This window comes from Cajanus cajan, chromosome 9, assembly GCF_000230855.2.
Source record: "Cajanus cajan strain Asha chromosome 9, NIPB_CcT2T_4, whole genome shotgun sequence".
NCBI classification, from domain to species: domain Eukaryota; kingdom Viridiplantae; phylum Streptophyta; class Magnoliopsida; order Fabales; family Fabaceae; genus Cajanus; species Cajanus cajan.
This window is the reverse complement of record NC_138525.1, coordinates 9,296,647-9,415,908: the sequence shown is the minus strand read 5'-3', so window position 1 is coordinate 9,415,908 and position 119,262 is coordinate 9,296,647. Positions and strand designations below refer to the sequence as shown.

Below are 119,262 nucleotides of genomic sequence, written 5' to 3'. Positions count from 1 at the left end.
CGGATGTGGTGATTCACTAAATGCTGATTAAAGTTGTTTTAAGCTGAATTGAGCTAAAAATTGATGAATATGTCGTGCTGTTAGATGTTATTGCTGATTAAGGATGTTTAGGCTGTGCTGTTAGCTGTGTTTAGATGAAAATGCTGAAATATGATGTTAAGCTGAAATAGATGTATATTGTTGTGCCGAGCTGTGCTGTGAGCCGTATTGCTGTATGATGAATTACTGTGCTGTGCTAAACTATATGTTGTTATAGCCGCTATGTCGGTGCTGTTATAGTCACTATTGTGGTGCTGTTATAGCCGCTATGTCGGTACTGTTATAGCCACTATTGTGGTGCTGTTATAGCCGCTATGTCGGTACTGTTATAGCCACTATTGTGGTGCTGTTATAGCCGCTATGTCGGTGCTGTTATAGCCACTATTGTGGTGCTGTTATAGCTGCTATGTCGGTGCTGTTATAGCCACTATTGTGGTACTGTTATAGCCGCTATGTCGGTGCTGTTATAGCCACTATTGTGGTGCTGTTATAGTCGCTATGTCGGTGCTGTTATAGCCACTATTGTGGTGCTGTTATAGCCGCTATGTCGGTGCTGTTATAGCCACTATTGTGGTGCTGTTATAGCCGCTAAGTCGGTGCTGTTATTGTTGAATGTTGTTATATCTTAAGTTGGTTGATGTGCTGATAGTTGTAGTTGTTCAATTCTCATATTTCACATATGTATGCTGATTCTTTTCACTAGCTTACCCTTTGTTGTTTCCATGTGGTTTGGACTGCTATGATCATTCTATGTATGGGAGCAGGGCAGGGTTAGGTTGGTGTTAGCTGACGAAGGTCTGCAGTTGGCAGGTGAAGTTTATTTCTTTTGATGTATTTGGCTACTTTGTTAGCACTGTGCTGGATGTATTTTGTTTTTGTACACTCTAACTCTAGTCGGATTGGGACCATGTATATACATATATTCTAGATCCTATATTATATACTCTTTCTTTTCTGTCTGGTGTTTCCGGTGTGCTGTGTTGTGCGTAGTGACCAGCCGGGTTGTTACACTAGTTCTCCAAACATTAGTTTCTTTTCGATTTTGCTCTTGTGTTTTAATAATAGGCTCAAAATTATGATTTTTATTAACTAGTAATGTTGAAGATAAAGGTTCACCCATCACTTCAATTGGAAATTCATCATAATGACATTCTTTACGAAGAAAGTTATGTAGTCTCACATATGCTAAAAAATATTCTAAACAACATTTCAAATTTTTTATAATTTGTGATTTAAAATATTTTATTTAGAATTTTATAAATGATTAGAAAAAATAGTGGGACAAAATAATTTTTTTATGAAATTTGTTACAGATACAAAATAATTTTTTAATTTTTAATTATTTTTAATTATTCACTCGTGTCTTATGTTAATTTTATTTTTTAAAATATAAAAATCCTAATTTCATAATATAAAAATTAAAAAATAAAATTTATAGTAAAAAAAAGAAATAAAATAATTGTTGAGTCATAAAAGGGGAAGGATAACAATAATAAATTCAAGAGAGAGAGAGATCACACTTTTTGTGCTGAGAGGGTTCTTCCCCCAACTAAGATCCATTCTTATCTCATTCTACTTATAAAAACCCTAACTCAAATTCATCTTTTACACACACACACCTTTTCCTTTTCTTGACGCGTGTTATAAAAAAAGTTAAAATTTCAATTATTTTCTATGTTATATAACTGAGGAACAATCTCAATTAAATAGACTAAAATAGAACAAGTCAATTAAAGAGAACGAAGAGAAAAATATAGTAAGTTAATGACACTATCATTTACGTATAGAAGTTTCATCAAATAGGAAATGAGAACAGTAGTACAAATTCATTAGGAAATGACACTATCATTTATTTTAAAGAATAAATTAATTACTGCATGCTAACTAGAAAGGCATTAGATATATAAATTAGGTTTTTATAATTGTACAATATGCCTAAAATAAGATAGATTTAAATATAATTTTTGTATTTAAGATTTAACACTTTTCATTTTTTGTACATGTAAATTAAGTTTTTGGAAATCATCCTTGTAAAATTTAAATATTTCATTTTTTGTTTTTGTTGTCAAAGTTCATTATAATAGTGCTAACTCGATCAATTAAAAGTATAATAATCAAGCTTTTGAATTTCATTAAAATCAATATTAATTAGCCTTTAAAACAAGTAATTAATAAAATAATTATTTTAAATTTAAATTTAAATTTAAAATAATTTTGTGAATAAACTAATCTTTTAAAATATTTTAAAATATATAATAAGTTAAACGTGTCGGCCAACCTATCCATCTATTTTTTTTTTTAAAAAAAGAACTTCAATTTAAAATAAATTTTAATCTAAAAAAAACTTCTAATCAAAATAAAAATTATCAAACTAAACTAAGCATCATACATACAATATTAAATTGAAACAATTGTAAGTGAGTATAAGTGGATTGGATACGCAACTCACTAGGTGGAATGGGAAGAAATTTGATCGTGTTAAATTTCTTAATTAATTATGTTGATTTTTTTCTTGCCTAATCTTGACCATTTTTAAGGTGAGTTAAGTTTGCCTAATGGACATCAACCAATGATGGGTTGGGTAGAATTTTTTTACTAATTATGAACTTCTCGAGTTTTTTGGCCCCTCTTAGCTTGTTTTTAAGATAGGCTGATGTTAATATACATGAAATACAAAATATTTAATGAATGCAAAATATTGTTATCCTTAAATTAAAATATTTTATTTAATATCCCATTATTATTTTCAATAATTATTTACAGTAGTTATTAAATAAAGTTTTTAAATTCTTAAAAATCAATTATTTTGGATAAGAAAAAGCTAAAACAACAATAGTTATGTGAAGCATATAGCAGTTAGTTGTATGAATATCTCTTTCATATTTTATATATTAACAACTTTAATCCTACAATTCATCATTATGTAACAATTGCTTCTTTTTTTTTTTTTTTCCCACTAAAAATGCTAGTGCTTCTTTGCTTTGTCTCTTAATTTGCAACTAATTTGTAGGGGTACAAAATCAAACAACCTTTAAAGCTTGTTCGACTTTAAAGTCTCATTAATTAATCTTTTAGCTTAGTATACATGTTTTTGTTTCCTTAATCTTTAAGTTTGGGATATATTGCATATCCATCTGGATGCCTAATATAATGATGTTTGGGGTAAAACAAAGGATCAAAAAGGGCTTCTGGCCCCTTTTATATATTATTAATTATATGATAAGATATATTAAAATGGATTTGATTAGATTGCCTTCTCTCACTATATGTTATCCTTTTTGGTGATGTTCTGCGGGATATACTGAGTACTTCTAGAGAACTTAGAACTTGATTGAATTTAACTTCTACTTTATTTAGGATTAGGTACATTATTCTTCAGTGCTTAGAGTGTTTCAAAGTTACTGAGAATAATTAGTTCATCTTTTTCCAATAGAATGAAGAAAGGAAGCATACTTTATGGACACCGTAGAATTAAAAAGAAATCCATTTAATTAATAAATTGGTACGTGCGTAATCATCTAGCAATTTAACTACGTACATTACTAATGCGTTATGCGTGTCTCAGTAATAATTTTTTAGTTTTGGTAAAACTTGACATTGACTTACATACGGCACGCGAGCGATTATATTAATACATGAAATGATGATTAATTATAAAATTGTACTAGGAGGCACCCCTTCGGTCAGGCAATAGGCCGAAAGGGGTGCCCGAGCCGACGAAAACACACCACCCCTTCGGCTGGAGGACGGGCCGAACACACCCTCTCGGCCAAAGGAGGTATCCCCCGACTCCCTTATCACTAGAACACCCATCAAAACCTCTCGGTATTAAGCTGGGCCGAACACCTCCTCGGCCTTGACCTGAGCCGAACACCTCTTCGGCCTTGGAGAAGGCCGAACACCCTTTCGGCCTCATGCCTAGCCAAGGACTTCAACAAATCAAACAACACTGCCATCAAGGACGAGTCAAACCCCTCCTCGGCCTTGACCTGGGCCGAACACCTCCTCGGTCTTGACCTAGGCCGAACACCTCCTCGGCATTGTCCTAGGCCGAACACCCTTTCGGCCTCAGGGGAGGCCGAACACCCTTTCGGTCTTACGCCTAGCCGAGGACTTCGATAAAGAGCAGATCACAAACAACACGTGGCAAGTTAGATACTTATTATGCGCTAATTACCATGCCAGATCAAGAGGAGATTAAGGCTAACTCAAGTGTTACCCATCTCCCAAGACTGAAGGCCCACCAGGCCCAATTGTGTCACTATAAATACACGGGTGATGTGATATAAAAAGGTACGTTATTGTCCAATATAAAAGCACTTATTGCTCTATACCGAATACTCACTTGAGCGTTGGAGTGCCTTTGCAGGTACCCTCCCCACCCCGCGGAAATAGTATTCGGTCGGCACCGAAGACTTTGAAGATCAAGAAGGAAGAACGATAAGAGGAGTGTTTCTACGCAGGAACAAAAATCTTTCTCATATTTTATTATTAGATAAATTCGTGTGGCGACTATTAAATAAAATATGGAACTTATATAATACAATCAAACTTACATAAATTTTACTATATTATTAAAAATATATATTAAACAAAGTATTTAGAACTTTAGCTTGATAGGTCAATCTTCCGAATACATCTAATTAATCATACACCACTTATTATAACTGAAAAGTTAACCGTGGGTATCCTCTCAAGAATCTCAAAAACATGACCATTATTAAGAAATTAAGAAAAAATGTCACATAATAAATATCTTAAAATCATACTCATATTAATTTTTAATTGATTAATAATATAATTTTTTATTTAGTCGTCTATAATCATTAATTTCTAACAAATAATCAATTTATCTCTAATAATAAGGTTATAATAATTCACTTATCATTAATAATAAAAGCTAAAAACTTATTTTGGTCCCTTATAATAATTGTTTGTTTCAATTTAGTCTCAATTTTATTTTTGGTCTCAATTTGATCCCTAATAAATTAATTGGTTTCAATGTCGGACTTCCGTCTAAATTATTTAAACGGAGTTAACTGTTGGCCACGTGGATGTCACGTAGATGCATAGGTGGATGCCACGTGGATGCCAAGTTCCTTGAAAACACTTGGAACCAGAACGACCCGTTCTAGAATGCCAGTTAAGGGAAGACAATAAAATATTCTATATTAATTTTATTAAAAAATATAATAATTTTGAAAAATACTTTTTTATGGTAAAAATTTTAAAATTACTTATTTTTATAAAATACAATTGTCTTATAAATAAAGTGATAACTTTTTTTTTCTCTTTCTGTCTGAAGAAATATTTAAGTGTCACTTTATAATTTTTTGCAACTTATTTAAAATTAAAAGAATAAAATGATAAAAATTAATAGGATAAACATGATAAAATTATTAATTTGTTTTCTTTTAATGTCCTCTAAATTTTTATACTCATTTAAAACAAAAATATTTTATATGTTAATTTGAATTAATTTAACGAAGTATCATATGATTTTTAATTTTTTAAATTTTTTTATAAATTTTATCTATACATGAAAAACTTTTTAATTTAACAATTAAATTTTTATAAATTTGATATAGAACATTAATTATTAAGTAAAATAAATCTATCAAGACTTATTCTTGAAGTAAGTAAATTTTTTTTTCATTAAAAATGAATTAATTTTACCACAATAAAAAATAATTAAACAATAAAATAAAATATAAAAAAATATTAATGTATTTATTATATTAAATATAACAACATAATTAAAATATAATTAATAATATATATTTTATAAAATTATTAATATTTTATATAAAAAAAAAGAATGAAAAAAATTTTAGTGGGAGCAAGTGCCCCCACTATGATTAACTTAGATCCGTCCCTGCATGTGGTTGTGTGGTGAAATGTTAGTCTTGTGTATCCTCTTCCTTTACTTCCGGTTCTACCTCTTCAAGAACAAGTTCTTGTTGTTGGGGTACATCGTTAATGACTTCAAAGAAAAATACCATGTCATTTCATCCTTTACTGTATAGTGTCAATTTGGTAGTAGGTGGTTCACTCCAGTTTGACTAACAATGAAATAAAATATGATACCATTGTCTTTAGTGATACACTGCATTGTCCTTAATAATAATACACTATATAGCCCAACTCTTTAGCAATTGAAGTTATCAATTTCCATTGACAATATTATCAAATCTAGTGTTTGAAATGCTTCGTACCAAATCCACGTAGATGCTGATTTTTTTAAAACACCTAGAACCAGAACGGCCCGTTCTGGTTGCACTCTTAGTGTGTTAATTTTGCACTTGGAACAGGCCGTTCCGGATGCAAAATTAACACACCAAGAGTGCACTCAGAACGACCGTTCTAGTTTCAAAACGGGCTGTTCTGGTTCCAGGTATTTTCAAAAAAATTGGCATCCACGTGGCATCCATCTGTGCATCTACGTGGCATCCACGTGGCCAATAGTTAACTCCGTTTAAATAATTTGGACAGAAGTCCGACATTGCAACCAATTAATTTATTAAAGACCAAATTGAGACAAAAAATAAAAGTGGGACTAAATTGAAACAAACAATTATTATAAGGGACTAAAATACTATTTTAGCCAATAATAAAATATAAGAGAGTCTATTTTGTTTGATTGAATAATGTCAGATCAAGTGAGAGGGAATTTATTATGAGAGATGAGGGAGTTAAAATATAACCCTTAGATTAATCAAGTGAGAGAAAATTTGGGGTTTAATAAAGTGAGAGGAAATTAATCTAAGGGTTATATTTTAACCCTCTCATCTCTCATAATAAATTTTTTCTCACTTGATATGCTCCCTATATATATATATATATATATATATATATATATATATATATATAGAGGAGGGTTATAATAATATCGATAGAATTTTTATTAAGTATTACACAACTAAATAATTTTATATTAAATGTGAATTTTGTAAATTCAACCGTTAGATTGAAAGTTCTATACTCTTAGATCATATATACAAAATTTTATATTAATTGAAGATGATTTGATACTTCATTCTTATAAAACAAAATTAACATAATATATTCATTTCAAAATATATTAAAATATGAATATTTTGATTACTTTTAAGTTGTTATTCAATTCTAACAAAATTTGATATACACATATAAAGTGATATAAACTTTCAATTTAACAGTTAGATTTACAAAATTCACATTTAGTATAAATTTATTGAACGGTATAATACTTAGTAAAAATTACACCGGTGTTATTATAACCCTTTATATATATATATATATATATATACATGTGTATAGGTTAAAACCCTTATTTGGTCCCTTATAATATTTTTTTTTCTTTGAAGTCATTAACGATGTATTCCAACAATAAGAACTTGTTCTTGAAGAGGTAGAACCTGAAGTAAATGAAGAGGATACACAAGACTAACATTTCACCACACAATCACATGCAGGGACGGATCTAAGTTAATCATAGTGGGGGCACTTGCTCCCACTAAAATGTTTTTCATTCTTTTTTTTTATATATAAAATATTAATAATTTTATAAAATATATATTATTAATTATATTTTAATTATGTTGTTATATTTAATATAACAAATACATTAATATTTTTTTTATATTTTATTTTATTGTTTAATTATTTTTTATTTTGTGGTAAAATTATCTTCATTTGGTCCCTTATAATATTTTAATATATTCATTTCAAAATATATTAAAATATGAACATTTTGATTACTTTTATGTTGTTGTTCAATTTTAACAAAATTTGATATACACATATAAAGTGATATAAACTTTTAATTTAACGGTTGTATTTACAAAATTCACAATTAATATAAATTTATTGAACGGTATAATACTTAGTAAAAATTACACCGGTATTATTATAACCCGTTATATATATATATATATATATATATATATATATATATATATATATATATATATATATATATATATATACATACATGTGTATAGGTTAAAACCCTTATTTGGTCCCTTATAATATTTTTTTGTTTCAATTTAGTCACACTTTAATTTTTGGTTTCAATTTGGTCCCCAATAATTTAAATTATTACAATTTGGTACTTCCGTCCAAATGATTTAAACGGAGTTAACTGTTGGCCACGTAGATGCCAGGTGGATGCCACATAGATGCCACGTAGATGGATGCCAAATTTTTTGAATACACTTGGAACCAGAACGGTCTGTTCTGAAACCAAAACGGCTCGTTCTGGTTGCACTCTTGGTGTGTAAATTTTGTACCTGGAACGGGCCGTTCCAGATGCCAAATTTACACACCAATAGTGTAATCAGAACGAGCCGTTTTGATTTCAGAACGCCCCGTTCTGGTTCCAGATGGTCAATGCCTACGGTTCACGGTTGTGAATCGTGCAAGGAAAAAGACCCAAGGTACAAAGCATTTCAAATAATAGATTTGGTAATATTGTCAATGGGGATTGATAACTTCAATTGCTAAATATTTGGGCTATACAGTGTATCATTAAGGACAATGCAGTGTATCACTAAGGACAATGGTAACAGGTTTTATTTCATTGTTAGTCAAACTAGAGTGAACCACTTACTACCAAATTGACACTATACAGTCAAGAATGAAACGAAATGATGTTTCCCCTTGAAGTCATTAACGATGTACGCCAACAATAACAACATGTTCTTGAGGAGGTACAACCTGAATTTTTGTGGTTTAGGGTTTCCCTTCAGCGTTACCCAGATGATTTCCTTTCTGAGTAATTTCTTTGAACTTTTTTAGTATATGTTTTGTTCCAAATTTTTATTTTCAGTTTCTGAACTATATTTCTATCTTTGAATTTATGATATGTTATGAATTTTTATTTTCAATTTTTGAATTACAGTGCAACATTTTGGTTAACGCATGCATGAAGTTGGCGTTCTGGAGAACGACCCATTCTAAAACCAGAACGGCCTGTTCTGGTTCCAGGTGTATTCATGAAATTTGGTGTCCATCTACGTGGCATGCACCTGGCATCCATGTGGAATCCACGTGGCCAACAATTAACTCCGTTTAAGTCATTTGGACGGAAGTCCCAAATTATAATAATTTAAATTATTAGGGACCAAATTGAAACTAAAAATTAAAGTGAGACTAAATTGAAACAAAAAAATATGATCAGGGGCCAAATAAGAGTTTTAACTCATGTTTATATATATAACTTTTTTATTTTTTTAAAAATAATTATATATAAATGACTTTTTTTTTATATTTTATAAAAAATAATATCAAATGATTTATTTGTGAATGGGTTAACAACTTAAGTTTTAGTAGTTTTATCTTGTCTTTATTCGGAAATTCGTGATTTTTTTTTTGCATCAATAAAGTTTAAGATATTTTACTTTCAATATATTTAAATTAAATTCCTAACGTGTACAAATAATTACGGTGCATGTAATAATGATATTCACAGTAAATACATCTTTCAATTTTTATACTGTTGTGAAATAGTGAAACCAGTTAATTCTTACTATGTGACAGATTTTATGTAGATTTTTATTTTATTGATGAACAAAATTTAAAAGTCCAAAAAATATAAAACCTCGCTACCTACTGATGAGATATCATTTTGGTTTTTGGTAAGTATAATATAGCATTTAATAGTTAAAGGCCTTAAACACTTTCATGTCATTCCGCACAGGAAAACGGTGTTTTTTTTATAATTAATATTGAAGAATACAACAACATGAATAAAAATTAAACTTAAATTTTTATATTTATATTTCAATCTCTCATCATTTGATTGATTTTAATAGTTTAGAAAAACAAAGAATTATATTGAACGATCAATTGATTAAATAGATTCCAATACGAAACTCACAAATTTGTACAATGAGATAAGTAATTTAATTTAATAAAAAAAATGGAAGTTCCATTTGAAGTAAGTACCCAAAAAAAGGTTCGTGGGTGCATATAGCGATGATAAAGAAAGGAAAAATGTAATACAACTTTAAAGAAACAAAGAATAATATATAGACTTTTTCTTTACAAGCATGCATGAGACATTAGACAACACAACTTTGTCAAGTGGGAAGGAAAGTTGCTAGAATCTCTTAGCTCACCCACCTTCCTGCCTCTTCTTCTTTTTTCCATATGCGTCGTATCCTCCTCAAGGTTCAAACTTCTCTTTAGAATTCAATTTTAAATTTAAAAAGGAGTAAGTAAAATAAAAATAATTAGAGAGAATTCATAAGTGCTAATGTCACTTTGAGTTTGAGTCACAAAATTAATTCATTTATTTACCTGCAAAGAAGAAGGAATCATGTTAGTATATTTCTGAATCCATTTCTTCTTTTATCAGTTAATTCAATAAATAAAACTAAAATAAATAGAAAACAAAGAGGAAGAAATGCATGTATATTCTACTTACCCTGTCGCCCACAAATCTTGCTCATAAAAGCAAAGAAAATAATAAGTATAGCCAATCCTGCTAATGACCCAACAATTATAGCAAATGTCTTTTCACCTCCATGATTCGATTTTCCTGCAACACACCAATCACCATCACACAAAACACATTATTCTCTCTTTTTAAAAATAAAAATAAAATATATTTTGACTATAAGTTTATGCGAGTGACCCAAACACATGAAGGTGAATTTTAAGTAAATAAATAAAACTCTTGATTTACATGTCCAAAAGAAAACTTGTGAAACACTTCTTAATTACAATTTGGAAGAGAAAATTACATTTTCATTTTGTTTTTTCTTTCTATCCAATCCAATCCAAATCGAAGGAATATACACACACGTGATTCATTACATTGTGAGTTCAATCAAAACCCGAAGCCCAGAAGAGGTAAAAAAAGAAGAGGAACGACACAAGCATGCAGCATGCGCTGATGTTGTTGGGCCTTACCGTGGGCCTTGGACTCATCGTGGGCCCCACTCACGGAGTACCTCGCGTAACACTTCCCGAGAAACATGTCGCCGTAATCCGCCGTGCCGCAGTCGCTCTTCAGCCGCGAGATCGCCTCCGTCAGGCAGTCCTGGCACTCGCCGCCGCTGAGGTCGCCGGTGCACTGCGCCACGCCGCGCACGTCGCCGGAGCCGCCCACCCTGAAGATCCCGCCGCTGCCGGAGAGGCCGGCGAGCACGGCGTCGCGGCTGGCCATGGCGCCGGGGTTGTAGCCGACGGAGGGCCCGCACTTCTTGAGCACCACCGCCTTGTCCTCGACGCCGAGGAAGGTGGCGTTGTCGTACTTCACGAAGCAGCCGTCGAGCTGCACGGCGCCGCCGCAGGTCTGGCGGCAGATGTCCCCGGCGCGCGTGACGGCGCGCGCGACGCAGGCGGCGCAGTCCGGCATGGCGAGGTCGCCGCGGCACTGGTAGAGGCCGTACAGCGCGTCCTCCTGCGTGGACCCCACCACGGTGAAGTTGTTGTAGGACGAGTACGTGGCCGAGTTCACCAGCGAGGTGAGTAGCGAGTCCAGGTTCAACTCGTAGGGCGAGTTCGGAGTGTACCGTTGCGGCGTGCACCCGCTGTAGAGGAACACGCTCGCGCTGGAAGATTCCGAAAATCTAGGGAACAAGGTCACGCAAAAAACACACATAGTGAAGAGTGATATACATATACTTCTTTTGGCCATTTTTATTTTTCGTAGATGTTGACGTACTACTATATATATACGTTAATAATAGCTAGGGTCTTGAATGTTTAGGGCACGTATGCATGTGAATGATTTTATGGAATGAATGAAGAGGACTTTGAACTATGGACTGAGATCCAACTGCGAGTTTGGACATTGAGTTCCTTTAAATAAGCAAATTCCACTAAGGATAAAGCTTCTCTTCGTTATTTTACAGCTGTGGGGTCGACGGTGAAAACTCTTTTTAATTTAGTTTAGTTGATTATTGTGCATGCATGGTTGCTTTTCTTTTCCGTTGATATAATTCAAACGAAGTAAGCAACTTTATTTTGTTACTTTGAAAAAAAAAAAATTTAAAATTGTATAACAATGTTAAAAGGGATTCAAATGAGGAATTTGTTTTTTATATTTTATACGGTGAAGAGTGGAGAAGATAGATAACTTAATCGCGGAAAATTCTTGGATCTTTTGAAAGTGGGAAGAAATGTACGAAAAGCATTAAAAATGTAATATTAAAGTTGGAGAGAGCGACAGTATAATTAAATTAGAGAGCAGTGTACTAATTGAGTTGTTGATTTGAAACCACATTGTTATTGTTGTTTCCATAATTCCATCGTGCCGCTGCAATACTTGCTTCTATATCATACTGGTAAAGCATGTATATCTATTTTCTATGATGCATGTGTGTGAGTGTGTCGCGACTGTGCAATATTGGCGTTATATATCTTCACTACATAACTTGGTAAAAGAAATATAGTTGTTGTTCGTCGTGTTGGTAGCAATGATTTGTGAATATATTATTGTATGGCTATGGATTAATTGCGAAGTAAAGCTTACTGCGATAAAGGAAAGGGGTTGGACACTTTCCTACAGCATCACCTTTTTCGATTGAAGACACTAAAGGACAACTGTGACATCGCACTACCGTCCTCGATCAATCTCATCCTAACTTTACCAAAGCCTACAATTAATACTTCATTTACATGTGTATGTGTAAATGAATAGTCGTACAAGCTTTTTATTTGATGCCTTTAAGAGAGAATTGAATTGATCAACGTTATCAGAGCTGATAATGTGGTATGTACATTAGTTATATACAAGCTTCTTATGTAGACTTTGAGAACATCATAGGGTATAAGACAAATGTGTATTTGAATATCCATAGATATAATTGATTTAAAGTTAATGTGAGTTTGTATAATTAATTTTGAGAAAATATGAGTAAAAAATAACCTAATTATTTTTGGATGACAAAGGATAATAACTTGATTTTCATATTAAATGTTATTTAGAAATTTGTCATCAAAATTACTTTTGAATATATAATTATAAATATGGATAAATAAAGCTTCAGAATTAACTGTTTGATGGAGAAATTACTAGTAATTACTTCTAAGTGGACGTAAATTTTCACACCTTGAAATTCATTCTACTGATAGTCAAACATGTTATAAATCTGATTTCATTATATGAGTGTAGTAAAATTAATTCCTAACATGTTTGATTTGAAACCCAAAATCATGAGATTTTACTTGTTAAAAATTTCATAATGTTTGCACTGTGTAAATTACAATTTTTAAATGCTCCATTGGTCCCCCATAAACTGTTTATTCTTATTAGGAGCAGACGTATATATTAATAGGTACCCTACTAGAATCAAAGACAGATAAATTATATTATGATCAGCAATCAATCTGGTGCAATTTCAATGATAAACGAAGAAACGGCCATATTTGAAGTTAATGCATACGAAAGGGGCTCTTGCTTTAACTAAACAAAAGGGATTTACTAGGTACTTTAAAAATTGAGGTGTTTAAACCTATATTGATGCTGAGTTTATTTTCCATCTTTTTTTATTTTATTATTATATTAGCTTTTAGTCACCACCAGGGTGAGAAGCAAAGCAGGCACCACCCACCCCAACCCTCACCACCTCGATAAATTATTAGGTTTCCTGAACTATGTGGTTTCTAATTAGTATTTATATAGTATGTAATTTTATATCAATGATTTTTCTAATAAAAAAATATAACATATAGTTAAATATTATTATTATTATTTTTCCATAGGTTGAAAATATAAATGTATGTTATATGATGATTAATTAAAATCATAATCATTTAATCATCTTGAACTACCTAGTAATTTCTCTCTCAAACACATTAAAAAGATGGGTTTATAGATTAATGTATGCTCGTTTGTCTTGGTTTATAATCCCTACGGGCTACAGCCATAGCCAGCCCAGCCCATAACTTTTGGCCCAATAAACTATTTTCTTAAACCGTACTTTTCTATATATTTTTTTAGCAAAACCTTACTGGTTAATGATATATACACCTCCTTTTTCTTATAAGTACACCTCTTTTTCAAAAAAAAAATAATTAAAATTTTAAAATATTCTTAATTTTTTGCTTTATTTTTTTTAATTTTACATTCACAACATTTAATGTAGTACTTTTTTTTTACAAATCTTTCTTTTTTCTTCTTTTTTTCTTTTTTCAATTTTTACATGCACCCCGTTATCTTTCCTTCACCCCACCTATTTTGGTAGCATGTAAAAATTGAAAGAGAAAAAAAAAGTGTGTGAAAAAAAAGAAAAAAGTAAAAAATTGAAAGTTAAAGGTATAAAATTAAAAAATATATATATAATATTTTATAATTTTTTTAAAAAAATAAAGAAGGTGTACGTATAAAAAAAAGCAGGAAGTGTATATATCATGAGCCTTCCGAAAAGAACTTTCCATCAGAATAATTACGAAAAGTACTTTACAGAATACTAAAATTACTATTCTGGAAATAACTTTTCGTTAAAATAATTATGGAAAATACTTTCCGTAACATTAGAATTACTATTGCGAAAAATTCTTTCCGGAATATTAACAGTGTGTATTTGTTACCATAATTCTGGAAAGAACCTTCTGCAATAGTAATTTTAAAGTTACGGAAAGTACTTTCCAAAATTATTCTGACGGAAAGTTATTTCCGGAATAGTAATTTTAGTATTCCGGAAAGAACTTTCCATGATTATGTACAAATATACCTCTGAAAAAAATTTTCCAGGATAATTTTTTTTTATTTCAAATAATATTAAGGATAATTTAGGAATTTAATATTTTTTTTTAAAAGGGGGTGTATGTATAAAAAAAATGGAGGTGTATATATCATCCGCCAACCTTACTATGTTCACAACAAGTTATTTGTACGTCTTTTTTTTCTTCTTCTATAAAATAGATAAATTACATGAGGCCCAAAACAAACTGGAAGTTGTTTTCTTTTGAAAAAAAGAGTGAGAGAGTTATTTAGGTGGAAATATTTTTTTTTTATAAGCAAAAGAAATTTAAATTAAAGGGAGTACAAGGGGTACTCCAACCCATTACAAGAGACGCATAGACAAAATTAGAATCCAGGCTAGAAAGAAACTATGAGAAATACAAACTCGGGTTATAATACCAACTTGTGTAACTAAAAGAACACCTAGGGACAGAACTATTAATCCACTTCCATGAATGCAATTTAATATTATCCAACACTTCCTTGCAATCTGTAGTACCTTGTTGAAAGATAATGACATTTCGATGAAGTCATAGTGACCAGATAACAGAAACCCAAACCACCCGCAAAAAGTGAGAATGTTTTTTATATATACCAAGATTCGTCCTATATAAATAAAGAGAAATTAAAGAATTTGGAAAGACCACCGCAACCTCCAACCAATTAGCAACAGCTAACCAAGTATTAAATGCCATCGGGCACATTAGAAAGAGATAAAGAGGGTCTTCAACAAATAGAGAGCAAAAAGAACAAAAATTGTTATCCAACTCCACACCACGTACTTGTAACAATGATTTGCACGGGAACGCATTCAATAACATCTGCCAACAAAACACCAAGCACTTGATCGGAGCCTTACATTTCCAAAAACTTTTTATAACAATTTAAGTTAAACTTTATCTTAAACATTTAAGACAAACTTATTTCACAAATACATTGTGTTTGATAGCGAGAAGATAGCAAAGAAATGAGAGAGCAAATGAAAGAGCAACTTCGTTTGATAGCAGGGAAATAAAGAAGAAAGATTCAGAATAAAAAAAAAAGGTTAGCTCCACGCATGCCAATTTCCACTCCCAGGAGTGGATAAAGATGTGAAATTGATTCTTATATAATCAATTCAGGAGGTGATATATAACATGTTTAATTCGGTGTTAATAACGTGATTTTTCATGTTAAATTAGAAGCAGGTAGTTTTAACTTTCATGTTTTTGGATAGAATTGACATAAAAATATATTTTTATGAAACGCTAAAATAAATACATACATAATTGATTATATGTGTTTTTTTTAAATTTTTTTTATATAATTTGGATATTTTAGTCTAAAAAATTTAAAAGCTCTTTGTTTATATTTTATTGTATAAAAAGTTTTTCATTTTTGTTCTTCTTTCATTTTATTTTTACCATAATTTGATATTAAAAAATAAGATAAATATAATTCCATAAAATAAAAAACTAATTATCTTATTTAAAATAATAAAATGTTCAAATTTAACATTGAGCGTTAGCTGAATTAACTCGTTAGCTATGTTTTGGGCAGTGCGTGTGTTGCGCTTCAAGCCCAATATAGTGTTTGGAGCATTTTTCTTATGATATATATATATATATATATATATATATATATATATATATATATATATATATATATATATATATATATATAAGGGGTTATAATTATACCGGTATAACTTTTACTAAGTATTACACCACTCAATAATTTTATATTAATTGTGAATTTTGTAAATCCAATCGTTAGATTGAAAGCTCATACACTTTATACGTGTATATCAAATTTTGTTAAAATTGAACAACAACTTGAAGATAATAAGAGTGTTCATATTTGAGTATATTTTGAAATAAATATATTACGTTAATTTTGTTTTATAAGAATGAAGTATCAAATCATCTTAGATTAATATAAAATTTTGTATATATGATCTAAGGGGGGTGTATTGGATTAGGATTTTAAAGGACTTTTTTAGTTAAAAAAAATCCTGCGGATTTTAAAAGACTTTGCAGGATTTTCATGACTTTTAAGATTTTGCAAGATTCTACAAGACTTAAAATCAGGATTTTAATGGATTCTGCAAGACTTTTAAATTAGGATTTTAATGGATTCTGTGGGATTTTGTGGAGTTTTGACATTTGATAAGATTTAAAAAAAATTATACATTCAAATTTAAAAAGAGTCAAAGATAAAAATAATAAATAAAAAAAATAATGTCTAGATAAATAATAATAATAATTCTCTATAATATTCTATCCTCTTTTTATAGCATCCACTATCAATTGTAACAATTCATCGGAATCATCCTTAATCCAAGCTTCATAGTTTTCTTTCTCTTTTCATTTTTCTTTATTATTTCCTTGTGAATCTCCCATTTGAATTACTAAAAAAATATATGTTAAAAAATAGTTATATAAATAATTACGGATAATAGACAAAATCAATAAAATTATATTATTATTTTTAGAAGCACACCATCATACAAGATCGAATATATTTTTGCTATCCAAATGGATCAAATACCTCAGTTATTATAAAAAAAAAATGTAAAAACGAAAATATAGAAACATAAGATAATTTTTTATATAAAAAAATTAGTATATTCGATACTGAAAAAATATTTAGATATATAATTTTTTTTATATAAACAGAAGTATTTAGATATAGAGAATATATATATATATATATGATAATTTTTAACGATATTTATAAATATAAATTATTCTAACAAATATTTTAACAATATTTTCTTTTTTAAAAAATAAGTTAATGAAGACATAAATCCTAAACCCTAAAAAAGTTAGATATTGCAATGTCTTATGTTAATTTTCTTTTTTTAAAATATAAAAAATCTTAATTTCATAATATAAAAATAAAAAAGAAAAATTCATAGTAAAAAAAATAAAATAATTGTTGAGTCATAAAAGGAGGAGGGATAAGAGTAACAAATTCAAGGGAAAGAGAGAATTCGCAATTTTTATGCTAAGAGGTCTTCCCCCTACTAAGATCCATTTTTATCTCATTCTACTCACAAAAACCCTAACAAATTCATCTTTTATATATATATATATATATATATATATATATATATATTGTTGAGATTATGATATCAATTTCATATTTCACCTTTTTCTTTTCTTAACGTGTGTCATAAAAAAAATTACCACTTAAAAGTTAAAATTTCAAGTATTTTTTTGTGTTATATAAAGGAACAAATTCAACTACATAGAATAAAATAAAGTAAGTCAATTAAAGAGAACGAACAGAAAAATAAAACAAGTCAATGACACTATCATTTACATATTAGAGTTTCACAAAATAGGAGAATGGTATGAGAATAGTATTATATATGAGCAATGAACAATAGTGTAGTATTATTAGTAGAGAAAAAATGGAGAAGACAGGAGCATAGAAAAAAAAGATGAAAAACTCACTTGAAAATTCTTAAAACACTTGAAAAATCATTTCAAACAATCCTTCAAAATCCGATGGGTTTGGATGGGATTGTTTTATGAATCTGGTATTTATAGATAACACTAGAAAGTCTTTCAAAATCCCTCTCACACAACAATCCTTTAAAATCCTTAAATTTTTGAATACCAATGGATTGTTTTTAAGTTGTAAAAAATCTCAAATGAATACCAGTGGATTTTAATGGACTCTTTAAAAAATCCTAAAAATCCAGATTGAATACCACTGGATTGTTTTTAAGTGACATAAAATCCTGATTGAATACCAATGGACTTTTTTACTCAAAAAAAGTCTTTTAAAATCCTACGAAATCCTAAACCAATACACCCCCCTAAGAGTAAAAAACTTTCAATCTAACGGTTGGATTTACAAAATTCACATTTAATATAAAGTTATTAGTGGTGTAATACTTAATAAAAGTTACATTAGTGTAATTATAACACTCTCTCTCTCTCTCTCTCTCTCTCTCTATATATATATATATATATATATATATATTAATGAGTACACTTTTTTAAAAATAAAATAATTTTTTTTTAAAATATTCTTAATTTTAATTTTTAATTTTTTAATTTTACACTTTCAACATTTTATTTAACACTTTCTTCTTCTTTTTCACATACCTTCTTCCCTCATCTTTTTAGTTTTCATATGAGTCTCTTATCTCTCTCCTACTTTCCTATTCTATTTATTTTAATAGATAGTTTTAATTATTTTGATTTTTACATTACTCTTTTCCACACTTCTTTTTCAATTTTCACACTATTATTTTATCTCCCATTTATACATCTAAAAAACACAACATTAAATTTAGTGTTTCAAATAATTTTAATATTTCAAAAAGTACTTTCTTAAATAGTGAAATTAATATTTCAAGAAATATTATCCAGAATTGTGTTTTAACATTTTCTAGAAAGTACTTTATGAAATATTAGATTTATTGTTTTGGAAATAACTTTATGAAATTATGTAAGACAACACACTTTTAAAAAATACTTTCCGAAACATTAATTTTACTATTTCAAAAATTACTCATTAGAGTGTGTTAGTTTATATAATTCTAGAAAAAAAAATCTGAAACAATAAATTTAGTATTTTAAAAAGCAATTTTCGAAAGGAAAAAAAATTTTAAAAATATTTTATGAAACACTAGTTCAATATTTCAAAAAGTACTTTTTAGAATGGTGAAATTAGTATTCTGTAAAGTATTTTCCTTAATACTAAATTTAATGTTAAGGTTTCTAAAGGCATTAAAAGGGAAAAAATGTTTAAAAAATAGTGCATTTAGCTAGGCAACTTTGAAGTTGTCAAAGAAGTTGCACGTGCGTACAATACTATCACATATTAGTTATATGATCTAGGTGCAAGTGAAAATTAAAAGAGGTAAAAGAGAAAAAAAAGAGTAATGTGAAAAGTAAAAAATTAAAACTATTTATCAAAATAAGTAAGGAGTGTGTGAAAGGTAAAGAAGTGCATGTAAAGATTGAAAGAAAGAAAAAAAAAAGAGGTGGGTGATAAAGAAAAATAAAATACTAAATTAAAATTTGGAGGTGTAAAATTAAAAAATTGAAAAAATAAAATAAAGATTAAAAATATTTTAAGAGTTTTTTTTAAAAGGGGTGTACTTTAAAAAAAAAATAGTGTATATATCACAAGTGTTTTTCTTATTTGAGAGGCTTCTCTGTTGTCTTCAGGTCCGGGAACTTTCTCTGAAACCTACACATTGCAGGTACCAAGACTAATCCTCCCCCTTTACAAATTTTCTCTCGTTGGAGACCCACATAAATAAATAAAGAAATGCATAAAATTTCTCTTTTTGACTAAATACATCAATTTAATTTCCCAATTTCGCCCAAGGAATTCCTCTGCTCATCAAGATAAGGACTCAGTCAACCAGTTCCACACGGATTCCTCTTTGCATCAAAGGAGTTTTTCTTTTCATACTTCAAAATGCTTGAAGTACAAAAATATGCTAATTCCAATCTTAGCTTCCGGTTAATTATACGAGAGAAAAAAACATTAAAAAAGAAGCTTATCTTGGCTTTACTCATGATTAAAGGTATATATAATTGATCATTAATTAGAGAAAAAAAAAAGTTAGCAAGGGCCTCAGTTTTATACATGCTAGACAAAATGTCCTTTTTGCGTGGAAGGGCATGGAACATCAAATTTCTAGACACGTTAACCATATGATACAGTAATAAGTTGCAACATTTCACACTCTATATTATTCATCCCTACTTATCCCAACTTAAAAGCCTTATCCCTACCTAAAAAAAGTCTACATTATTCATTCTTCTTTTTCCCACAACATTTTCTGAGTTATAACTGTCATAAAAGAAGTTGCATAACTTTAAAATACAAATATAATTCCTCTTTATCACACCAAGTTATAACCCCCACAAATTACCCCAACAACAACAGGAAATTGTTCATTGAAGAATGGATTTTCACAAGTCTCACTATACAGATGCAGTGCATTCGCACATTTTCTAATGGGGGGGAATTGACACATTCTATTACTATTTTTATATTCTAATTGTATCATGCATTTTGTTGTAATTCCATCACTTGTTTGTATTGTACTATTCCTGTTCCTGAGTTGATGCCGTCCAAGAAAAGCTAAAAGTGTTTACAAGTCAGATTTGGCATCTCCTATGCAGTGTATAGAACCTACTATTTGTCTCACACGACCAAGTTTCCGAACCATGAGACGGTTTACTAGTCTCTCTAGAGCTTCTTTCATCCACCAGTGTTGACAAACTTCCCTTGCTTCAGAAACGCTCATCTAAGACCCCAAATGAAATTTTCAAATAGTCTCAGTAGTGATCATTAGAACAAAGAATGAAAGAGAATAGTTCAAACACTAAATATCCAAGTAACAAAAAGAATAATTCAAACGTTATCTCTATCTCAGTATTTACCTACCCATTTTCTTTGACGAAGATTCTGTTCTGGCCACAACTCTAATTGCTCTTCAACAAGTAGAGGGAACATGTAGCCTTCGTAAAAAGTATCATGAGTTTTGCTCTTGAAACTCCACTTGCCCAATTTACCCTGCACCAACCAAATAACATAAGTACTACCAAAGCCTATTTCTTGATTGATTCATAGATTTTGTAAGGATTAATGATTTCTAATTTGTTCACCACATAAAAAGTTCAACACTATTTTATTTTTTTATGAAGTAGCCTCACCTCAACAGTGCCACGTACCCCTGCTTCTTCTATGGTTTCTCTCAAAGCTGCCTCCTTTTTGGATTCGTCTAATTCCCACCCTCCCTGTTGTTTGATCAAAAGGATAGTTAACACACAAATGGGGTGAAAAAAAATGTAAATAAATAAAAAAAAACCCTATATTTGAGTGTTAATTTCATTAACTAATATTTTGGTGTGCGGTTAGTTACCTTAGGAAATAGCATCCCTTTGCCTTTCTGAGAAGTAATAACCAAAACTTCTAAATCTAATTCTTGTGGTGCATCCAAGGAGGTTTGATCACCAATTTTATATCTGTATGGTATGCATCTACACATGTGTAATAGACACGAGATTGGAAGAAAAAAGAATGTTATTGAAATGAAACTCAATGGCTTAAGGAATGGGAAAAAAAGAAAATAGTAAAGAGAATGATAATGAGAGAAACTAACCCAACAACTTGGCGACGACCTTTTCTGTAGCGCTGGAACTCCCTGCCTGTACGAGAAACCAATGCAACAACGTTATCTTGGGAAACCAAAGCCACCATTTTTGTGAAATTTGAAAGAGAGAGAGAGAGAAGATGGCAAATGGCAAATGCTGCGAAAGCAAGTGTTAGTGGATAGGATAGGATGATACAAACAAAGGGAGGGTCCTATTAATAATCGAATAGTTACGTTAGAGGCTAGGGAAAACCAATGCCAAGGCCTTTTTCCACAAAGTGCTAATTCAAAATAAATAAATGTAAATGTCAGGTTGTTTTAGTTTAATAACTAATTTTGAATTTAAATTTAATCATATAATTCACACTTATATAATTATTTTAATATGATCAATGATTTTCTATTTTAGTTCTCAAAATACATTTATATTAAGTACTATGAAGGAATAATTGGTCACCTATTGTCGCTTTATCTATATACTATATAAAATTGATAGCATAATTTGATGTACCTATTTTTAGGTGATTTTATTTTTAAAATTTTAAATAATAATAATAATAATAATAAAATAAAATAAAAGTGAGACAAACATTTTTTAAAAGTTATTAATTAGTTTAACTAATTATTATAGGCTTGACTCTCAAAAATATTCCCAGTGGAGTCGCCATCTGTAGCAACCTCGGTCGCAACGGGACGACGAAAAATAAATTGAAAAAGAGGAGTCGCCACCAATGTTATTTTTTACGGAAAAACATTGGAAAAACCATAAAATAGAAAATAGTCTACGAAAACCAAATTTTTGAGTTCGGGAGTCGATTACGTATGAGGAAGGTATTAGCACCTCACAACGTTCGTCCTAAGACGATTACCTTTAATTAATTAAACTAATTATTTATAATTTATAAAATATTTATCTCACTAAAATTATCAAATATATTTTATTTAACTAATTTAAATTATGCATTGAAAAAAAGGTTAAAATTATTATTGTTATATAAAAAGGAGGATAATATATTTTTTATTTTTTGGCTCGACAAAATTTAGTTCTTGCTCCTACGTATCTTCATGTGTAATGAAGAATCAGAGTCACGTAATTCTTTGGTAGAAAATATTTGTGTGTTCATATTTTAATTAAAATTTATTTTTGTTAAATATAGGATTCTTGAACTGTCTGAGCTCATTCACCTAAAAATATAAAATTGACTAAGGTGTACACCAAAGTCAATTCAATGAAATTTTAATTATAATTATTGCTAGAGATGTTATGATGTTAAAAAATTTCTTGGTTGAACATTTTTGTTTTTGGAGGAAAAACTTAAAGATAAGCTGTCACAACTTGTACTTTAAATTCAAAGGTTAAAAAGATGTCACATCTAATTAACCATTCCTCCAATAAAATTTTGATACAATAATTTCAGATATTTACATTAAATATTGTAACACTATATTTTGATATTTAATCACATTTTGAATATAAATAAGAACTAATAGCAGATATTACTAATATAAAAAAAATAAATAAAAAGAAATGAATTTAATATACTCATAATTCTTCGCTACAGAAGTGGGTCTCCTTCTCTGGGTTCCCTCTGGTCCAAGGTGGAGATGTGTGTGGGAAGGGTGTGTGTAGGTGTCTTTGGGAAGGGGAAGGCCCGCTATTTATAGACTTTCTGGAGGGACCGGAACGGCCCGTTCTGAATCCAGAACGGCCCGTTCCGGCGTTGCAATTTTACTCACAACGGCCATTTTCGGAACGGGCTGTTCCAATTTCGGAACGGCCCGTTCTAGACTAAATTTTTTAGGTATTTTGGTAGTTCGAGAACGGCCCATTCTGGGCTAAAAATTACAGGTCCTTTTTTAAGGTTGGAATGGTCTGTTCCAGTTTGGGAACGGGCCTTTCCAGTTTCTGGGAGCAGCCCGTTCTGGGCTAGAATTTATAAGTCTTTTTGGATGGTTGGAACGGCCCGTTTCAGTTTTGGAACGGCCGTTTTGGTCTAGAAATTTTAGGGCTTTTTGGAATGTTGGAACGGCCCGTTCCAGTTTTGGAACGGCCCGTTCTAGGCTTGAAATTTTATGTCTTTTTGAAAGGTTGGAACGACCCGTTCCAGTTTTGGAACGGCCCGTTCTGGACTTCTGAAATCATAAAAAAAATTACTAAATTACCCTCCACAAAATATCAAAGATGAGGTGTTACATTTACCTTCTATATTTTTGTCTTTTTTTATATTCTTTTTGTACATACTTTTTTTGCTATTTTTTTTAACAAAAATTGACGTTTCCCAGATAAAATTGGGTTACTACATCCACCTAGCGCTTGAAGAAAACCCTAACAGCCACAAGATATATACTTATTGCAGACCCACAGAACAACAACCATAGTATTTTATTCCTAATGAAAACCCTACCAATGGAGAGCAACATGAAAATGTTAGGGGTCAAATCCTAGCGAGATCGGGTGTGGCAATTAGGGAGAGACATTCGAGGGCCAGAAATCACTGTCACAGACAAAACAAACAATGAACCTTTCACCAAATTCTCAATAGTGTAAATCTTAAGGTACATGTATGTCAATTGTCAATAACCTATTAGAGACAAAAATGTAAATCATTTTTTTCTTTTAAAAAAATATAAATAATTAAAACAAGTCCAACAAGTAAAAATGGTTTCATCACAACTTTTCAAGTACTTACTATTATGTCTAACGGTATATGTTATTTGCACCATTTTATACCACGTATTTGATTAGATGTCTAGTTTATTTAAAAGAAGATTACATCCTTTATTATATAATAAAATGAGATATATATTTTTATTTGAAATTAAATTTTAAGATTTTTTTTTGTAATTACTAATTTTGTTCTAATTATTTTATTATTAGTTTTTAATTTAATAAATTATCTATTATACATTCTTAAACAAAGTTTTATTATGTATTTAGAAAATATCACCTGTAATCATCTTTTTCACATTTCCCCCCTAAATTTTATCAATATTTTTTCTAATTTCTTTCATCTATGAAAACATACCATATTTAACTATATTAATTAAGGAACATGATGAGTTTGAATAGTAGTTAAGTACTTATGCTTACACATTATAGAAATAATCAATTTAGTGAAAATTCTCATATTTAATCTTCATCATATGTGAAAATCTTTGAATTTTTTGCAAGTTTAGGATTTTTTTTTGGTATCATTATGAAAGATAGAAGGCAAAAATACACTAAAACCTAGATGACATAGAGTCAACTCCTAAAACAAATAAAATAAAATTTGGAGGACTCCTCCGTGAAACATTCGTGATAAGACCACAAAAACTATATTAATTAAGGTAATTGTAACAAGTATTTATTATGATCAATTAATTAAGTCAATCAATAAAATTAATAAATCTTAAATGAATTTATTACATTTTTTTTTATAATTATGGAAACTTTTTTTGTTTATTATCACGGTTATATAATAATTACTTTAAATTTGTATTATAGACTTATAGTGTTAATTATGATAAAAAAAATGGTTATATTATCTTAAATACTAACAAACTCTTGTAAAAAATAATTTCTAAGGAACTCATCATGTGATTTAACTTAGTTAATTCAACTATTTTTTTTCTTTCTATAATGGACCTGTTGCATAATAGTTAAGAAATTAATATATAATTTTTTAATTAAAAATTAAAATAAAATTACACAAAAAATATGTTAATAGATTTTTCAATAAATATTATCTCATTTTTTATTCTTTAATCAATTTACTTATCACAATAATTAGCATTTTCCTACTTATAATAAGTGTTTACCAACATTTGTAATTAGACATTCAAACTTTTTTTTTCTGGTACTATATATGATGAATGAAGTAAAATAATATGAGTTAATCACCTATACATTGCCATTATAATTTTTTTTATACTGACAACCAATCATATTTTTTAATAGTGTTATGTCATTTACTTATTTAATAAAATAAAAATAAAATAAAAATAATATAAAAGATATGATTGGTTACTAGTATAAAGTTATACTGGCAGGTGTATGGATGATTAACTCAAACAATATTTCAAACTTTCTTAAAAAAATGGTTAATCGTTTTGGTACATTTTATTTTAAGAAGGAATCGGCACCTTTTCATTAAAAAAAAAACTAAGTATATTTTAGAAGATATTAGAGGAACTTTATGTAATATTCTGAAATTCTTCATACAATATTATAAATTCTCTTATCATTGCCTCTTATTCTTACAATTATATTTTTAAAATTTTTAATTACCATATTTAAAATAAATAGATAAATACATATGTGTATTTTTTTTATCTATTATAATTTCTTTTATTTCCAACAAATTAAAATGGAAGTATTTAGTATTCAATTTTATTATAACTTGGTTTCTTTCAAAAATAATATTATGATATATATATATATATATATATTTAAAATTTAAAATGGTTAATATAAGTAAATTTTTATATATATAAACATTATGAAAGGGTAAAAAAAAAGAAGATATTTATTATTTTTTTTTTAAAATATTATTTTATTATTAAAAAGAAAAACGAAGAAAAAAAAAATCTCCAGCAAGAATCTCCATTGTACCAACACCTTATCACCTTATCTTATAATTATTAACCTTATCTCTAAGTAACTAAGTAAGAAATGGAACCTAAAAATTAAACCAAATAAGCAAATTTTTCATTCAATGCGAACCATGTCATCATTACTACCCTTTTATAAATAGCTTCACATGCATGCAATTGAGGACACAAGCTCACAGGGAGTGAAAAATAAAAAGGAAGAGAAGAGAGAAAGAGAGAAAGAAAGAGAGAAAGAAAGAGAATAGTGAATAGGAAGAGGATAGTTAAATTTTGACGCAGTTAATTCTTGTTAAGTCTACATTCTAAGGTAAGGGGGAGGAGAACTTTATCTTTTTAAAATTTTATATACTACTATATTTATTTATTTATGTTATTTTTTATGTATATTTATTTAGTGGGGTGTCCCTAACCTTATTTATTTGCTTAACCTATGATTATTTTTGTCCATAATAATTATGAAGGTGTTCATATTTTATATTATTTAATTATTTTATAATGATTGTCATTTTTATTTATATATATTATTTTTACGTAAATATATTTATTGTAAATATATTTTATAATCAACTATGATATAGTTGTGATATCTTGGACTCGTCTTGTTGTTATTTTTTCACGTATTTATGAAGATAAATATTATTCTATGGCCATAGAAGATAAAGTTTGAATTATTTGTAGTTGGAGGTTTGACCTTGGGGATTTAAATGAGTAAGAAATGAAGGTGAAATATCCTATTGTTGGTTAAGGTGAAATATCCTTTTGTTGGTTGGTATTATAATGATGCTCATTTATCCTGACTAGTCACTACAAGTATAATTCAAATTTTATTGTATCATGAAAATTTAATATATGATCTGTATATATATTTATATATATATATATATATATATGTTTAATATTGATTATAAATAATTCTGTATATTCTTTTGAGTTATTATATTTATTGGATATTGTTCTTACTCCTTTCTTTTCTTTGTTTTTAAAATTAAATATATTATAAAATAGATGGATCTACTTGGAATTCCAGATCATTTTGCAGTTGTTATAACTGTTGTCTTCTTTGGAAGGAATTGGAATGTGGAGGCTATTTGATGAATCTATTATAATTTTATTTGTTATTGTAAATTTATTCCCACTATCAATGTAAATATTGTAATAGAAGTGAAAGAAAGAAATATTGTATAAAATAAAACATTATTGTAAATATTTTAGAACGATATATCATGTATTAAATTCACAAAATATTCTTTATCTTTATCTTCAAAAAAAAATATTGTTAATGATATAATTGCGAAAATATTATTTAAGAAAATATATAATTATTGTTATAGGGCGTTACATTAAGTGGTATCAGAGCAGGTCGACCTAATCGGTCGTGAGTTATGAGTTTACCGTGCTTGTTTGGTAGACGAAGTCTATAATTTTGTGATTGAATCCAAGGAGGTGGTATGCCAAGAATTGGAATTTTGAATGTTTTGATGAAAGGCTAAAGTGTTCATCTCTGTTATTTTTTATTATTACATGATTTGGAAGTTATAAATTATTCCTAACTAGGAGGCACTGCCACCTTTACTGGAATTAATTTATATTTCCTTTATTACTTTTAAATCTTATTATATGATTTATTAAATTTGATGCTTATATATTGATTTTTATGGGTTAGGTTGTATGAGGATTCTATTTCAGCTTCTAAACCCTTTTTGCTAAATATGTAAGTTGTTTGGTTTAGGATTTTAGGAAAAAAATTAAATAATGGTTTGGAAGTATTTTAAGGTATTTTTGTGGCTTTAGACTTTGGTGCGCTCTTTTGGCTGATCAATACAGGGAATGTCTTAGCTGCAGTTTTGTTGTGCCAGTACAAGTATTATATTGATAGAGTTGGATTTTATGATCTTCATAAAGTTGTAGTCTTGGATGTTAACTTTTCAAGGGCACCAAAATCAGGTACAATGGAGATTAGAACTTTCGTTATGACAATTTTAGTAAACAAAGGTCTAGCTGTTAGCGCTGATTATATCTATTACAATTTTTGAAATTTTTAGCTAAGTATATGATCATTTTAGAATTTCAAGTCTTCATAAGAGTGATAGCGTATCCTGTTAGCTTTCTTTTGGCGATAGGTTTGAGATCATTTGGTGATAGCCTGTATAATTTTTTTATGTATCATTTTCTTTAATAGTTGTTAAAGGGATATATATGTTATCATGATGTTTGTGAGTTATTAGGAAATCGATTTTATTATGATGTTTTGAGGTGTTGTCTTGTGGATCAAAAGTTTCTTTAAGGTTGTATGATGTTATGTGGTAAAAGCTATTCATGTACAGGCCATACGTAGTAAACGGTAATTGATTCATACATGCTTAAGGATGGTATATATGAAGGTTTAAAGTAGGTATTCTAATATGATTTGATATGCATTTATGTTGATATGTGGATAGATGACCTTAGGGATTAATTAATGAATATTTGTGTGTTTAGTGAGATTGACCTTAGGAGGTGATATCATCATAGTGGAATTGAGGGTGAAAATATATTCAAGACATCTTTACGCCAAGCTATTTAAGTATGAATTTCTATTATATGAAGTGAATTTTCTAGGTTTTGTAATTTCTAGTGGAGATTTAATGTAGATTTATCTATGGTAAAAGTTGTTGATACATAAGTTAATTAGTAAGATTAAGAGTTTTCCTGCATTAACTTATTAATATAGGAGATTTATTGAGGAAATTTCTAAGATAACATTACTTTTATTTGGATTAACCAAGAAGAGAGAGTTACCTTTATGGAATAGTAAGTGAAGGTAGTTTTCAAACTCTTAAGGAAAAATTGACTAGTGTTAAGATTACCGGACTCTAGTAAGTGTTATGTGTTATATAATGATGCTTCGAAGACGGGTTTGAGTGGATTGTTGATGCAATAAAGAAAGGTAGTAACTTATATTTCTAGGCAACTAGGTATGGAAAATTCATGAAAAAAAAAATTACCTTACCCATAACTTTGAATTAGAGATTGTAATATTTATACTTAAGATTTTGGAGACATTATTGGTATGATTCTAAGTTTGAGATATTTAGTGATCATAAGAATCTTACATATCTGTTTGATCCAAAAGGAGTTAAATATGAGATAGAAGAGATAGTTGGAAACTGTTAAGAATTAAGATTTTAATCTTAATTGTTATTTGGGAAAAGCCAATGTGGTGGTCGATACTTTGAGTAGGAAACCTCTATATATATCTCCCCTTATGGTTAAAGGGATGTATCTTTTAGCTCACATTAGAAATTTAAGTTTGACTTGTGAAATTACTCCTAGTAGTGTGAAACTAAGTATGACTCGAGTAAAGAATGGACTATTGAAGGAAATTAGAGAAACATAATTAGTTGATTCATTTTGATGCAAGACATGAGACCATAAGACAAGGTAGTAGATATGAGTTTGCCTTGGGTATAGATAGGGTGGTAAGACTTAGAGATTGATTATACGTACCTAGTAAATTTACGATTAAGTACTTGATTCTTGGAGAGGGTCATAAAAATTAAAGTAATATGGTGACAAATGCTTTAAGTAAGATGATCATTCATTTATCATTTTTGATAATGTAAGGGTTGAATTTGATTGAGGAGATTAGAAACTTAAGCGTGATGTGTGAGCTCACCCTTAGGAACATTGAATTGAGTATGTTGAAAAGACTAATAGATTAATGGATGAGATTAGAGAACCTTAGGAGTTAGATCCTTTCTTAGTGAATCAAGTAGAGAGGATTGGTAGGGGTATAAATAGCTCTTTAAGAGTGGAAGTTGATGGTGTTATGGGATTTAAGGATAAAATCTTTGTGCCTAGTAATCTTGAATTAAGGAAGATGATCTTAGAGAAAAAACATAAGAGTACTCTTAATATTCATTTAGAAGCTACTAAGATGTATCAGAGTAGCGCAACGGAAGCTGGTGGCCTAAGGTGAAGAGAGGAGTAGAGAAATTTTTGTACTTTTGTGTAGTATGACAGAAGTCTAAGGTAGAACACTAGAAGTCTTTAAGATTTTTACAGCTTTTAGACGCCCCATTTTGGAAGTAAGATGGTGTATAGATAGACCTTAATGGTAGGTTTATCTAGAGTTGCTTAAGAAATTTGACTCTATTTGGATTATAGTGGATAGACCCACCAAGTTTGCTCACCTTATACTTATTAACATTAGACATTCCTTGGAGAAATTGATAGAGTTGTACATCAATAAGGTAGTGAGTTTACATGAGAATTAGAAAGTAAGATGTGAGGAGTCTACCAATTTCTGTTTTCAGGAAAATTTCGAGGACGAAATTTTTGTAAGTGGGGAAGAATTGTAATATTCTGAAATTCTTCATACAATATTATAAATTCTCTTATCATTGCCTTATTCTTACAATTATATTTTTAAAATTTTTAATTACCATATTTAAAATAAATAGATAAATACATATGTGTATTTTTTTATCTATTATAATTTCTTTTATTTCCAACAAATTAAAATGGAAGTATTTAGTATTCAATTTTATTATAACTTGGTTTCTTTCAAAAATAATATTATGATATATATATATATATATATATTTAAAATTTAAAATGGTTAATATAAGTAAATTTTTATATATATAAACATTATGAAAGGGTAAAAAAAAAGAAGATATTTATTATTTTTTTTAAAAAATATTATTTTATTATTAAAAAGAAAAACGAAAAAAAAAAAAAAATCTCCAGCAAGAATCTCCATTGTACCAACACCTTATCACCTTATCTTATAATTATTAACCTTATCTCTAAGTAACTAAGTAAGAAATGGAACCTAAAAATTAAACCAAATAAGCAAATTTTTCATTCAATGCTAACCATGTCATCATTACTACCCTTTTATAAATAGCTTCACATGCATGCAATTGAGGACACAAGCTCACGGAGAGTGAAAAATAAAAAGGAAGAGAAGAGAGAAAGAGAGAAAGAAAGAGAGAAAGAGAGAGAATAGTGAATAGGAAGAGGATAGTTAAATTTTGACGCAGTTAATTCTTGTTAAGTCTACATTCTAAGGTAAGGGGATGAGAACTTTATCTTTTTAAAATTTTATATACTACTATGTTTATTTATTTATGTTATTTTTTATGTATATTTATTTAGTGGGGTGTCCTTAACCTTATTTATTTGCTTAACCTATGATTATTTTTGTCCATAATAATTATGAAGGTGTTCATATTTTATATTATTTAATTATTTTATAATGATTGTCATTTTTATTTATATATATTCTTTTTACGTAAATATATTTATTGTAAATATATTTTATAATCAACTATGATATAGTTGTGATATCTTGGACTCGTCTTGTTGTTATTTTTCACGTATTTATGAAGATAAATATTATTCTATGGCCATAGAAGATAAAGTTTGAATTATTTGTAGCTGAAGGTTTGACCTTAGGGATTTAAATGAGTAAGAAATGAAGGTGAAATATCCTATTGTTGGTTAAGGTGAAATATCATTTTGTTGGTTGGTATTGTGATGATGCTCATTTATCCTGACTAGTCACTACAAGTATAATCCAAATTTTATTGTATCATGAAAATTTAATATATGATCTGTATATATATATATATATATGTTTAATATTGATTATAAATAATTCTGTATATTCTTTTGAGTTATTATATTTATTGGATATTGTTCTTACTCCTTTCTTTTCTTTGTTTTTAAAATTAAATATATTATAAAATAGATGGATCTACTTGAAATTCCAGATCATTTTGCAGTTGTTATAGCTGTTGTCTTCTTTGGAAGGAATTGGAATGTGGAGGCTATTTGATGAATCTATTATAATTTTATTTATTGTAAATTTATTCCCACTATCAATGTAAATATTGTAATAGAAGTGAAAGAAAGAAATATTATATAAAATAATACATTATTGTAAATATTTTAAAACGATATATCATGTATTAAATTCACAAAATATTCTTTTTCTTTATCCTTATCTTTATCTTCAAAAAAAAATATTATTAATGATATAATTGCGAAAATATTATATAAGAAAATATATAATTATTGTTATAGGGCGTTACACTTTAACTAACTTATAAATTAATTAGAATAAAACAAATTTATTTAGTGGGTCTAAGTTTATTTTAATAATTTTTAATTTATTTTCTTAAATTACTCCAAAATCTTTTTTATAATAAAGCGAATAAATTTGTTTATTTTTTTTTTCATACTTGATAGTTGATATCTTCTTATATTAATAATGTAATTGTACATATACTTAACAATTCACAATAACTATTAGAGTCCATCTGATATATATATATATATATATATATATATATATATATATATATATATATATATATATATAATGAAAATTAGAGTAGAATATATAGAGTCTTAGATTTAAATTATGATGTCTTCATTGAATTCTAATAAATAAAAAAGTAATATTCAACAAAATTCACAATAATTAAAAAAAAATTTCAATATTGAGCTCGCGTATTTTCAAAGCAATTTTCTATCTAAGCCTCAACAAGGTATAAAAACAGGCATAATAAACTTTAGTTAATTCGTGTTCCTTAGGATGGCATCCTCCCTCCAATCATCATTCAATGGATGGTTAATTTAAAGCATTTGCTACCAAGTCATTTCCAAAACAGAGAAAAGGTTCATTATAATAAATAAACTTTTAAAATAAAATACTTTATATATATAACTATCTAGGATTGATTATCCGAAGATTTGCCATACTTTTATTTTTTTTATTATTTTTTTTATCATAACTGGGGAGATTTCTTACGTTGCAGATTATGCTATACCATGGATCAGGGTGGTTCAGTTTTGGTGGGGAAAGACGGCTTTTGCAAAGCTACTTAGATTATTATTATTATATTATTGGGGGAATGGAAGAATTTAATACGTGTACGTAGGTGCATGCTTCTGTAACAAGTCTCATGTCGGGGAGGTCTCCATATAAAGGAGGTCTTATAAGGCGGAAGGTTCTCCAACCTCTTAGGCCGATTTTTGAGGGATAGTTCCCCTCCTTAGTCTTATGCTTGTTACAATGGTGCTTTCATGCAGCCATCAAGGACACTAGCTTTCAAAGGGGGTAGTAATGTAACAAGTCCCACATCGAGGAGGTCTCCTTACCAAGGAGGCTTTATAAGGCGGGAAGTTCTCCAACACTAATAATGGAGTTGAAGGTTGATAACTCATCTCTCAAAAAGGGTCAGAGAGGACAGGGTTGTGTTTTAGCAGTAATTATGCAAATACTTCGACGCTTCAAATACTTCATTAACATTTTATTTATTTTTATTTCTTTTTCTATTATATTGTATTATCTTTACATTTATGTATTTCTCTCTCTATTTCTTTATGTATTAACTAACTAGAATCTAGAGGTGTCCAAGAATATTTTTCCTGTGTGTTTTCTTAAGGTGAGCAAATACCGTGGGTGCATACTCCCAATAGAATTTTACTGTCCCCTTTTTAGACATTTCATAATCCCATCCTTTCTCGATACATACTAAGATCTCACATCTGTCTAATGATTAAAATAGAATATATAATTGGGATTAATATTTATTTTATAAGTTAATTTTTTAAGATTAGATTAGTATAGTTTATTTTAATGATTGTTGGGGGAACCAATCAGATTATCTAGAATTGAATCATTGATTTATTGTCGAACTATACTACTCATATTCAAAATATTCTGTCCTTGATGTAGGCAGATGTCAAAATCCAAACATGGTATAGCCCATATCAAAATATCGGTAAAGGATAATATAATTATGGTTTATAAAAAAAAAATGTATTACAATGAAGATATAGTTTGAACATGGTATAACATATATAGATCAATCTTTTCACACGAAATAGAGTGAACTAATTTTTCTGGCTTGTTGTCTTAAGGTGCCAATTCACTCAGCTGATAAAGTTTTTAGCAGTTGATTATAATCACTTAAAAGTGATCATGTAACATCATTTCGTTGTTTATAAAATCTAGATGAATATTTGTGTTGTTAGACGAGCTCAAGAAAAACAACATCAGTGCGTTGAGTTACGTATAAACGTGTATTTCCCTCAGCACCTAACTTTTACTGTTACACCACTCCTTATACCTGAGATTTCGTGCATCAATTGCAATTTATACCGTTATAGTCAGACTATGCTCATTTGCTTAATCATGTTAATATCTCAATGTTTTGCAATTGCAGATAGAGAAAATGTTATTATCCATTTATATTTCATAATTCATTGGTCTCACTGCTCATGAAATTGAATATGATAGCAAGATAACAACTGAAGTCCTTTTTGTATAATACCAATACAGAAATAATTCATATAGTCAAGGTACTAGAATTCGTTTGTTGCCATTATTTGATGGTAACACAAATTTCTATCTTCCACGCAAAAGGATACTTTCATTAGTAGTCTAGTCATATATATTGCTTCCTTCTTTAATCTTATATAACTGTTTAGTAGTTGGTTTTCTTATTGGAAGCTTTTAATTTTGTTTGATCATTATTTATTTTGAGATATTGTGTTAACTATATTTATGAGAGAAAAATCCTTAGTGTTTAGTTGAGTGTTGATGTGATTGTTTCATTGAACTCAACTTTTTCGTATCATCTATTTTGTTCGAGTGATCTTGGAAGCCAGAAAATGAAAGGGCATGGCAGGGGACATGACAAGGACTTCAATTAATGCTAATTGCATTTAAAAGACTATGATAGGTCAGTGCTCGTGTCCACAATCAAACAATGGCAAGATAATGTTTACCAAAAGACTAGACTTAAAGAAATGAGGGCGTGAGGAGCATTAATTGTATGAAAATGGAATTTGAACACTATAATTTGCCATGGTGTCCACAAAGAAACTGGTAGGGCAAAGCTTTCCTTATTTTGGCGTTTGGATATTTGATGTGCTCTCATTGACATCCACCACTAACGAACTTTACAGACAAAACATTTTGAGGATTAGTTGGCCAACATCTACAACCTTCGAAAGGAATCTAAACTATTGAGAGTCTTCTCCTTTTCCCCTTTTTTGAGTTCTCATGTTGTAGGAGGGTTTGCACAATCTTCATTATGTTATTAGGCCATTGTTCTATTACAAATAGAAATCACATGCCCTTATTTTCTGGTCTCTCAATAGAAATATGACACGTGTGGTTGAAAAAAAACTTCTGTTTTGAAAATTAATTCTCTATCTTAATATATATATATTTTTTAGTGGCATGTTATTTCCTGTTAGGTGATACTTCACTGATAAGAATGCAAACACAAAAAAGATAGATGATTTATGTCCAACATCTAGATGATGACCTTATTATATGGGACCACGGGAAAAGATAGATATAGCATAGAGATGGGTGCTTCCTTCAATTAGGTCCTTTCACCAAGGAGCTTGCATAAAATTATAATACTGGGTGCTAGTGGGAATAACATGTTTCAAACATGGGGTCTATATATTTTGATTCAATTGCATCATCATTCTCTTATTTTCTTTTCTTTTTACTCTAGCTAGCTGTTGTTAATGGTCCTATTTCAGTATTTCTTTGTTTTCTCGTTTCTGTTTTTTACAGTTTACTATAAGCTGAACTAGTTCCATACTCTAGTTAAAATATCAATAACATTCTCTCTAACATATATATTTTTTTAAATATACACTTTATCGTTGCTTGAATTTATTAGAACTTACAAAATTATGAGTAAGATTTATTAAATAAATTCAACTAATTCTAAAAGTATTTTGTAATAAATTTCAATCACATCATTCTTCACTTTACCTTCGAAACTTTGGGCTTGTTTACGTTCCCTATTGAGTATCTTACCAAACAATGGGCTATATGCTCGGGCTGAACTTGGGTTCAAACTTAATTAACTAGTCTATTCTATTTGCATCCCCATTTTTTCTCATTGCACCTTCTTTTTCTTTTTTACTTTTGTTATTTCGAAACTACCATCTTCCCCATCCTTCAACGGTTCATCCCTCTCTTTCATAGGAACTTCTTCCCCATGAGCTACTGTCAACCCTTTTGCACTTCTTTTTGCATTCTCTTTACCTTTCCTTGTTCTTCATCATCTTGTCTGTGGTGGACCTTCCCATGGAGCTAGTAAAGATTGATTGAGTGCAGGACTCACAAACCTGAACAATATTTTAAAATTATACATGAGAGGCCCAAACGATTTCGGGTCAATGCAAAATTGTAATACACACCCATTAAATGGGTCTGAATCGGTTTACACAAAAAAATATGATTCAATTTAATTTTGAAAAAAATATGTATATTTACATCAAATCAACCACTCCAGTCAAATTTAGATTATATTTAAAATTTAAAAATATTATTTTTTTCATCTTATCACTAATATCGTATTAACTTATTAAATCAGAAGCTAATTTTATCTATAATATTATAATTATCACATGATAAAAGTTGAACACAATTTTTTTTTATTAATTATATTATTCTCATGATATGTGAGTTCAAAGTATTTAATCATTATGCTAACTCGTTAAATTATACGAGTACATATTCATTAATTATTAAATAAATTTTTTAATAAAAAAGTTGCTGCCAAAATCATATAATTAAGAGCACTACAAGAGATAATAAAACCTTTTTTTTTTTGAAATATTCACGAAGGCACATCAATATATAATGGACAACTATTTAAGTTGAATTGAAAAGAAAAAAAAAAGTATATGGTAGACAGTTTTGCATGTAATTTTTTTTTTTCGTCCCTAGAGTATCCACTGTCGATAGTAGTGACTAATTTTCTTGCTACGTTGGAGGCACCTCAAAGGGTGGGATAGTTGGCTCCAAGATTTAACACGGTTGTATATACAAGGCAAGATTCGAACTCCTGACCTTGCTTAAGCGTGGATCAACTCCTATTGCTGAACCACACGCTTAATATTTTGCATGTAATTTAATACCAAATAAAGTTAGATAAGAATATAATAAAAATAAATGTAATTATATAGAGCATGGAGTAAGCTTAAAAGAATGATGTATATGTTGAAGTTTGGTGGTGGTGATATCCTCGTCATGCTATTAAGTTTCCAGCGCACACTTATATTCCCTTTATCAAAGATAAAAAGATATTTGCCATGCCCATGAACTAAAGGAAAGTATCATATAAGGCAAAAGTTGCACGTACACATTTCTCCGTAAATCTGAACATCAAAAAGTGATCTCAATCTTGGAGAATTTATAATCTGTGGTTATATAAGACGATCTCAACTGCAAAGTGAAAAAAAAAGAAAAATCAATTCAATGGTCCAGGATCTGGTGGTAGACAGTAGGAGCATTTTCATTTTTCAGTAAAGAATAAATTCCCAATGGCTACAATACCAGTACATCAAGTGAAAGAACATTATGTGAAGTATGAAATAGTAACCATGAAGTTATCTTCATTGTAATAAGTGTAGATAAAGACTAGAAACTTAAAGGCTGGCATTAATGGCACTAGATGCCACACATTATGGGGCTGTGACAGAGGAAATATGCTATTAGGAAACATGTGTCATGTGTTGAAGTTTGGTGTCTCCATGGCCTCTAGTTTTATGGCAAGGCTGAAAAGTACAAAGCTGCTAGTTGCTTTCAATAAATTCTACGAGATAAGTACCAGAGATGTGTTGAACATATCTGCATGCGCATTCATTGCTATTCGACTCACCCTACCACATCTTAATTAAATCATAGCATCATAGCATCAAAGCATGGTTTCTTTTTCATCCACCAAAAAAGTGGGTTTGGCTGTTTATTATAACTAGTCTGTTGCTGACTCCAGATGAAAAGACAAGTGCCAAAGAAAAATGGCCATGCAATATTTTAGTGTATATATATATATATGCTGCTTCTATACATATATATGTTAATGGAGTTATTTTGTGTGTTGACTTAACCAACAAGTGATGAAACAAACACTTCAAAGATTAGACATTTACTAAATGAGAATCAATAACCTAATCACACTTACAATTGGCCGCGTGCACTTTCCTTCTCTATAAAATAATGGGAAAGTAATTAGTGTGAAGGGTCATTTTTGAGGAAAATAAATGTAGGTCAAATGGAGAAAAAGGCATTGTTTTTACTATTTGGGGTACTTTGGAAGTAGTTCATGTGCAAAAGGTCTAGGGTGGTCTACTTTGCACGTGTCAAGGATTTGGAGAATTGAATTTATGGGCTTTAAAAGTTATTATGATTTTTTAAATAAATTGAATCAAATTATAACAAGGTAAATACACCTAGGTAGATAAAATTTTCTCCAACGCGTATCTTCTTTATACAAAATAAGTTCTGAATTTGAAATCATTTGAAAAAAAGTAAACTTGTTATTATTTAGAATAACAAACATTAAATTATTATTTTGTCATTTTAAATTTTATCCATGAAATAAAAGAAAATAATAAAATTTATAAAGAACATTATTTTTTTTTGGTACGATAAAGAACATGATATGAAACAATTAATCACACAATGATTGTAGAGCAAGTTAGTGGATATATAAGACACGAATAGGAAAAATAGTACGACTCCGCTTTGCTATTTTCGAATGTGGTGTAAGAAGAGATCGAAGAGTTTAAGAGAATAATGTTAATTTGTAAACTTATATACTTATATATATTTTTAGTTTTTAAATTGAAGATACATTTATTTTTAGTTTTTATAATTTAAAAAAATATTATAAATTTTATATCAAAATTTTGTTAAAATATTTATTAAATATTATTATATAAAATATACTTTGTACTGATGTCCTTACATTAAATTTAATTGAATAATTTTTTTTAATTTGTCATTTTTAAATATGTTATTAGTGATTTAAAGAATTAAAATATTTATTTAAAATTATAAAATTAAAAATAATAATTTTAAATTTTGAAAGAAAAAAATTTATACTAAAAATATATTTAAATTTAATTTATATCAGAAGGAGAGTGTAACGACCCGCCACGGTCTCTACACTTAGTGGAATCGCACTACAACTAGTTAACTAAGAGAATATTAAACTGGATAACACATACATACAGGCATAAATATAAAGATCGAAATAAGTAAGTTTCTGTATATAAAATATAGCACCATATATGTACAGTCATCCCAAAATATTCCTTAGTGCCGGTCAAGCACTGACAAAAAAAATGTTACCCAGAATGGTAACTCAAAACACGAGACTCAGCTCCTCGTCTCACAACGATCATCTCTACTCCCAAGCTATCCCTGACCTGCTCCCATACCAAGTATGATCATCGCAGTTCCACCACATGGAAAACAGAAGGGTAAGCTAGAATTCAAAGATCAATAATACAAGCACAGAATAAAAATTCTATACTACACATGCATCCCAAATCCTGTCCCTAAGGAACCTTTCATCTCAATCAATCATTCATTCACCAAACATGAAGTCAAACACCACACTTCATCATATTAATAATCATGCAATGAATGCAACTCATGACAGATAGGCATACATATCAATCATCTAATGCGTCGTCACGCATACACCTAGGAGATCTCCATAACAATAGAGCTGTATAAATGACATTCCATCCTACCGAAAACCACCCCAACCGTTTTCACGCCCAATGCGCCCGCTCGGTCACAGCTAAACAGGATATATAATCCTCACTCGGGTTTACTCGGATGATGTCACTTACACACTTGGAAGTCCAGATCCACCGTCAGGTATAGCACAGCTGGGTACGGGCTTACCACGACCTTGGCATGCATTAACCAAGTCAATTGTGGAGTTCGCCCACCGACTATCCGCAAGGATCCACGCACCTTCCCGAGTACTTGGTTAAGGGAATAACCCTCGACCTCATACCCCGCTCCAACACTAGCTAAGGACTTAGAGGAGACTCACCCAACCCAGTGGCCTATCTGAGCACCACTCTCCCAAATCCAGTGGCCTCCCAGAGCACCACTCTCATATATTAGTGGCCTATCCAAGCACCACTCTCAAGAGACTCTATGTGAGCTCTTCCAGTTCGAAATATTTTTCCTCTCCTCAAGTCCTAGGCTAGACTCATGCCATAGGCATCACATGCAATCATGCATCATACATCATAATGGTCTGCCCACCATCATGATCAACAACCATACACAAGTCATAAGACATCACATGCAATAATGCATCATACATCATAAATGGTCTACCTACCATTATGATCAATACATACCATATGAACGTATCATATTCAAACATTCATATATATCATCACAAAGCATACATATGAATCACACCTCACCATACATCATATATCATACATACATGATCTAAAACTTCAACTTTAAACATGCATAAGCATCAATTCATTCATAAATATATTCAAGCACAGTGCCGTCAACTCGCGCCTGGCCTAACACCAACCCAAGAGCTCTAAGCTCTTCCACGCCTGATACGCTCAACCTGCGCCCGGCCTAAAACTATTCAGAGAGTTCAAAATTCTCATCCAAACTAACAAATTCAGCCACATGCAAACAATCTAGCTTCCCTTACCTGAAGATTGGCTCAGATAGCCAAAGACTGAATCAAAAGTATAATTTCCCCTCGAGGCTCAACTCGAAACTTCAGTCCTCCCAAAACAAGCTTTCTAATCTGAAATTCAAGAAAAGACAGAAGGAGTTATTGATCTAGAGGAGAAAAGGAGTTAAACAGAGAAATTTGGGAGAGAAAGGAGCTCACTGACCCAGAGACCTTCTCTCTAAAACTTCTCTCTAGAACCATAACTCCTCACGGCCCCCCTTCACCCCTATTTATAGGCAATCCGGAGTGGCCAGAACGGCCCGTACCGATACCGGAACGGCCCGTTCTGAACTCCCAGATCACGCACAAAATCCACGCCCAGAACGGCCCGTTCTGAAAACAGAACGGCCCGTTCCGGGACTCATCCAGAACGGCCCGTTCTCCCTCAGGAACAGCCCGTTCTCCCTCCGGAACGGCCCATTCTCCCTCCGGAACGGCCCGTTCTCCCTCCGGAACGGCCCGTTCTCCTTCCTAGAACGGCCCGTTCTCCTTGCCGGAACGGCCCGTTCTCAACTACAATATGTAGTTCAATTCAGTAGTGTGGAACGGCCCGTTCCAGTTTGGGAACGGCCCGTTCTGGGCTACTGAATCAGCCTTTTTTTTTTTTTTTTTTTTTTTTTTTTTTTTTTTTTACAATGTTACAATACTCCCCAACAAATAAGAATTTTCGTCCCCGAAAATAGGCTTACCTGAAAAGAGAAATGGATACTGTTCCTTGAACCGACTCTCTTCTTCCCAGGTTGCCTCACTAGTAGCTGCATCCCAAAGAATCTTCACTAAGCTAATAGACTTGCCTCGAAGCTCTTTCAACTTGTGATCAATTACAGCTATCGGTCTCTTCTCGTAAGTCAAGTTTTCTCTAACTTGCACCTCATCCATCTCTATCACGTGACTCGGGTCTCTGATGTACTTCCTCAACTGTGAAACGTGAAACACATCATGCAGGTTGGACAGAATCGGAGGTAACGCCAACTGATAAGCTACTGGACCTACACGACGAAGGATCTGATAAGGACCAATGAACTTCGGTGTGAGTTTCTTGGCCCTTACAGCCCTTCCCACTCCAGTAGTGGGTGTCACCCTGAGAAACACATGCTCTCCCTCCTCAAACTCTAGAGGTCTCCTCCTCTTATCAGCATAAGACTTTTGTCGATTCTGAGTAGCTCTCAACCTCTCCTGAATCTGTCTCACCATCTCAGTAGTCTGAAGAACTAACTCTGGACCAACCACTACTGACTCACCCTCCTGATACCAACATAATGGAGTCCTACACCTCCTGCCATATAGAGCCTCAAAAGGTGCCATGCCAATACTCGCATGATAACTATTATTATAGGTAAACTCTACCAATGGCAACACCTCCTCCCAGCTACCCAGATGGTCCAACACACAAGCTCTCAGAAGATCCTCTAGTGACTGAATTGTCCTTTCCGACTGACCATCTGTCTGTGGATGATAGGCGGAACTCAACCTCAATCTCGTTCCCAACGCCTGATGTAGAGTCTGCCAAAACCTTGAAGTAAACCTTGGATCTCTGTCAGAAATAATACTGGAAGGCACTCCATGCAGCCGTACTATCTCTCGGATATATAACTGTGCAAGCCTCTCCAAGGACCACCTCTTGTTGACAGGAAGAAAATGAGCACACTTTGTCAACCTATCAACAATCACCCAGATAGAGTCACTGTTCCTAGTTGTCCTAGGCAATCCAACCACAAAGTCCATAGTGACACTATCCCACTTCCACTCAGGAATCTCCATCAACTGTAAAACCCCTCCGGGCCTCTGATGCTCAATCTTCGCCTTCTGACAAGTCAAACAAGCGGCTACAAACTCTGCTATCTCCTTCTTCATACCAGGCCACCAAAAACTTTTCTTGATGTCTTGATACATCTTAGTCATACCAGGATGTATGCTAAGACGACTCATGTGTCCCTCCTCTAGAACAACTCTCCTCAACTCTGAATCACAAGGCAGACAAATTCGACCTCTGAATCTTAGAATCCCATCAGTACCAAGCTCAAAACCAGCTGCCCTCTCAGTACCAAGTAATCCCAAAGTCCTTAACAACTCTGGATCCTGTAACTGTTTAGTTCCCACCTGCTTCAAGAACTCATTAGTTATGGTGATCATACCACAGCTAATGTGATCCTGAACAACCTCCACCTCTAGTCTCAAATCTCGGAACTGTTCAATCAACTCCAACTCCCTAATCATCATAGCCGACATGTGAATGGATTTCCTACTCAATGCATCAGCTACCACATTCGCCTTTCCAGGATGATACATCAACTGGAAATCGAAGTCCTTTAGAAATTCCATCCACCTCCTCTGCCTCATATTCAACTCTTTCTGATCAAACAGATATTTCAAACTCTTGTGATCACTGTATACACTGAATCTCGCACCATACAGATAGTGCCTCCACGACTTCAAGGCAAATACCACAGCTGCAAGCTCCAAATCATGAGTAGGATAATTTCTCTCATGGGTCTTCAGTTGCCTCGAAGCATATGCCACTACTCTCCCTCCCTGCATCAACACACAACCTAACCCCTGGTGAGAAGCATCACAGAACACATCAAAATGCTCACCAGTGTTAGGTAACACCAAAACTGGAGAAGTGGTTAACCGTCTCTTTAGTTCCTGAAAACTCTGCTCACAAGCGTCCGTCCAAACAAAAGGTTGATCTTTTCGAGTCAGTTGAGTCAAAGGCATTACTATTCGAGAAAAACCCTCAATGAACCTCCGATAGTAACCCGCCAACCCAAGAAAACTCCTAATCTCTGTAGCAGTCATCGGACGCTCCCACTGAATCACAGCCTCCACCTTGGCTGGATCTACTGCAATCCCCTCTGCCGATATCACATGCCCCAAAAATCTCACCTCGGACAACCAAAACTCACATTTGGACAGTTTGGCATACAACTGTCTCTCTCTTAACACCTCCAAAACCGACCTCAAATGCTCACGGTGATCCTCCAATGATCTAGAATACACCAAAATATCATCAATGAAGACCACCACAAATCTGTCCAAGAACGGTCTAAAGATCCTGTTCATGTAATCCATGAACACTGCTGGAGCATTAGTGACACCAAAAGGCATCACCACATACTCATAGTGACCATACCTAGTCCTAAAGGCAGTCTTCGGTATGTCACTCTCCTTCACCCTAATCTGGTGATATCCGGATCTCAAATCAATCTTTGAAAATACTGAAGCTCCCCTCAGCTGATCCATCAAATCATCAATCCTTGGAAGGGGATATTTATTCTTTATCGTTAATTTATTCAGCTGCCGATAATCAACACACAAACGGGCCCCACCATCTTTCTTCTTCACTAACAGTACCGGAGCACCCCAAGGAGAAACACTGGGCCTCACCATCTGTTTCTCCAACAAATCCTCAATTTGTGTCTTCAGCTCTACCAACTCAGCTGGAGCCATCCTATAAGGAGCCACTGATACCGGTCCTGCACCTGGTACCAGATCAATGCTAAACTCAACATCACGCCTGGGTGGCAATCCTGGCACATCATCTGGAAACACCTCAGGAAATTCACTGACAATCTCGATCCCAGCGATAGCTCTCTCTGTCTCAATACTCAAAGTTGCAAACAACATGAAGCACTCAGCTCCATCCCTCATCAACTGCTCAGCCTGACCCGCTGATACCAACACCTCATCCTCCAACTGAGGAAACATCAACTTTCTCCGAGCACAATCTATAAGGATGTGATGGGCAGATAACCAATCCATCCCTAAGATTATGTCGATATCCACCATGGGCAACACAATCAGGTTCACTCGGAACCTCCTACCAGACACCTCTATCGGGCATCTCACACACATCTCCGACGTCACCACAGAAACTGAAGCCGGAGTAGACACAAACAAATCAACATGCAAGGAAGATACTGACAAACCCAATCTCTTCACACAATCAACAGAAATAAAAGAATGCGTGGCTCCAGAATCGAATAAAAATAAAACATCCTCACCTGCTGCCTTCCCCTTTCCCTTCACTAAGTCTGATGAAGTAGAAGCCTCTGCACCTGACAATGCAAACACTCTCCCCGCAGCTGTAGGTCTGGGTGGCCTCGGGGCACTCCCAGATGAAGTCGCCGGTGTCTGACAATCTCTAGAGATGTGGCCTGGCCTACCACATCTGAAGCAAACATTCCCCGGAAGGGAACAATCTCTCACCATATGTGCTCCTCCACATCGATAACACCGCATCGACTGTGCTCCGCCCTGAGGAGTAACAGGTCGAGGTCCCCTACTAATAGCTCCTCTCTGAGACTGTACAGGTCTGTCATAAGGTCCCCTCTGCTGGCCTCCCCTCCTGGACCCAGATGATCCCTCCTGAACTCTAGCAGCCTTACCGCTGCTACCACCACTCTCCAAACTCTCAACAGTCTTTGCCTTCTCAACCAAGGCAGGAAACTCTACTATGGACATGGGGACTATAACCCTCTTCAGCTCGTGCCTCAGTCCCTCCGCAAACTTTCTACATCTCCAAGCCTCGGATATGGCCTGAGAGTAGAAACGAGCTAGATGCTCAAACCTCATAGCATACTCAGAAACAGACAAGCTCCCCTGATGTAATCTCATGAACTCTGCCTCCTTAGCGTATCTAACGCTATCCGGGAAATATTTCTCCAAAAAGACCCTCCTGAAGCAATCCCAGTCAACAGGCACACCCCTGCTCTCTAACATCTGCCTGGTGCCTCTCCACCAGTACTCAGCCTCGCCCCCCAGCATGTAAACTGCATAAGCCAACTTTCTCTCATCAGAAGATCCTAAAACACTAAAAATCTTCTCCATATCCCTCAACCACTGATCCGCCACATCAGGATCTGAATCCCCTCTGAACTGAGGAGGCTGACATCCCCTGAACTCTGCTAAATCTCTCCCCTCCTGAGAGACCACCGGTCTAGCTGCATCAGCCGCAGCTCTAGCTGCCTCAGCCGCAGCTCTACCTGCCTCCATATGAGCAAAGTGAGCACTCTGCTGCTGCATCGCCATGGCTATCATCTCCATGGCCCTAGCAATCTGGTCATACTGGGGTCTCACCATACTACAAGAATTCAAACATCCTATTAGTAACATAATACCCCCACAATTCACCAAAGGCTAACACATATCAGAGATATGACACAACAGAAACCTAGAAGGATCACTCCCCACATAGTATCCTAAAAGACTCGACCGGCTCTGATACCATAAAAGTGTAACGACCCGCCACGGTCTCTACACTTAGTGGAATCGCACTACAACTAGTTAACTAAGAGAATATTAAACTGGATAACACATACATACAGGCATAAATATAAAGATCGAAATAAGTAAGTTTCTGTATATAAAATATAGCACCATATATGTACAGTCATCCCAAAATATTCCTTAGTGCCGGTCAAGCACTGACAAAAAAAATGTTACCCAGAATGGTAACTCAAAACACGAGACTCAGCTCCTCGTCTCACAACGATCATCTCTACTCCCAAGCTATCCCTGACCTGCTCCCATACCAAGTATGATCATCGCAGTTCCACCACATGGAAAACAGAAGGGTAAGCTAGAATTCAAAGATCAATAATACAAGCACAGAATAAAAATTCTATACTACACATGCATCCCAAATCCTGTCCCTAAGGAACCTTTCATCTCAATCAATCATTCATTCACCAAACATGAAGTCAAACACCACACTTCATCATATTAATAATCATGCAATGAATGCAACTCATGACAGATAGGCATACATATCAATCATCTAATGCGTCGTCACGCATACACCTAGGAGATCTCCATAACAATAGAGCTGTATAAATGACATTCCATCCTACCGAAAACCACCCCAACCGTTTTCACGCCCAATGCGCCCGCTCGGTCACAGCTAAACAGGATATATAATCCTCACTCGGGTTTACTCGGATGATGTCACTTACACACTTGGAAGTCCAGATCCACCGTCAGGTATAGCACAGCTGGGTACGGGCTTACCACGACCTTGGCATGCATTAACCAAGTCAATTGTGGAGTTCGCCCACCGACTATCCGCAAGGATCCACGCACCTTCCCGAGTACTTGGTTAAGGGAATAACCCTCGACCTCATACCCCGCTCCAACACTAGCTAAGGACTTAGAGGAGACTCACCCAACCCAGTGGCCTATCTGAGCACCACTCTCCCAAATCCAGTGGCCTCCCAGAGCACCACTCTCATATATTAGTGGCCTATCCAAGCACCACTCTCAAGAGACTCTATGTGAGCTCTTCCAGTTCGAAATATTTTTCCTCTCCTCAAGTCCTAGGCTAGACTCATGCCATAGGCATCACATGCAATCATGCATCATACATCATAATGGTCTGCCCACCATCATGATCAACAACCATACACAAGTCATAAGACATCACATGCAATAATGCATCATACATCATAAATGGTCTACCTACCATTATGATCAATACATACCATATGAACGTATCATATTCAAACATTCATATATATCATCACAAAGCATACATATGAATCACACCTCACCATACATCATATATCATACATACATGATCTAAAACTTCAACTTTAAACATGCATAAGCATCAATTCATTCATAAATATATTCAAGCACAGTGCCGTCAACTCGCGCCTGGCCTAACACCAACCCAAGAGCTCTAAGCTCTTCCACGCCTGATACGCTCAACCTGCGCCCGGCCTAAAACTATTCAGAGAGTTCAAAATTCTCATCCAAACTAACAAATTCAGCCACATGCAAACAATCTAGCTTCCCTTACCTGAAGATTGGCTCAGATAGCCAAAGACTGAATCAAAAGTATAATTTCCCCTCGAGGCTCAACTCGAAACTTCAGTCCTCCCAAAACAAGCTTTCTAATCTGAAATTCAAGAAAAGACAGAAGGAGTTATTGATCTAGAGGAGAAAAGGAGTTAAACAGAGAAATTTGGGAGAGAAAGGAGCTCACTGACCCAGAGACCTTCTCTCTAAAACTTCTCTCTAGAACCATAACTCCTCACGGCCCCCCTTCACCCCTATTTATAGGCAATCCGGAGTGGCCAGAACGGCCCGTACCGATACCGGAACGGCCCGTTCTGAACTCCCAGATCACGCACAAAATCCACGCCCAGAACGGCCCGTTCTGAAAACAGAACGGCCCGTTCCGGGACTCATCCAGAACGGCCCGTTCTCCCTCAGGAACAGCCCGTTCTCCCTCCGGAACGGCCCATTCTCCCTCCGGAACGGCCCGTTCTCCCTCCGGAACGGCCCGTTCTCCTTCCTAGAACGGCCCGTTCTCCTTGCCGGAACGGCCCGTTCTCAACTACAATATGTAGTTCAATTCAGTAGTGTGGAACGGCCCGTTCCAGTTTGGGAACGGCCCGTTCTGGGCTACTGAATCAGCCTTTTTTTTTTTTTTTTTTTTTTTTTTTTTTTTTTTTTTACAATGTTACAGAGAGAATAATATAATGATTGATAATATTTTATTTAACGATTTCCAAACTAATATTTGACAATAATGAAAGTAGCAGAGAGATGAGCATTACCACCGAAATCTTCCATTATATATTCATAGACAAAATTAATTAAGCTCATTTCTATCAGTTTTCAGTTTTAATTTGATTTTTTTTTTGAAAGTACTAATTTCTCCTTTCATTTACTTAACCATTTCGCTATAGCATTTGCCTTTTGATATTAAACAAATTAAGTAATTATACACATTAAAAATATAAAGAATTATTTCTGCAACAAGGACTAGAAAGTATTGTCTATATTGCGTGAATATTTTTAAAATTAGGTATATATATATAGGTGTACAATGTACTAGGTTCAGAAGAAGTCTAAAATTAAAATTGGTTGAAAATATTTAAAATTTAAAAATCATATGCATAATTAATTTAAAATAATTTCAACTTTAAACTAAAGAGAGATATTATCAATAGTGACATGTGGTATTCTTTAAGAGAGTAACCTTTTTAATATATACAAACGAATTGTATTTAATGAGAGAACACATATATCTTCATTCATTATTTTGACCCATATATTAGGTTCGAACGATGTAAAACTACTATAAATGACAACACTTACTCTATTTATATTTAAAAATATATAATAATAAAATTATTTATATATTTAAAATTTCTCACTTCTCCTTCACTTCCTTTTTATTCAGGTAAAAAAAATTAAATAAAAAAATGGAACTAATTTATATTAATCTCTATATGATACAATTCTTCATTTTAGTTTTTGATACACAAATAAATGTCACGTTTTTATTCTTACATGAAAAATGTTTATAAATCAGTCTCTACCATTTGTTAAAGTTAGTACAATTAATGTTGGATTTTATTGAATTGTCCTTTATGTAAAGTTCAAACTAAAATCTAGTTCTTTTTATATAAACACCAAAATGAAATGTGCAGATTATAATATTGGATTTTAATGAGTTGTCCTATATGTAATTAAGGGTCAAAATATAGACTTATCTTTTGCAGAAAAACTAAAATGAAGTGTACAATTTTTTTTTGATGCGCAGAACAATTTACAATATCAAATAGAGGAATCAAGTTTTTAATTTAACTTAATCAACTCAGCAAACAATAATAACACTGTTGTAATTTTGACAAAGGATAGGGATTCATTCACAAATATTTTTTCATGTAAGAACTAGTACATGTAGAGATTTTATTATGTAGAAATTAAGATAAAAATAGTTAAAAGTAAAAACTAAAACATTAACTTAACTATATAAAAAAATTGAAAAATGAATATTATCCTTTTTATGATAGGATGTAAATGGGGCTACAAGATTATAGATTGTTTATTGGAAGGGCAAAATATCTGAAATTTAGAGTGCAGAATCGGGTAGCTGCATAAAACAAGTTTTTTTTTTTTTGTTAAACGACCTTTGGGATTTAAAAAACATGAGATTGATAAAAAAAAAGTAGTAAATTATACTCGTATATTCCTATATGATATTTTGTTTTGGGAACATATCATATAAGGAAATTGCGTATATGTTTTATTGAGAATGAAATGTGTTTGTTAGTCACTTATATATATATATATATATATATATATATATATATATATATATATATATATATATATATATTTCAATACTGTGTGATAAGTGATGCTGCATTTATTTCTTCTGCTGGACCTTCGTCATCAATTATTTTGGGGTTTGTTAAGTAGCTCTTTTAAATTTGTTGCACATGCAACATTATTATTATTATTTTTCCTCTTCTTCCCACCATCTAAAGTATATATATATATGCTTTGTTATTATTATTATTTTTCCTCTTCTTCCCACCATCTAAAGTATATATATATATATATGCTTTGTAAGCACTATGATTTGACTCAAAATTATTGAGATGCAAGAAAAGTTCTACATCATTTAAAGAAGAGGATGAACATAAATTTATATACACACTTATCTTTATTGGTCAAGAGACCTTTTACATAATGTTCAAAAACAAACTGTGAAGACTAGATCCAAAACAGATAATATCTCACCAACATGAAAACATGTGTATGTGTGTGGTAATTCCTGATTAACAACAAAAATAAGCTATGCACATCATATATATTAAGATAATAAATTTGCGCATTTGAGTAAATTTTAGCGCAAAGTAAATAAAAGATTATTTTCCGCACACTTTCAAAGTTAATTCAAATTTATATGAAACTTAGTGAGTTTTACATAACTTTTGTAATTCCGACATGATTTTTAGTCAATAAGAAAAAGAAAAGAACTGCCAATATTTTCTCAAAATCTTAAATATAATAAAACAATCATCAATTTAGTTTTTAAAAATACCGGAATCAATTGCTTTAGTTCCTAAAAAAAAAAATGTTCTCCTGACTTTAGTCCATCAGTTCATCATTCACTCTGGTCCTTATCTTTATTAGCATTAGTTAATCATGACGGAAATGTTGCAAGTACACATGGAATGTGCATTTGGCACCATAATTTAGTACTCGAAAGTGATGTTCTACACAGTTAATTTGATATCAATAAGTACCTAATGTGACTCTGTGAGTGATATTAATTTAGTCTTTTTAAATAAAATATTTGAGTCTTATAAATTAAAATTATTAAATATCGAGTTTAAATCTTATAAATTAAAATTAAATGTTGAAAAGAAAGATTTATTAAAAATAATCGATTAGATTATTCAACTTAATCATCTACAACATTTATAAATATTTTGTATCGATAACATAATTAAAAAGTGTTTATAGTTTTGCTCGAAATTTATTTGAGGTAAAAATAATTGATTGATTTGATAATAAAAAAATTATAGTTTGTTTTAGATTAATTTGAGAATAATATTAAATTCAAATTAAATCAATTCAAAATTTTCCCATTTGAATCAAATTAGTAATTCTAATTTTCGTTTTATTTTATTTTATTTTTTTTACTTTTTTTTGGGGACATCATTCAACTTTTTGGTCAACAAACAGAATTGGATTCTCCCTATCCCACTTTTTTTCTGATCCGCTGTATCTGTCAATTTTTTTGTTTTTTAACTTCTTTATCATCTCTTTTCAACTTTTTCAGTCTCTCTCCTTTTCCCTTTGTTATTTTTGGCCACAGAGATAGGAGGTATGAGACAATCGATCTATTTTATATAAAAGAAAATGTATTAAAAATGTTTTCAAGTTTTCCTTTTTCATAAATTTTTGTAATTTCCATTTTCCACCTTAAAACTAAAAAGGTGCAAGTGTTACTTCATTGGACATGTAAGTAGATAAACAAAAACATAAATTAAAAATGAGGTATCATAGAAGGGACATACATGCAACATGCTATATGTTCTACTCCACGATGTGCACAACCAAATTAAAAACCATATAAATGAGAATGCCAGAAACATAAATGGATAATAAAGCATAACATAGTAAACCCTAAATAAAGGAAACATTACACTATATAAAAAGATAGGAACCACAAGCATCATGTATATCAAACTAACCAAAATACTATGAACTCTTTGGAGAAAAAGTCAAACTTTCAAAAACTTGACTCCTCAAAGGATGACTGTGGATATGAACATAAGGCCAACAAGGACTTCAATTTGGAGCCTCTTTACAATCTTCTCCTTTGAGTAGAGATTGCATGCATTCTATGTCTGATTTTCTTGGAGATGAAGTTACAAAGGGTCAATGGAAATTGAGATGGAAAATGAATAACAAAAATTGAATCTTCTAGATATACAATTCTTACAAATCACGTCGTTTCTCATGTTGTAATAATTTAGGGAACACAAAATGTGCATCGTTTTCATTTTCTAATCATTCAAGGACTGAATTATTGTGCCAAATATGCATTCTATGCGGCATTTAATTAATATGCCAATTTAGCACTTAATATAGATATTAATAGAGTAGGTTTCATAAACATTTCTTTCTTTTAAAGAATAAAGTTTTCAATCTTTCACTAGGAAGTTAAATTTGTTATTCTTTACTCAAATGTAATATGATTTAAGATTGGCTTAAATGTGTTTTTAGTCCCTCAAATTTAAGACAAATTTGTTTTTAGTCCCTCAAATTTAAAATTGTTATTTTTAGTTCCTGTAATTTTCAAAAATTTTATTTTAGTCCCTTAGGTCATCAATAACATATTTGAAAATCACTAATTAATATAGTTATGCAATATCAACCGGATTTAATGTGATATTTTCACTAATAAGGACACTAATAGGTAGATTTTATGCAATAATGTTTGATAAATTTCTTAACAAAATTTGAATATAAGGACTAAAATAAGATTTTTTGAAATTACAGGGACTAAAACCAATAATTTTAAATTTGAAAGACCAAAAACAAATTTATCCTAAATTTGAGGGACTAAAAACATATTTAAGCCTTTAAGATTTATACATATATAAATTAGTGTAATTAGAAAAGTATATAAAATAACATTGAAATTGACCTAATGGTGAAATTGGAATAAATACATAAAAATTTATGTTTAATATATATCGTCGTCATTGAAATTATTTTATTCATAAAAAAAGTTATATAAAGCCAAATATAAAGTGTTCCTCACAACATATCAAATATGATCCCAAGCTCTCTTTATATATAGATACATTAATTATGATATTTAAGTTTAAATGTATTTTTAATTCATCATACTTGAGAAAAAATATATTTTTAATCATTCAAATTTAAAATTATTTTTCAATCTCTATAAATTTTTAAAAGTTTTTTTTTTCAACCTATCCAAATAACACTAGTAAATTTGACACAAAATTAATTTATTAGTATCATTATTTATGAAAATTATATCAAACTTAATTGATACTACACAACTAAATCAACTTATCATTTGTAGATGATCATAAGAGACTAAAACACATCCTTTTGAAATTACAAGATTAAAAAATTTAATTTTATATTAAGAGATTAAAAATAAACTTATTCTAAATTTAAATGATTAAAATTATATCAAAGTCTAATATTTAAATCCTAATTAGGGTTATTACAGTATAGTCCATCACTAATCTAATTAGGGTTATTAAAGTATAGTCTATCACTAATTAGAATGTTTATATGAGGGAGCAAAAAGAAAATATCTCGTAATTAATGAAGTTGAAACGGCAAAATCGTCTAAATAGATAATTTAATTTTATTTAAAAAAAAATATATGAAATGACCTTTGGGGTTTAAATAACACATTAATTTCAAGTACACAGCAATACATACATGCTTGCAAGAGCTAGCTTCAACAATATGCAATAAATAAATAAATCACTATAGAATTATAAAACATTATTGCTATAACCCAACATCGGAGCTAAAAAATTCTACCATAGTTAAGATAAAAACTGAACAACAGCATTATCTGTTTATAGCTAAAAAAAAAAAATTAATTAAAGGATCCGCACTCTATGAGGGAAAAGTCTGTTTTATCATTAAAAAGTTATTTTAAACATTTGTTAATTTTGTTCTGGTAATTGAGAGATAGCACTATAAAACCCACACTACGCGGCAACAACCTTGTATCGAGTGTGTGAAACGAAGAAAAGAAGAAGAAAAGAGAAAGAGAAAAATTGTGTGTACGAAGAGTCTCCGCTGAAAGTTTTGGTTTCTTGAAGATGTCGTCACTCTCTGATCTTATCAACCTTAATCTCTCCGACATCACGGAGAAGGTGATCGCCGAGTACATATGGTTAGTGCTTCTCTTTGTTTTTCCCTACATACTCATTTCCTCTGTTTCCCCTGCTCCTGCACGTAAAAACAGAACAACTTTGCATATGGCATTGGAACGCTTCTATGCGTTCCAACGTGCATGGATGTACGTGTGCCACAATTATTCTCTTAATGGGTGTGTTTTGTTTTAGCTCATCTTCCATTTGATTGATCACAGAGCTATCTACTAGACTCTGTACTATTACTCTGTTTCCCCTGTTTTTCTGTTTTATGGTTTTAGCTTGCGTGTCGTTTGTTTTTCATTTATTACAGAGTCCATACTTTAATGTGCATATTGACACCACATTGGCATTACATTAACTCCTTCCCCCGTTTCTGGTCTAATTCAAATACCATGCTAATGTATTTTTCTAGTTTTTTTATTTATTTATTTTATTTTCAATTTTCCCCACCCTTAATCAACACTTGCCACCTTTATTAGAATTGAGCTAGTGATCAAAGATTGAAGTATATGCATGGAAATTTAGGTTTGATTTTGCTGACTTTGTAAACATAAGAAAGAAAAACACTTAACACTCTTTTACTTTCTTTATGATAGGGTTGGTGGATCCGGCATGGACATGAGAAGCAAAGCAAGGGTAATTTACTTCACCTTTTTGTAACCAAAAGTAAAAGATGAAAATTGAATTTTTTGTCCAATAAATTTTTAATTTTTAATTTTAAACAGTCTTATTGTTTGAAAATTATTAATTTTTTTTTATAATCTTCCTTCACACTAGGTCTCTATAGAACTCTTTTTATTTTTATTAAAGGAAAATGACCTTTTTATGAGATGGATTTCAAATAAACCACGCGAATAATCATTTTTTTCTCAAGTTTGTTTAAATTTTCCCAATTTTTAAATTAATATTTGTTTTTAAAATATGACCCCACTCCACGTTAGGTATATTCTTTCTTTTTTGTGCGTTCCTCATTCGTCCTATACAGAAGTTTTGTTTGTTAGTTTCTTTTAAGAACTTTTCTTTAACGTCTTATTTATTTTCATTTATCATTTTTGTCTCTATTTTTATTTTAAATTTAATAACTTTAAAAGAAATTCTCAATGATTAAAATAACCTTATTAAAATCATTCACTTGTCCTAAAATAAAACGAGAAAAGTGTGTATTAATTTCAGGTTTTATATATTTTGCTGGTAACTACTAACCAATGGAAATGTAAAATGATTTTGGATATAGACTCTCTCAGGACCAGTTAGAGACCCTTCAAAGCTTCCCAAGTGGAACTATGATGGTTCCAGCACTGGTCAAGCTCCTGGACAAGATAGTGAAGTGATCTTATAGTAAGTTTTTATGTTATTAATTAATTAATTTTATTTATTTATTTTTTGTACAATAAGCCCTTTTTCTATTCTCATTTGATCATCTATTCTTAGTATACACTTTTGAATCTTGTTTCATTTTTTTGGTAAATTTGGATTAGTTATTTTCCAATATTTTCCTACTAATGTTGTGTATCTTAATCAAATGCAATAGTCCACAGGCAATTTTCAGGGATCCATTCAGGAGGGGTAGCAATATCCTGGTATTTTTCTTCTTGTCCACTATTTTATTTGTGATCAGTAAATCTTTCTTCAGTTAAATTTGTTTCCATGGATTGATCATGTCATATCTTTCAATTGAAATTGATTTCAGGTTATGTGTGATGCTTACACTCCTGCTGGGGAACCCATTCCTACCAACAAGAGAAACAATGCTGCAAAGATATTCAGCCATCCTGATGTTGTTGCTGAAGAACCCTGGTATGGTATTTATTGTTGCTTCCTTGCAGTTTCTAATGACTTTTTACTACGATTTTCCCCCTTTTTTTCTAAACCAAACATTACTGCATGATGTGATGTCCAAATAGGTTTGGCCTTGAGCAGGAATACACCTTGTTGCAGAAAGATGTCCAATGGCCTCTTGGATGGCCTCTTGGTGGTTTTCCTGGGCCCCAGGTAAAAATTCGTATTCTTCAATCCTTAAAATGCAAGATTTGGTGTCTTATGTATAAAATTTGTCTGGTATGACATTCATTTAATATCGTTACTTAAATTAGGCTTTTGATTAATAATGTATACATTTTATTGACACCATATATGTTTCTTTTTATGAAAGGGTATAAACTTCTCAAGCCAATTTTAAATTATTAGTGTTTTTATGGCTGACTCTTCAGTCTTGTGACTTATTATGCTAATTAACTTCGTTATGTTTTTTTATTGACTCATTGTTACATTTTGTTTTTTACTTGTTCAACAGGGACCATACTATTGTGGTACTGGTGCTAACAAGGCTTTCGGGCGTGATATTGTTGACTCACATTACAAAGCCTGTCTTTATGCAGGCATTAACATCAGTGGAATTAATGGAGAAGTGATGCCCGGACAGGTAACCATGATCTTCATATTCATCATTCTTTACCCTTATATTTCATATCTTTTTTCCCTCTAATATATTGTTGTCTTTTAATTATAACTTTTATAATTCAATCCATTCTTCATGATGTGTAGTGGGAATTCCAAGTTGGTCCATCGGTTGGCATCTCTGCTGGTGACGAATTGTGGGTAGCTCGTTACATTTTGGAGGTACTAAATAAGCACATGACTAACTTAACATTAACTTTTTAGAAAAAGACTATTTTTTTTTTTAATATTGTGGCTAATATCCTTATTTGTGTTAACAGAGGATCACTGAGATTGCTGGAGTGGTGCTTTCTTTTGACCCAAAACCAATTCAGGTGGATAATCCCATACTCATCCCGTTTCAATTTTTCCCCCAACTTCTATTCTTGTTTTGGCACACAAAAACTGAGGCCACGTTAAATTTAAATTTAAGTAAATGAATATTAAACATTATACTCTTAATACATGGTTGATGGTTGTGGTTATTGAATTTGGTGTGATGATATTGACTCGTGTCATTTGGTGTTGTTCTCACAAACCAGGGTGATTGGAATGGTGCTGGTGCTCACACAAATTACAGGTAATCGTGGTCACTTAAAGAATGGGTTAGTTAATACTTAATAATTAACATAATGTCATTTTTGGTTTGATACTTGACAAGTGGATGATATATTATGTTACATGCAGTACCAAGTCCATGAGAAACGATGGTGGCTATGAAATCATCAAAAAAGCAATTGGCAAATTGGAAAAGAGACACAAGGAGCACATTGCTGCTTATGGAGAAGGCAATGAACGTCGTTTGACAGGACGACACGAGACAGCTGACATGAACACCTTCCTATGGGTACGTAAGCAACAAAATAATATTAAAGAAACAAACTTATTTAAAACTATGTGAATAATCGATTATAATGTACAATAATCGATTGTTATGGTCATGCAGGGCGTTGCAAACCGTGGTGCTTCTATAAGGGTAGGGAGGGACACTGAGAAGGCAGGGAAGGGCTATTTTGAGGATAGAAGGCCTGCGTCTAACATGGACCCTTATGTTGTCACTTCCATGATTGCAGAGACAACCATTCTCTGGAAACCATAAGCAGCCTCAGAAACACACACGTGTGTCCTTCGTTGTTTCTATGTTGGGATGGTCAATTTCTTTTTCTAAGCTTTCTTTGAGATCTTGTTCCCACTGTTGTTAGGCCTTGTTTGTTGCTGCTACTGATTTCCAAGGGAAGATTAACTGTTGTTTCATTCCCTTACGAACTGTACGTTTAAAGTGTTACAAATAATGTAATGGCCCTCAATTATTAATATTATGTTGTTATTTGATGCTGATATTTTTGTGAAGCATCTTAGCATTTCTCTTTCACCAATTAACTTCTGCATAACTCTACCCGGCTTAATAATGGGTTTGATAATGGTTCGTCCACACTGCAAATAACTAAAGGACCACGAAATTTTGGGCAGAGGAAAGAATGAGATAGCAAGAAAAAGAAAAAGAAAAAGAGATATAGTAATACATATTATAGTGACATGATAGAAAAAGAAAATAAAAATTGAAAATAAGATTTTTAAAAGAAAAAAAATGAGTGTATAATAACCATTTTTTAATCTGGATGACTTATATTTCTCTCCCTTGCAAGTTTAAAATACATTTATTTAGTTAGCTAAATTGCACGTATAATCTTCTGTAAAATACATTTATTTAGTTACTAAAAACTTAACAAATTTTTAAAAGGGGTAATGGGTAATTCCATTAGCGGCTACAAGTCTATACTGTATCCATTTCTAACTCTAGCGATACTCTTGTTTATTTAAATCAGAGCAATAATATTTGTAAATTTTGTTTTAGTAATTCAGAGATTGCATTAGAACCAATATGTCATTTGTCATAAGCGAAATTAGGGTCAGATCCTTAAACAAGTATGTGGATGAAAAAAAGTGATTGCGAAGAGAGATCGACTAAAGTTGCTGAATTAGATACCTTAACAGAAATTAATTATTTTAAAAAAAGGCAAACATGGTGTAAAAAAAAAGTTCTCTCTCTGAAGAGTCTCAGCTGAAGGTTGTGATTGCTTAAAGATGTCGTCGTTACTCTCCGATCTAATCAACCTTAATCTCTTAGACATCACAGAGAAGGTGATCGCCGAGTACATATGGTTAGTGTCTCCCTCTATTTTTCAACCTTAACCTCTTTCACGTATACACAAGCATTGCAATATGCCATGCTTCTGTCTTTCTCATGTGCATGGATGTACGTGAGGTGTGTTGGAAAAATGATTCTCTTTATGTTTTTTTTTTTATAATTTTTTTCATGGGTGTGATTTATTTTTATGTATCTTCCTTTTGATCCATTACATTGTTCTCTAATACTCTCTGGATTCTTCTATTTCCCTTGTTTTTCTCTTTTCCTTTTATTTTACGTCAAAGTGCACGTGTTTGCCAATTGCCATGATGTTATTATGTTATATTCCTTATTACATTTAATTATTTTTGTTTCCTCAGTAAATTTACTTGAATAATATTGTTTTGGTTTTATGATTTTCTCCCTCTCTTTGACCATAAATCTAACAACGTTTCCTCTGCTTCGACTCTGTCCTTTGGTGATCGTGCTTGGTTTTAAACTATAGATGATCATGCCTTAAATTGTTTGTCTGCTACAATTGGAGAAAAAGAATAACCTTTCCATCTACGAATGAAGATCTATTTAAAAGATTGACTTCTTTGGAATTTTCATATGTTAAGTATCGAATTTTTTATACATTCTTAAGGAGCATATTTATTTATCAATTGTATTAAATTATGTTACTAGAAGAAGGCCTATGAGTAAGTGTTATTGTGATTGTGATTTAATTTGTTGATGAAATGTTTCGAAAGAGGCTTCCTTGGCTTGTTTGCATTGTGTCGCGGTTAGACAAAAATTAGCTAGAACAGTTTTATGATTTTAGCTTGTTTGTGGGTTTACTAAAATTACTATTTATACTCATTCTACGTAAGCATTAACTCCTTGCTCTGTTTCTCATCGAATTCAACTAACATGCTTATTTTCTAACTTGTTTTTTAAATTGCTTTCTCCCCTCTTTATCAACGCTTACCCCCTTTTATTTTCATTATGATAGGATCGGTGGATCTGGTATCGACATGAGGAGCAAAGCAAGGGTAATTTACTTTCACTTTTGTAACCATAAGTAAAAGATGAAAATTGAATTTTTTTTTGTCCAATAATTTTTTTTTGGATATTTTAAACAGCTTAATTGTTTAAAATTATTAAAAATATCTTTATAGTTTCAAGAAGTTTTTCCAATTGAGTATCTCATCCAGCTTAAAAAAGTATGTATTAATTTCAGCTTGTTTATTTGGCTGGTAACTAATGCAAATTATCAAATGATTTTGGATATAGACTCTCTCGGGATCGGTTAACGACCCTTCGAAGCTTCCCAAGTGGAGCTATGATGGTTCCAGCACTGGTCAAGCTCCTGGACAAGATAGTGAAGTGATCTTATAGTAAGCCTTTTTTTTTTTCTTTTCCTAACTCCACGCGATCATTTTTTCCAAGTATATACTTTTAAATTTTGTTTCATTTTCTGTTAAATTTGTACTGTTATATTACATATTTAGGATTGGTTATTTCCAAACTTTGCTTGTTAATGTTGTGTATCTTAATCGAATACAACAGTCCACAAGCAATTTTCAAGGATCCATTCAGGAGGGGTAACAATATCCTGGTATGTAATCAGTACATTTTTCTTCAGTTAAACTTGTCTCCATGGTGCAACCATTAATCTTTCAATTGCAATTGATTTCAGGTTATGTGTGATGCTTACACTGCTGCTGGGGAACCCATTCCTACCAACAAGAGACATAATGCTGCAAAGATATTAAGCCATCCTGATGTTGTTGCTGAAGAACCCTGGTATGGTTTCTATTGTTGCTTCCTTAGTTTCTAATCACCTTTTACTACGATTTTTTTTTTCTCAACTAAAAGTTGCTTTATGAACTCTAAATAGGTTTGGCATTGAGCAGGAATACACCTTGTTGCAGAAAGATGTCCAATGGCCTTTTGGTTGGCCTATTGGCGGTTTTCCTGGGCCGCAGGTGAAAATTTGCTTTTCAATCTTTTAAATGGAAAATTGGATGGACAATCTAAATTTGTTTGGAATGACATTCATTAAAGGATTCAGTTCACTTACAAAATATTGTGTTGACCACAATTATTTATGTATACATTTTATTGATGAGGTAAAATTTTCTGTATGAAAGGTTATTGAATTTTGGAACCAATTTAATCTTGTTGGTGTTTTAATGGCTGACTTACTATGCTAATTCTCTGTTATGTTTTGTTATTGACTTATTGTTACATGTATTATGTATTCTATGTTGTTTTTTACAGGGACCATACTATTGTGGTACTGGTGCTGACAAGGCTTTCGGGCGTGAAATTGTTGACTCACATTACAAAGCCTGTGTTTATGCGGGCATTAATATTACTGGGATTAATGGAGAAGTGATGCCTGGTCAGGTAATTTTAAATAGAATTTTCACGTTCACTGTTCTTCAACCTTACTGTTCCAACTAATGTGGAGTTTAGTCACAAGCTCCCTTCCAAACTCCACTCATGTAAACTTTTGACCTAAGATTTTAGTTTTTAAGGTAGTTAGAGTATATCAGAGATCTCATATCAGCAAATTTGTAAAATTAAATTTAACTTAAATTCACATTCAAAAAAATGTTTTAGCCGACACTAAACTTTAGACACTCCGCTAGTTGCATTGCTCGACATTGTCACTTGTCATATCCGTTGTTGTGTACAGCCTTTTTATAATGTAAGTGTCTTTTTTTTTTTTTTTTGCGCATTAATGTGGGTCTATATATAGGTTGACGTAATTAATTCAGTGTGACATATGCAGTTTCTTTTCCTAATTTTTTAATAGTAGAGATTTCAATGAAAATAATAAAGTTTAAATTTATATTTTATATTTTATGCATACCGTAGATTGTGTGCATATTATGTAACCTTCTGCTTAAGACAATGTTGATGATTTTCTTTTTTCTGGTGTGGAGGACCATGCTCGCTGAAACACTTATATTTCATATCTTTTGTTTTTAATCCAATATATCCTTTTATAAAATTCTAACTCCTTTTATTTCAATCCATTCGTGATGATATGTAGTGGGAATTTCAAATTGGTCCATCGGTTGGCATCTCTGCCAGTGACGAGTTGTGGGTTGCACGTTACATTTTGGAGGTACTTAGCATATCACTACTCTCACTACTGTCATCAAATTCTTCCTTTAATTTGTAAATATTTCAGCTAATTCTCACTTTGTGTTAACAGAGAATCACCGAGATTGCTGGGGTGGTGCTTTCCATTGACCCTCAACCGATTAAGGTGGATAATCCCATACTAATCTGCTTTCAATTTTTTTTTTCTATGCAGGATCAAAACATTTGGTTAAAATTAAATTTAAGTAAAATAATCTTGAACATTCATATATTATTGTCACCGGATACTCTTTTTATATATATGGTTAATGAATTTTGTGTGGCGATATCGATATTGATTCGTGTCATTTTGGTTGAGTGGTTACAAACCAGGGAGATTGGAATGGTGCTGGTGCTCATACGAATTACAGGTAATCTTTATCACTTAAAGAATGAGTAATTAACATAGTGTCATTTTTGGTTTGAGGCTTAACATTTAACAAGTGGATGATATATTATATGTTACATGCAGTACCAAGTCCATGAGAAACGAGGGTGGCTTTGAAGTTATTAAAAAAGCAATTGGCAAATTGGAAAAGAGACACAAGGAGCACATTGCTGCTTATGGAGAAGGCAATGAACGTCGTTTGACTGGACAACACGAGACAGCTGACATGAACACCTTCTTGTGGGTAAGCAACAAAATATTATTAAGGAACCGAACTTATATAAAAACTATATGAATAATCGATTATAACGTAGTATAATCGATTGTTATGATTGTGTTGTGCATGCAGGGCGTTGCAAACCGTGGTGCTTCTATAAGGGTAGGGAGGGACACAGAGAAGGCAGGGAAGGGCTATTTTGAGGACAGGAGGCCTTCTTCTAACATGGATCCTTACGTGGTCACTTCCATGATTGCAGAGACAACCATTCTCCAGAAACCATAAGTACCCAAAAAAACTACACTTTTATTACTTTAGAAATCACCATATGTTACACTTGAGACTTTCTTAATATATACGAATAACTCTCTCATGGTCAAATTCTGACTAGCAGTTAAATATATGTTTTTTAAATGATTGTAAAATAATCAACTCATTGGATTATTTCATTTGACTTGCTAGATGGATAAATTTATATATAATTTTAATTCAATTTTTATGTGATATGTAATTAGATATGATTTATTATCTTTTATAAATTGAAAATTTTATTATGGGTCACATGAATATCAATGCGTAATAATATGATATTATGTCGAGTATTAATTTATTTACTAAATAAATACAGTAGAAACTTTTTAAATTAATAATGTCAAGACCGGAAAAATTTATTAATTTAGAGAGTTATTAATTTATCGATAAATTAATAATTATTAATTTAAAGAGTTTTTAAGTAATTATATTGTATATACCAAACAAAAAGGTAAATTAGTCTATGCCTCTTAAAATTTCGTTGCAGCGAACCTTGGGACTCAACGTAAATTAGTAACTTTTGAAGTACATATGCATTGAAAATCAATACGTAATGACTTTTGAAGTACATATGCATTGAAAATCAATAATGACTTTTGAAGTATAGTAAATGTAAACAAGAGGAACAAATGTGTTCAATGTATTCTTAAGTAAGTTTGGCATATATAAATTACATGAATGTGTTAGAGTATTCAAACCATATCTCACAAGATGGCTTCTCATCTAAAAGGTGTTGCAAAATCAACTATGTCAGATCAAATACTTAAGGAGTTGTGTGAGTATAAGAGAGATAATCCTGTAAGCACACAAAAAGACTTGCAGAGATGGTTTGAGGGAAAATTTCATTTGAAAGTTAGTCAAAGAACAATATCAAACACACTTAAGCGGTCAGATGACTATCTCTCTGCTGAAATAGAAAAAGGGAAGAGCAGAGATCAAAAGACACAAACCAGCAAAATATCCTGACATGGAGAAGGTTGTTTATGAGTGGTTTCTCCAGCATCAAGAACGTGTGAATATCACAGGAGAATTAATTTTGCAGAAGGCAAGAGATACAATGAAACTCGTGTACCCTCATGATGTTTCAGATTTTAACTTCTCTATAGGAAGGGTTGGGAAATTCAAGCACCGACATGGCATAAAGTCATTTCGTCGTTTTGACGAGAGTGGATCTGTTGATGTACAAGACATGGAGCAGAAATTGGTATCGATTCGAGAGAAAATTGATCAGTTCCCTATGAAAGATGTTTTCAATATGGATGAAACTGGGTTGTTTTATAGGCTACAAGATGATCATTCACTGGCAACAAAACAACTTGAAGGAAGAAAACAAGATAAAGAAAGGCTGACGGTAGTTATTTGTTGCAATGAAGATGGCTCTGAAAAAATCCCTCTATGGATTATTGGGAAATATGCAAAGCCTCGTTGCTTTAAGAATGTCAACATGAATAGCTTGAATTGTCAGTATCGAGCTAACAAAAAAACATGGATGACTAGTGTGCTTTTTGATGAATATGTTCGTTCATTTGACCAAATGATGCATGGTAGAAGAGTTCTACTTGTGATGGATAATTGTCCAGCACATCCAAGAAATATTGAAGGGCTAAGAAGCGTTGAGTTGTTCTTCTTACCACCAAACATGACATCAAAGATTCAACCTTGCGATGCTGGGATAATAAGAGCTTTCAAGATGCATTATCGTAGAAGGTTTTACCGCAAAATATTGGAAGGTTATGAGGTGGGACAATCTGATCCAGGGAAGATAAATGTCCTTGATGCTATCAATTTGGCAATCCCAGCTTGGACAATAGATGTTCAAAAAGAAACAATAGCGAATTGCTTTTCGACACTGTAAAATTCGTTCAGCTAGTGACGTTGCAAGAAATTTGGATGAATCAATTTTTGATGAAGAAACTCAAGACCTCGAGACTATGATCAATTAATGTGGTTATCGTAATAAGATGGATATCGACAATCTAATGAACTACCCAGGTGAAAATGAAGCATGTTCGGAGGTTCAGAGTTTAGAAGATATTGTGGGTACTATCATTGAGAACAATGCAGAGGATGACAGCGAAGATGATACAGTGTCTTTGGAGCCTGTTACGCGAAAGGAAGCACTTATGGCGTCAAACACTCTTCACAACTTTATGATACAATACAAAAATATAACACCTGAGCTATTGGATGCGATAAGAAAAGTTAGAGATGAGCTCCAAATAGACTTAAACTTTAAAGGAAAACAGACAACTATTGAATCATATTTCAATAGAGTGTAATATATATTTTTTTCGGTTTCTATGAATTATTAATTTATGATTTTCTTGGGACCGAAAATTATAAAAGGATCTCCCGGAAAATTATTATCTTATTATTTTATCGAGTTTGTCAATTTTTTACATTGACCCAAATCAGGACCGGACAAATTTATTATTTTTAAGAGTTTATTAATTTACCGAGTATTAATTTAAAGAGTTTCTACTGTAATTATCTTTTAGTATCCTAACGTTTCCTAATAATAAGTATTTTCCTCTCTTTTCTCTACTCTTTTCGAAGCATATTTGCCACAAATGACAACTGGCACAAATCAGGGGCTTTGAATAGCAATAAAAGAAAAGTGTACATTAATTGTTCTGTGCCATATCTTCTTATAATTCGTTCGTTTTACGTCTCAATATTAAAATCATGGAAATCAAAATGTTATCTGAAGCATTTGTTACGCGAAAGGAAGCACTTATGGCGTCGAACACTCTTCACAACTTTATGATACAATACAAAAATACAACACCTAATAAGCTATTGGATGCAATAAGAAAAGTTAGAGATGAGCTCCAAATAGACTTGAACTTTAAAGGAAAACAGACAACTATTGAATCATATTTCAATAGGGTGTAATATATTTTTTTTCAGTTTCTATGAATTATTAGTTTATGATTTTCTTGGGACCGAAAATTATAAAAGAATCTCCCGAAAAATTATTATCTTATTATTTTATCGAGTTTTTCAATTTTTTACATTGACCCAAATCAAGACCGGACAAATTTATTATTTTAAAGAGTTTACTAATTTACCGAGTATTAATTTAAAGAGTTTCTACTGTAATTATCTTTTAGTATCCTAACGTTTCCTAATAATAGGTATTTTCCTCTCTTTTCTCTACTCTTTTCGAAACATATTTGCCACAAATGACAACTGGCACAAATCAGGGGCTTTGAATAGCAATAAAAGAAAAGTGTGCATTAATTGTTCTGTGCCATATCTTCTTATAATTCGTTCGTTTTACGTCTCAATATTAAAATCATGGAAATCAAAATGTTATCCGAAGCATCTGTTACACGAAAGGAAGCACTTATGGTGTCGAACACTCTTCACAACTTTATGATACAATACAAAAATACAACACCTGAGCTATTGGATGCAATAAGAAAAGTTAGAGATGAGCTCCAAATAGACTTGAACTTTAAAGGAAAACAGACAACTATTGAATCATATTTCAATAGAGTGTAATATATTTTTTTTTCAGTTTCTATGAATTATTAATTTATGATTTTTTTGGGACCGAAATTTATAAAAGGATCTCCCGAAAAATTATTATCTTATTATTTTATCGAGTTTTTCAATTTTTTACATTGACCCAAATCAGGACCGGACAAATTTATTATTTTAAAGAGTTTATTAATTTACCAAGTATTAATTTAAAGAGTTTCTACTGCAATTATCTTTTAGTATCCTAACGTTTCCTAATAATAGGTATTTTCCTCTCTTTTCTCTACTCTTTTCGAAGCATATTTGCCACAAATGACAACTGGTACAAATCAGGGGCTTTGAATAGCTATAAAAGAAAAGTGTGTATTAATTGTTCTGTGCCATATCTTCTTATAATTCGTTCGTTTTACGTCTCAATATTAAAATCATGGAAATCAAAATGTTATTCGAAGCATCTGTTACGCGAAAGAAAGCACTTATGGCGTCGAACACTCTTCACAACTTTATGATACAATACAAAAATACAACACCTGAGCTATTGGATGCAATAAGAAAAGTTAGAGATGAGCTCCAAATAGACTTGAACTTTAAAGGAAAACAGACAACTATCGAATCATATTTCAATAGAGTGTAATATATTTTTTTCAGTTTCTATGAATTATTAATTTATGATTTTCTTGGGACCGAAATTTATAAAAGGATCTCCCGAAAAATTATTATCTTATTATTTTATCGAGTTTTTCAATTTTTTACATTGACCCAAATCAGGACTGGATAAATTTATTATTTTAAAGAGTTTATTAATTTACCGAGTATTAATTTAAAGAGTTTATTAATTTACCGAGTATTAATTTAAAGAGTTTCTACTGTAGATCGACTAACAAATTATTAATTTAAATGATATTGAATTTGATCTTTTTAAGTAATATTTTGAGTTTAAATTTTGTCTATGAAAAAAATGTGTAATTAAATTTCATTCATTGTGATCTATAAATTTAATTCAATTTTTATGTGACATGTAACTAAATATCATTCATTATCTTTATAAATTAATTTTTTTTTATTATGTGTCACTTAAATATTGATATGTGATAATATGATATTACAAGGAGCATTAACAAACTAAATAGGTAGGTTGACCAACAAGTTGTTAATAGAGATGTTCATGAACCAATTTTTTTAAAAATTTTAATTGAATCATCTACTTTATAAAAGTAGATTGATTAAATGATTCAATTTTATAAACCAAATTAATTCAATTTTTTAAAAATATGAATCAATTTTTTTAAAATCGGATCAATTTAATACAATGCGATTATTGACTTTATACCTACATATGAATTGATTTTTTTTTTATAGAAAAATTGAATCGAACTAAATCAATGCACTTTATAAAAATGGATCAAGAATTGAATCGATTTTACATAATAAATTAATTCGGATTTTTTTCTTCTCAAAATGAATCGAATCTTTTAAAATAGATTGGATTGATTCAAATCAATTTGAATTTTATTCACATTACTTATTGATTCAAGTGTCATTAAACTTGATTTGTTTAAGTAAGATTTTGAATTTGAATTTTGTATATAAAAAAGTGTTGTTGAGATATTTTATAGTTATATTTGGATGATTTATATTTGTTTTGTTTTATTTATTTATTTGGCTGGTCAATCAATTAATCACCTTTTTATAATCTAATTTTAAAAAATCGTGACAAAGCAACCCAAGGCAGGATTGAGTTTAGGTAGGATTTCCAACTTACTCTTAAAACGGGTAGTGAGTTGAGGCAAATTTTGATCCGGTTAATTAACTTATTTCTCCGTCACAGATCTTCTTGGATTAGAAGTGAATTTGAAAAAAAAAAATAAAAAATAAAAGGAATTTTTTTCTTGTATGTAAAAATAAATAGTAATGATAGAAAGTAGAAAATAAAGAGTGAAAATGGGTTATTTGGATGTACAGAAATGAAAAGAAAAAATAGAAAACTTTGTCTCTTCTTATTTAGATGAGTGGGAAAAAAAATTCGAAATAAATAAATAAATTGTATAAATAAACTTTTATACTAATAATTTTTTTTTTAAATAAATAGTGAAATTTAATATTTTTCATCACTTACATATATTACTTCTCACTATTTTGCAAATTACAACTGAAGTTATCACACGCAAACTTTTTACAAATTATAATAACTCCATATATATCACACGACACCGGTGAATTGCAAACATCTTGGTTTCAGTGGTTGTGACCTTCAAAAACCTTACAAGAAGTTGGCACGTTATTATATGAAAATGACTTCTTTTATAAAATTAAATTATGAGAATAAAAAGCATCAACGAACAATATATACCTTTCCCACATATATAACAAACAAACGAACCTATTCTCGTAGGAGGGCCCGCAGTGGGCCCACTACACGCGTCCAAATTAAATGATCCCATTAATTTCTGACAACACCACACGGAAGACCAGCTTGAGCCCAGCCCACCACAGTGCAAGAACCTCTCGAATACTTTTCTTTTCTTTTTTCTTTTTTAACTAAATTAAAATTACCTTTTTTTAGTCTAAAATTAAAGATTAATTAATAATTGATTTGAGTAATATTGAAGTTAGCCTTCTCAAATAAGATCTCATGTAGATGATAAAAATTTAGAAAGAAGATCCAATCAAGTTAGATTTTCTCTAGAGATTAATCTTTAATGAAATTTTTTCAAACCAATAAAATAATTATAAATTTTTTTTTTTTTTAAAATACTAAAAGACTTATCCCTTCTTATGGATGTTTTTTCATGCACAATTACACACGCATCTAGTGATTAAATACAATTATCTGACAACCACATGGGCCAAACCATGTTATAATTAGTTATTGTGACTTATACTTTTCTTGACACATGAAAGTGCACAACCACAAGAACAGAGAATGAAATGAATTGAACAAACAAACCTACTCACTTTTTCTCTATTGCATTGCGTGGAACTTAATTTTCCCACACATTCTCACATCACACTCATGGCCACGAAGCCTTCCTTTCTAACCCTTCTCATGGAGAGAAGAAAGCCTAAAAAAGACGACAACAACAACAATAACAAGACAACCAACGACGACTCAGCCTTTGTGAAAGCCGCTGCATGGGCATGGTACCAACACAACTCGGGGTCTAACTCAAAGGGGAAAACAATAACCGAGTTTGAGGCTACAATAACTCGGCGTGCAGCAAGGCCTTCGCGATACAAGTTAGAAGCAATGAGAAATATGGGAAACGAAGAAAACGAAGGGGACACCAAGAAAGTGTCCCTTCTTGATGAATACGAAGTGCAAAGCATTTCAAGGCTTGTAGAGTCTTGTTCTAGTAACCACAACAAAGTTGTCACCGACAACTCTACGAATGGAAGGGTGAAGAAGAAGAAGGTTGGAAGAGGGTTTTGGGTGAGACATGGTGCTGTTTGTGGTAGAGAGGAAGATGTGGTTGATCCCGGTGCTAAGGTTAAGCGTTTGCCATTGCAAAATGCTACACGTATGTGATCTATCGTTTTCCAATTAATGGTGCCTTCGCTATTGCTTTGCCATACTAATTCCACCTTATACATGTTTATTGTCATTCAACAATTTTCTTCTTCATATACAAATTATTGGTAGATCCAGTTTCGTTAAGAATAATTAAAAAAAATTGTTTTTGTTGTTTTATTTATTTATTTATATTTAAATATAGTGTTAATATTGTATGTAGGGGGGGGGGGGGGGGGCGATAACTTAACATTGAATTCAATTATATATATACTCGACTAGTTTTTTTTTTTTTTTTTTTAATATTATATTATTATTTTTTTATGAATTATGATGGTCTGCTTTTATTACTCACTGGATATGGAGTATTAGCTTTGATCACGAATTTTTTTTTTTTTTTTTTATCTATAAAACATTAAAACTTTATTATTTATGAATTCAAGTCTAATTTCATTTGGAATTTTCGACCAATGAGGTGTACGTATATGGCATTGTCATAAATGGTCCTATATAAAAAGCTTTGGTATCATTATGTTTTATGATGAAAATTTGAATTAAAATGATATTATTTCTAAAGCAGTTATATATATATATATATATATATATATATATATATATATATATATATATATATATTAACTCGATTGCATCATATCTTATTTCACTTTCACATTCCTTTGTGTATAACTTATTAATTGTATGATTTAATTATAGAAGTAATATTTCTCTCTACATATTATATACTAGTCTTTATATTTTTTCAATGCACAAGATCTTTTATGTAGGTGTAGATTTTGTGAGAATTTTTTTTATTGAATTGTATGGATTAGATGAATGAACTGAGTTTTTTTTAGCCCAATTTAATTAAGTGGTCTAATTTAGGTTTTAGGAACAACCATATATGACCTAAAATATGGGTTGAATGTAACCTAATATATTATTAGTGTTCATGCATGGATTTTTTCCCCTTTATTTATGATATATGAATTTTTATATTGATCAACGTCCATGTAAATATATTATTATTAACAATATATGGTTTATAACATTATTATTATTGTTATTATTATTATTATTATTATAATATTGATGTAAAATGTTTCATTGTTTTTTTTAAGGAAATCATATGTTTCATAGTTAATTTGTTATATATTATTGACGTGATTTGTAACATTGTGAATTTTATGATTTTTTAATTAATTTTATAAATGAAATGATTATGTGAATTGTTGTTCATTTATTTTAAAATTATAAGGATTAAAAAAATTCTTGAGTTTAATTGTTTACGACTTGTCTAGGATTGAAGTCAAACTTGTCCAAGTTTAAGAAAATTATATAAGATTTGAACTTCATAAATTCATTTTTTAAAGAAATTAAGAGGAAAGTTAAAGAGATGAGCTTTGGAGCTATTAAGATTTATTTTCTTTTGTTGACCTCATAGAGAATTTAGGTCCTTCTTCTTTTTCTTCTTCTCCTTTAGAAGATTTGAGATAAGGAAAAACTTGTATATTTGATTATTGTTGTGTTATATATGTTCATTGTAGCTTGTAGCTTGAATTAATCTTTTATGAATATGTTGTTGATTTGAGAAGGGAAGTATCTTGTATTTGGTTTTTTGGTGGTTTGGAGAAGAATTGATGAATTATTAAATTTATTGGTTGCATGTGGGAACTTTTGTTGCATTTGACTTACTTGTAGTGTACATATGTCGCTTTGTGTGTTGCATGCTGGTTTAGGGTTGATTTTCAAGTGTTTAGATCCAAATCGCTATTTTGCAAAGTGCAAAAATCATCTTCGCACTAGGCACAATTTCATGGCGTCAAGTGTGATGCGAGTTAGAGATTCTCTACCTTATTGGCGCTAGGTGTGAGATAGATAGCATTGGGCGTGAGTCAGTTAGGAGCTTTTTGACTTGGTTATGTAGGGTGTGAGATTGTGTAGCACCAAGTGTGATTACCTTGTGAGCTTTCTGACTTGGTGACACTAGGTGCAAATTGTGTAGCATCGGATGTGATCAAGTAAATGACTCTCTCTGCCTAGACAACACAAGGTGTGGGTTTCATAGTATCAGACGTGGGTCAAGTAGTGGTTCTTTGCCTAAATGACGTTGAACGCAAGTTCGATAACACTAGGCATGATTTACATAAAGATTGTTTGTCTCATTTTCATTAGGCAAAAATGGATTGGTGTTGGGCATGGAAGAGTTAGAAGCTCTCTACTTTATTGACATTGAGCATGGGAATGCAACGCCAATCGTGGACACTAAGTGTGAGCATATCTCATCAAACACGAATGTGTTGAATGTATATAAGTTGTATATTGTTGTATGTTGTGTTATGAATGTATGGATTACATGTTGTTGAGTAGTATTGTGCTAAGTTATGCAAATGGCATGTTGTTGTGTGAAGCTATGTTGTGAATGCTTAAAGTATGTAGTTATATTGAATTGTAGACTTAGGACAAGAGGTAAAGTGTTGTATTTAAAAGTTGAATTATTCCATTGCATGGATATATGTTATGGTACTCTAAGAGACAACTTGTTAAAAACCCTTCTTGAGCGTTGTTTCTTGAAGTGGAGTGTTAAGTCTCTTCTAGGTTCTTAATTTATACCTTATGGGGACTAGGTTGAACCATACTAGTTTAGAAGCGACCAATGAAGTAAGGTACAAGGATGAAGGACAAAATTCCTAACTTAGTATTGGAACGGTGCATAGTATTTGAAAGGTAGTTAGTAGGCTAATTCCATATAAGCTTAGTTATGCATGTTAAGATTGTTGTTCTACTCTTAATAGGAATATTGGACTTTCCTAGTCTAGGTGAGAAAATCTGGGAAATCATGTTATGTTATAGATTGATATCCAAATTTGTTGTTGATCTAGTAGGCCTAAAAAGATCGCATTGCTAAGTTGATTTAGTAGGATCAAATCACTTAAATCACTCACCTATATTGTTAGAGATCTCTTAGTTAAAATACATTATGATGCATTAAATTGTTATGTTACTATATATGTTGTAATGTTGTTTAAGTTGATATGTTGTTAAGTTGTATTGAGTTGTAAGTTGATGTGATGTTCTTATATTGTGTTGATGTGTTGAATAATTATTAATTAACTTGGCAAGCTAGTAAGTTGTCTAGTAGTGTTGATGCAAGATGATATGATGATGACATGTGTTAAGTAGATAAGTTGAGTCGATATATTGTTTTGTGTTGTTAAATTGGGTCTTGGGTTGATGTTGTGTGGTGTTTATTAAGTTGTTTGTATATATAGCTACTTTATTGCTTCTATACTATTCCATTCTTTTGATTACGAGTTTAACCTTGCATTTTCTTTATTGTTGGAGGTTGCTCTGGTGTAGCTTGTATGAAGTAGAAGCTTGATCGACATTAGAGTTATATTTTTAATATTTATATTGGATATATATTGTATATATGTACTATAAAAAAAACTTTTAATGTTTTCAAGTCATATTGACAAAAATTGTATTATATTTTTTTGCATCTTATATATATATATTTATTGTATGAATGTTTAGGTACGGTTGCATAATCATCCTAGTGTAATTGATTTACTTATTTATTTGCATTGTCTAGTTATAGTAATAACCTACCAAGCCATTACATGAAAAATTAGAGTTGAATAAGAAAATAAAAAAAAGTATCGGACAATTGTATCCTTAATAGGATACCAATTAATTGGGTAATTATATTTTATCGTAGTTGGTCATTCACAAAATTAGTATAATTAGTTAATTATATGTTAAAATTTAAATATTAAGATATTATATTATTTTAATTTATTTTGGTTAACTTACTCGAGTTATTTCATTGATTAATTTGTTATCACATGTTAGGGATAAATTCGACAGAATTTCTTCTACACGTGTTAATATTTTTTAATTGTTTGTCATTATATAATATATTTTTGAGAAATTCTACGGTACCCTTATTATTTAAGAGGGTACCCGTACAGTTGCAATTATAATTTTATTTTATATTTTTATATTTTTAATAATTTATTTAAATAATATTTATGATATTTTTTTTTATTTTTTTAAATTATTTATTATTTAATTTTATTTTATATGTTTTAATTTTATTTGTAATAATATTATTATATATTTAAATAGTTTAACTTTAATAATTCTTTAAGTATATTTTTGTCTTTTCATTTTAAATTTTTGAATTTTTATATTGTAATTTTAATAAATTTTTATTTCTATTATTTATTAATTATTTCCTTTTTTAATGTTTAAGCTTTAGAATTTATTTATATAATATTTATGATATTTTATTCTTTCATCTCTTAAAATTATTTAGTCATTTTATTTTTATTTTATATGTTCTAATATTCTTTGTACTAATATTATTATATATTTAAATAGTTTAATCTTCATAATTCTTTAAGTATATTTTTGTCTTTTTATCTTAAATTTTTGAATTTTTTTATTATAATAATCTTTTTATTTCTATTAGTTATTATTTTTTTTCTATTTTAATGTTTTATAGTATTATTGAGATTTTATAATTTTAATCTTTATAATTTCATCTTACTTTTTATTTTATAATTAAATTAGTATTTTTTCAGATTTTTTTTATGAATTTACATAGGAGAATATACTGAAATTCCTCGATCTTTGAGGGTATGTAGCAACTCCGTCACTTGCGTGATTATGACAAACAGCTAGGGATTGATCACTTAAAAAAATATAAAAATAGAATGACGCGGAAATAGACAAAAATCTATTTAACAGAGATGAAATGAATTATCTATCATTTGAATAAAGTTAATGCTCTTCTTTGGCCACAGAAGAAGACAAATTAACCAATAAAACAAAAAGGAATAAAAGGTGGCGAAATGGCGAAAAACTGATCATGGGCGATCGGAGTAAAAAACCCATTTGGAACAGAAGAAAAAATGATAACAAAAAGATTGTGAAAAAGTGGAGAAACAATGGCGGAAAAAGTAATAGAGAAGAAGAAATGGTAGAAGCCAGATTTTCCTCCAATATGATATGATGTCATAACTATCATTCGAAGATGGTATTATAGAATTATTATAGATTTATTAAAAAAAATCACTCACCATTCATATATATACAAATTAAACATAATAATATATTAAAAAAAACTTAAATTTTCATGAGTCTATTCATATATCGTTCACCAATTATCTATATATAAATTTTAATAATATTAATCATGAAAAAATATATTAAGAAAAAAGATCTTGATTAAATACACCTTTGTCCATGAATAATATACATCTTATTTTAGAAATATATTTTCAATATTTTAAAAAGTAATTTTTGAAAGTTTGTGTTATAGCAAGGTACTTTTCCGAATATTAAAAATATATTTTTTGAAGGTAATTTTTTAAAAGTAAACTTTTAATATTTTAGATAGTATTTTAAAGTTTGTTTTATAACATGCTGTATGAAATTGACGTATTAAAAATGTTCACCAACTTCCTCCTTTATTACGTAGCTAATTACCATTTACGTATCGTCATAAGTTGTATTAAATAAATTACAAAAATTATTAACAAAAAATATAATTTAACACTTAATTCTTTTTTTGTATTTCATATAAGGAACAATGAAGATAATGTAAAAAAAAAAAGTAAGATTTAAAAAATATAAAAATGATGTCTTTTTTTGAATGACAAATTAAATATATATTATATTAGTACAAGGAGTACTAAAACTCGTATACAAAATTATATGACTATTAGAATTAGAATAATCCATCATCTCGATACTCTCCACATGAATATAAAAATGATGCATGATTGTCTTGATTGATTAAGAGAGAAATAAGAATGAAAAAAGAAAAAAGAAAAATCAACGAATAGTTATTAGAAAGTGATGGGACATAGGAAGATAGGCAGGGGAAGAGAGGGTAAAAAAGGAGATAGTTTTGAAAATAAAGTTTATTCCAAAATGGGAAATATTTAAAAGAGTATTTATAGAACTTTCATGAAAAAAAAAATGGAGGTGTATTTTAAAAAATATAGTGCATATATATTTGCTAATGAAAAATCCATGTTTTATATCACTTATATCCATTAAAAAAAACTCACCTAAATTTTACTTATGTGTATCAAACCCAACATTTATGAATATGAGATATATTAATAAAAACTCAAATTTTACATTAAGTTATAAATAATTCAAAATAAAATATATAAGTAAGAGTAATTATTATCTAACAAAATAAATTTTAATCATTCAACATTATCTTTATTAGGGTTAACATTTAACATTTTTCTAATTTGAAAATTTATTTATATAACTTATTGTTTTATTCAAAGCATAAAAGCGGACCTAGAGGTAAGTTGGCCAACAAGCATTGTTCCTCATCTAATTTATTATTTATATAATAATAATAATAATAATAATAATAATAATAATAATAATAATAATAATAAATGTTCTTACCGGAAATCTGTTGTAGAGATGATCCTCCGAGTAAGATTGGTGAGCCTCCTTCGCTGGTACGCTTGATGCTCCAAGATGGGGGTGATACCTGCAAAAGAGACTCCGATGCTAAAGTCAGTGTTTGTGGGTGTATGAGTCTCGTATAAGTAATGCACGTACCTTTGTGTGTATTAGGGTTTTGTTGGGCCTTGGGCCCGAGATCAGTTTATGACCTAATTGGATAGCGAGTCGATGTTGCCTAGCGCGTGTCCGAGGTCACTCCGCGTTGTGATGCCAAGCTCAAGCTTGGCATAACAGTACGGATAGTACAACAATAATAATAATAATAATAATAATAATAATAATAATAATAATAATAATAATAATAATAATAATAATAATAATAATAATAATAATAATAATAATTATAATTATACTAATAAAGCTCAAACATAGAACTATTGGTATACAACTCCAATTCCTTCCACTAAGTTGACATAAGTTGGCGTAGTGTTGCTTATTTATTTTTATAAGTAATAATAATAACAATAAAATAAAAAATTAACAAGCTATTATTTATTATTAAATAAACGTGTGGTCTCATCGCTAAAATTTAATTTTTGTATTCATTTAATGCCATTTTTTTTATTTGAGTTCAAATCAAATGTAAAATTGGTTTCTTATAACTTTTAGACGGGAAATAAAGATAGTTAGTGAGACTCTACAATAGAGATTAATGAGCATAATTATAAAAAAAAATTAATTATTGAATAATCTATAACGATATTTATTCATGTTTTTAAATTACATAATTTTACTATAATAATCCAACACTCTGCATACATGATATATTCCTTTGTAATTTCCTGGCCTTAGCCCTCTCCTTAATATTAAAAAAATAAAAAATCTTAAAAATATTAAAAAATCAATCTTCCATAAGGGAACAATGAAGAATAGTATTCTGGTAGTGAGAGATGGACCTACAACAAAGTTAAAGTGGGCAGTTGCACCTCCTAAATTCAATAATATTAAAAAAAAATGATATTAAAATTTAATATTTTTCTTCCCCGTTGTAATACTTGTCGGAGTCTTCAGGCTCGGGACAGCATGAAACACATAAAAACTGTAGAACCAAAATTGCTGCGACCATTGCGAAGTAGAAAAATAAGACTTGACTAGCATCCATATTACCTTCAACATCTATATATGGTGCTTCTGCACTCGAAGTCTGGTTGGTCTCTTCCAAAGCTGTTGCTGAGAACAAAAGCATAAAGTAGATGATGATGGACATGGAGACTGCCTTTGTCGACATTCTTTCTGTTTAGTGCTTGATCAGTGTCGATTCTTGCTTCAGCTTTGGCTTGCCAAGAGTGCTGGAGACTCATCCATTTATATTTTTCAAACCCTAGCTAGCTTGTCAAAGTTGGGGTTGCTACTTGCTAGCTAGATAGGGTCTAAGAATTGCGCATGCATGATGGTTGTAACTAAATTAATGAGAAAAGATTCTATACCCATTATTGTAGGCATGAATCAATTAACATCATTGGATGCATGAGGAAAGATTGAGGAGTGGGAGGGTTGATTCTTGTCCACACAATCCTTTGGATCTTTTTGTGAGGAAAATAAACACATCATTTTTATTGAAGAACAGGCATGAGGTGGCTCATAAAAGAATATCTCCCATTCAGATTCAAGAGTTCAAGTTTTTCACTCTTTTTTCTTTTTAAGTTGAGATAGAATTATATTAGGGATTATGGTTAAAATAAATTAACAATATTCAAATTTTATAAAAAAAAATTATTTTTAATTCTTTAGTTAATTGTATTAATTATATCAATTATCAATCAATTACCATTTATATTATATTATATATTAATTAATTAATTAAAGAGAATTATCATTATATGTACCTACAAGTTATTGGTTTAAATCAAACTAGGCAAATTTCCATAAATAATCTCTCCCGTTTAAATATTGTAGATAAAAAAAAATGTAATTAAAAAAATTAACTAAAAGTAAATTTTGTGTAAATATTTTATTTTTATAAAAAAATAAATACATTTTTTAATTTAATTATGTACTTAATTATAATTTAATTATCTTACTTTTAAATATTCTTCCTTATCTTAATTATTTTTGTTAATATTTTTTATTGAATTTTTCATGTCAAGATTAAATTAATTAGAGATTTTTTTTCCAGATAAATAAAAGAGTTATTTTCTTTTTTCTTTTATTAAATCAAGATAACCTTTAACCGAAAGTTAAAGACTAACCCATTCATTATTTAAAAAATTAACCTTACTCAATAAATATTTATCTATATATAGACATTGACGAGGAATTGAAACTTTAATTACATACTTAAAGGACAAAATTATCGACTACTCATGTCACTCATGGTTGATAAACTAAGTACAATTAATAATAAAGACTTAAAATACACTAAAAAATGTCAAAATCTAAAATGATAAAAAAAAAGGTAATTGTAAAGAGTAAAACAAAACAAACTCATATTTGCAAAGACTTGAAATATATTTAAGTCATAATTCATTTATGAATTTTGATTTTGTATAATACGAACCATAATTAATTTATTAAATTTTATGAAATAATTTTTATAATTATGATAATTATTACATTACTCAATAAATATTATATCATTCAATAATTTTTAATTAAATGTGAATTCTATCAATCCAACCGTTAAAATATAATTACATATTACTTTGTTTGTGTATATCAAATTTTATTAGAATTGAACAATAATCTGAAAATAATCAAAATATATATTTTTTAATATATTTAGAAATAAATATATTACGTTAATTTTGTTTTATAAAAATTAGGTATTAAATTATTTAGATTAATATAATTTTGTATATATAATATAGGAGTATGAAACTTTCAATCTAACGATAAATTTAAAAAAATCATATTTAATATAAAATTATTGAGTGATGTAATAGTTAATAAAAGTTACATCATTCGCACACATGCGCGCACACACATATTTGAGATCGAGATCAAATTATTCTAAGAATAATTCTTGGTAAAGTTACTTCACTAAATAACTCATAGTGTATGTTGAATTTCAATATCCAATTGTTAAATTAAAATTTTTAATACATATATTAAGTCCACAAATCTTTAAAAAAATTGAAAATCATTTGATAATTCTTTTTAATAATTCAAACTGATGGATAATCATAAAAATATTTATACGTTTATTTGAATCTATATAATGAATTATCATATATTTTTAATTTTTTTAAAATTTGTAACTATGATCTATATATTAAGAATTTTTAATTTAATGATTGGATCATTAAAATTTAACATACACATTATCTTTCTTAAGACATAATTTTAAATATCTCATATAGTATTCACTACAATAAATGTAATACCCCTATCCTACATATTAAAATAAACATATAATTTGAAATTGAAAAACAAGATTCTAAAAGAGAAAGTTTACTGAATAAAACAAAGTCCTTAAGAGAGATGTCACATAACAAACTAGAACAAAAATAATATTCTCACATAACTAATTACTATAATAATATCAAATGAAAGCTAATACCAATTCTAAACATGAGTAAACAACAAAAACTCAAATCCTAACTATTGTCCTGATGTGACATCCTATTATAGAACATAAAATTTATCACAAAGTCTAAGCCTGATCTCCAACATCATCAATTTCATGATGATCCTCACCTATAATAAGAACAAGCAGAAAATGGAGAATGAGAAACATCTCACTATGCTTCACAACATAGAAAATAGCCCGATAATCAAACACATAGAACAAGGCATAACGATTCAACATGATATAGCATACAAATCATGGATTCACAACATAGTTCAACACATTTTTATGTATTAACACATATAATGCAACAGACACATAGTACAATATGCATATGAATATGGTGCCAATAAAATCACAACACGGTGCATTACCTTCAGGTACACAAAGAGTTACCTAGGAGAACATGACAAGTCATACCCTCATCGCACTCTATAGTAGGAGGAGATACACTAGGGCTCGTCGAGACAATGATGTCATGCAAGTTTCATCCACGCATACAAATAAGTGGAACTAGGGCTCTCAAATTCAATTGTCTCCAAGTTCATGAACCTTCAAGCTTTTACACAAGTTGGACCTTTCCTAGTAGTGTAACGCCCGATTTATATAATAATTATATATTTTTTTTATATAATATTTTTCGCAATTATATCATTAACAATATATTTTTTTTTCTTTTTTGAAGGTAAAGATAAAGAAAATTAATATTTTATGAATTTAATACATGACATATCGTTCTAAAATATTTACAATAACGTACTATTTTACACATTATTTCTTTCTTCCCCTTCTATTACAATATTTACACTGATAGTGGGAATAAATTTACAATAACAAATAAAATTATAATACATTTATTAAATAGCCTCCACATTCCAATTCCTTCCAAAGAAGACAGCAGCAATAATCAATGCAAAATGATCTGAAATCCCAAGTAGATCCATCTATTTTATAATATATTTAATTTTAAAAACAAAGAAAAGAGAGGAGTGAAAACAATATCCAATAAATACAATAATTTAAAAGAATATACAGAATTATTTATAATCAATATTGTACCTGTCTGAGGGCACACTCCTGTTCTTCCTGGTGAAAGGGGACCGAATAAGAGCTCCAACGATGTCTTCAAAGGGGGGGAGGTACCTGCAAAAGGTACTCCGACGCTCAAGTTAGTATATGCACGAATATCTAGGTTAAAAATGAACAGTGACATACCTTGTTACGTGTGACCTATTTATAGCATCTGACATGGGCCTGAGCGTGATGGGCCCTATACTTCCGGTCCGATACTAGTCGGAGCGGCAAATGACCGAACCGTCCAGTCCGTACACGGCAGCCTGTATACTTCCGGTATGTTCTATGTCGGCACGGCACCTGACCGAGCCGACTCGATGAATGATGATGGTCCATATTTGCATTAACCAGACTGATGTCGGTTCTCGGCCTCATGCCGAGCCGATGTTGATGATGATGCTTGTACGTGGCTATGCATGGGTGTCTGACGAAATGGCACGTGTTGGTCAACGTGACCGATAGGGACCTTCCGGTACACAAGCCCCCCAGCCTTGAGGAGGGAAGCGACGCAAAGGGTTAATTGTTCTGATTGGGGTACAACAAAAGACTCAGGAATGTGTAGGGTTATGATTAAAGTGCCTCTCTGAGGCGTAGCTGGTAAGCATTGATTGCTCTGGTGCATAACTGACACATTAATTACGCGTGAGGGATTACAACTGCTGATGGGATGTGAAGGGTTGCCATCATTATGCGTTTAATGGCGCATGCTAGGAGGTGTGGAACACGAAAAGTTGTATCCGTTGGGCTTTATTGACGCATGCGAAGAGTTTCATATCTTTGGACCGTTGGATTTAAATGATCCAACGGTATGCACAAGGGGGTGTCGTTTCAGGTGCTTATTAAAGGCGCCTATAAATAGGTGCAAAGAGGAGGGTTTTTTCGTGCAAGTTTATTAGTTGCTCTGAGCCGAAGCTGTTTGCGAGTGTTCTCAACGATAGGTCAAGCTCAACCATCAGGTACGTAATGGCTAATTTAGACGTTGTTAACATTGACTCTTCTGGGGACGAAGGGGAATCTAGGTTAAGGGCGACGCCGAACCAAGATATGCCTTCGGCTTCGGCATCTAATGGGGACAACTCCGTGGGGTCGGCTTCTGGGTCCGGTCATTCTCAAAGTGGGAGTGGTTCTGCATCGGCTGTAGGTTCTGATGAGCAGCCGAGCCGGGGTGGAGAATCGTCAAGAACGTTCCCGTCCATATCAACTCCGGGGTACTCATGGGTGCATGGTGAGGTTGGCAGTGTATACTCTCGGTATACGAGTAAGAAATCTCTTGTGGATTTTGTATCAGCTGTGAAGTTTTTAGATTTTCCTGAAGATGAGGAACCTTCTGCCATCTTCTTTCAACCGTGCCGAGGCGACGGGGTGTCAAATCCAGACTTTGTTTATTTGGGTCAGGGGACTTCTAAGTACCCCTTTTTCTATGTTTATGATTATATGTTCCGGGATTTGAAGATATCTCTCCCGTTTGACGATTACTTCATGGGTATACTTCGGCTTCTGAATGTGGCGCCAAGTCAACTTCATCCGAACACCTGGGCCGCTATGCAAGGGTTCAGGCATTTGTGTCTGGGTCTCGGCCTTTCTCCCACTCCACATCTATTTTTGCGTTTCTACACTTCTTGGCCGACAAGGAAGGCCAAGTGGCTGTCTTTGATTCGCCACAGTGACTGTCTGCTACAACCTTTTACCACTTCCTACAAAAAATTTAAAGTGGGATTTATGAAGGTGATGATTCGGCCGGAACCAGGAAAGAAATATTTTTTTGACACTGAGGGGAATCCACTGTTTCCCTTCTACTGGACCCGGAAGCCGCGCAAATATGACACGGTTTCCAAATCACGCCTGTCTCCGGAGGAGAGACAAAGTCTTGCATTTTTAGACAAGTTGCCTCGGCCTCTCCCATGCCGTCCTCTTGTCCGATTGTTTGATTCGGCTGACGTAGTCGAAGAATTAATCGGTATGGTATTTTTCCTACTTGTTTGAATTCAAGTGTTATCATTGATTTTGACTAATGATGTGCAGGTATAATGGCGGGTCATGATGATTTGGATATTCGCAATTTGCTTCGAAACCACTTGGCGTCGAATACCGCGAATAGGCCTACGCCCGCCGCGCCCGTGAATCCAGCTGGTCAAGGTAGCGGGGTCGGGCCTGCGCCTCGGCCAAAGAAGACCACCCGGCCCCAACCAGAAAAAAGAAGGCCTGATTCTAGGGCCGAGGAGGAGAGTCGCCGGGCGAAACAGCGCCGAGTGGCCAGCCCCCCTGTTCCCGAAAGCTTGTCGGCACCAAGTTTCTTGGCTGGCAATGTGAACGCTCAGGATTTCCTGAGTCAAGACCTGACCTCTGAGGCAGGCCAGGGGCTGCTGAGCCGGATGAGTTCGGCGCAAAAATGGAGCTTCTTTTGTGAGTTCCAAGTGCGTGCTGTGGCCATGGCACAAAGCATTGTCATGCAGCCAAACGGTGAGGCTGATGAGCTGCGCAAACAGCTAGCTGATCAGGAAAAGTCTCTTCAAGAGACATTGGCTGCTTTGACTGACGTCCAAACGGCTAACAGTAAGTACCAGGCCGAGATGGACCGCCGCGGAAGGACCGCCGATGACTTGGCTTTAAAGGTACAGCGTCTCGAACTTGCTCTAAAGGGCGAGACTGAGAAGGTGACAGTTCTGCGCAAGGAGCTGGAAGCTGAGAAGATTGCCTTTGGAGCTTATCAGGAAAAGGCACGCGCCAAGGTTCTCAGTCAGCATCAAGCCGGTTTCGCCCAATGTGCTCGTCAAGCCTGCTACTTCGGCGATTTTCCTCCTGACTTCCACCTAGATATGTCCAAGGATTTCTTTGAAGGGAAGTTAGTGGACATGACTGCCATCCCCCCGGACCAGCAACCGGATGAGGAGGCCCCAGCACGGGTTGCCGGACCGAACGAGGAGACGGTGTGCGAGGAAGGTGCCCCGGAAGATGGTCCAGTGCAGGGGGAGGTTGAGGTGCAATCTTGAATGATGGGCTAGTAGGATTTTCTTTAATGTTTTTGTTGTGTATGAATGGGCCAGTAGTGCCCTCCAATGAATGTACTTTCTGAGGCCGATAGCGCCTGAATGAAATCATCTTTTAATTTTCCAATTTATCTTGTGTACTATTGAATTGATAAAATTTGTTGTCCCAGACCGAGAGGTGTCTCGGGAAGGGAGACTTGTTAAATAATTGGAAGTCACATCCTTAGCCGAGAGACATCTCGGGAGGGAAGACTTGTTAAATAATTGGGAGTCACATCCTTAGCCGAGAGACATCTCGGGAGGGAAGACTTGTTAAATAATTGGGAGTCACATCCTTAGCCGAGAGACATCTCGGGAGGGAAGACTTGTTAAATAATTGGAAGTCACATCCTTAGCCGAGAGACATCTCGGGAGGGAAGACTTGTTAAATAATTGGAAGTCACATCCTTAGCCGAGAGACATCTCGGGAGGGAAGACTTGTTAAATAATTGGAAGTCACATCCTTAGCCGAGAGACATCTCGGGAGGGAAGACTTGTTAAATAATTGGAAGTCACATCCTTAGCCGAGAGATATCTCGGGAGGGAAGACTTGAATAATTTAATTAAAGCCACATCCTTGGCCGAGAGACATCTCGGGAGGGAAGACTTTGAATAATTTAATGCATGATTGTAAAAATAAAGTATGAATGATTGAATCGTGTTGTCATTGATAAATGGATGCCTCGTTAAAAACCTTGCCGGCCAAAACCTCTTTTCACTATTTTTTAAGAGGGAAAAAGACCAGTTCAAGGAAAAGAGTGCACCCTTAAAACGTTTACAAATTTGTGAAATAGACAACTAGCTATAGTAAGTCTTCAAGTGTGTAGAGTTCCATGTTCGCGGGAGAACTTTGCCGGATAGCTCTTCTAACTTATATGCTCCGTTGTCTAGAGCGTGTCGTACTCGAAACGGGCCGTCCCAATTAGCTGCCAGTTTGCCTTCAGACGGGTTGCGCCTTGCCGATCCGGTTGCTCTCCATACAAGGTCTCCTTCATGAAATATTCTTGGTTTGAGGTTAGAATTGAAGCGCCGACTCATGCGTTGCTTGCATGCTTCGGCTACTACCTGCGACTTGTCCCGCACCTCATCAAGAACATCTAGTTCAGCCCGAAGAGATGTGTCATTGGAGTCCTCCTGAAAATGTTGCCGTCTGAATGATGGTTCCCCTATTTCAACCGGTATCATTGCGTCGGCACCGTATGTTAGGCGAAAAGGGGTTTCTTTAGTAGTAGACTGAGGTGTGCACCGATATGCCCACAAAACTTCCGGCAACTCTTCAGCCCACGCTCCCTTTGCTGATCCGAGTCGTTTCTTCAATTCTGTGAGTATGACTTTGTTAGCAGCTTCGGCCTGTCCATTCGACTGAGGATGTTCAACTGATGTGAATCTGTGCCGAATGCCAAGGTTTTGCAGGAAAGAGTTGAATTTTTTATCCGTGAACTGTAAACCGTTGTCGGAGATTATGGCATATGGAATGCCGAACCGAGTAACCATGTTTTTCCAGACGAACTTCTGGACGTTGGCAGCAGAGATGCAAGCAAGCGGCTCAGCCTCTATCCACTTTGTGAAATAATCTACTGCTACGAGGAGGAACTTAACTTGCCCCTTTGCAACCGGAAATGGTCCCAATACGTCAATTCCCCATATGGCAAACGGTCAAGGAGAGCTGATGGTGTGCAGCTCGGTGGCCGATGCATGAATGAGGTTCCCATACTTCTGACATTGAATGCATTTTTTTACAAAATCTGCACAATCCCCCTTCAGGGTCGGCCAGAAGTAACCTGCACGCAGAACCTTGACTGCTAACGTTCGTCCTCCGGAATGAGATCCACAAATGCCCTCGTGGATTTCTCGCATTACATAGTCAGCTTGGTGGCTATCTATACATTTGAGCATCGGGGATGAGAAACCTCGCCTGTAGAGATCCTCGGCAATCATGGAGTATCTAGCCGCGCGAATGCGCAACTTCTTTGCTTCCACCGGGTCGGTTGGTAATTCGCCGTGAGTGATGTATTTCCGAATGGGTGTGATCCATGAGGGTGCTTCATCTACTGTCATGCATTCGGTGGTTACACTTGGGGAAGGAACCTCAAGGTGAATGGTGGTTCGCAATTGTCCCGGTTTTCGGCTACTGGCGAGTCGAGCCAACTGATCGGCTCGTTCATTATTATTGCGCAAGATATGCCGAACCTGTACTTCGCTGAAGTTGTCTTTTAGCTTTTGAAATAGATAGTAATATTGCAGTAGGTTTGAGTCCTTGACTTGAAAATTGTCATTAACTTGCTCGGCCACAATCTTTGAGTCAGTGCAGCATATAATTCTTTTTATGCCCATTTCGGTTGCCAACCGCATTCCGGCCAGCAACGCTTCGTACTCTGCTTGGTTATTAGAGGCCCGAAAACCGAACCGAAGAGACTGTTCGACTGTGATGCCCGACAGACTAGCCAGAATTATCCCTGCGCCACTACCTTGAGCATTAGAGGAGCCGTCGACGTGCATAGTCCACGGCTCATCTTCAAAATGTCCTGGGGGGGTAAGCTCGTTAACAAAATCTGCCAGATGCTGTGATTTGACGGGACCTCTCGGTTCGAAGGACAAATCAAACTCTGAGAGTTCGACCGACCATGCTACCATTCGGCCGGCGATCTCTGGTTTGCGTAAGATTCTGGCTACTGGGCAGTCGGTTCGGATAATGATCTTGTGGCTCTGAAAATATTGCCGAAGTCGACGAGCCGTGTAGATGAGGCCTAGGGCTACCTTTTCTATCAGCTGGTAGCGTCGTTCGGCATCCTGAAGAGTCCGACTGATAAAATATACCAGCTGTTGCTGCTCCTGATTTTCTTGTACCAGAACGGCACTGATGGAACTGCTCGAGATAGCCAAATACACAATCATATCTAGGTGACCGATTGGTTTAGACAAGATTGGAGGAGCCCCAAGGCGTGTCTTGAATTGCTGGAATGACTCCTCACACTCCTGAGTCCATTTAAATTTTTCAGTCTTTTTGAGCAAAACGAGAATAGGCTTGGCTATTTCGGCCATACATGGAAGGAACCGGGACAGGGAGGTGAGGCGGCCGGCTAATTTTTGTACATCCTTTAAAGTGCTTGGGCTCTTCATATTCAAAATGGCTTGGCACTTGTCGGGGTTTGCTTCAATGCCTCGACTGGACAGCATGAACCCTAAAAATTTGCCGCCTGAGACCCCAAATACACATTTTTCGGGGTTCAATCGCATTTGATGATGCCGAAGGGCTCTAAAAACGTCGGTCAGATCTTGGGTATGTGCCGACACGGTACTTGATTTTACCACCATGTCATCGACATACACCTCCATGCTTCGACCAATCTGGTCATGAAAAACTTTATTCATCAAACGTTGATAAGTGGCTCCGGCATTTTTCAACCCGAACGGCATGACCCGGTAGCAATAATTGGCCGATTCAGTGATGAAGGCCGTCTTGTCTTCATCTTGGGGGTGCATCCGAATTTGATTATATCCGGAGTATGCGTCTAAGAAAGACAAGAACTGGTGTCCCGACGCTCCATCAACAAGTCGGTCAATGTTTGGCAGTGGGTAGGCATCTTTTGGGCAGGCTTTATTCAGGTTAGTGTAGTCGGTACACATGCGCCACTTCCCGTTCGGCTTGCGGACCATAACAACATTGGCTAACCATGTTGTATAGTGCACTTCTCGGATGAACCGAGCATCAAGTAATTTTGACACCTCCTCTTCGATAGCTGCTTTACGCTCTTCACCAGTTTTTCGACGCCGCTGAGCAATCGGTCTAGCTTCCTTACTGACTGATAGTTTGTGGCACAGGAAATTGGGGTCGATGCCAGGCATGTCGGATGGTTGCCATGCGACTAAGTCATTGTTTTCCAAGACCACTTGTTTAATGGCAAGCTGCACCTTGTGAGACAGGTTGGCGCCTAGGTAAGTGACTTGAAGATCAGATGTGCCGACTCGAAATGGTTGCTTTTCTTCCGTGGGCTCTACCCTTTCATCCTGGTTGATTCGGGGGTCGAGGTCCATAACCGATTGCTGCGAGACCGAATGCACTCTTCTCGGCTCCTTTGACTCTTCTTCCTGTATTTTTGGCAAACGTAAGCTGGTAAAGTAACATTCTCGGGCGGTTTTTTGATCGGCATGGATGGTGACTATTTGTCCGGACCGGCCTGGGAATTTCATTGCCAGATGTGGTGTGGATACAATTGCGCCGAGTCGGTTCAGTGACGGCCTACCAAGCAGGATGTTATATGATGTATTGGCATGCACCACCACATATTTAACCGGGATATCACTGTACTCATCCCCATCAAACCCGAACCGTGTTGTCAGCTTGATGTATCCCTTCGTGTGTACTCGTTCGCCAGAGAACCCAACCAGAGGTTCGTCATAGGGGAACAGCTCGGATTCCGGAATCCCCAACTGCTTGAATGTATTCCAATAAAGAATGTCGGCTGAACTGCCCTGGTCCACTAGCGTTTTACGTACAATACAGTTGTGAATTTCAACGCTAATGACCATTGGATCATCCTGGTCTGGATCAATACCTTTAAAATCATCTTTTGTGAAAGTGATAGTTGGTAGGTGGGGTCGGGATGTCTCAACCGAGTGTACATGCCGAACGGCTCGTAGATGTCTGCGTCGCGCCGATGAGGTGGAGCCTCCGCCTGCGAAACCACCAGCTATGGTATTGATTACCCGTCTAGGCTGTGTCGAGGGTTCTTCCTCTCTTCGCTCTCTCCGTTCCCTAGACCGGCTACGTTCGCGGTATAAACATGTTTTGGCCCTCCTTTGGCTGGATTGTTCATACTGCCTAGGACGATCAACATGCCTGGTCGAGTTGGGTTGGCCTACGAACCCTTGGAGTTGCCCCTGTTTGATTAAATCCTCGATCTTATCTCTCAAGGCTGCACACTCCTCTGTCGAATGTCCTCTGTTGCGATGGTATCTGCAGGATTTGGTCGTATCGGCCCTCGGGGGGGTGGACGCCCGTTTCGGAACTGTGAGTATTTCCGAAGCGAGTGCTTGTTCCAACACAGCTGTCCTGCTCGTATTGAGCGGTGTATACTGGGAGTACCTCGGCCCTCGGGGATGTTTCTCACGAGGAAGAGGTTCTTTAGGACGGCTCCGAAAGTTCGTCTCGGTCGTTTTCTCAGGTTTTGCTGACGTTTCCGCTCGGGCTTGGCTTCGGAATTCCGCCAATTCTTCCATTTGCATATATTTGTCAGCGCGTCGGCGCAAGTCATCCATGTCTGTCGGCGGTTTTTTACAGATGCTATTGGCAAAGGGGCCTGGTTTTAGGGCAGTAGTTAGATGATGAAGAGCAACCGCAGGGTTCAGATCGCGAATTTCCAGTGCTGCTTTGTTGAAACGGGTTATGAACGCCCGAAGTGATTCCTTCCTCTCCTGACGGATACTAACCAGTGATAGAGAAGTCAACTGGTGTGGTCGACTTGTAGCGAACTGGATGGTAAACTGGGAAGCTAGGGTGCCAAACGAGTCGATCGAGTTGGCCGGGAGCCGGGTGAACCAGCTCAACGCTCGTCCTTTCAGCGACGTCGGGAAGATTCGGCACAGGGCGGCGTCGTCGGTGGTGCTTAAGGTGACCTGAGTCAGGAACACGTCAACGTGTTCATCTGGATCGGTGGTTCCATCGTACTTGTCGAGAGACACGGACTTCCAGTTGTCAAGGAGGGCGGATTGCATGATATTGGGTGTAAAGGGGTTGTCGCCACCGGCCCGAAACGGGCTTTCGGCATTCGCGAAGGATGGTTGGACTCGTTTATTTGTTTGAAAAATGTGGATTGCTAGAATGACTTATTCTCAAACTGAGACCTCGTCAAACGAGCAATTTTATTAAAAGGCTCACTAATCCATATTAATCCCAAGCGGGACCCTCCATGGATTAGTGGTTTTCATAAAAGGAGGGTTCGTGGAGTCGCCACCAATGTTTTACTCAAAACATTGGAAAAAGGGATAAGGCAATTGATTTAAAAATCAACTTTGGCCACTACAACCAGAGTTGGGTAAGGGAGTCGGTTACGCGTGGGGAAGGTGTTAGCACCCCACAGCGCCCCTTTCGGGTTCCCTATGACAGATTATTTTTAACAGAACAGTATAAAATTACTAAATTACCCCTATTTATTCTAAGCAATTATAAATTGACTATCTACATGATGACAGTTTAAATATTCACACAGAAAGCAGTAAAAGGAAGGATTGAAGGGAAACCTCTTGAAGCGTGCTTTTATAAAAATGAACTGGGAAGCGTTTTGGCGTTCCCTCGCTCTACAAGCCCGCTCCTCGCTCTCCTAGAACAAAATTTTAACTAAGGGAATCAAAGAGATTTCCCCTCGACTAGGTTCGATCCTCAAGCAAAATGGCTCGGGGCTCAAGAACTTCGTCGGATCGACTCCCAGAGAGATTTCTAGGGCAGAACACTGCTCAAAAACCCCAGAATACTCAAGGAGGGAGTCAAAACTGTGTGTAAAAGTGTGGAATGACGTCCAATTGACGTCATATTTATAGGGAATAGGCGCAATACGGCCTACAGGGCCAATACGGCCGTATTGAAATTTTTGAACTTCAATACGGTCGTATTGGAGTTCAATACGGTCGTATTGAAAGCCAGAAATTTCAATACGCCCGTATTGAGTTCGCAGCGGTCGTATTGAAGTGTCAATACGGTCGTACTGACTTCAGTATGGCCGTATTGAAGCTTCAATACGGCCGTATTGAGTTCAGTACGGCCGTATTGGGCTTTTTCCCTCCACTTCTTTATTTTGAGCTATTCTAAGACCTCTGGACCTACAGAGAACCCTCCTAGGGCCTTCGAGGAGTCCTTCTGGCTGATTATCCTTCAGTCTTCGAGAGTCTTCAAGCTTTATTTCCGACCCGGACAATTTTAGGGGTCTACAGCTGCCCCCCCTTTACTTAGTCGGACGGCCTTTTGGTATACCGGCTGACAAGTAAAGGAGTTGACCCAATTGTCCGGGTATTGTGCCGACCTTCTGACTTGTAGCGTCTTCCGGTGAGAAAATGTTGAGTAGCCTCTCCAGGTGGGTGCATACTTCGGCGCTTTTGACATCCTCGGTAGCTGAGTTTACCTTCTCCAAGGCCAACTTCACTCGACGCCCGAGCCGGAAGTTGGACATCAACGCGCCTCTGATGACGCTGATGGTTGAGTACCGCCTTTCCAGGCTTAGCTTCACTCTTTGTTCGAGCCGGAAACCAAGCACCTTTACGACGACGGTGAGCAGTGTGAGTTTTGCCTCTCCAGGCCTAGTCTCGCTCTTTGTTCGAGCCGGAAACCAAGCACCTTTGGGACGACAGTGAGCAGTGTGAGTTTTGCCTCTCCAGGCCTTGCTTTGCTTGTTGCCCAAGCTGGAAGCTGTAAGTACCGTCTCTCCAGGCTTAACTTCACTCTTTGTTCGAGCCGGAAGCTAAGTACCCTTGTGACAACGGTAAGTAGTGTGAGTTTTGCCTCTCCAGGCCTTGCTTTGCTTGTTGCCCAAGCTGGAAGCTGTAAGTACCGTCTCTCCAGGCTTAACTTCACTCTTTGTTCGAGCCGGAAGCTAAGTACCCTTGTGACAACGGTAAGTAGTGTGTACCCCTTTTCCAGAGATAGCTTCGCTCATTGCCCGAGCCGGAAGCTGCATACCTCCGTGTTTGTGACGACGGGGTAGCGTGAATATCTCCTTTCCAGGGATTCGTGATGATTTTGTCTCCACAGTCCACGATGCTGCTTCGACGGTTGTTTTTTTTTTTTGATTTTGTGCCACTAAGGGCTGGATAACGCAGGGATCCGTCTAGGGGATGTGCAGTTACTCATAGGTTCTTGTGTCCCAACTTTCCATTGCGTAGTTGGTTCCCACTGGGGAATTTCTGATTCCTTTGGGTGCAGACACAAAGATGCTCTTTCTGATGTGAGCGGTGCCTTATGATTGGCTGACGTCCTTTCGACGTTGGTGGAGTATCCCGGTTATCCTTGTTCGGGTGTCTCTTTCGGTTTTCTGATTTTGTTGCCTCTGTGTAGGCTGTTATCCACTGGGGGATTTTGTCGTTGATTTTGGTTAGCCTCTTCTGTTAGGCGTATCAGCTTGACGTTCAGTGATTGGCTGAGAGCCAGATTCCTCTTGGGGAATGATTATTGATTTTTTTATTTTTCCTCCTTCTGCAGGGATGCTTCTTGAATAGGCGACTGGGGATTTGGGGATCTTATGTATCCCAGAGTATTATTTAGGAAGCCTCTACAGGCTTAGCCTCACTCGACACTTGAGTTGGAGAGCTATCTTCACTGAGGAAGTTTAAGTCCTTTGACTTGGATATTCTGCTTGGGTGATCGTACTTCCATTGAGGATGTCGTCGATCTTGCTTTGATAGCTCTTGTTGGGGATTTTGAGTCCAAGAGCGTGAGTTGAGGTTTCTTTGGGGAGTATTATTTCTGCGAGCCTCTCCAGGCTCAGTTATCCTTTGATGCGGGGGATGAGGAGTATTGTTTCGGCAAGCCTCTCCAGGCTCAGTTATTCTGTGCAAACTGATTGTTGGATTTTCTGAATCTTTGTATTTTGCTTGCTGCTGTCATACACAAGCAATTTTCTATTTTCCTATTTTATGCAGTTGCCTCATGATAAGGTCTTCGAATGTGCAACTAATGTGTGTGTGATGCACAAATGCAATTCAATTTTTTATTTTTGTTCATTTATTTAGAAAAGTGAGTGGCTCTCCCTATCCTCTTCTTCTTGGAGGACTTTCTGTCATTGACGCGAGGGAGTATTTTTTGTGAGCCTTTATGCAGGAGATTATGGATTTTACGGGAACCCCTCCAATTTTCTTTTATTGGCGATTATTAAGAGTTTCGTACAATTTTTAGAAACATCAATTTAAAGGCATAATCACATGGTCAAGAGAGAAAAGAAACAAATGGATATTTTATTGATATTCACAAATGTTCATACAGAAAGATTTACGAAAGGAATTTCTGAAGAATGGCTGGCCAAGGTAGGCTATACATTTTTGGCTTAAACAATTATATCTGTAATTGCCGCTTTTCTCGTTCCCCTAATCGTTTTGGGTGAGATGCCTGAGCCAGGAGTGTAGATACTGCAAGACGCTTGCTTCTAGAAGATTATCACTTGAACCGCCTTTCGGTTTTCAGTTCAAGTGATCGTTGCTTGCTTTACTTTTTGCATCTTATTCTTTTGCCCCTAATTTTTGCCTAGGACGTGTCCTAGCGGGGATAATTTTGCCTTTGTTTTGCCTAGTACCCTTGTACTGGCGGGCTTTTTGTTTTGCCCTAACTTTTGCCTAGGATGCCCTTTTTGGGTTTTCATCCTAACGGGCTGATGCAAGCAACGTCTTCAAGCATAATACTTCTTTACCACGTCAGCGTTGACTGGGTATCGAAGTTCTTCTCCGTCCATGTCTGTGAGAATCAATGCTCCTCCGGAGAAAGCTCGCTTCACCACATATGGTCCTTCGTAATTTGGGGCCCATTTTCCGATCTTGTCCTTTTGAGCTGGTAGCAATTTCTTCATTACCAGCTCTCCCTCATGGTAGGTTCGAGGATGGACTTTTTTGTCGAAAGCCTTTTTGATCTTCCTTTGGTAGGCTTGACCATGGCATATGGCGTTCAGTCGTTTTTCTTCGATAAGGTTCAATTGGTTGTATCGACTTTGAACCCATTCTGCCTCGGAAAGTTTTGCTTCCATGATTACTCTCAGAGACGGTATCTCGACTTCAACCGGCAGAACTGCCTCCATTCCATAAACAAGGGAGAATGGAGTAGCTCCTGTGGATGTACGTACTGAAGTCCTATAACCATGGAGAGCGAAGGGTAACATCTCATGCCAGTCTTTGAATGAGACAACCATCTTTTGTACTATCTTCTTGATATTCTTATTGGCTGCCTCAACTGCCCCATTCATCCTTGGTCGATATGGGGAAGAGTTATGGTGCTGAATTTTGAACTCTTTGCACAATTCTTCCACCATCTTATTGTTCAAATTGGATCCATTATCAGTGATGATCTTATCGGGAATACCGTATCTGCATATGATGTTCTTCCTTATGAAGGATGTTACCACCTTTCGGGTCACATGAGCATACGATGCCGCTTCTACCCATTTAGTGAAATAGTCAATGGCCACAAGGATGAACCTATGTCCATTGGATGCTTTTGGCTCGATGGGTCCAATAACATCCATGCCCCACATTGCGAATGGCCATGGTGAAGCCAAAACATTGAGTGGCGTTGGTGGGACATGAATGTTGTCGGCATATGCTTGACACTTGTGGCATTTCCGGACGTATTGGTAACAATCCCTTTCAATGGTCGACCAATAATATCCTGCTCTAAGGATTTTCTTAGCCATTGCAGGCCCGGGAATATGGGTACCGAAAACCCCCTCATGTATTTCTTTGATTACATTTTGAGCTTCGACTTGGTCTATACACCTCAACAAGACCGAGTCATAATTCTTTTTGTAGAGGGTTTCTCCGATCAACAGAAATCCCATGGCCCTTCTTCGGATATGCTTTTTATCATTATCACTAGCCATATCAGGATATTCCCCTTTTGACAGATATTGTTTGATGTCATGGAACCATGGATGATCGTCAACAGCTTCATCTATCAGTAGGCAGAACGCTTGCTTATCGTGCCGCCGGATATTGATGATGGGCATTTCATACTCCTTATCCAAGGCGAACATCGATGATAGTGTAGCAAGGGCGTCAGCAAACTGATTCTCCTCCCTTGGAATGTATTCAAAGATGACACTTTGGAAGAATTGTGTCAAATCTTTGATATGCTCAACATATGGTATCAGTTTAGGATTTCGGACTTCCCAGTCACCTCGCAGTTGGTGAATGACTAAAGCCGAATCTCCAAATACTTTGAGCTTTAGGATACCATTGTTGATTGCTGCTTGGATTCCTAACGCGCAAGCCTCGTATTCGGCCATGTTATTTGTACAGTCAAAGTTGAGTCTTGCCGTTAAGGGGATATGCTTTCCTTGCGGGGAAATTAATACTGTCCCAATCCCTTGTCCAAGCATGTTGGAGGCTCCATCAAAATACATGGTCCACGCATCGTCTTTTGGTTCTTCATGTTGTATACTCATTATGTGCTCGTCGGGGAAATCATCCTGAAGGGATTGGTAATCATTGGTCGGCCCATGTGCTAGGTAATCAGCTAGGGTACTGCCTTTGATGGCCTTTTGTGTGACATGTATGATGTCAAATTCTGATAATTGCACTTGCCATCGGGCAATCTTCCCAGTGATTATTGGTTTGTCGAACACGTACTTAATTGGGTCCATTTTGGAAACCAACCAAGTAGTATGCCTTATCATGTACTGCCTGAGCCTTTGTGTTGCCCACGCTAACGCACAGCAAGTCTTTTCTAATGGCGTGTAGCGGGTTTCATAATCAAGGAACTTTTTGCTCAGGTAGTAGATGGCTTGTTCTTTCTTTCCAGTTTCGTCCTGTTGCCCTAGCACGGCTCCCATGGACTCATCAAGCACTGTCAGATAGAGGATTAATGGCCTTCCCTCGACAGGTGGCACCAATATTGGTGGATTGGCCAAGCACTGTTTGACCTTGTCAAAAGCTCGTTGACAATTCTCATCCCAAGTTTCGGAATGATTCTTGCGCAACAGCTTGAATATTGGTTTGCACGTGTCAGTCAACTGTGCGATGAACCTTGCGACGTAGTTCACCCTGCCGAGGAATCCTCTAATTTCTTTCTCAGTTTTAGGAGGAGGCATTTCCATTATTGCCTTTACTTTATCGGGGTCCACCTCTATGCCTTTTTCACTGACGATGAACCCGAGAAGCTTACCCGACCGAACTCCGAAAGTACACTTAGCCGGGTTTAGCTTAAGCTGATACTTACGAAGCCGATTGAATAATTTTCTCAAATATTGGATGTGGTCCATCTCGTCTTTCGACTTTGCGATCATGTCATCCACGTATACTTCAATTTCTTTGTGGATCATATCGTGGAATAGTGTCACCATCGCTCGTTGGTAGGTGGCACCCGCATTTTTAAGTCCAAAAGGCATCACCCTGTAGCAGAAAGTTCCCCAGGGTGTAATGAAAGAAGTTTTCTCGCGGTCTTCTATATTCATCTTGATTTGATTATATCCCGAGTATCCATCCATAAAGGAATAGAGCGTGTTTGTGGCGGTGTGATCCACAAGTGTATCGATGTGGGGTAAGGGAAAATCGTCCTTTGGACTGGCACGATTCAAATCCCTATAATCAACACACACTCTAACCTTCCCATTCTTTTTGACGACCGGCACAATGTTAGCCAGCCATTCGGGATACTGGGATACAACCAAGAATCCCGCGTCCAATTGTTTTTCTACCTCCTCCTTAATCTTTAACGACCACTCGGACTTGATTCGTCGAAGCTTTTGCTTAATAGGTCGAAACCCCTCTTTTAAGGGCAACTTGTGTTCGACAATGTTGGAGTCCAACCCGGGCATATCATGGTACGACCATGCAAATACGTCCTTGTATTCCCTCAATAATTGAATTAATTGCGTTTTTATTCCATCACTGATACGGGTCCCAATATTGACCTCTTTCAATTCTTGACCCTGCCCCAAGTTCACGGTCTCCAATTCTTCTTGATTCGGTTGGAGTAGACGAGCTTCTTGATCTAGCAGTCTTTGCAGATCCGGAGAGATGGTCTCCTCATCACTGTCCAACTCAACCCATTCACCCTCGGCTTTCAGATCCCGGTCAGAGCGAGCAATCACAGACATAATTATTTATTGGTTCTGTTTAGGTTTAGAGTTTATTAATGAGAGAGAGAGAATAGAACAAAATGAGAGAATAATGTGTGAAAAATGCCTTTTTATTGACATATGAGTGTAAAACTGTACAAAACCCTTTATTTACATGAAAAGGTCCTCATGATCTCGGGTACTGATCATGAGTCCCTAAAAGAAAGAAAAAAAATGTGGAGGGGCCCTATCATGGCTTGCCCTTCTCTCTACTCCTGCTGCGGTAGAGGATTCTTGCTCACGTCGGGCGCCGTCGAATCGAAAGTGACCCATCCAGCGTCGATAAGGTCTTGGACCTTATACTTGAGAGCTCGGCAGTTCTCCGTTGAATGCCCTTGTGCCCCCGAGTGGTATAGACATTTGTCTTGTGGATTGTACCAATCGGGGTAGGGTGGATTCACCTTCTTTGGTGGAATGTAAGCTATAAGACGCGCCTCTACTAGCTTCGGCAGGAGATCGCTATAAGTGGTCGGAAGTCTATCAAACTTCTTCACAGAGTTGTTTTGCGATTTGCCTGACTTCGAAGCGGAAGAAGACGGAGCAATGGTTACAGCGTTGACTCCTCCTTCCTTCTTCTTCCCAAAGGCCTTCTTAGCTTCATATGATTGGGAAGGCTTAACCAGCTTCCCACTTTTAAGTCCTTGTTCCACCCTTTCTCCTATGGTGATGATGTCCGAGAAGAGTGTCGTTGTGTTCCCTATCATCTTATCGTAATAGGGACCAGTCAACGAGTTGATGAATAAGGACACCGTCTCCTTATCCGACAGCGGGGGCTCTATCTGTGCCGCCAACTCCCTCCAACGTTGGGCGTACGCCTTGAAGGATTCATCGTTCTTTTTACTCAAGGCTTGAAGATCAGACCTATCGGGTGTTAGGTCGATGTTGTATTTGTAGCGCTTGAGGAAGGCGTCGGCCAACTGCCTCCATGTGTGTACTAGATTTCCATCTAGCTGCATATACCAGTTAAGTGCAGTTTCAGCTAAGCTCTCTTGAAAGCAGTGGATCAAGAGCTTTTCATTTGTGGCATATGCAGCCATCTTGCGACAATACATGGTGAGATGACTTTTAGGGCAAGTCGATCCCACGTATTTTGGGAAATCTGGCACTTTAAATTTAGGAGGGAATTGAATGTCCCTCACTAAACACATGTCGGCGGCATCCTTAATGTCAAAGTCGTGCCCTTCCATAGCCCTTAGCCGACCCTCGAGGGCATGGAATTGTTCCTTTGATACCTCGGGCTCTTTTATTATAATTCCTGCCCCAAGGGGTACGGCGTTTGGAGGATCTTTTTCATGCTCTTCCTCCTCTCCCTCATGATGGGACCCATGATCACTATGATGAGAATCATGGATGTTGTGATGACGCATGAGCTCCATCATTTGCGCCATCTGCTCCTTAAGCTGTGAAAGCTCGGTTGTGAGCTTTTTGTTTTGCTCCTCCAATGCTTCCATTTTCTTGATTTTCCGTGCGCGCGTAAGGACAGAGAGATGACCAGCCACTTTCTAAAATGAATGTTTTAGTTAGTTTATTTTATGGAATGAATACACTCTTTAACATGAGCTTGATAAACCTCCATCTTTAAGGCGCTGCCTTTTTAAGACGGAAGTTTACCACCCTTCTTTATCTATGATTTCTCCCCAACGGAGAATCTCTATAGTCATGGGTCTCTTTCACTCATGTCAAGAGGTATTGGTGATCCTAAAATGTATGTTTTCATGAGGACGCATGATGTCTTATTGGTAATGATGTACATGCTCCTCACTTTTATTATATTTTCACACATGGTCTTTCCTCTCATGTCATGGTTTTTTATGCATGGGGATTATTTTTAGACCTTATCACGAGGTTATTAATGCACAAACAATTGCACATAAGCATTTACACAAACAATTCACTCATCCGCGAACAGTCACGAGCGAATCACGAGGTAGGGGTCTCCTGCAGAAAAGTGCATATTCAAGGAGGATCTAACTGTTCTCACTTGGTCAAAGGCCCCCAAGGTGCCCCCATTATAGGGACCCAATTCCTCTCGTCGTAGGTCGATGGAAAGTTCCAACGCACCGTCGGACTTAAGTTCATGGTTATCACCTTGAGTGATGCTTTCCGACAACGGTCTACGGGCACCTATAGACCCATTCGACAACCGGCCGTACTAACATCCACTCCCTATGGTTAATCACTCATGCCCCCGGGTATAGAGGGAACTGTTGTGTGCAAAGGTTTGTGTGCAGTTTTTATTTCAAACAATTGCGTAAATTTAAAAATACAACAGTTATTAAAGCCAAATAGATAAACATGTTATCATACAAGTGAGGGGTAATAAAGTAATTTTAACTATTATTTGTTAAAAATAATCTGTCACTAAATGGGACTGACTCTCGAGGCTTCCCCAGCGGAGTCGCCATCTGTCGCCACCGGCCCGAAACGGGCTTTCGGCATTCGCGAAGGATGGTTGGACTCGTTTATTTGTTTGAAAAATGTGGATTGCTAGAATGACTTATTCTCAAACTGAGACCTCGTCAAACGAGCAATTTTATTAAAAGGCTCACTAATCCATATTAATCCCAAGCGGGACCCTCCATGGATTAGTGGTTTTCATAAAAGGAGGGTTCGTGGAGTCGCCACCAATGTTTTACTCAAAACATTGGAAAAAGGGATAAGGCAATTGATTTAAAAATCAACTTTGGCCACTACAACCAGAGTTGGGTAAGGGAGTCGGTTACGCGTGGGGAAGGTGTTAGCACCCCACAGCGCCCCTTTCGGGTTCCCTATGACAGATTATTTTTAACAGAACAGTATAAAATTACTAAATTACCCCTATTTATTCTAAGCAATTATAAATTGACTATCTACATGATGACAGTTTAAATATTCACACAGAAAGCAGTAAAAGGAAGGATTGAAGGGAAACCTCTTGAAGCGTGCTTTTATAAAAATGAACTGGGAAGCGTTTTGGCGTTCCCTCGCTCTACAAGCCCGCTCCTCGCTCTCCTAGAACAAAATTTTAACTAAGGGAATCAAAGAGATTTCCCCTCGACTAGGTTCGATCCTCAAGCAAAATGGCTCGGGGCTCAAGAACTTCGTCGGATCGACTCCCAGAGAGATTTCTAGGGCAGAACACTGCTCAAAAACCCCAGAATACTCAAGGAGGGAGTCAAAACTGTGTGTAAAAGTGTGGAATGACGTCCAATTGACGTCATATTTATAGGGAATAGGCGCAATACGGCCTACAGGGCCAATACGGCCGTATTGAAATTTTTGAACTTCAATACGGTCGTATTGGAGTTCAATACGGTCGTATTGAAAGCCAGAAATTTCAATACGCCCGTATTGAGTTCGCAGCGGTCGTATTGAAGTGTCAATACGGTCGTACTGACTTCAGTATGGCCGTATTGAAGCTTCAATACGGCCGTATTGAGTTCAGTACGGCCGTATTGGGCTTTTTCCCTCCACTTCTTTATTTTGAGCTATTCTAAGACCTCTGGACCTACAGAGAACCCTCCTAGGGCCTTCGAGGAGTCCTTCTGGCTGATTATCCTTCAGTCTTCGAGAGTCTTCAAGCTTTATTTCCGACCCGGACAATTTTAGGGGTCTACAGGGGTGCCGGTGGGATGCTGTCGGCATGGGCTGTAACGGTCGGCTAGCCGAGGCAGGGGCGGCAGGGGCAACAGAGGTGTAAGGGACCGAGGTGTGCTGGCCATGCGAATGGAACGATCCTTGAGTATGGGTTGTCTCGGAGGGCTTCCACGTAGGATCACGGTACTGGTTCTTGAGGGCGATGTTTTCCGCCCGTAGTGCAGCCATTTCGGCCGCGTCTCTCTCCCGTTGTTGCTTCATGGCGGCCATCTCCTCCTTCATCTGTCGCACCATACTATTCAAGTTTGTTTCTTCTGTCGTCTCGGCCCCTGACTGATGCTCGTCTTCGGACTGGTGTTCTTCCACGTTATTCTTCCTCGTTTTCACCATGCTTTCTTCTAACAATAAATCTCGAATTTGCTCTCGTGGGTTCGGGCCCCACGGTGGGCGCCAAAATGTACCTGTCTGAGGGCACACTCCTGTTCTTCCTGGTGAAAGGGGACCGAATAAGAGCTCCAACGATGTCTTCAAAGGGGGGGGGAGGTACCTGCAAAAGGTACTCCGACGCTCAAGTTAGTATATGCACGAATATCTAGGTTAAAAATGAACAGTGACATACCTTGTTACGTGTGACCTATTTATAGCATCTGACATGGGCCTGAGCGTGATGGGCCCTATACTTCCGGTCCGATACTAGTCAGAGCGGCAAATGACCGAACCGTCCAGTCCGTACACGGCAGCCTGTATACTTCCGGTATGTTCTATGTCGGCACGGCACCTGACCGAGCCGACTCGATGAATGATGATGGTCCATATTTGCATTAACCAGACTGATGTCGGTTCTCGGCCTCATGCCGAGCCGATGTTGATGATGATGCTTGTACGTGGCTATGCATGGGTGTCTGACGAAATGGCACGTGTTGGTCAACGTGACCGATAGGGACCTTCCGGTACAAATATTAAACATATATATATATATATATATATATATATAAATCATATATATATATATATATATATATATATATAAATCATATATTAGATTTTTATGATACAATAAAATTTGAATTATACTTGTAGTGACTAGTCAGGATAAATGAGCATCATCATAACACTAACCAACAAAAGGATATTTCATTTTAACCAACAATAGGATATTTCACCTTCATTCCTTACTCATTTAAATCCCCAAGGTCAAACTTCCAGCTACAAATAATTCAAACTTTATCTTCTATGGCCATAGAACAATATTTATCTTCATAAATACGTGAAGAAATAACAACAAGAGTCCAAGATATCACAACTATATCATAGTTGATTATAAATATATTTACAAATAAATATATTTACGTAAAAAGAATATATTAAGAATACCAATGATATAAATAAATATGACAATCATTATAAAATAATTAAACAAGATAAAAGATGAACACCTTAATAATTATTATGGATAAAAATAATCAAAGGTTAAGCAAATAAATGAGGTTAGGGACACCCCACTAAATAAATATACATAAAAAATAACATAAATAAATATACATAATAATATATAAAATTTTAAAGAGATAAGGTTCTCCTCCCCCTTACCTTAGAACATCGGCTTATCCTCCTAAAACTTCAAGACCCTTTTTCCTACTTATTTTTTTGGCTAAAACCCTATTTTGGTCCCTTATAATCTTTTTTTGTTTCAATGTAGTCCAACTTTTATTTTAGGTCTCAATTTGGTCCCAAACTAATTAATTGGTTTCAATTTAGTCCCAAATTAATTAATTGGTTTCAATGTGGGACTTCCGTCTAAATTATTTAAACGGAGTTAACTTTTAGCCACGTGGATGCCACGTAGATGCCTACGTGGCATCCACGTGGATGAGAATTTTTCTTGAAAACACCTGGACCGGAACGGGCCGTTCTGGTTGCAAAATTAAAACACCATCAGTGAAGCAGAACGGGCTGTTCTGAAACCAGAACGACCCGTTCTGAAATCAGAACGGCCCGTTCTGAAATCAGAACGGCCCGTTCTGAAATCAGAACGGCCCGTTCTGCATTCAGAACGGCCCGTTCTGCATTCAGAACGGCCCGTTCCAAAACTGTGAATAAAATATTCTTTACTTAATTGTGTTTTTGATATTATAATTATGCAATTTTGATCTCTAAAGTTTTAATTGAGTAATTTCAGTCCTTAAAAGATTATAGTTGTGTAATTTTAGTCTCACAATTTTTAATTGAACAATTTTAATCTCTCAAATATCATAATTGTGCAATTTTAGTCTTTCTCATTAAAAATTTAATAATTTTAAAATTTTAATATATATATATTATTAATAAATAAATAAAATTTATATATTATTAGTATTTTAATATTACTGATAAATTAATATCAATAATATTTTTACTATATTTATAAATAAACTAATAATTTGATAAATATAACTTAATATATATTAATATATTTTTATAAAAATATAAATATATAAGATCAGATATATATTTCTAATTAATATACTTATATTTTTGTAAAAGTATATTAATATATAACAAGTTATATTTATTAAATTATTAGTTGATCTATAAATATATTAATAATATTATTGATATAATAATTTTTTCTTTTTCTCTTTCTGTTTGAAGAAATATTTAAATATCACTTTATAATTTTTTGCAACTTATTTAAGATTAAAAGAATAAAATGATAAAAATTAATAAGATAAACATAATAAAATAAAATATAAAAAAATATTAATATATTTATTTTATTAGATATAATAACATAATTAAAATATAATTAATAATATATATTTTATAAAATTATTAATATTTTTTATATAAAAATATAAAATAAAACCGGAACGGCCCGTTCTGAAACCGAAACGGGCCGTTCTGGTTGCATTTTCGATGTGTTAATTTTGCACCTGGAACGGGCCGTTCCGGATGCAAAGTTAACACACCAAAGTGCACCCAGAACGGCCCGTTCTGGTTTTAAAACGGGCCGTTCTGGGTCCAGGTGTTTTAAAAAAAAATTTCATCCACGTGGCATCCACGTATGCATCTACGTGGCGTCCACGTAGCCGAAAGTTAACACCGTTAAAGCAATTTGGACGGAAGTCCCACATTGAAACCAATTAATTAATTTGGGACTAAATTGAAACACATTAATTAGTTTGGGACCAAATTGAGACCTAAAATAAAAGTTGGACTACATTGAAACAAAAAAAGATTATAAGGGACCAAAATAGGTTTTTAGCCTATTTTTTAGCCTATTGTGAAAATAGGTTTTTAGCCTATTATAAAATAATTAAACAAGATAAAAGATGAACACCTTAATAATTATTATGGATAAAAATAATCATAGGTTAAGCAAATAAATGAGGTTAGGGACACCCCACTAAATAAATATACATAAAAAATAACATAAATAAATATACATAATAATATATAAAATTTTAAAGAAATAAGGTTCTCCTCCCCCTTACCTTAGAAGATCGGCTTATCCTCCTAAAACTTCAAGACCCTTTTTCCTACTTATTTTTTTCCCTCTCTTTCCCTCTTTCTTTCTCTTTCTTTTCTCTCTCTCTTTCTCTCTCTAGGTTTTCACCTCTCGATGTTATAAATTTTCACAGCCCAAGCCTCCTATTTATAGGCATCCTGCTGTACCCGGAATGACCCGTACTGATTTCGGAACGGCCCGTTCCAGAGCCTTCAAATATACGCAAAATTTTCAACTGGAACGACCCGTTTTCAACTTGAATTTTAGGCCATTTTGTTTATCTGGAACGGCCCGTTCCACTTTTTGGAACGCTCGTTCCGCTTTTAGGAACAGGTCGTTCCGCTTTGGCCTGAAAAAAAATAGAATTTCATATTAAAAAAATAAAATTTTCATAAATATTTAAATTATTATTAAAAAATCTAAAATCTTCTAAAAAAATTCCTTTAATTAATTAATAACTATAAAAAAATAATTTTCATAAATATAAAATAATAATTAACTATTGTATAAAATTTGGGATGTTACAATTCTCCCCTCCTTTTAGAAATTTTGTCCTCGAAGTTTTTCTGAAAATAGAAATGGGTAAGTTTCTCATATCTTGCTTTCTAATTTTCATGTAACATCACTCCCTTATGAATGTACCACTTTATCAATCTCTCCTAAGAATGTCTGATGTTAATAAGTACAAGGTGAGTAACTTAACGAACCCATCCATTATAATCCAAATAAGATTAAATTTCTTAAGCATATCATATATAACTACAACTAAGTTTATAGATACATAATCTTATTTCCAAATTAGGACGTCTAAAGACGGTAATATTAAAAGACTCTAGTGTTCCACCTTAAACTTTTGCCATACTATATACTAGTTGTAGACACCCAATTTTGTCCGGGGGCACACAAACAAGAAAATGGACCTACATCATGAAGGAAAGGAGCTCCCGAAGCAAGCAAACAACAAGCAGGATATCAGAAGGCCTAAAGGTCAAATAAGGTTGTTTTAGTAACCCGGAACGGGCTGTTCCAGAATCAGAACAGGCCGTTCCAAACCTCAGAACGGGCCGTTCCAATATCAGAACGGGCTGTTCCAACGTGACTAAAACACCTAAAAATCCAATATCGGAACGGACCGTTCCAGGGTGAGTAATTTGAACATAACGTTCAAATCCGGAACGGGCCGTTCCGAATCCAGAACGGGCCGTTCCGGCCCACATCTAATGCCTATAAATTGAAGCCTCGGGCACAGTTCTCAAGGGCGGCCAGAGAAATTTCGAATAAGACTCCTTTGAGCACGAAAATTCTCTATTTCTTTCCCTTCTATTATATTTCTTGAGATTTGTGTCGCATCTCTATATTCTCTCTCCCCCTATTGTATTTCTTGAGATCTGTGAGGTATACTGTAGTGCGAAAGGTTGCCACAAAGCACCTAAATCTCCATATTTGAAGATCAATAGAGCTCGTTCAGAGGTATTTTAAATAATCTTCTTCTATATCTTTTATTTATCATTTTTATTTTTATCTTTTATTTATAACAAACGCATTCATGTAGATATTTTAGGGTTAGTCGTGTATAATTTAATTTTTCATTATGTAAATAAATATTAATAAAGGGGATTCAATATTTGATTTATTAATTCTTATCATGTTAACTTCATCATAGGGTACTGATTGAGGGCGCTGTAGGGGTACTTAATACCTTCCTACACGTAACCGACCCACGAACCCAATTCTGGTTATCGAGGCCATTATTGGATCTTTAAAAACATTTTCTTTTTACAATGTTTTGAGTAAAACATTGGTGGCGACTCCATGAACTTATTTTCAAAACCATTGATTAAGGATTAGTCTGGCGTCCGGGCATTCCTTAATTGATGAGATTTTCAAAAGGATGTCTAAACCATTAGTCGCGAGATCAGAAATTTTCGGGTTGCGACAGATGGCGACTCCACTGGGGAAGTTTAAAGGGGGTCAGGCCCATTTAATTGATGAAGTTAATAAAAAAAAAATTTAAATATTTTTCTCCTTTACTTTATTTGTTTTATTTGTGTGGCTTTAATATCTATTTGCCTGTTTAAATTCTGTATTTGTTTGAATAAAAATTGTACACAAACCTTCGCACACAACAGTTCCTCCTACACCCGGGGGCATGAGGGTAATAAACATAGGGAGTGGTTGACGTACGACCGGCCCAAGTTTGGCCTTGGAGCCTGCGAGCCTTGTCGAAAATCACACTCAAGGTGATAACCGGTTACTCCAGCCCGAAATACTGCGACAGACCTTAGAGTTTGCCAGGTGACGGCGACAGAGATATTGGGTCCCTATAATGGGGGCACCTTGGGGGCCTTTAGACCAGTGAGATTAGAACTTTCCTATACACTGCACTTTTCTTGCATGGACCACAGACCAAAGATTTAAACATGACTGTTCGCGGGTGTGCATTTGTTTGAGCATATGTGTGTTGTGTTTGTTCGTGTTTATTTATTTTAAATGGATAAGAATTACAGACAAATAGATATTAATAAAAAAAAATATGATGAAAATTTAACTCCCTTCTATATACCCTAACTCTAAAGCATCATATAGGGTAGTTTATAATATATATATATATATATATATATAGCAAAAAAAATGCATCATAACCCTTAGTCAAAAACATGATAAAATTTAGGCAGGAAATAAATATCATGCATCTCCTAGGATAATGCATTAGCATACATTCATTAGAAATGGAAGGCACACATAATAGTATGCAAAGAATGTTTTCTAAACAAAAATCAATGAGAATGATATTCGTTGAATTTCTCATGTGTCTTTGCATCCTACTTTACGTTTCATATAGATAACATGCCTTCCTTGTAAATAATAAATAAGAATAAAAAGGGAAATCTAATTTGTGCGTGTTAAGCCGGATAATGGAAATTACTGTAATCAAATGCGAACCTGACACATCAAATCGGGAGACATTTATCAGTAATTGGGGGCATCACACGCCCAAATCGACGATTCAAATAGAAAGAGTTTCCCATGACAAAATGACAATTGTCGGGATAGGAGGAATGATCAAGAATGGACGAATCCTTGCTTCTAGGGAATTACAAGACAAAATCCTATTGAGGAGTAAAGACATTGTGTGACAAAAACCCGCTAGGATGAAAACCCGTAAAGGGCGTCCTAGGCAAAAATTAGGGTAAAGAAAAAAAGAATCAAAATCCCGATAGGATACGTCCTATGCAAAAGTTAGGGATATATAAAAATGTCTATCTGAGTTGAAATCGAAAGGTGGTTCGAGTATTCCCTTCGAAAGCAAGAATTCATAAAGATTTCACTCCTAGTTCGAAACACCGACGTCCAAGCAAGTGGAATGATTTTTTGAAATTATCAAATCATCCATGACTTTCTAGGGGGCAACCTTCGTCTATCTCTCTGTGTATGAATCACGAACTCGGGGCATGCCCGGGCCTTCGAGCTTTGTTAAAGGGGCACGTGTAAATTGAAAGTATTGTTTTAAATGCCATAACACTCTTTCGTTTCTCTTCTCCCTCTAAATATCCACTCTAGGCCTCATCCATCAACCCTTAATAAACAAAATGTATTTGCAACAAAGATGTTACTCAATAATAGCATGGAAAGGATAACAAAGGAACAATCAGGAATTCAAACATGACTAGGGTTTGATAAAAGAAAGACATCTCATACCTCATGAGTGCCGCAAAAAAAAAAATGAAGGCCCGGCAGGAAACCCACTAAGGGGGCTGCGCAAAAGTTAGGGCAAGATCTACTAGGCAATCCACAAGTAAAAATGGGTAACCTAGGCAAAAGAAAAGATCAAAAGAAAAATGTCCGCTAGGGAACACATCTCAAGTGACCTAGGCAAAAATTAGGACGTTAAAGCAGCAACCTGAGTTGAAAACCGAAAGGCGACTCAGAGGAATCATCCAATTAGAGTACGACCCCGAATCATCACCTCACTTTCCAAAAAGGCTAAACATAATGATAGCTTCTTTGTAGCAAATATGCTTTGTTTAATAGCCATAAACACTAAAGCCCACCTTGGCCAGCCATTCTTCTAAAAACCCATTTTGAAAAAAAAAATCCCTTCTAACAACCTTTTGAAAAAATGTAAACATCCCTTTCCTTCTTTTCTCTTGACCCTTATGGCATTAAAATGGTACCGAAAGGATACACGGAAAATGCACAGTGAATACTCACAGAGGGAAGACTAAGATGTCCCTTAATGAAGTTTAGAGACATTTGACTACACATTGATAATTTAGGAGCCATTGAAACCTTGAGTTCAAGAGATCATATCCCGACAACAATCACGAACGGCACGAATAAAAAGGAATCGTCAACATTAACCTTAATACGTACAGGTTAATTTCCTGACATAAAAAAAATGAATTGCATCAAACACATGAGCATAAACTACATCGCATGCATATGAGGTAGGGGCATATGGAAGGGCGTTACAAAAAAAAATGAACAAATAATAAAAATCATTCCTATCTTGCATTTTTATGTGCATCCATGCATCCATTCATTATACTTGCCATGGTCAAAGGAAGTCATCAGGTCAAAGCGTTCGTAAAAGCTCAACGACCAAACAAGCAAGCCTATAAGCATGAAGAGGCCATCGCACCCTACTCTTCACCAAATGCAGGATAATCCAAGAGAATGCTAAGATCAGGCATGGTTTCTTCACCAAAGCCAGGAGTGGCTTCCAAAATAATACTCATTAATAAAGATTCAACAAATAAACATCATCATGAAATAGATCCCTCCACCAATGATGACAATAAAAAGAAAAAATAACATGAGAAAAAGGAAAGATTCATACATGTTGAAAAAATCGAAGCATTTATAAAAATAGTAGAAAAAGGCAAGCTTCAAATATGAAAAAGCCGAAGTTAAGAAAACAAAATTAAAAAAAAAAAAACTATTACAAGCGGACGCCTGGAGAGGCATTACAATACTCACCTTGACAAGAATAACATCAAACTCTTACCAACCATCCCACAATAAAGGCGCCTGGAGAGGCATCACAATACTCAAGTGGCAGGGGCAACACTGGAATCCCTGCCAGCCATCCACTTCTCTGCCCACCAACACAGGGGCACAACAAACATCTCCCGCCCATCCACCTAGGGGCAGTCTTTCATTCCACAACCATCCATCAACAATCAAACAGTCAGTCATCAATGAATCAAAAGGACTCAACATTGTTCCTGGAGAGGCATCACAATACTCACATGGCAGAGGCAACACTAGAATCTCTGTCACCCATCATTTACTCCTTTGCTCACCATCACAAGGGCACCACCTACCAGCAATCCTCGTCTTCATCAGACGTCCTCCCAAAGAAAAGGGGAATCACATCATCATCATCAGCAGGCAGCCTGGAGAGGCCAGGCATAATAATACTCATCATTTACTCATTTGCCCACCATCACAAGGGCACCACCTACTAGCAATCCTCGTCTTCATCAGACGTCCTCCCATAAAAAAAGGACAATCGCATCATCAACATCAGCAGGCAGCCTGGAGAGGCTAGGCATAATAATACTCAGCATTCAACAGGCGGCCTGGAGAGGCTAGACATAATAATACTCAGCATTCATTCAGCAGGCGACCTGGAGAGGTTAGGCATAATAATACTGAGCATTCAGCAGGCGGCCTGGAGAGGCTAGGCATAATAATACTCAGCATTCAATAGGCAGCCTGGAGAGGCTAGGCATAATAATACTCAACATTCAGCAGGCGGCCTGGAGAGGCAGGCATAATAATACTCAGCATCAGCAGGCGGCTTGGAGAGGCCAGGCATAATAATACTTAACATTAGCAGGCGACCTGGAGAGGCAGACATAATAATACTCACCGTTCAGCAGGCAGCCTGGAGAGGCCAGGCATAATAATACTCACCGTTCAGCCGACAGCCTGGAGAGGCCAGGCATAGTAATACTCATCGTTCAGCAGGCAGCCTAGAGAGGCCAGCCATAATAATACTCCCTCTTAAACAAGCTACAAATAAGGGGACATATTATCACAAGAGAAACAATGGAGCTTCTACTTGAAGACTGAAGATCAGGTGTACAGTTTGTCAACCTTGTTACCCAATAGAGTATGCAATCAATGTTCAACTGCTCTAAAGGGTGAGGATACGAGCAAATACACCTGTCCAAGGGAAGCAACGTAGAAGCATCAACACAGAGATGAGAAGAAGACCCGGACGAAATGTCTACGTCTTTACTTGCCTTTGGAAAAGCAACACAGCAATTCCAAAGGACAAGTAAAGAGGGGCAGCTGTAGACACCCAATTTTGTCCGGGGGCACACAAACAAGAAAATGGACCTACATCATGAAGGAAAGGAGCTCCCGAAGCAGGCAAACAACAAGACAGGATATCAGAAGGCCTAAAGGTCAAATAAGGTTGTTTTAGTAGCCCGGAACGGGCTGTTCCAGAATCGGAACGGGCCGTTCCAAACCTCGGAACGGGCCGTTCCAATATCATAACGGGCTGTTCCAACGTGACTAAAACACCTAAAAATCCAATATCGGAACAGGCCATTCTAATATCGGAACGGGCCGTTCCAATTCCGGAACGGGCCGTTCCAATACCAGAACGGGACGTTCCATTTTCAGAACGGGCCGTTCCAGGGTGAGTAATTTGAACATAACGTTCGGATCCGGAACGGGCCGTTCCGAATCCAGAACGGGCCGTTCCGGCCCACATCTGATGCCTATAAATTGAAGCCTCAGGCACAGTTCTCAAGGGCGGCCAGAGAAATTTTGAATAAGACTCCTTTGAGCACGAAAATTCTCTATTTCTTTCCCTTCTATTATATTTCTTGAGATTTGTGTCGCATCTCTATATTCTCTCTCCCCCCTATTGTATTTTTTGAGATCTGTGAGGTATACTGTAGTGCGAAAGGTTGCCACAAAGCACCTAAATCTCCATATTTGAAGATCAATAGAGCTCGTTCAGAGGTATTTTAAATAATCTTCTTCTATATCTTTTATTTATCATCTTTATTTTTATCTTTTATTTATAACAAACGCATTCATGTAGATATTTTAGGGTTAGTCGTGTATAATTTAATTTTTCATTATGTAAATAAATATTAATAAAGGGGATTCAATATTTGATTTATTAATTCTTATCATGTTAACTTCATCATAGGGTACCGATTGAGGGCGCTGTAGGGGTACTTAATACCTTCCCTACACGTAACCGACCCCCGAACCCAATTCTGGTTATCGAGGCCATTATTGGATCTTTAAAAACATTTTCTTTTTCCAATGTTTTGAGTAAAACATTGGTGGCGACTCCATGAACTTATTTTCAAAACCATTGATTAAGGATTAGTCTGGCGTCCGGACATTCCTTAATTGATGAGATTTTCAAAAGGATGTCTAAACCATTGGTCGCGAGATCAGAAATTTCCGGGTTGCGACACTAGTATATAAATTCCTCTACTTCCCTTAGGCCACACTTCCGCTGCGCCACTCTGATACATTTTAATATCTCCTAAATGAATACTAAAAGTACTTTTATGTCCTTCCTCTAAGATCATCTTCCTTAATTCGAGATTACTAGGTACATAGATTCTATCTTTGAACCTCAAAACACCATCAACTTCCAAGCGTAAAGGGTTATCTATACCTCTACCAATCTTTTCCACTTGGCTCACTAAGAAAGGATTTAACTCTTAGGTCCTCTAATCACATCCATTAATCTATTAGTCCTTTCAACATACTCAATTCAATGCTCCTAAGGGTGAGCTTACACATCACGCTTAAGTTTCTAATCTCCTCAATCAAATTCAACCCTTACATTTTCAAAAATGATAGATGAATGATCAGTCTACTTAAGGCATTTGTCACCATATTACTTTAATTTTTATGACCCTCTCCAAGGATCAAGTACTTAAGCATAAGTTTACTAGATACGTATAATCAATCTCTAAGTCTTACCACCTTATCTATACCTAAGGCAACCTCATGTTTACTACCTTGTCTTATGGTCTCAAGTCTTTCCATCAAAATGAATCAACTAATTATGTTTCTCTAATTTCCTTCAATAGTCCATTCTTTACTCGAGTCATACCTAATTTCACACTACTAGGAGTAATTTCAGAAGTCAAACTTAAATTCCTAATGTGAGCTAAAAGATACATCCCTTTAACTATAAGGGGAGATATATATAGAGGTTTCCTACTCAAAGTATCGACCACCACATTGACTTTTCCCAAATAACAACTAAGATTAAAATCTTAATTCTTATCAGTTTCCAACTATCTCTTATGTCTCATATTCAACTCCTTTGGATCAAACAGATATGTAAGATCCTTATGATCACTAAATATTTCAAACTTAGAATCATACTAGTAATGTCTCCAAAATCTTAGGCGTAAATATTACAACCTCTAATTCAAGGTCATGGGTAAGGTAATTTTCTCATGAATTTTTCATACCTAGATGCCTAGAAATATAAGCTACTACCTTTCCTTTTTGCATCAACAATGTTCTCAAATTTGTCTTTGAAGCATCACTACATAACACATAATTCTCACTAGAGTCTGGTAATCTTAACACTAGTCAATCCTTTCTTAAGAGTTTGAAAACTACTTTCACACTTACTATTTCATAAAGGCAACTCTCTCTTCTTGGTTAATCTAAAAAAAGTAATGTTATCTTAGAAATTTCCTCAATAAATCTCCTATATTAATAAGTTAATGCAAGAAAACTTTTAACCTCACTAATTGACTTAGGTATCTCCCACTTAAACACAACTTCTACCATAAATAGATCTACATTATATCTCCACTAGAAATTACAAAACCTAGAAAATTCACTTCATACCATAGAAATTCATACTTAAATAGCTTGGTGTAAAGTTGTCTTGAATATATTTTCATCCTCAGTTTCAATACGATGATACCACATCCTAAGGTCAATCTTACTAGACACACCAATATTCATTAATTGATCCCTAAGATCATCTATCCACATATCAACATACATGCATATCAAATCATATTAGAATACCTACTTTAAATCTTCATATATACCATCCTTAAGCATGTATGAATCAATTATCGTTTACTCCGTATAGCCTGTACATGAACAGCCTTTACGACATAACATCATACAACCTTAAAGAAACTTTTGATCCACAAGACAACACCTCAGAATATCATAATAAAATCGATTTCCTAATAACTTACAAACATCATGATAACATATATATCCCTTTAACAACTATCAAAGAAAATGATACATAGAGAATTATACAGGCTATCACCAAATGATCTCAAACCTATTACCAAAATAAAGCTAACAAGATAAGCTATCACTCTTATGAAGACTTAAAATTCTAGAATGATCATATACTTAGCTAAAATTTCAAAAACTGTAATAGATATAATCAGCGCTAACAGCTAGACCTTTGCTCACTAAAATATTCATAACGAAAGTTCTAGATCTCCATTGTACCTGATTTTGGTGCCCTTGACAAGTTAACATCTAAGACTACAACTTTTATGAAGATCATAAAATCCAACTCTGACAATATAATACTTGTACTGACACAACAAAACTACAGCTACGACATTCCCTGCATTGATCAACAAAAGAGCGCACCAAAGTCTAAAGCCCCAAAAACACCTTAAAACACTTCCAAATCATTATTTAAATTTCTTCCTACAATCCTAAACCAAACAACTTACATATTTAGCACAGAGAACTTAGAAACTAAAATAAAATCCTCATACAACCTAACCCATAAAATTCAATATGTAAGCATCAAATTTAATAAATCATATAATAAGATTTAAAAGTAATAAAAGAAATATAAATTAATTCCAGTAAAGGTGGCAGTGCCTCCTAGTTAGGAATAATTTATAACTTCCAGATCATGTAATAAAAAAAAATAACAAAGATGCACACTTTAGCCCTTTATCAAAAATATGTAAAACTCTAATTCTGAACATACATCCTCCTTAGATTCAATCGTTATAAACTTCATTTACTAAACAAGCATAGTAAACTCATAACTCACGGCCGATTGGATCGACCTGCTCTGATACCACTTAATGTAACACCCGATTTATATAATAATTATATATATATTTTTTATATAATATTTTTTTGCAATTATATCATTAACAATATTTTTTTTCTTTTTTGAAGGTAAAGATAAAGAAAAAGAATATTTTATGAATTTAATACATGACATATCGTTCTAAAATATTTACAATAACGTACTATTTTACACATTATTTCTTTCTTCCCCTTCTATTACAATATTTACACTGATAGTAGGAATAAATTTACAATAACAAATAAAATTATAATAGATTTATTAAATAGCCTCCACATTCCAATTCCTTCCAAAGAAGACAGCAGCAATAATCACTGCAAAATGATCTGGAATCCCAAGTAGATCCATCTATTTTATAATATATTTAATTTTAAAAACAAAGAAAAGAGAGGAGTGAGAACAATATTCAATAAATACAATAATTTAAAAGAATATACAGAATTATTTATAATCAATATTAAACATATATATATATATATATAAATATATATAAATCATATATTAGATTTTTATGATATAATAAAATTTGAATTATACTTGTAATGACTAGTCAGGATAAATGAGCATCATCATAACACCAACCAACAAAAGGATATTTCATCTTAACCAACAATAGGATATTTCACTTTCATTCCTTACTCATTTAAATTTCCAAGGTCAAACCTCCAGCTACAAATAATTCAAACTTTATCTTCTATGACCATTGAACAATATTTATCTTCATAAATACGTGAAGAAATAACAATAAGAGTCCAAGATATCACAACTATATCATAGTTGATTATAAATATATTTACAATAAATATATTTACGTAAAAAGAATATATTAAGAATACTAATGATATAAATAAATATGACAATTATTATAAAATAATTAAACAAGATAAAAGATGAACACCTTAATAATTATTATGGATAAAAATAATCATAGGTTAAGCAAATAAATGAGGTTAGGGACACCCCACTAAATAAATATACATAAAAAAATAACATAAATAAATATACATAATAATATATAAAATTTTAAAGAAATAAGGTTCTCCTCCCCCTTACCTTAAAACATCGGCTTATCCTCCTAAAACTTCAAGACCCTTTTTCCTACTTATTTTTTTTCCTCTCTTTCCCTCTTTCTTTCTCTTTCTTTTCTCTCTCTCTTTCTCTCTCTAGGTTTTCACCTCTCGATGTTATAAATTTTCACAGCCCAAGCCTCCTATTTATAGGCATCCTGCTGTACCCGGAACGACCCGTACAAATTTCGAAACGGGCCGTTCTGGAGCCTTCAAATATACGCAAAATTTTCAACTGGAACGACCCGTTCTTAACTTGGATTTTAGGCCATTTTGTTTATCTGGAATGGGCCGTTCCACTTTTTGGAACGCCCGTTCCGCTTTTAGGAACAAGCCGTTCCGCTTTTTGGAACGGCCCGTTCTGGGCCTGAAAAAAAATAGAATTTCATATTAAATAAAATAAAATTTTCATAAATATTTAAATTATTATTAAAAAATCTAAAATCTTCTAAAAATTTCCTTTAATTAATTAATAACTATATAAAAAAATAATTTTCATAAATATAAAATAATAATTAACTATTATATAAAATTTGGGATGTTACAAGTAGCCTATTCCATATCATATATATTAAAAATACTTATGCATATAATGCATGATACATAAGATTCAATGCAATATTATGTCATCACATTATCACAAGACCCAACATATACGCATTACTCATATCACTACTAGGACAACATGCCCAAGCTTTATCTCTGCTTAGACTTCACATTACATAATCATCACATGGTCCACATAGAAGCATGACACATTATGTTCCACAAGAGTCGTTTGTTCAGAATTCAAACACACAATGTCCATAATATCATTTGATAACACTCCAAGATGGAATCATTTTGAAATCATCTAATTATATGTAAATACCTCAACAACAATCGTTAAGAGGTTAACATAAAACTAAACATCTAAATTAATAAGTTAACTAGTCTTGCAATGTTATTGTTATCACACATTAATTCTTTAGGCATCGTTATCACTAAAACATCTCAAGTATGTTAATAATCAATTCACATAATCACTTATTCACAATTGTTCTCCTCCATAATTCATTTTTCCTAAACATTGATATATGTACCTCAACCCATTCATAAGATCATACATTTAAATGGTAAAGTCATTTACCATTACCACTAACAACTATATTTCCATAACTTTATTTTCCATGACCTCGTGTGATCCAAACACGATATCTACAACTATATATACATGCTATAAAGTTGGTCTTAATATTTTTAGAAAACTAAAACAATTATATATTATTTATATATATATGGACTTTAAGAGTTGATTTTTTATTTACTATTTTTAAAAATTACAAAGTTGCAACATTTCAATTTAAGTATGACAATTTGACCTCTATTCACTATTTTGATCATAACTTGAGTTCTAATCCTCCTTTTTGAGTGATTCCAATGACATTAAAAAGCTATCATATATTCAGGGATATAATTCATATGAATATCACAAAGCCCAATTTACATTATCACATTTGATGCAACATTTTTTGCACTTCGCATATATAGGATAAAACCCTTTTTGCAACAAGTGTTTGACGTGGTTAAGACCATGCTCGATGCAAAACTATGTAGGAACAACATCAAATGGCTTTCGACGAGATCCATTTAATGTCCAACATAATACCAATTTGTGAGAAACTTACAAAATGTGCAAAAATCACGCATTACGAAACCAAAATCCAAAAACTCAAAATCAATCGATAAAAATCATGACTAAAATTTAATATTACTCTATTATACTATCAATTGATGAAATTGAACATCAATTTTACATATTCATTCAATTAACATCAATTTTTACATAAATTAAGGATTTCCTACAAGAACTATGGACAGTCACAAATTCACAAGATTCAACTGATCATGTACGATTAAACATATTTACTCATCACTTTCATCAATTAGAATACCATAGAATCACATAAAATACATAAATACAGGTCATTATCAAAAATTGGTATTGCTCCCTCATACAATATACACAATAAAAAAATTAATGATCAATTTTATTATTCAACATACATTCCACGTTAAAATCAATATTATTCACTCTCCTTTACCTTAATAAATACTCACAGACGAATGCAAATCCATGGTATACTTGTCTTTTTATCTTCAAACAGTTATTCAATTGTTTCAAAGCACATAAAAGAAAAGCTTAAGGCAAACAACTTTTACGATCTCGGTTTGAGATGTTAAAATCCGTCACATAATCTCTGTTATCATTCCATCTATTATTTTTATTTAATGTCAATTTGATTTTTTTTTTATTTGAAGATGGAATTTTTATGTTGGTCATTTTGGAAATACATTAAATATTATGAAATTGATATTATTTGACAAATTTGGTTGATATTTTGTAAGAATGATTTTTTTTTTCTTGTTAACAAAGTCCACCGGAATTGATCCATCAGATATGTTTAGTCCCAAATGAACAATTATTAATCACAACTTACTTAATTTTATTTTATGTTTTTTAATCACATTGTTACAAAATATTTAATACAAAAAACAGTGATAATCTTTATTAAAAATTATAAACTTACAAAAGTGAATATTTTTCTTTGAATATAGTCTATATATTCCATACAACTCACTTAGTCTATAAACTTGAAATTAATACTATTTTTATGGTTAAAATGTATTTATTTAAAGCTAATTCAACAAATTTTTAAACAATAAATAAATAATTTATTTATTTTTCATTTTATTTTATCATAATTTGAAGAAGAAAAAATATCACAAGATTGATATAAATTTTTTGTTTTAATCGTGCCAAATCAACTATATGATATGATTCATAATTTCAAAACTAATTAGTTTATCTTAATTTTAACTTAATTAAAAAGTGAAAAGTCTAAAATAAAAAATTATGTCGTTCTCCTTTTCATAAATTTTTAAATTATAAATAATGCTTTTCGTTAATTAGTTCAAATTTGTGTTTTTTAAGATTAAGAAAGATATGTAAAATAAAAATATCTATCTTGATATTAAATGCGAATCTTTATTTTATATTATTGTTTTTATAATTTTTTTTAATAAAAGGGTTTTAAGATTTTTTTTAAAATTTTTATTTAATTTATATTTTATAATAGTTATTTATAAATTAAATTTTAATATTTTTAAAATAAATTTTCCATAGTAAAAATAATATTATATTATAATATAAATTATTTATCATAAATCTAAAATATAATTTATATGTTTAAAGGTTTTTATTTATAAATATACCAAAAAAATATCTAGTTATACAATTTTAAATATAATTTATATATTTAAATATAATTATATATATATATATATGATTTATTATAAATTGTAATTACATATACTAAATATTTAACTCATGATAAAATAATAATTCATATATTTTTAAGAAAAGCTCTCTCATATATATAGTTAATTATGTATACCTGCCTAATATGCGTCGGACACATCTAATATCGATGTTACTATAAAAACAAACTGTAATAGAATGTCATAACGAACGATCTCTTCGAATATATATTTTATCTCCAAGCTTCAAATATTATATATTCTCTTCAACTCTCCTAAGAATTGACTATTTATCTCTAAACTGCACATATTATCTTAGATCACTACCCCCATTCAACATGCATGGATTTCAAGATTTCACCACCGTATGGATTTATTTCTAAACTCCAAAATCTACCTTCTCCAATGATTTCACTACCCGTTGAAAATGGATCTCCCATTGCTTATTCGTATTTTTAGATCGCATAATTTTACTAATAATATAACTATATATAGAGAGGAAATTCTCTTTAATGAAAGAATTTTAGAATATATTTTATAACAGCATTTTTAAGCTTTTTTTTTTCAATGATGAGATTTTTAAGAGTTCTTTTAACTTTTCATCTAATTTAATTTTTTTTATCATATTTAAATTTTAATATTTTTAAAAATATATTATTAATAATTAAAAATAATGTCATGTAACAATATAAAAATATTTATCATAAATCTATAAAATAATAATATATTTTTAAAAATATCTATTTAAATAAATTGTAAATATAATTTATATATTTAAATATAGTATTTATTTATATATTTATTATAAATTTACGTTATATAATATTTAACATATGTATTACACATATTAAAATATCAAATTAATCTTTAAAATATAAAAATTAATAATTGACTAAAGGACGATGGGTTGACATAGTTGCCTCATAGTTTTTAGTAGCTTGGAGTTACGCACCAATAGAACAAAATCCCCAGCAACAGTGACCCGAAGAAAAATCCGAGGCCTATTAGTGGCAATGTAAAAGCTTGACTATGAATAAAACTAC

The 119,262-nt window shown here is 33.6% G+C and overlaps 6 protein-coding genes and 1 pseudogene across 6 annotated transcripts; 3 read left to right on the top strand and 4 right to left on the bottom strand.

Annotated features, from left to right (window-relative positions):
• Positions 1 to 9,952: 9,952 nt before the first annotated feature.
• LOC109818557 (plasmodesmata-located protein 7) lies at positions 9,953 to 11,895 on the bottom strand. The gene is made up of 3 exons (XM_020384057.3): positions 10,936 to 11,895; positions 10,448 to 10,561; positions 9,953 to 10,320 (listed from the first exon to the last, which is right to left on the bottom strand). Exons 1-3 carry the CDS (start codon positions 11,663 to 11,665, stop codon positions 10,313 to 10,315), a joined length of 852 nt encoding a protein of 283 aa, XP_020239646.1. The 5' UTR covers positions 11,666 to 11,895; the 3' UTR covers positions 9,953 to 10,312.
• An 8,646-nt stretch (positions 11,896 to 20,541) lies between these two features.
• LOC109818554 (nudix hydrolase 18, mitochondrial) lies at positions 20,542 to 22,044 on the bottom strand. Its single transcript, XM_020384055.3, has 5 exons — positions 21,840 to 22,044; positions 21,600 to 21,717; positions 21,391 to 21,474; positions 21,122 to 21,250; positions 20,542 to 20,981 (listed from the first exon to the last, which is right to left on the bottom strand). Exons 1-5 carry the CDS (start codon positions 21,935 to 21,937, stop codon positions 20,826 to 20,828), a joined length of 585 nt encoding a protein of 194 aa, XP_020239644.1. The 5' UTR covers positions 21,938 to 22,044; the 3' UTR covers positions 20,542 to 20,825.
• A 15,576-nt stretch (positions 22,045 to 37,620) lies between these two features.
• LOC145951924 (uncharacterized) lies at positions 37,621 to 48,481 on the bottom strand. Its single transcript, XM_083064114.1, has 7 exons — positions 47,772 to 48,481; positions 44,192 to 46,055; positions 42,704 to 43,072; positions 42,412 to 42,506; positions 38,066 to 38,117; positions 37,792 to 37,848; positions 37,621 to 37,680 (listed from the first exon to the last, which is right to left on the bottom strand). Exons 2-7 carry the CDS (start codon positions 46,052 to 46,054, stop codon positions 37,621 to 37,623), a joined length of 2,496 nt encoding a protein of 831 aa, XP_082920240.1. The 5' UTR covers position 46,055; positions 47,772 to 48,481.
• Positions 48,482 to 53,998: 5,517 nt separating this feature from the next.
• LOC109818548 (glutamine synthetase cytosolic isozyme 2) lies at positions 53,999 to 57,933 on the top strand. The gene is made up of 12 exons (XM_020384042.3): positions 53,999 to 54,176; positions 54,756 to 54,795; positions 55,394 to 55,497; positions 55,691 to 55,739; positions 55,850 to 55,956; positions 56,064 to 56,151; positions 56,453 to 56,581; positions 56,704 to 56,778; positions 56,877 to 56,930; positions 57,138 to 57,175; positions 57,283 to 57,442; positions 57,542 to 57,933. Exons 1-12 carry the CDS (start codon positions 54,103 to 54,105, stop codon positions 57,692 to 57,694), a joined length of 1,071 nt encoding a protein of 356 aa, XP_020239631.1. The 5' UTR covers positions 53,999 to 54,102; the 3' UTR covers positions 57,695 to 57,933.
• A 526-nt stretch (positions 57,934 to 58,459) lies between these two features.
• LOC109818547 (glutamine synthetase cytosolic isozyme 2-like) lies at positions 58,460 to 62,965 on the top strand. Its single transcript, XM_020384041.3, has 12 exons — positions 58,460 to 58,757; positions 59,718 to 59,757; positions 59,999 to 60,102; positions 60,275 to 60,323; positions 60,405 to 60,511; positions 60,606 to 60,693; positions 60,989 to 61,117; positions 61,770 to 61,844; positions 61,935 to 61,988; positions 62,195 to 62,232; positions 62,334 to 62,493; positions 62,599 to 62,965. Exons 1-12 carry the CDS (start codon positions 58,681 to 58,683, stop codon positions 62,749 to 62,751), a joined length of 1,074 nt encoding a protein of 357 aa, XP_020239630.1. The 5' UTR covers positions 58,460 to 58,680; the 3' UTR covers positions 62,752 to 62,965.
• Positions 62,966 to 63,424: 459 nt separating this feature from the next.
• LOC145951619 (CENP-B homolog protein 2-like) lies at positions 63,425 to 67,236 on the top strand (annotated as a pseudogene).
• An 18,301-nt stretch (positions 67,237 to 85,537) lies between these two features.
• LOC145951923 (uncharacterized) lies at positions 85,538 to 89,596 on the bottom strand. The gene has a single exon (XM_083064113.1). It carries the CDS (start codon positions 89,594 to 89,596, stop codon positions 85,538 to 85,540), a length of 4,059 nt encoding a protein of 1,352 aa, XP_082920239.1.
• Between the last annotated feature and the right edge of the window lie 29,666 nt (positions 89,597 to 119,262).

Coding starts and splice junctions, on each gene's coding strand:
- LOC109818557 (XM_020384057.3), bottom strand. CDS start 11,665: ATGGCCAAAAGAAGTATATGTATATCACTCTTCACTATGTGTGTTTTT. Junction 10,562..10,935: donor CGATGAGTCCAAGGCCCACG/GTAAGGCCCAAC, acceptor GGTGTGTTGCAG/GAAAATCGAATCATGGAGGT.
- LOC109818554 (XM_020384055.3), bottom strand. CDS start 21,937: ATGGTGGCTTTGGTTTCCCAAGATAACGTTGTTGCATTGGTTTCTCGT. Junction 21,718..21,839: donor GGTCGTCGCCAAGTTGTTGG/GTTAGTTTCTCT, acceptor ACACATGTGTAG/ATGCATACCATACAGATATA. Junction 20,982..21,121: donor ATCTTCGTCAAAGAAAATGG/GTAGGTAAATAC, acceptor TTGGGGTCTTAG/ATGAGCGTTTCTGAAGCAAG.
- LOC145951924 (XM_083064114.1), bottom strand. CDS start 46,054: ATGGTGAGACCCCAGTATGACCAGATTGCTAGGGCCATGGAGATGATA. Junction 38,118..42,411: donor CTATCATCCACAGACAGATG/GTCAGTCGGAAA, acceptor AAGATGTGGTAG/GGTGAGTCGAATAGCAATGA. Junction 37,681..37,791: donor TTCTTTCACTTGATGTACTG/GTATTGTAGCCA, acceptor TTCACTTTGCAG/TTGAGATCGTCTTATATAAC.
- LOC109818548 (XM_020384042.3), top strand. CDS start 54,103: ATGTCGTCACTCTCTGATCTTATCAACCTTAATCTCTCCGACATCACG. Junction 54,177..54,755: donor GTGATCGCCGAGTACATATG/GTTAGTGCTTCT, acceptor TCTTTATGATAG/GGTTGGTGGATCCGGCATGG. Junction 55,740..55,849: donor GGAGGGGTAGCAATATCCTG/GTATTTTTCTTC, acceptor AATTGATTTCAG/GTTATGTGTGATGCTTACAC.
- LOC109818547 (XM_020384041.3), top strand. CDS start 58,681: ATGTCGTCGTTACTCTCCGATCTAATCAACCTTAATCTCTTAGACATC. Junction 58,758..59,717: donor GTGATCGCCGAGTACATATG/GTTAGTGTCTCC, acceptor TCATTATGATAG/GATCGGTGGATCTGGTATCG. Junction 62,233..62,333: donor GGTGCTCATACGAATTACAG/GTAATCTTTATC, acceptor TGTTACATGCAG/TACCAAGTCCATGAGAAACG.
- LOC145951923 (XM_083064113.1), bottom strand. CDS start 89,596: ATGCAATCCGCCCTCCTTGACAACTGGAAGTCCGTGTCTCTCGACAAG.